Source organism: Girardinichthys multiradiatus, chromosome 18, assembly GCF_021462225.1.
Source record: "Girardinichthys multiradiatus isolate DD_20200921_A chromosome 18, DD_fGirMul_XY1, whole genome shotgun sequence".
Taxonomy (NCBI): Eukaryota; Metazoa; Chordata; class Actinopteri; order Cyprinodontiformes; family Goodeidae; genus Girardinichthys; species Girardinichthys multiradiatus.
Window position 1 is genome coordinate 10,917,700 of NC_061810.1, and position 123,291 is coordinate 11,040,990.

General features: G+C 41.6%; 5 protein-coding genes across 12 annotated transcripts; 1 reads left to right on the forward strand and 4 right to left on the reverse strand.

The window, feature by feature from the left end:
- Positions 1 to 6,685: 6,685 nt before the first annotated feature.
- On the reverse strand, positions 6,686 to 15,026 carry dhrs13b.2 (dehydrogenase/reductase (SDR family) member 13b.2). The gene is made up of 8 exons (XM_047390589.1): positions 14,727 to 15,026; positions 14,448 to 14,624; positions 12,486 to 12,761; positions 10,214 to 10,543; positions 9,019 to 9,366; positions 8,838 to 8,924; positions 8,733 to 8,752; positions 6,686 to 8,612 (listed from the first exon to the last, which is right to left on the reverse strand). Exons 1-8 carry the CDS (start codon positions 14,770 to 14,772, stop codon positions 8,598 to 8,600), a joined length of 1,299 nt encoding a protein of 432 aa, XP_047246545.1. The 5' UTR covers positions 14,773 to 15,026; the 3' UTR covers positions 6,686 to 8,597.
- Positions 15,027 to 15,738: 712 nt separating this feature from the next.
- gemin4 (gem (nuclear organelle) associated protein 4) lies at positions 15,739 to 29,752 on the forward strand. The gene is made up of 6 exons (XM_047391483.1): positions 15,739 to 15,931; positions 17,510 to 19,516; positions 20,543 to 20,690; positions 20,777 to 21,047; positions 27,247 to 27,957; positions 29,390 to 29,752. The coding sequence occupies exons 1-6, from the start codon at positions 15,910 to 15,912 to the stop codon at positions 29,609 to 29,611; spliced, it is 3,381 nt and encodes a 1,126-aa protein (XP_047247439.1). The 5' UTR covers positions 15,739 to 15,909; the 3' UTR covers positions 29,612 to 29,752.
- An 868-nt stretch (positions 29,753 to 30,620) lies between these two features.
- On the reverse strand, positions 30,621 to 35,924 carry LOC124883965 (TLC domain-containing protein 3A-like). The gene is made up of 5 exons (XM_047391484.1): positions 35,697 to 35,924; positions 32,910 to 32,993; positions 32,599 to 32,818; positions 31,957 to 32,052; positions 30,621 to 31,845 (listed from the first exon to the last, which is right to left on the reverse strand). Exons 1-5 carry the CDS (start codon positions 35,816 to 35,818, stop codon positions 31,555 to 31,557), a joined length of 813 nt encoding a protein of 270 aa, XP_047247440.1. The 5' UTR covers positions 35,819 to 35,924; the 3' UTR covers positions 30,621 to 31,554.
- Positions 35,925 to 38,284: 2,360 nt separating this feature from the next.
- LOC124884592 (GTPase IMAP family member 8-like) lies at positions 38,285 to 45,713 on the reverse strand. The gene is made up of 3 exons (XM_047392593.1): positions 45,482 to 45,713; positions 39,262 to 39,564; positions 38,285 to 39,168 (listed from the first exon to the last, which is right to left on the reverse strand). The coding sequence occupies exons 1-3, from the start codon at positions 45,585 to 45,587 to the stop codon at positions 38,504 to 38,506; spliced, it is 1,074 nt and encodes a 357-aa protein (XP_047248549.1). The 5' UTR covers positions 45,588 to 45,713; the 3' UTR covers positions 38,285 to 38,503.
- Positions 45,714 to 48,780: 3,067 nt separating this feature from the next.
- On the reverse strand, positions 48,781 to 115,477 carry usp2a (ubiquitin specific peptidase 2a). 8 transcript variants are annotated; one of them, XM_047391568.1, is made up of 15 exons: positions 115,232 to 115,477; positions 110,202 to 110,305; positions 109,862 to 109,958; positions 88,365 to 89,169; positions 60,173 to 60,223; positions 56,690 to 56,813; positions 56,330 to 56,441; positions 56,077 to 56,187; positions 54,116 to 54,180; positions 53,790 to 53,893; positions 53,481 to 53,561; positions 52,604 to 52,682; positions 52,240 to 52,344; positions 51,988 to 52,108; positions 48,781 to 49,989 (listed from the first exon to the last, which is right to left on the reverse strand). In XM_047391568.1, exons 4-15 carry the CDS (start codon positions 89,112 to 89,114, stop codon positions 49,905 to 49,907), a joined length of 1,788 nt encoding a protein of 595 aa, XP_047247524.1. In that variant the 5' UTR covers positions 89,115 to 89,169; positions 109,862 to 109,958; positions 110,202 to 110,305; positions 115,232 to 115,477; the 3' UTR covers positions 48,781 to 49,904. The 8 variants fall into 8 exon arrangements, with proteins under 8 accessions (XP_047247524.1, XP_047247526.1, XP_047247521.1 ...); XM_047391570.1 differs by lacking the exon at positions 109,862 to 109,958 and having other exon boundaries at positions 53,481 to 53,558; XM_047391565.1 differs by lacking the exon at positions 109,862 to 109,958.
- Positions 115,478 to 123,291: the final 7,814 nt, after the last annotated feature.

The window sequence follows — 123,291 nt, forward strand, 5'->3', positions numbered from 1 at the left end:
TAAAGAAGCATTAAAGTTAAGAAATAAAGCATTTAAGGTACTAAAAGGAAATCCAATTTATAAGAATTTAATTGATTTATAAAAGAAAGCAAGCAATAGTAAGGAGAACTATTAAGAAGGTAAAAAGAGAATATTGGAGAAATTTCTGTAGCACAATAGGGAAAGAAACAAAAATAGGAACAATTTGGAAAATAATTAAAAGAATGAATGGCATAAAGAGAGAGTTTGAATATCCTATATTAAAAATAAATAATATAAATATAGTAAAAGATGAAGATAAAGTTGAAATATTGGCAAGAATATTTAGTAAAATTAACAGTTCAAATAATATTAGTGAAGAGGGAAGAAAAGGAAGAGAAAATACAAAACGTATATATAAAGATGTATTACAGAATGTTGAAGAAACAAATAATTTGTTAAATGTTGAATTTACAAAAGCTGAATTAAATTATGCACTTAGGAAGACAAAAAATACAGCACCAGGTAAAGATCAAATTTGGTACAGAATGATAAGGCAACTTGGTGGAAAATCGAAAGATATAATATTACAATTATATAATAAAATATGGGAGGAGGGAAAATTACCACTGAGCTGGAAGGAATCAATTATAGTACAAATAGCTAAACCAGGAAAAGATAAATCAAATCCAGGAAATTATAGACCAATAGCCTTAACATCAAATCTATGTAAAATAATGGAAAAATGATTAATAGTAGACTAGTATATTATTTAAATAATAAAGGATATATGTCAAAGTATCAAAGTGGTTTTAGAAAAGGGAGGAGTACTAATGATCCAATGCTATGCTTAGAGCATGAAATTAGAAGAGCACAGGTAAATAAAGAAAGTGTTGTGGCAGTATTTTTTGATATAGAAAAAGCATATGATATGATGTGGGTGGAAGGATTATTAATTAAATTACAAATACTGGGCATTAAAGGGAAAATATTTAAATGGATCAAAGACTTTTTAACAAATAGGAAAATACAAGTTAGAATTGGGGAAGTGATCTCAGGAAAATATATAGTAGAAAATGGAACTCCACAGGGTAGTATTATAAGTCCGTTATTGTTTTCAATTATGATAAATGATGTATTTAAAGATATTGGAAAAGTAATGGGATGTTCACTTTTTGCAGACGATGGAGCTGTTTGGAAAAGAGGAAAAAATGTAGATTTCATTGTAAAGAAATTACAAGAGGTTATTATTGAAATAGAGAAATGGGCGTTACAATAGGGATTTAAGTTTTCAGTTGAAAAAACCAAAGTAATGATATTTAATCAGAAAAAAATAAACAAGGAAATAAAATTAAAATTATATAACCAAGAATTAGAGCAAGTAAAGTATGTAAAATTTTTAGGATTATGGTTTGATGAAAAACTAAAATGGAATATACATATTCAAAAAGTTGTTGATAAATGTAAGAACATTTTAAATATTATGAGATGCTTGGCTGGCAGTGACTGGGGAGCAGATAGGAAATCACTAAAACAGATTTACACAGGAATGATAAGATCTAACATAGACTTTGGTTGTATAGTTTACTGTTCAGCAGCTAAAACACATCTAGTTAAATTAGACATTATCCAACATCAGGCATTAGGATTATGTACTGGAGCATTTAAAACTACACCAACAGCAGCAATAGAAATAGAAATGGGAGAAATGCCGTTAGAGTTAAGAAGAATAAAACTAGAAATAAATTATTGGTTAAATTTACAAGGTAATAACTTGGATCATCCAAATTGGGAAATTTTAAATCCATGTTGGGAAAAAGAAAAGAAAGAAATGAAGAGTTTTGGATGGACAATTGAAAATAAAGTAAATGAATTTAAAATGATTGATTTAGAAATTAGTCAAACATCACCTATATCAATTATACCACCATGGATTCTACCAGAAGCAACAGTAGATATGTCAATAATGGAAAAGAAGCAAGATAAATCTTCCATAGTAGATAGTTATTCAGTACAGATACATTTAAATAATAATTATAGATATATTCAAATATATACAGATGCATCAAAAATAAATGGAAAAGTAGGAATAGCTTTTGTAGTACCAGAATTCAATCTAAAAATAGGAAAACGAATTACAGACGGCTTATCAGTATACGCAGGAGAAATATTGGCTATATTATTAGCTTTACAATGGGTAGAAGACATAAAACCATTAAAAACAGTCATTTGCTCAGATTCAAGCTCTGCATTATTAAGTTTAAAATATAATCAATCAGATGGTAGGATGGACATTTTATTAGAAATATTTCATACATTATACAGAATACAAAAAATGGGCTTGATAGTTATATTTGTGTGGGTTCCAGCACATATTGGAGTAGAAGGAAACGAGAGGGCAGATAAAATAGCAAAGAGGATAATTCAAAATCCTATTCGTTTTATAGTTAAAACAAGTAAATCTGAGGGAAAGAGTATTGTTCAAGGAAAGCTGATGGAAAAATGTCAAAAAAGGTGGGATGAAGGAAAAACAGGAAGATGGTTTTCTAAAATTCAGAAGATAGTAGGAGAAAGAAGAAATGGAAGACAAAATAGGTATTAAGGAAAAGGTTAATTTATTAGATATTTTAAGGAAGAATTTAGGGAGTAAACATGTACAAATAGTGATTCGTTTTTTAAAGAAAACAAAATTATTTCATAGAATTTGATTATAGTAAATAAAATTGTGAAAGTATGGAGGATATAGAAGGGTAGAATACAATGTAATGTGTAAGTATGTCTATTTGTATATATACATATAGGTAAGATATATTTATTTATTTAATTTGTAGAATTAAATATATATATAAATAGATAGACCGATACGAACCACACTCCATACCAGTAAGTGGCGGTAATGCTACTAAAAGTTTGTTGCCAACCGCCAATAAAACCAACAAGAAGAAGAAGAAGTTCAGGAGGTCGGTTTTGGTTCATATCTGTCAGTGAGTCTTGTCAGTGATGATTTTGAGTCTGGTATCTTGAGTTGACCTCTTTTATTGGCATGCCTGTATAATTGCCCATTTTGTTAACCATTTTTTTCATGTTTTTTGGGTAAATAAAACCCACTTTTTGAATTCAACACCTGTGTCCTCTACTCTGTACTGCTTGGTTCCTGACAATTGGTGTCAGGAGACGGATCAACGCAGTACTGGACACAAGTGTTTTGTTTTTTTCCCCCCTTTGGCAATTTTCAACCCCCCCATCAAAGGAGGATGCATCGTGGTGGCAAAAGTGACAAGAAAAAAGGATCTGTTCAGCCCCTCGGTGCAGAAGAAGAGGAAAATGGAGCCTCTGGGGTTACTGAAACTATGGAGGGAGAGGAGAGGGCGCCTACTCTGTCCGATCTGGTGGCTATGCTACATGCCTATATGGGGCAACAGGACACCCGAGATGCAAAACAGAGTGAGGTAAATGTGCGTCAAGAACAACGATTTTAAAGTTCTTCAACATCAGTTTAACCTTTTGCAGTCTGAAATACAACTATCAATATCCGATTCTCCAGCAACTATTTCTGATCCATTAGGCTGACAATCAGCCTTCTACCTCTGCTCAGCAGGCCCAGGCTGAGGTAATGTCAGCTGGTTCTAATCCAACCATTTTATCGGCTATTCAGTTCCATCCACAGGTAGATTGTAGATTAGAAAAGTTAATTGAAGACGATCATGTTGAACATTTTTCGGTCACATTTGAACGTACTATCTGGAGTCAGCAAGTGCTAGTAAGACTCATCAGCTGCAAGGTCAGTCTACCACTAGGCCTTCAAAGTCCACCAGTAAAAAGATTGTCTGCTATCTCTGTGGATTAGAAGGCCATATGAAACCTATGTGCCCTGGAAATTCTGCTAAAATGGTCCAGATGTGCATTGCCCCTCAGTCTAAGATTGACCCTGAGTTGCAGGATGACAAGACTATCAAAATGAGTCAGATCAAAGTGAATGGGGTTACCCTTAACGCCCTTCTTCATTCTGGGAGTTTCCGGTCGCTTGTTCATTCAGATTTTGTCCCACCTAATAGTGTTTGCACAAACGACACAATTTCAATCTGCTGTGTCCACGGAGATAAGAAAGGATATCCAACAGCTGACATTTACTTTAAAGTCAGGGACCAGATGTATCTCCTGCATGTGGGTGTTGTTGGTGATTTGCCCTATGCTGCTTTGCTCAGGCGTGATCTTCCTGTGCTTTTTGATTTGTTGGAATCTGATCATATTCAGGAAAGTCATGTGGCTGTTACCAGAGCCCAGGCCAAGCGAACCGACCCCCGCTCTGAAATTCTGAGTGCCCTGCCCTTTTTCAATGAGGAACTGGAAACTACTGAAGTGAAGCCACGAAAGACCCACAGACAAAAAAGGCAGGAGAAGTTCCAGTTTTTATCGATGGACGTACCAATGGATACTGAGCCAGCAATGCCACAATGTGGCTTTGATATTCCAAAAGCTATTGCTGAACTTCAACAATCTGATCAGTCTTTGACACCTTTTTTACAGAAGGCAAAGTTAAAGGAACCCGGAGTGGAGCCAGACCTTAATGGTGATGAGTACATTTTGCAAAATGACATCCTTTATCGTCAGCAGGGGTCTATGTTGCAGCTAGTGGTTCCCCAACCAGTGAGAAATGCCATTCTCACCTTGGGGCATTCAATCCCCTGGGCTGGCCACGTAGGTAAGCACAAAACCCTAGCTCGCATTAAACGGCAATTTTGCTAGCCTGGCCTGGGCAAAGATGTGGCTCAGTTTTGAAGAAGTTGCCCAGAGTGTCAGATAACCTCAGCTAAAATTCCCCCCAGAGCTCCACTCCAACCTCTAACTGTCATTGGTACTCCTTTCGAGCATCTTGGAATGGACATTGTAGGACCTGTGGAGAGGAGTAAAACAGGGAATCGCTACATGCTTGTTGTAACAGATTATGCAACAAAATATCCTGAGGTGTTCCCTTTAAAATCTATAAAGGCTAGACTTATTGCATCTTGCTTGGTGCAGTTATTTGCAAGGGTTGGGTTTCCACGAGAAATACTAACTGATCAGGGAACAACTTTTATGTCTACTTTATTGAAGCAAGTCTATCAGTTGCTGGGCATCCAGAGCCTGAGAACATCCCCTTACCACCCTCAAACCGATGGGCTAACAGAACGCTTGAACCAAACTTTGAAACAGATGCCCAGAAAATTTATCAATGACAGTGGCAAAGATTGGGATCAGTGGCTACCGTATCTCCTTTTTGTGAGGTACCCCAAGCATCCGCTGGTTTCTCTCCCTTTGAGCTGTTGTATGGTTATGAATTTCGGGGCCCTCTCTCTCTGCTGAGAGTGATCTGGGAGGGACAGAAGGAGGGGGCGGGACCCAATAACATGGTGTCTTATGTTATTCAGATGAGAGAGCGTTTGGAGAAAATGAGTGAGCTGGCCCAATCGCACATGTCAAAGGCCCAGCAGCAACAGAAGACTTGGTATGATAAGTCTGCTCGACAGCGCTCGTTTGTTCCAGGACAAAAAGTGCTTGTGCTCCTCCCCAGCGACAACAAAATGTTGGCCAAGTGGCAGGGGCCATATGAAGTCATGAGGAAGCTCGGACCCACCACATATGAGGTATCCACCCCAGGGCAGTTGCGTCCCAGAAAGGTTTTCCACATAAGTCTCCTAATAGAGTGGGTGCAGCGTATGGAACACAAAGCAGATGCAATGCTCATACGGAGGGTGCCTGAAGAGGATGAAGTGGATGAGCAATACCTACCACATGTGGGCTCTTTGGATTTGGACCTTGGCCATCTTCCCAAGGATAAGCAGCAGGAGGTGAGAGAGCTATGTACATCTGCGTTGTTCCAACGGAATCCAGGGAGAACTAATGTTGTCGAACATGATATTATTTTGTGAGAAGGTGCCAGTATGAGACGATTAAGCTATAGAATCCCAGAATGCCTACTGTCTTCATTAAAGGCTGAAGTTGATCTGATGCTGTCCCTAAAGATCATTGAGAAATCTAAAAGTGAAAAAAATGTGAGATTAAGGGCTACTGGCAGGTCCCACTCACTGAATAATCCAGAGAGTTCACTGCATTCAGGACGCCATGGGGGCTGTTCCACTTCACAGTCTTGCTGTTTGGATTACATGGAGCTCCAGCCACCTTCCAACGGCTGTTGGATCAGGTATTGCATAACTGTTCTGAGTTTGCTGTTGCTTACTTGGATGATATTGTCATTCACAGTACCACCTGGGAGGACCACATTGAACATCAGCGTATTGTGCTGGATTGTCTTCAATCAGCTGGGTTGACAATAAATTCATCAAAGTGCGTCTTTGCGGTGGCTGAGACAGAATACCTGGGGCATGTCATCGGCAAGGGGGTTATCAGGCCACAGACTGATAAAATCAAGGCTATGGAATCATGCCCTCTGCCCCAAACGAGGAAGCAACTTAGATTGTTTTTGGGCATGGCTGGGTTCTACCGCTGTTTTATCCCCCAGTTCTCCCATAGGGCAGCTCTGCTCACTGACATGACGGGATCCCACTCTCCCAGTGGACAAACCAAGCCTACAATTAAAACAGTTGCTTTGGGCTGATCAACACATGGATGTATTTTGTCTTTAAATTGTTCTCACACAAATATATCAGAGAAAGTTAGAAACTAATGTAAAACTATAACTGAAGCAGCATCCCTACTGTAAAACCACAAAGTAAACAGTAACGACAAATGTTTTTATGTATTTATTACATTTATCTCTTCAACAACAAAGACCGGTGCAGTTTTTTTCCCAAGTGAATTACAATGGGCCACTGTGGTAGTCACATATTTACATCCATTACCATCATCAGACCTGGCAAAGGGTACAGCACCGACTGAGCATTACTGACCTCCTTGTTTATGAAGAGAAATAATATCACAAAAGTAAGCCACAGAAAACTGTTAAAAGGGAAGTCTGACCGTTTGTTACAGCTGCAATGTAACAGGAAGGAGTGAAGCTGTCCTGCACTGCCTTGGTTTTACTCATAAATAATGGCGGTGTGTGATATGCCACAGGCTAACTGTGACTGAAGATCTTTTTTACCAAATACATTTTTCCATTTTCTGTCATTACAGGAAACATACAGAATGAAACCAAAGCAAAAACTTGTAAAAACCTAAAAGAGCCTTCTTGTTTTCCTCTGGAAGATGACCTAGCCCCTAAAAACAAATGCATAGTTAGGTTAACTGATTTCTCTAAATTACCTTTACATGTGAGTGTGTGTGTGTTCATGGTTGTTTGTTTAGTCCAATAAACCAACACAAAGTAGTGCATGATTGTAAAGAGGAAGAAAAATTATACAAGATTTTCAAATGTCTTTAAAAATAGGAAACTCTGGTGCAACCAGTAGTTGTCAGAAATCAGCCAGTTACTTTAAAACCACACATCATCATGAAGACCAAGGAACACAGCAGACAAGGAAGGAATATAAACCTGACAATACATATCGGTCCAGCTAAACTGAGAACATTAACCAGACAAGCAGCCAAGAAGCTCTGGAGGAGCTGCAGAGATGAACAGCTCATGTGGTGGAATCTGTTGACATGTAGGGTATGCAACTAACACAGGGTGGGAAGTGTTCTGGTCTACTTAAACTAAAATGTAAGTTTCTGACCAACAAGGAAAACCCTATGTGTGGCTAAAAATCTACAATGAACAAAAACTCTGAACCAACCTTTGCCATAATGAAACATGCTGGTGGCACCATCATGCTGTGGGGATGCTTGTCTTCATCAGAGAAAGGGAAGCTGGTCAGAGTTGATGGGAAGATGGATGGAGCTAAATACAGGACAATCCTAGAAGAAAACCTCTGAGAGGCTGTGAAGACTTGATTCTAGGGCAGAGGTTCAGTAGCAGGACAACAGCAGTACACATACAGCCAGAGCTAAACAGAATGGTTTAGAACAAAGCATATCCATGTGTTCAAATGGTCCAGTCAAAGTCCAGACCTAATTACAGTTAGGAATTTAGCAAACATTTAACACCGTTGCTCACAGATGTTCTCCATCCAATCTGACTGAGCTTGAGCTACAAAGCGAAGAAGCAAAGGTTTCTGTTTGTGGATATGGAAAACTGGTAGAGAAAATGCACCAAAAGGTGGTTCCACAAAGTATTCACTCAGTCGGATGCAAATGCACACCACACTTTTACAATTTCTATTAGTAAAAATGTTAGCAAACACACTTGCATCATTTTCCTTCCTCTTTGCATTTATGCACTACTTTAAGTTGGCCTATGCCAGAAACCCCGATATATACCACAACATTTTGGCTGCAAAACGACAATCTGTCAGTTATGCATTGCTGCATGGCACTGTATCTCTGCTACTAAATACAGCTTCTCCTGTACATGCTCAGAAGCAGGGAGCAATGCTCTATACTTCCACTAGTGGCACAAGACACATCCAATTGTCAAACTTAGATAATTTTTTGTTTGTTAATTTATCAAGTGTCTTTATCCAGGAATAATCACCTTTAAAATTACAAAAAATTCATTGAGACATAAAAATTACAGGTTTTACAGAAATCCAAAACTGCAAACGAAGGAAGGAGTCAGAAAGTTCTGGCTGGTGCTGTTGATTCTCCTCATGGTGCACAGCTGCTCAGTAGGGTTTATTCTGCTCAGGACCGACACAAAGACAATACAGATAAAAAAGACACTCATCAGGTTGGTTACCTGCATTTTACATTAAAATTGGTGGCTGATTCAAAAGACATTTGGATTCAACATCACGTACCTGCTTAGACTTCTTAGTTGCTGTGGAGCAAGAAAATGCCAGTCAAACTTTAGATAATCAAATTCATGTGGATGAGGTTTCATATTTTCAGCATTTATTAGTCACCTGAGTGCAGGGCAGACACCATCACAGCAATTAGCAGTAAGGACAAGATGAAGAAAACAATGAGGTAGAACATCCAACTGGTCGGCTCTGCACAGAAAAAACAAACCTTAGATTTGAACTTCTGCTGCCACTTGGAGGTGGATCATGGTTCTGCAGCACAACTACTAAGACCTACTCTCACCTTCAACATTCAGGATGAAGCTTTTCTTGATGGGCACTCTCAGGGACTTATGGGAGACACTGCATGTGAACTGCTTCCCTGAAACTCTGAGGGATGCCTGGAGGTAGAAGAAGGCCGACACGGAGTAGGTCATGTCCTGGTTGTGCTTGTGGCTGGAGAGCAGGATGTTCTGTAGCATCTTAGGAAGCGGGGCCCCGACCCGCTGACCTGAAACAGCTGGGTCCTGCTCGTACCAGTTTATCTCCACATCTAGAGGGTAGTAGTTATCTGCCTCACAAACAACCTTGTGGTCAGTGCCGTCCAGCAGAGACAGAACAGGTCCCACGTTCAGGGAGACACGGGGAGGCTCTAAAGAAGGAGATGGAAGGAAAACATATGATAAGCTCTGAATGTAAAAATTGATTCAATACTGGGTAAATATTCAAAGATTCTTTAAAAAAAACATTTCTAATGTCCTCCAACAAAGAATCAGGTCCTAATAGATACTCCTTCCATTCAACACAAACGTTATGAACTCCCCTATCAGAAGCTTCCAACGACATGATGTTATCATCATCTGGGCTTTCCCAAATTGTTGAAAGACTTTCACTAGAGCTGATGTTTGGTTTGTGCTGTTTGCATCCCCTTAGGATGTAGATCACAGTACAGTACTGCTGAGAAGGTCGGTTTGGTTCTCCAGTCAACATTTGTTTTGTGGACCTGGAAAAAGCTTATGTGTCCTCTGAGGCATTTTTTCGGGGTTGCTGTGGCATTATGGGGCCTTGAAGCTAATCTTAAGGCCTTTAGGTGCTTGTTTAATCAAAGTACTATCTACATTATTGGCAGAAAGACAAACTTATTCCAGTCCGGGCGGCAGGCTGCCTCAAGACATAGTCATGGAGAAGAGGGTGTCTGGTTTGGGAACCTCAGGGTCTCATCATTGCTCTTTGCCCAGGAGAGCCCAGGGAACATCCAGATTATGCTGGAGGTACAAAATATAACTTCTGTCCTGTAAAAAACTTGCTATCCCCAGAATGAGCTGGACAGTGTTGCCATGGATCAGCTGAAAATGAAATAGCTTGGCAAGCCAAACACAATTTGAGTATTTTCATTGAAACTGTGAATAAAATGTTGATAAAAGTTCATTTCCCCCCAAAAAACCAGGCATTGAGCCCTATTATTTACTGACATGGCGTACAAGATCTCACTTTCTCACCTTCAATTTGCAGAATTATGTCCTGACTCCCAAGCAGTGGATTTACAGACACAGAGCAAATGTATGTTCCTTCACTGTTCATCTTAGTGAAGGGGAGTGTGTAGGAGGCATCTCCTCCTGCGAGGGCCTTCACTCCAACCCCGGAGCCCTGGCTCTGCCGCGTGCGGCTGTTGTGGCTGAAGAGTTTGGTCCTCTCTCCACGATGTTGCCGGTGCCACTCCACAGAGACATTAGCTCCACGGTGGTCAATGGCAAACTGGCAGTGGAGCCTCTGCTGAGAACTCAGGGTGGCTTTCACAGATGGAGTTTGTGTTTTGGTTACCACAGCAACTGTAGGACAAAGAGTTAATCACACATGGTAATAGGTGAACAATGAGTAGGGTGGAGAACACCTTAACTCAGATTTTGCAATATAAGAATCAATTTTTCAAAAGTATTCATACCCCTTGAATGTTTTAAAATATTGTCACAACACACTTTTATGAATTTTATTGGAATTTTATGCAATAAACCAACACAAAGTGCCATATAACTGTGCAATGGGAAGGAAAGGCAACAGAGTTTCAAAACTGACAGGCTGGGCAAGGAGAGCATTAATCTGAGCAGCAGCCAAAAGGCCCAAGGTAAAACTGGTGGAGTTGCAGAGATCCTCATCACTAGTGGGAGAATCTGTCTACAAGACAACATTTAGTTGTGCTTTCCACAATTCTGGCCTTTATAGAAGAGGGACGGGGACAAGGAGAAAACCATTGTTGAAAGGAAGTGATATAATACCCCATTTGAATCTTGTCAAAAGGCATGTGAGGAGCATAGACACAGCAAACATGGGGAAGAAGGTATAAACATTTTGCAAAACACTAAGTGAGGAGAAAAACTAAAACTACATTACCCAACACTCATGATCCCCGTACTGACGTATGGTGGTGGCAGCATTATGCTGCGTGGAGGCTCTTCTTCAGAAAGGACAGGAAGGCTGGTCATAGTTGATGGATAGAGCTAAATACAAGACAATCCTAGAGGAAAACCTGTGAGAAGCTGCAAAACAACTTGAGTCTAAAAAGGAGGACAACGAACCTTAGCATGCAGCCAGAGCTACAATGGAACGGTTTTTATCAAACAGTCTTGTGCCAGCTCATCCTTAAAAACAGCTAGTTCTTAACTCAGTTCAGGGAGATTAAAATGAACTGATTCACGTTCACAGTTCACCACCTAAACATTTTCAACTGAGGTCACAGTTCTCAACGGACATTTTTACCAAAAACTGCTCTATTTGGACTACGTTTATTACTAGTTTCTTTTAAGCCTCTAATTGCCATCATTTCAGAGTAGATAGTATTTTGCATTGACTTTTGTTTTTTCAGTTTTCCGATTAAACTATTGTTGCACAGTCCAAATTCCACAGTAATAGTGGATAACTGCCAAATACTGAAGGTAGTTGTTGTCTTGGACAAAGGCACTCACTCTTTTCACATTTTTGATAATTCTACAACCATAAAATCTAAATAAATTCAGATTATCTTTAAATATCTTTAAATAATTATGGCCATAGAGGGGTTAATCCACCAAAATGTTCCTCTATAAAACATTCTGTTTAAGCATAATGACAGAATCTTCTGTCATGTAAATTAAACACATCTCGGTTGTTCAGGTTCAAAGCTAACCTGTGTCTGAGGCCTGGGCACACAGATACTCAAAAAACACTGAGCAAGCCTTGAGAAGAAATGCTGCAGCTCCTTCTCCGTAAAATATCAGAAACGTCTCCCTAAAAACACACTGATGTCACAATAAGTTATGTTTTCTTTCTGTTTTCCACTTTAAAAACAGCATCGTTCAAAGTTCTCAAAAATGTGAGCTGCTCTCATGAATGCGTTCATTTGTTCATGTACAACACTGATAGCATTTTTGTTTGTTAGAATGGCCCAGTCAAAGTCCAGACCTAAATCCAATTGAGAATCTGTGGTAAAACTTCAAGACATCCATTCTCAAATACTTGCAAAAATGTCGGTCTCTACTTATTGAAAACTGAAGGAGACGTACCCCAAAAGGTTTGCAGGGAGGCTGAATAAGACTGGATGCTAAACTTTAAAGACTGTTATTTCAACATTCTTAAAAACCGATATCAGTCTTTCTGCTTCACAATCATGAATTACTTTGTGTTGGTGTGTCACATAAAATCATAATACAACACATTGTAGTAAGTGGTTCTAATGTGACAAAATGAGAACATGTTCAAGGGTATTACTACAAGATTCAGACATCTGCTGATGTTTACCAGATGTTGTTAGGATCTCAGTGTCAGCGATAGTGGGCCAGCTGCGGTAGTCCTGCTGTCCTGGTGGAGGCTGGTCTGATGGGTGTCTGAGGAAGCCAATGACTATGAACAGGCCGTTGTTTTGTTTGACGGTGCAAGTGAACCATCGGTTGTATTCTTTGGCCTCCTGGCTGGGCCAGTGCACATGGATGCCCTCTGTGCTGTACCTGCGCAACTCACATTCCAGGTGATCTGCTTCCACCCCATCCAGATGCCGCCGCAGGTCCAACTTGGATCCTGCAATAAAATGGATACAACTAACAGTTTTCAGCTCTATTTAGCTGACCTACAGGTGCTTCTCAAAATATTAGCATATTGTGATAAAGTTAATTATTTTCCATAATGTCATGATGAAAATTTAACATTCATATATTTTAGATTCATTGCACACTAACTGAAATATTTCAGGTCTTTTATTGTCTTAATACGGATGACTTTGGAATACAGCTCATGAAAACCCAAAATTCCTATCTCACAAAATTAGCATATCATTAAAAGGGTCTCTAAACGAGCTATGAACCTAATCATCTGAATCAACAAGTTAACTCTAAACACCTGCAAAAGATTCCTGAGGTCTTTAAAACTCCCAGCCTGGTTCATCACTCAAAACCCCAATCATGGGTAAGACTGCCGACCTGACTGCTGTCCAGAAGGCCACTATTGACACCCTCAAGCAAGAGGGTAAGACACAGAAAGAAATTTCTGAACGAATAGGCTGTTCCCAGAGTGCTGTATCAAGGCACCTCAGTGGGAAGTCTGTGGGAAGGAAAAAGTGTGGCAGAAAACGCTGCACAACGAGAAGAGGTGATCGGACCCTGAGGAAGATTGTGGAGAAGGGCCGATTCCAGACCTTGGGGGACCTGCGGAAGCAGTGGACTGAGTCTGGAGTAGAAACATCCAGAGCCACCGTGCACAGGCGTGTGCAGGAAATGGGCTACAGGTGCCGCATTCCCCAGGTCAAGCCACTTTTGAACCAGAAACAGCGGCAGAAGCGCCTGACCTGGGCTACAGAGAAGCAGCACTGGACTGTTGCTCAGTGGTCCAAAGTACTTTTTTCGGATGAAAGCAAATTCTGCATGTCATTCGGAAATCAAGGTGCCAGAGTCTGGAGGAAGACTGGGGAGAAGGAAATGCCAAAATGCCAGAAGTCCAGTGTCAAGTACCCACAGTCAGTGATGGTCTGGGGTGCCGTGTCAGCTGCTGGTGTTGGTCCACTGTGTTTTATCAAGGGCAGGGTCAATGCAGCTAGCTATCAGGAGATTTTGGAGCACTTCATGCTTCCATCTGCTGAAAAGCTTTATGGAGATGAAGATTTCATTTTTCAGCACGACCTGGCACCTGCTCACAGTGCCAAAACCACTGGTAAATGGTTTACTGACCATGGTATCACTGTGCTCAATTGGCCTGCCAACTCTCCTGACCTGAACCCCATAGAGAATCTGTGGGATATTGTGAAGAGAACGTTGAGAGACTCAAGACCCAACACTCTGGATGAGCTAAAGGCCGCTATCGAAGCATCCTGGGCCTCCATAAGACCTCAGCAGTGCCACAGGCTGATTGCCTCCATGCCACGCCGCATTGAAGCAGTCATTTCTGGAAAAGGATTCCCGACCAAGTATTGAGTGCATAACTGTACATGATTATTTGAAGGTTGACGTTTTTTGTATTAAAAACACTTTTCTTTTATTGGTCGGATGAAATATGCTAATTTTGTGAGATAGGAATTTTGGGTTTTCATGAGCTGTATGCCAAAATCATCCGTATTAAGACAATAAAAGACCTGAAATATTTCAGTTAGTGTGCAATGAATCTAAAATATATGAATGTTAAATTTTCATCATTACATTATGGAAAATAATGAACTTTATCACAATATGCTAATATTTTGAGAAGCACCTGTATAGGCCACAGACGGTAACTTACCTGTGATCAGGAAAGTTATGGCATGTGGATTAACAGGAGCGTCCCCTTTTTGACCGAATTGCAGCATGGCCTCTCTGTGGATGAGCTGAGTATCAACATGTCCCTCATTATTGAGGCTCACGTGCTCATCTGTAAACTGACAGGGCAGCCATTGGATCTGATGGACACAGTGCACACCTGGGGACAGATCCATGTTGAATCAGCCTAACTCACAATTCTACTCCACACAAAATGACCCCATAATCACCAAAACCTGCTAAACGTCTTGAAACAACTTACCAAGTGCTACAAAATAGTATAGAAAAACGTTCGGCAGCAGATCCATGGTTATTCTTCATTGGTGATTTCCACTTTGATTCTCCGTATAGTTTTGAACTGTATCAAGTGTCTCAGGATGCTTTCGCTTTCATTTTCTAGAAACAAGAACTGGCTTTGCATGCAGCTTGCATCACGTGACAGCCGTATAAAAACGGTATGGCAAGAAATTAAAAAAATATTTAGGAAAATATATAACTTAAGAAAAAAAGTGGATCTCGTACGGTGGCGACTTTCGTACTTTTTTTTTTTTTTTTTCTTTCGATGACGCTACTGGACCCGGAGTACTGACGTTGTCCGCTGTGAATACGTCTGACCGCTGCCACACGTTGCACTAAAAGCGGAAACGCCGAACTACAAGCTGCTGAAAAATATAGTAATAATACTTCTGCTCATATAGGTATTTTGGGGAACGAAAGAGCAGACAGGTTGGCTAAGGAGGCTGTTAAAAAAGTAGATATCGATGTGGCAATAAAGTTGTCTAAATCTGAAGGTAAAAGTATAGTTTGGAACGAATGTAAGAAATTATGTAAAATGAGGTGGGATACTGAAATAAAAGGGAGACATTTATGTAGGATTTATGTGGACGTTACAAGAATCAGAGGGTTAAATAGGAGTTCATTATAAATAGAATAAAAACCGTTCATAGTTTTTTGTTTTTTTTATGGCACTAATAAAGATTGGGAAACATCTTACTGGTTTATGTAATTGGTGTAAATCTATAGAAACGATGGAACATGTTTTTATCAATTGCTAGAAATATGTGAGTCAAAGAAGATTATTGAGTGTGGAAATAGGTTACAATAGAGAGCTGAAATTTGAAAATGTGTTTGCTCAGTTGAATAGTGATGGAGGGAAAGGAAAGATATTTCGTATTTGGAAAATACTGGTCTCATTAAGAGAATTTGAGGAAAGAAATAATGAGGAGTTAAATCCAAGAGATGGCAGTAGTGCAACGGTGATGGTTGCAAGCTACCGTTAAAAACTAAAGAAGAAGAAGACGTACATGCTGCTAAAGAAGTGTTTCCTTCAAAGAGTGAGAATCATTGCTGTGGGTTCCAGTCAGTTGAACTGGTACAGAGAACCGGTACCTTAAGTTTGAAGTTGTCTGGACCGGCTGGGCTGCTTTTATCTTCATTGAGCCGCGATGACGCTCATTATGAGCAAAGGTAAAGTCATATTCCCACATTCTTCAGGGAGGTGCGCCGGGTGCCACCCGCTTAGGCGATTGATTTCAAGTCATTTTCTGTGGTCTGTTGTAAAACAAAAGGTTGCCTTAATAAAATGATATAAGCAAACAGGAGGTTATTTACAGTTGCTTTAGTTAGATACTCACCACAAGGGGTCAGAACCCAAATGGATTGAAATGGGTGTTGTGTAAAGGTATGAGAAGTAACATTAATATTACATTCTGTGTGATGTCAGCATTTCTACGATTTAGGATTTATGAAAATAGAAACTATCCGGTATCCAGTTTTCCATAACTAATAAACACTGACATTACACCTTGGCTGAAAGATGAAGTATAGATTTCCTCTGAGGAAAACCGCAACATTCTTATCTTTTAAAACTACACTATAGGAAAAGCACTCCTGATTCTGCTTTGTTTGAATTTGGGTCGATGACATCATAATAGGCACAATAATTCAGTCGATCATGCTGGCATTAATAAATATGCAAATCTGTTTCTATTGAGGTCTTTCATTTATTTGGTTTCAGTTCATACTCATAAATTAAGTCAAGGCAGTACTTGTGTGTTAAATGATTTTGGTCAAGCAGGTAAATAACATGCACCCTGAGCTCATGCTACTTGCTGGCAAGGATATTTCATACTTCACAAGAATTCAAATGCAGAACTCCCAGGAAGTCTTTATAGGTCTCTCAAGGCGCTGCACATCCACCACATATTTCTCAGACACCACGCAAGAACAACAGTTCTGCCCAGAATATGAAGATCTATGCGAGACCTCCCAAACCAGGGCTGTAAGCACAGAATGATGCCATTTTGTCCTTGCAGCCCTGGGAGAGAGAAATCGCGGTTCTCAGTTCTTCTTGTTCTGTTCAGTATTGGCCTTTACCCAGACAACTCTCTGTCCACCTGCCGAGCGATGGGATTTCTTTCCTTACGTCTTCCCTCTGTTGACTGTTTCATCAGCTCCAGCTGTATGGAGCATATAATAATGCACCTTTCCATATCTGTTGTTGCACACTGCTGGCCAGCTGGCTGGTAGAGGACTACTGCCCATCTTCCCTACCTACAAAAAACAAACATTTGTTTGGAAATAGTTCTTAGTCACAACAGTCAGTCATGCTGAGGGACTAAAGGAGTGTCACCCATCATTCTAATTAAAGTAGCAGCAGATAGCCCAACTAATAAACCAGCTAATAAGCTTGCTATTCTTATCTTACTCTCTACAGAGCAGAAAGACAAATTGGGATATTATTCTTTGAAATAAGCACGTAAAACTAGTACTAAGTTTAGCTGCTTTGTATATTCTATATTTTTGCTTAAGTCTGTGTACCAAAATAACAGAAGTTGTCAATAACATTTATTAAAACTGTGATAATCAATGTAATTTTAGTAGCAGAGGAATTAATTGTTGCTTTTATTTTTAGTTGGATCTTGTAGGACATTTTTTTGTTATTTATTTTTTAGAAAATCCAAACACTGAGTTTTTACTGTGAATGTGTCATAAGGACCCATGCTTAATGAAGGACGTAATGAAGTGACTTTCTGGTTCTTTCAGATTCAGCCATCCTTCAGGGGGCGTTCCTCCAGTCGGAGAAGCTGTGTCTCCCCTCATCCCTGTCCTCGATTCACAAAGTGGACTGGATCCGTGTTGGGAGCCCGATCGTGCTGGCAGTCCGAGAAATCTGTGGACCAGATGAACCTGGCGGTCAGCCCAACTTTCAAGCTTTAAGTTGGAAGAAGAGGATCGTTTGTGTTGTGTGGTTGAAGCTGTTGAGTAGAGAGGCTCAGGAGGATGTTGAAAAGGCATGGAGGGAGAATCCATTCTTCTCTCTTCAGAACAGCCTCCCTGAGATGAACCACGTTGTCCTGCTGGAGCTGGTGAAGTCAACTGCAGCCGCACGTATTTTTGCCCATTTCCTGCTTCACCTTCCTCAGCCTCGGATCGGCACCGAGCTTGCAAGGCTAGCGGAGCATGTCAGGAGCGATCCTGCCAGGGAAGAAGATGTCAGATTTTTTCTGGAGGTTTGGTGGGAACTGTGGAAAGGCAGAGATGAACTTAACGCAGGGAACGAAGAAACTATAGAGACAATGTTTGCCAACCAGTTTGCCCGTCTGTTCTCAGGTTGTCCCAGTCTGACTCCTCACGCTGCTAAAAGGTTGAAGCTGGACTCTGTGGATATGACGGCATCATCTGCAAACACTGACATTCTGCACATTTTCCTTCATGCACTGAAAGACATGACAGATCTGGTATCTTCTACAGATGTGTGTTTTCAATCCTTATCCATTTCTCTTGATGCTCTGTACACATCCTTCCTGATAAAGGAGGAAGTTGTTCTTCCCGTCACAGAGAAGTTGGACTATCTGTGTGAAGTGATCTACTGCAGAGGAGAGAACGAGACGCTCAGTCCTGAACTTATTCAGGACGCTCAGAGAGACTTGTGGGCTTCTCTGTCACCATCTCAGTTTAAGCCCAGCAGGATGAAGGTGTTTGAAGCCTTGAAGATCATAACTGATCTCACACAGCTTTGGAAAGATAAAGGCCTTCTGACCGTCAGCAGCCCTTTGATTCCACGTTACTCTGGGTTCCACCTACAGCGGAGCGTCCAGAGAGTTCTGACAGCTCTGGGTGAATCTCCTGAAGCTGTGACGGAGAAGAACACGCTCAGGAATCTGCTCAAGTCACTGGATCTCCCTGCTCCTGAGAACACTCCTGAACTTCAGGCTCAGGTAACCGCGATCATCATCACTCACCTCCTGCAGGACTACGAGAGCTTTGCAGAGCTGTTTGCAGGCCAGACATCTTGGGCCCGTTCTGAGAACTGGGTTAACTGCCTGGAAAAGAATCAAGCAGCCTTCTGCCACCACCGTGCTCTCCTCAGCCTCTCCACTACCCTCATGAGTCTCGTACACATCGAGAGCTCAGATGTTAGTCAGTGCAGGAAGCTGATGAAAATCACTGCAGATATTTTCTCTGCACTTTCTTTAGAAGACAAGAACCAAGCACTGGCTGCCATGCTGGTGTTGTCCAGCAGGGGCTTCTTCAGCCGTCCTGTCCCCTCCGCTGTGACGGAGGGGTTCGATCAGGAGCTCAACATGGCCTTCAACTGCATCATCCAAGGTGGGGGCGGAGCCTCAGCAGTAGTGTCGCAGGGCAACCTGACCACTGCGGTCTCCTTGGTAGCGAGGGTGGCCTTTCAGAACCCAGAGGCAGCTTTAAAGTCCTGCTGCCACTCGGCTGTTTTCAACAAGGGAGCCTTCTCCCTGATGGCCAAGATCCTGCATCAGCTGCCTGGACTCCAAGATCAGAGGGGAGGAAAGGAAGGAGAACCTAAAAATGATGGATTCATTTCTCTGAGTGGTAGGAGTCTGCTTTGCAGGTGTTTGCAGGAGACAGTCGGGAACAAATCTATGTCAGCCAGTGAAAAGGAGCAGCTCCTCAGGTTCCTGGGTCTGCTGATGACGTCACACGTGATAAAAGAGGAGGAAGAGAAGAAACAAAGCTTCCTGTCCCCTCAGAAGGTCGTCAACACTTTTGTCCTTCCCAACCTCTCAGCTGTGGGTGAGAAAACTACTGCATGTTGCTGTTTTAACCCACCAAGAGTTGAGGCTTTCTTGAAAAAAATCTTTTTAAACTTTCTGTATAATTTATTGTGCTTTGGAAAGTATTCATGCCTGTTTTTCCACATTTTGTCACATTACGACCATAAGCTTTAATGTATTTTATTGGGATTTTATGTAATAGAAGTTTAAAGCAGATTTAGCTCTTTTATCTGAACACAGAGGATGGCAAAACTGCAAACCTACCAGGACATGGCCGTCCACCTAAAATGTTGGGCTGGGTGAAGAGAGCTTTAATCAGAGAAGCAGCCAAGGGTCTATGGAGGTCTCAGGAGAAGCATCTGTTTGATGGTACAACAATTAGTGCTCTCCACAAATCCGGGCGGTATGGAGGAGTGAAACGAAGAAACCCATAAAAATCCTGGTTGCTCTTTCCTACAAACCATACGAAAAACACAGCAAACATGTGGAAGATGTTACTCTGGTAAGAGGAGAACAAAACTGCAAATCATCTTGAAGACAATGATTATTAATGGTTAGAACATGCCAGCATTGACAGCATCAGGCTGTAGGGAGACTTTACGTCAGCAGGGTCTAGGAAGTTAGTCCGAGTTGAAGGTGGATGGAGCTAAATACTGGAAAATCAGGGAAGAAAACCTGTTGGAGGCTGGAGCTTATCTTCATCTTCCAGCAGGATTACAGCCATAAACAAAGAGCTACAATGGAATTGTGTAGAACAGAACATGTTCTCCAAAGGAGATGTAATTGCCACAAAATGTGATTTTACAAAGTATAGACACTACTTTGTGTTGGTTTATCACATAAAATCTTAACAATATTCTTTCAACTTTGTGGTTTTAATGTGACGGTAATGTGGAAAACCTCAATCTGCTGTAGATGCGTTTATTTCTACATCTTTGACCTTAATTCTTATGTCGACCAATATTTATAGCTGGACTTCACTTGATTGTGTGGGGAAGATGATGTGTTGAGATGTTCGCTGACGGATTTTTCCATGTGTCTCCAGGTGACGATAGCCTAGATATAGAGTTCAGTCTGCAGCTTCTCCACGCTGCTCTCTCTGTGGAAGCAGCTCCTTCCCCTCACTGGGTGTTGGGCTGCTCTCCCTTCCCCCTCCTCTTTGTACTGGCCCAACTTTACAGCCAGGCTTATAGGTGTGTGCTGTGTCCACATTTCATGTTTCCCCTTTATAACCTTCTGTACCTCTTACTTCATCACACACTCATCTGATGTCTGACAGATGTTGGGAGGAGCCACCAAAGGGCGCCATCCGCCTCCGCTCCATGGACACCAAGGAGCTGCTGGTGTCAGTGCTGACCACACTGGGGGAGGTGGTGGGTGCAGAGGTGGAGGCCAACCCCAGCAGATGGTCCAGAGCGCTGTTCTGGCTCCACAACAAGACTGAGGAGTTGGATTGGACCGTTCAGTTCCACCTGAAGGCTGTGTGGGGACAGCACTTTAAAAACGAGGTGCCCTCCTCTATGCTGGAAGTGTGTGACCTTCCTGAACAGGTAGGAATATCATGTGTAACACCATGTCATTTAAATGTACTGTTGTACTTGGAGCTGCACAATATATCGCGAATGTATCATTATTGCATTAAGCATGTCGCACAGAACTGCTTGGAAGTGTTAGCTACTTATTTAAGTCCCATGCATTCTGGCTTTCTGTGCCTGTAATGTATTTGGTGACCCATCTTGTTTATTGCAACAAGGTTAAGAAGGTAAAGAGGTGGTGAAGTCATTAAGAAACTACAACCATGCTGTGGACCCACAGAAGAAAGATTTTATTTATCATCAGTCATATTGAAACCCCAACATTCTCCGATATTATCACATCTCAAATGTTTTCCTGTGATTGTTCAACGCTTTATTTAGTTAAATTACCCATCAGTAGTTATGGTTAGCTTTGCTAACTGTACCAGCTGTCTAGGAGCATATTTTGCAGACAGTAAATGTACCCTACCTTATGCTGGATTTGTATAAAATGCTGCAGACATTTTTTTTATTTTCAGCTAAAAGATCAAACGCCTGAAATAATCAAAAGAGTACTCTTTATCCGCCCAGCCTTCCTGTTACCTTCTCCCAAACTAATCTCACCTGTTTAAGTGGCAGCCAGTATGAACAGCAGACATTCCCTCATCAGCCACTTTATTAGGTACACCTTGTTAGTACCTAGCTGGACCCCCTTTTGCCTACAGAACAGCACTAATCTTTCGTTCATAGGTTCAACAATTTGTCAGAAACTTTATTCAGAGATTCTGGTCCATATTGACATGACAGCATCACAGTTGCTGCAGATTTGTCTGCTGCACAGCCATGATGTGAATCTTCTGTTTCACCACATCCCACAGGTGTTCTGTTGGACTTAGTTCTGGTAACTGTGGAGTCTATAGGATTACAGGGAGCTCATTGTCATGTTTGCAAAACCAGTTTTAGATTATTTTGGCTTTGTGACATGATGCGTCATCCTGGTGGAAATACAATACAATACTTCAGCAACAATATTCGGGTAAATTATGCTCAGTTGGAACCAAGGGGCCAAGAAAAGATTCCCCTCCCCTGAATACCGCCAACACCTCCAGCCTGAACTGCTGATACAAGCATCTGTGTTTTTATGTTGTTTAGCCCATATTCTGACTTGCGATCTGAATGTTGCAGCTGATTGAGACCCATCAGACCTCATCACACCAGGTGAACATTTTTCCAACCTGTTATTGACCAATTCTGGTGAGTGAACTGTAGCCACTAGTTTCCTGTTCTCAGCTGACACTAGTGGAACCTGGTCGATCTTCTGCTGCTGTAGCCTTTCTGCCTTAAGGTTCCAAATGTTGTTTGTTTAGAGGTGGTGTTCTGCATACCTTGGTTTTACCAACTGGCTGATGTTGTCCTTCTATCATCTTGAACCAGTCTGCCAGATCTGACATCACCAAGACATTTTCATCTACACAACCACCGTCACTGGATATTTTCAGTTTTTTTTTCTGACCCTTCTTTGTAAACCTCAGAGATGGTTGTGTGTGAACATCCCAGTAGATCAGAAGTTCCTGTAATACTCAGACCAACAACTATGCTATGTTCATTGTCGCTTACCGTATCTCCTTTCTTCTCCATTTAAATGCTGTTTAATTCAGCATGTTGTCTTCTGATACCTAAATGGAGCTTCTGCCTTGTCATTGGATGATTCAATCAAGCGACTGAACAGCTGTACCTAATAAAGGCTAATGAGTGTTACTTTATAAAAACGGTTTGCTTTTAAAATCCTTTCAGAACTTTAGTTTCATTTGTGAACATGTTAACCTTATTGATGTTAAAAATTCCTTCATTGACTTCTTCACTCACTGAGAGGTTCTAGACCAAGTATGCGTTGCTTCTAGAGTAAATTGGATGCTATAGGTTACATGTATTGACTAGAAACATGGCCGTAGCTGGACCACTCATTATCCCCCTACACCTCAGTTACAATGTAGACCAAAACTTAATTAAAATTTAAGTATTTATTTAAAACATACCGTATTTTCCGCACTATAAGGCGCACCGGATTACAAGGCGCACTGTCATTTTTTGAAAAAATTAAAGGTTTTTAAGTGTGCCTTATAGTGCGGAAAATACGGTAAGTGACTTGGATGTAAAATGTATTTGTGTGTGTGTGTGTGTGTGTGTTCTTGTCTTGGCATCACAGTGAGAACCATTTTCCCGATTTCACCATCTAATTGAGGACCGTTTGTACCAAAGTGAGGACATTTTGCTGGTCCTCACGACCTATTTTGCTAACGGTTAGGTTTAGGACTAAGGTGTGAATTGACTTTAGGTAAAGGTTAGGGTTAGGTAAGCACTGGTAATGGTTAGGTTTAGGGTTATTGTCAGGGTTAGGGCATAGAAAGGGTTGAAAATGACTGAAAATCAATGGAAGTCAATGGGAGTCAACAGATGGTCCTCACTACATATAGCAAAAGAAGAGTGTGTGTGTGTGTGTGTGTGTGTGTGTGTGTGTGGTTTTGTGTCTGAATCCATGGGGATCGACATTATCTGAAGCAACAGGGAACTCGGCGCACAACCATGACAACTCACTGAAATAACACGATTAATTTATACATATGAATGTTGATTCTTCACGCATTCAGAACACAAGATTTTAGCAAACATTTGACCTTTTTATTAAACACCAGTGAGATTCTCCTGTGTCCAGACGCATGCCTCTGGGATATATTTATCATATCTTGTTCTCTCATCTATTCTCTCCTCTTCCTCTCTTTCATCTTTCTTCTGCTGTCTTCTCACCTCTGCATTCACTCTCACCGGTCTCTCCTGATAAATCAAAAACATAAAATTATCCACCTGCCTTAGTCTGTCTTTAAGTCTGAATTCATTTTAGATTTGACTTACTGAAATATTTTTGTAAAAGAACACACATATAAATAAAGCGTGCTTTAATAAGTAATACAGTAATAAGTAAGAAGAGAGTCCAGCCCCTCTCAAGGAGATGGGTTCCAGAGCCCACGCTGTGTGTGGAGGCGAGCCCGACTATTTCTAGTCGATATCTCTCGACCTGCCGCACAAGCTCAGGCTCCTTCTCCCCCAGCGAAGTGACATTCCAAACCCCTCCACCATGTTAAGGTGGTGGTTCAAGGAGGTTCCATTATTCTGCTGGGGGACTTCAACGCCCACACGGGAAACGACAGTGACACCTGGAGAGGCGTGATCGGGAGGAATGGCCTCCCCGATCTGAATCCGAGTGGTGTTTTGTTATTGGACTTCTGTGCTAGTCACGGATTGTCCATAATGAACACCATGTTCAAACATAAGGGTGTCCATCAGTGCACTTGGCACCAGGACACCCTAGGCAGGAGGTCGATGATCGACTTTGTTGTCGTATCATCAGACCTTCGGCCGCATGTTTTGGACACTTGGGTGAAGAGAGGGGCTGAGCTGTCCACTGATTACCACCTGGTGGTGAGTTGGATCCGCTGGAGGAGGAGAAAGCCGGACAGACTTGGCAGGCCCAAGCGCATAATGAGGGTCTGCTGGGAACATCTGGCGGAGCCCTCAGCCAGGGATGTATTCAACTCCCACCTCTGAGAGAGCTTTGACCAGATTCCGGGGGATGTTGGAGACATAGAGTCCAAGTGGACCATTTTCTCCGCATCTATTGTCGATGCTGCTGCCTGTAGCTGCGGCCGTAAGGTCTGCGGTGCCTGTCGTGGCGGCAATCCCCGAACCTGGTGGTGGACACCGGCAGTAAGGGATGCTGTGAAGCTGAAGAAGGAGTCCTATCGGCTGTGGTTGGCTTGTGGGACCCCTGAGGCGGCTGACGGGTACCGTGAGGTCAAGCGTGCTGCGGCCCGGGCTGTGGCAGAGGCAAAAACTCGGGCCTGGGAGGAGTTCGGTGAGGCCATGGAGAAGGACTACTGGTTGGCCTCAAAGCGATTCTGGCAAACCGTCCGGCGCCTCAGGAGGGGGAAGCAGTGCTTTGCCAACACTGTTTACAGTGGGGGTGGGAGGCTGCTGACCTCGACTGGGGACATTATCGGGCGGTGGAAGGAGTACTTCGAGGATCTCCTCAATCCTGCCATTCCCTGGTGGAAACAGAGGCTGGGGACTCAGGGTTAGACTCTTTCATCACCCAGTCTCTGTACAAGCGGAGCAGGAGTTTGGTTCGCACTGTCGGACCTGTTCCCGGTGCATGTTGGACTCCGGCAGGGCTGCCCTTTGTCACCGGTCCTGTTCATAACTTTTATGGACAGGATTTCTAGGCGCAGCCAAGGGCCGGAGGGGGTCTGGTTTGAGGACCAGTGGATTTCGTCTCTTCTTTTGGCAGATGACTTGGTCCTGCTGGCCCCCTCTAGCCAAGACCTACAGCATGCGCTGTGGCGGTTCGCAGCCGAGTATGAAGCGGCTGGGATGAGGATCAGCTCCTCCAAGTCAGAGGCCATGATACTCAACCGGAAAAGGGTGGCTTGTCCTCTTAAGGTTGGAGGGGAGTTCTTGCCTCAAGTGGAGGAGTTTAAGTATCTTGTGGTCTTGTTCACGAGTGAGGGAAGAGTGGAGCAGGAGATCGACAGACTGTGCCGGTCCATTGTGGTGAAGAGAGAGCTGAGCCGAAAAGCGAAGCTCTTGATTTACCGGTCGGTCTACGTTCCTACCCTCACCTATGGCCATGAACTTTGGGTCATGACTGAAAGAACGAGATCCTGGATACAAGCGGCTGAAATGAGCTTCCTCCATAGGGTGGCTGGGCACTCCCTTAGAGATAGGCTGAGGAGCTCGGCCATCTGGGAGGTGCTTGGAGTAGAGCCGCTGCTTCTCCACATCAAGAGGAGCCAGTTGAGGTGGCTCGGGCATCTATACCGGATGCCTACTGGACACCTTCCTCAGGAGGTGTTCCAGGCACGTCCCACCGGGAGGAGTCCCAGGGGACGGCCCAGGACATGCTGGAGGGACTATGTCTCTCGGCTGGCCTGGGAATGCCTTGGGCTCCACCTGGAGGAGCTGGAGGAGGTGTCTGGGGAGAGGGACGTCTGGGGGTCTCTGCTGAGTCCCCTGCCCCTGCAACCCGGTCCCGGATAAGCGGAAGACGACGAGTACGAGTACATATTTTATGGTGAAACTGTAATTTTGTACTGTATTCTTTGCGGTCAAATTTAGCCTGGATATCCCTGTAATAACACGTCTATTTGTGGTCAGTAGTAGTCTGAAGTGAATGTAATAAAGGCCAGTCAGTTTTTGTTTGTTTTGAACAACACAGGGACATGGGTCCTAGCAATGTATCCTGGCTGGAGCGGATGAACAGCAGCCATCTATTTCATCTCTTACTTTCATCACTTCCCTGTCTTTTTATCACACTCTTCCCCTCAAAGCTGAGCTTTGTTTGGCGCAGCCTTTTCATTGTCTGAATAAAATAAACAAAGGATCCTTGTTCATTTATAAAGCCGGTTTAAAACTTAAAAAAAAGAGAAAAAACTTTGTCTTAATTTAATTGATGGAAACATTGTCTCTTCAAATAGAAACATCATCAGTCTGTCAAAGCTGCTCACAAAAAATGCACCAACACAAATCAGACGTCGTCATCTATGGGCTGTAACTATTCTAACCAAAGTTAAACAGTTTTATGAAGGATGAAGACTAGTGAACTGAAGAACGGATTTCAACTTGAATATTTTTAGCAAGTTACCTCTGTTACCTCCTACAGTAACCTGGTGGAGCTACTCGGAGAACTACGCTGTTCGAAAGCATTGTTTTGATTAATTTTTTATTATGGACACAGCAGAAAAATACGGAGGTCCGGACCTCGGTGTCCTCAATGATGGTTACGGGCCGGTCTGGGAACAACAGAACGATATTGGTGTCCCCAACCATCTGGTTCCTGGTCTGATCTCGAGTTAAATGTTACTATTCAGTCAGCAGCTAATTGATTTGTGCTTCACTGTTTTATCAGAGTTGTTATTCTCGAAGCTCTATTTTAACCTTTAACCTCTCGTTGTCTATTTTCTTGTTTCAACGGGTTCACTGAAAGATCATCAGGGTATTTCTAGAATGAAAACCTGAATAAAATCAGTAAATATTGCTGTGTTTTATATCTACTGAAGGTGTTGTGTTTAGTGCCAGCTGCCCAGAGGTACATCCAGTGTTTAGGTGGAACTTGTTCAATGTTTGGACCAGGCTGTCTCCTTATTTATGACCCTGATCTCCTTTCCTTGTTTCCCCTCTGTAGGAGTGGACAGGCCTGGACCTCCCTGAGTACGGCCAGGGCACGGGGCTTTTAGCCTGGATGGAGTGCTGCTCCCTGTCCGACTCCCTGCGGTCCACTATGCTGTCCTGTCTTTCTCTGGACCGACACCGGCCTGACCATGTCAGCATGTTTAGCAAAGGCCTGCTGGTGGCGCTGACGCAGACCCTACCCTGGTGCTCCATCTCCCAGTGGGCACGGCTGCTGGGGGTTCTGAGGGAGCTGATCACGTCGGCCCGACTGAATGTCCCCTTCTCTCTGGAGTACGTGGACTACCTGCCCCTCCTGGACCTGAGACAGTTCTCATGTGAGCTCCGCCTGTCGGTTCTCCTGCTGCGTGTACTTCAGTTCCTCTGCGGCTCCAGCTGCTCCAACTGGCTGTTCTGTGACGGCTGGGCCCACATCTGCAGGTTATATGCCTATACTGTGAGAGACATAATGAACTGTGTTAAAGCCAAGCTGCCTTTGCATTCACCTTCTGCTGTCCCAGCTTCAGCAGCTCCTAACACTCCTGATTCCACACACTTAAATTTATCTGTCAAAGCTGCAAAAATAGATCATGATCCTGTGAAACATGCAGAAGACTCTCCTCAGGAATCAGAAGATGCTCATATGGTGGCGGGGGTGCATACAGCTCCAAGCCAGGAGGTCCTCTTTGTTCTCAGCCAGCTTTTCTGCCATGTTCAGCACATCCAGGTAGGAAATAAATAAGTATTCCTGGAAACATGCACCTTCAGGACATTAACAAAGTAGCTGCAATGAATGTTTGGTATGCACAATCTAACTTCAATCATCAGGTAATAATTCTATTACAGGCATGGCCACAGATACTGGCACGCTGGTAAACTGTAGAAAGCCTGGAAATGAATTTATCCTTTATCTGTATCCAAAGTGGCTTCTTGGGATCGCCACGTCGCCATAACAACCATTAGATTCCATCTAAAATTTCATGCCAACAGGTTATTTGGCAGTGATGCTAAAATAAGCTTTTTTTGTCCAACCATCACAAATACAAACACGTGGATTTGACTAAACTCCACTGGGACTTTAACTGGACCTTTGTGCTTTGGTCAGAAGAAACTAAGACTGAGCTTTTCAGCAGGTGGGTCTGACTTGGAACAAAGGATCCATTTATGGACAGCACATCATACTGAGTGGCAGCAGGTTATAGGTCACGATACAAACATTTCAGTATAGTCTAATCGATACTCTTTATATACCTCTGCTATCTTCTTCCAAGTTCTTTCAAAGAGCAGAAAAAATGTAACCAATTACAATATTTACATTACTTTAGATGGCGGATACTATGGGATGTTGCTTTCAGAAGAATAATGATCCAAAACATGGCCAAATGAACACAGAAATAGATTATCAGAGATTAAAAGAACCTTCTGCGGTCATCTCAGTCTCCAGAACTGAACCCTGGCCTGAAGAGAACGGAATATAGGAGCTGGATGATCTAGAGAAATGGTGATAAGAGGAATGATTGAAGATGTCTCTCTCTGTTTGCTCCAGCCTTGTAAATTTAATAGGAGACTAAATGCTACCCTTAAAATATGACCCTGGGGATTTTGTTTGAAACTTTGATTTCTCAACACGGGGTATTTTTCCCAACTGAATAAAGTAACTCACATTAAAGACAGGAAGTTTGAATCATTTCAGTATGAGATTCTGCTACAGTAAAAGATGAACCTATTTAAGGCTGTCACGCATCTTTACCTGGCGGCCAACATATTTCTGGTCGTCGGTATGTTCCATAAAAGATTCTACTTCTAGGGCTGCATAATGTTAGAAAAAACATGACATTGTGATTTAATTGTTGAATATTGCGGTGATGATATCGATTGGGCTTAACCCACATTTTCCTCACTCACCTCTTCCTTCCATCATAACTTCCACGCCAAACTCACTGAGCTTAAGAGTCAAAGGTCACCGAGATCTGCTTCAGATGGGAGTGTCAGACATTGAAATTCCATTCAAGTTGCTTTATAGTTTTAATGCACTGCACCTAAAATATGGCATACAAAATATTGCATCCAAGCATTCATTTTCGGTTGTGTTATCACGAACATTGATATTTGATATATTGTGCAGCTCTACTTCAGAATGTGACATTTGTTCATTCCAGGTGATGATACCAGGAGGCCAGTCCGAGCCTCTGTTCCTGTGCAGTCTGGAGATCCTCAGTCACTACGAGGCCATCATGGCTGCTTTCCCAGACAGCTGCAGCCACGTGGAGAGCGACAACACACGCCACTTCTTCTCCACCATCACTGACAACCTGAACAACCAGCATATGAAGGCTGTGCTGAAGCAGAAGATCGCTCAGCTTGTGTCGTCTGCAGCTTGATCAGACACTGAGAACGTGTTTCTACTTCAGACCACATGCTGAAGATTCTTCAACAATGAGACGCGTTGAGTTTCAGAATCCACTCTTTACTCGGCTGTAAAAACTGAAATCTAGAGAAATAAATGTTATTTTCCAATGAAAGTCTTCTTGTGACGTGTCCCATGTTTTTATTGTGAGATATGTTTTATTGTAGTACAGACATATCCTTGTTACATATAGCAACACTGGATCTTTTAAACTGTAATAGTAACATGGACAGCTTACCTGTGTTAAGTAGACTGTAAGGTTGCTTTGGCGAAAGCATCTTCAGTTAGTCTTCAGATGTTGCTGCTGTTGTAATTTGATTATTTCTGGTCACTATCAGAGACATTTTCACAAGCTGGATTTGATGGTAAATAATACATGACATTTTCACTGTATCACATCTGTCTCCAAGGTAACGAGTCAGAATTTAGAGAAGATCGGATCCATCCTGCTTTGTATGAACAACTCAGGCAGCTGCTGGGGTAATGGCGAGATCATTTTCTTGCCACCTAAGAGGCCCCATTTTGAAGCAACTGAGCATCATTTAAACGCCACATCCTTCTCGAGTGCTGTTGCTGATCATGTCCATGCCTTTATGGCCTCTGTTACGCTAGCAGGTCTCCTTGTGGTAAGGTTGGGAATGTTCCATGGTGCTGCAACACCTGATGTAAACTGTTGTCTGCTTTCCTCCCCCTTTTTTCTTAGATTGTTGCACTTTTTTTTTTTTTTACTGTTTCCTGTCCGGCAGAGTAGCTCAGAATGGTTGAGTGCCAAGAAGAAGCCCAACAGATTTACTTTCACGAGTGGAGCATTACAGCTAACGCTTTAAAGCTCTGCTTGATATTTATAAAAAGAAACTTTATTAGAAAAAGCTTTGGGATTAATTCAGACTGCTGCACATTAAACTCTTCACTCGTGCACACCTCTGATTTCACCGACTTTCATATCTCATAAGGTAGATTTATAAGTAAATTGACGTAAATCATTTTTCTTTTATAAATGTTTAATCTCATTTTTGCTGTATCCTTTGAGCCAGGCTGAAAAACAAAGTGCCCATCTGATGGCTACTTCAATTCAGTTTTATTTATAAAGCTCCAATTCACAACACATGTCGTCTCAAGGCACTTTATAAAGTCAATTCAGTGGAATCATACAGATTTCAAGTCAGGTACATCCATTCCAATTGATCCTAACTATTAACCAGTGTACTTCCAGCTGGGCGATGCACCATGTCTCAAAGCTCAGATCATCTCAAACTGGTTTCTTGAAGATGACCATGAGTTCACTGCTTCAATGGCCAACAGTCACCAGATCTCAGTCCAGTAGATCATCATTGGAATGTGGTGGAAGAGGACATTCATCTGCAGAAACTGTTATGCTATCACGTCAATATGGACCAGAATCTGAAGAAAGTTTTACACCTTGCTGAATTTATACCATAAAGAATTAAGGCAGTTTTTGAGACAAATGTGTGTCCAGCCTGGTACCAGCAACATGTACCTAATAAAGTGGCCTAAATGCATTGAAAAATAAATTCATATTAAACATGTATCAGATTCGTTCTCCAGGCTGATCATTCTCCCTTCCCAACTCAAACTGTATAAACCTGGCAGTCCAACCCGGTTCTAGGAAGAACAAGCAGAAGAATTGAACTGATTATATGTTGTGCAGACTCTGCTGGTGTGCTAACACAGGGACACCCTGTGGTTCTGGTCTGGAAATAAATGTAATCCACCAGCTTTTAATAGAGACATGACCACTGGCCAGTGTGGCTACCCAGTGCAGGTTTAACATTTACATCCAGAACTTTTTTGCACTGATGCAGTTGACAAAGTTTCGCTCCTCATGAAGCTTTTGGTAAAAACCCATAATAACTGTTCTGTTGGTCTTGGTGGCATAAATTAAACAGACCCAACACCTCAGTCAGCCTTCATCCTGTCTTTGTCACCCTGCTGCCTCCTCTGCCTCAGGTAAAGCCTCTGAGCTTTCTTCAGCAGCAGGATGAACCAGTAGACCTGTGGAGCCAGGAGCACCAGGTTACCCACGTTGCACTGCACAGGCAGGTGAAAGGCCACTCTGTGCAGAGGAATGCCGAACTGCCGGCCGTACATCCAGTACATGAAAGGGAAGAGCAGGATGCGACACGTGAAGAAGGTCAGGAGCACAATGAGGCCGTTGATTCTATGCAGCTTGGAGTCATCAAGGTGCAGCTGGGTATCAAAGGACAGATGAATGGAAACGAGGGTAAAGGAACTGGAATCATCCAACTAAATTTATAATGCAAAAAAAACAAAACTCCTATTTTTCTTGTCAATGTTCACCTGAATAAGAATCTTTCCTATAGAGACGAAGGGAGTGCTGAGCTCTGTGATGAACAGGCAGCCAATGAAGAAATCCCCCAGCCCTCTCCTGAAACACTAAAACAGACACACTGCCATCAGCAGAACCACACATTCAATCCAAGTAGAGACTGCAGGCTGGCAATAAGAAAACACAGATGAAGTTATGCAGTGGCAGACATGAATCCCCAGCTCCTTTAGGTGCAATACCACAGATGCCCACAAGGTAAACATTCCTTATTTCTCAATCTGATAAACTTCAGACTCCAAAGCAGCATTCTACAAACAAATATCACAGTTGTGCAGAGTGATCACATTCGGATGAATAATTCTCCTTTATTAGGATTAACGTTGACTTTCTAACTAATAATCAGGTTAATATTCTAGCCCTGCCACAAAATTAGTTCATGGTCATACTCTGCAGAACTGAGAACAGTTGAACCCACAAATACGGTCCTATCAAGTCACAGATGTTTACGCAGCTGAAAAAAGTGTCCCATTTCTCAGTGGGGCATTTTAACCACTGCCTAAAGAGGTGGGGGTGGGGCTGTTAGAGGGATAAGCCTGGGAAATGGGATTCAGCCAAAGAGTGGGATCATAACTCTGTGTTCTCTGTGATCTCACCAGTGTGATGGGCATGAAAACAAGAAGCAGGGCCACATGATGGAGAACCAGCATCCAATCCCTGCGGAGGAAAGCTCTGACTGTATGAAGAGAGTGTCCCCTGACAGCTCTGGATCCATCTCTGGTCCTCTCAGTGTGGTAGTGGCTCAGATACATGGCGTAGATGTCAAAGACCATGTAGGGAGCTCCCAACAGGACAAAGCTGTTCACCAGCCAGTGACTGTGAATGAGAAGACATGAAGCATTTCCATTGGATTGTTGAACTTACATCACCATGAAAAAGTACAAGTTGCTTACAGTGAGTCCCTCACCTGTCAGTCATCACATCCCTGCAGGAGGAAACAACCATGACTCCGGCTGCAGTGGCCAAGGATGCATGGACAGCAGAAAGCAGTCTGTAGGAACACAGTCAGATCAGATGGGATCAAACTGGAGACTGCACAGGTTTTTACTGTAAAACCGACTCCTAATGGTACGTTCCACTTGAGCTTGGAAGCTGGAATATCCATGGCTCTGGTTGGAAAATCAAGTGGAATAACTTCTACACTTTCCAGACCGGTCTGAAACCTCACAAACCTCGACTTAAAGGTTCATTACGTCCTGCAGAGCGCGTGATCGTCTGGAGGAACCTGCAGTATTAACAGCTTAGTCGTACTTCTGATGGCTTGCATCCTAATAAGCCAGTCACACACACTCACACACACACACAGGACACACAACATACAACTGGGAGCATGTTCAGTTTCAAAGTGATGCACACCCAAATCAACCCAGAACAATTCTGTCTTGTTTCAGCTGCAGACCCGTATGTAACAGTACTGCCAGGCCAGTTCATTGCTGTCTTGTCACCATCATTAGACCTCCATTCAAAAACATCCTGGCTTTTATGATCCTGAGCCAATCAGAGGCAGGCACTGCACAACATTACCAGCCTGGCATTCACAAGCCTAAACACAGCTACATTTTAATCCTCACTGTATAATCTATGCACCATTATCTAGAAACATCTAGTCAATCAAAGACTGCAAAATATATGAATTGCAACCATCATCACATCAGCCTGTGCAACATCACAGCTGGAAAAAACTGCTCAGATGGACTATTTGACAGTTTATTATATCTCAAATGTGATGCATTCACTATTCAGCATATCAATTATACATTTGAACAGCTGGGTGGACCGTCACGGTTCGTGAAGTCTATACCTTTACCAGGTATGGACCTTTCCATGTTCAGTTATTGTCACAGTTGCATGTTTTCCAGCTATCATGCAGCCCTACTTTGAATGTTAAACTGAATCTCTGGGTCTCAAACAGCTGTTGATGGAGAAAATACCTAAAAGCCTTGAATATGCAACAATGTTCTTAATTTTTAACCATAAGTCTATGATTTCGGTTTGTTTTAACTCACTGCAGTTGGATGATGTCATGATGTGGCCTAATCCAGTTACACAGTAACCCGTTCATGATCAACTTGTCCCACATATTCAACCAGCAGCTAAGAATCTGTTTTTACCACGGCTACTTACAAATAGAAAGTGTGTGAACACATTCAATAGGGATGCACACAACTGAAACAAGTGAGCGACATAAAATGTCTTTAGGTAGAGCCTGGCTCTATGCCAGTCTTTCCATGATTTCTGCCACCTTGTGGACAAAAGAAAGAAATAACAGTTTCCTTCTGTTTGGCCTCCGTACAGCCTGTATACTCTGTCCAAAGACTCGGCTCGTATTAAGGATTGGGAGTATTTTTTTTGTAGCTGGCCCTGCTGGCAAGAGAGGAGAGGAAGTCAATCTGTGTTCAGTTGGAGATCCAATAAAACAGCTCTCTGGATCCAAAGAGCTGCTGTTAGACGGGCTGCGGAGGATCTGCTGAAACTGTGCTGCACTTTCTCCCTAATGCTGCAGTGCAGGTTATCAATCTAATGCACCATCTTCCTTTTTTTAAACATTCTTTGAGCGATAATATCACATACACACACACAGCAAATGTTTGAGTTGGGAAGGGAAAACGAACAGCCTAGAGTGAGAACAAATTTGATATGTGCTTCTTTATGGGAATTAGTTTTTCATTGCATGTAGGCCATTTTATGAGGTACATTTTGCTGGTACCAGGCTGGACACAACTGTATTGAAAACTTCCTTAATTCTTCATGGCACAGATTCAACAAGGTTTCCAAAACTTTTTTTTTGGTTCATATTGACATGTCGGAATAACACAGTTGCTGCACATCCATGATGTGGTGAATTATGCTGCAGGAAGTGACCATTAGAGGATGGGTACACTTTAGTAATACAGAGATGGATATATAATCAGGTAGACTGTGGTGTTTAAGTGATACTCAGTTGGTACTAAGGGGCCCAAAGTGTGCCAATAACCTCCACCACTACCAGCCTAAACAGCTGACACACAGCAGGGTAGATCCATGCTTTCATGTTGTTTACACCCAAGTCTGACCCTACCATCTGAATGTTGCAGCTGCTCAAGGCTCATCAGACAAAGCAACTTTTTTCCAAGTCTGTTCTTGTGCAGTGCCAGTGAGCCTTTATAAATTGTATTCTCAAATTCCAGTTTCTATCAACATGAGCAGCATCTGGTGAGGACGTCTGCTGCTGTAGCCCATGTGCTTCAAGGTTTGAAGTACTGTACGTTCAGAGATGTCAATCAGCATTACCCCACCACAAGAAGTGGTTATTTAAGGCACACAGTCTCCTCTGATGGTTGTGGGTGAAAATCCCAGGAGATCAGTAGTTTCTGACATACCCAGACCAGCATGTGTGGTGACCATGTTCAATTCAATTAGATCCATTTTCTTCCTCATTTTGATTTACGGTTGGAAAAAAGTCATCTTCACCACGTCTAGATGCCGACGCCTTTAGTTTGGTACCATGTGATTGGCTGAGCTACAGGATTTACGGGTGTACCTAATAAAGCTGCCAAACTGTTTCAGTTCTTTAACACAGCCTAAATGTGTCGAGTTCAACAGCTCCTCCAGCCCAGTAATATTAGAGAGTCATCAGTCACCACAACGTGTTTAAACCCCAGCAGCAGCTCGGTAACATTAAAGTTTGTGTTAGCAGTCAGGTGAGGAGGCTGACCTCTCACTGACAGAAACGACGTCGGCGTCGCTCCACTCCGTCCAGGTGTATTTGAGGACCTTCCTGAAGCTGAAGAAGAGCCCTGGAAACACCACAGCTCCACACACCAAGGCAGCTGTCATGACGTCAGTGGCATCTGTGTCTTCCTGAAGCTGAAAACACAACCTTTACCTGAACATGTCGCCACGACAACACGGTGCTAACTAGCCTAGCCGAGGTTCCTTTAACTTCCTGGTCTGGTTTTATTCTCACTGCAGCTATTGGCCAGAGGAGAAGCGCTGTGAGCCAATAGAAATCATTCACGTAAAACAACCTGGTGAATGTTCCATGAAAGTATGAAAAGAATCAATACGCAAACAATAATCGCGTAAAGGATAAACCTGCTTTAAGTAACAATTTTATTCATAATTTTTTTTACTGTAACACGGTAAATATATTTTACCATTAGGTCCAAAATTATTTAATCCCCTGGCAGAATTCGATTTGAAATGATCTATGAAAATATGTAAAAACAGTATCAATTTTGGAGGAAAAAATCCAGTTTTCATTTTATTAAAAATGGCATGTCACAAATTATTTGTACCCCACTCATTCCTCAGTGGAAAAAAAATCTTTATTGGTATTACAGTAATCAAATGCGTTTATACAGATTTCTACTGGTTATAGACACTTTTGTGATTAACTCAGTTTTTGAGGTTGGAAGGCCTCCTCATCGTCACCCTAATGTTTAGGTCCCTTCATTGATTCTTCAGATTCAAATTGAGATTCTGCTGGGCCGTGCTAAATGTTATTAGCCTACTTCTTGTCAGAAACAAATACAGGGGTTGGAAAATGAAACTGAAACACCTGTCATTTTAGTGTGGGAGGTTTCATGGCTAAATTGGACCAGCCTGGTAGCCAGTCTTCATTGATTGCACATTGCACCAGTAAGAGCAGAGTGTGAAGGTTCAATTAGCAGGGTAAGAGCACAGTTTTGCTCAAAATATTGAAATGCAAACAACATTATGGGTGACATACCAGAGTTCAAAAGACGACAAATTGTTGGTGCACGTCTTGCTGGCGCATCTGTGACCAAGACAGCAAGTCTTTGTGATGTATCAAGAGCCACGGTATCCAGGGTAATGTCAGCATACCACCAAGAAGGACGAACCACATCCAACATGATTAACTGTGGACCCAAGAGGAAGCTGTCTGAAAGGGATGTTCGAGTTCTAACCCGGATTGTATCCAAAAAACATAAAACCACGGCTGCCCAAATCACGGTAGAATTAAATGTGAACCTCAACTCTCCTGTTTCCACCAGAACTGTCCGTCGGGAGCTCCACAGGGTCAATATACACGGCCGGGCTGCTATAGCCAAACCTTTGGTCACTCATGCCAATGCCAAACGTCGGTTTCAATGGTGCAAGGAGCACAAATCTTGGGCTGCGGACAATGTGAAACATGTATTGTTCTCTGATGAGTCCACCTTTACTGTTTTCCCCACATCCAGGAGAGTTACGGTGTGGAGAAGTCCCAAAGAAGCGTACCACCCAGACTGTTGCATGCCCAGAGTGAAGCATGGGGGTGGATCAGTGATGGTTTGGGCTGCTATATAATGGCATTCCCTTGGCCCAATACTTGTGCTAGATGGGCGCGTCACTGCCAAGGACTATCGAACCATTCTTGAGGACCATGTGCATCCAATGGTTCAAACATTGTATCCTGAAGGCGGTGCCGTGTATCAGGATGACAATGCACCAATACACACAGCAAGACTGTTATGATTCTGGCACGTCTGCACTACCCTGTCTCCCTGGCTGCAATCAGCAGATGAGATGCACCTGGTGGCTGCTGCAGTGTAGTGCAATCTGTGGCATGCCATACACCTGTGTCTTCCCTGATATAAACTGACTCTGACAAGCAGATGGTGCCAGATTTTTGAAAGCCATCGTGTGAGTAGATATCCAGCGTTCCGTCCTGTCCGATCATTGTTTCTTGACCTTGTCTTGCCTCTTGGATTTTTGCCTCTCTGCCTGCTCCCTGTCGGACTATTTGGATTTTGGTTTTCGACCCTGTTTCCTGCATCTGGTTTATGCCTCTGCCTGCCCCTTGCCTGACGTCTCTTGTTCCGATCATTGACCCTGTTTCTGTCCTCGGATTATTCAGCCTGAAGTCACCTCTTACCTGCGCTGTGGAGATCACTGCCTGCCACCCACTGATGTTTCCCCTCTGGGTTTCAAGTTCTACTCAAGACAAAAGCAGTGATTCCCGGAAGCTGTGTGGAGTTTTACCTGAGTGACGTTTTCCTGTGGCTGAATAAACCTTTTAAATTTTCAGTACTGTGTCTGGCTGAATCTTGGGTCCGCTTGTTTCTGATCCGTAATAAAGACTGGTGAAAGATTGGTTTGATGAACATGAAAGTGAAGTTGAACATCTCCCATGGCCTGCACAGTCACCAGATCTAAATATTATTGAGCCACTTTGCGGTGTTTTGGAGGAGCGAGTCAGGAAACGTTTTCCTCCACCAGTATCACGTAGTGACCTGGCCACTATCCTGCAAGAAGAATGGCTTAAAATCCCTCTGACCACTGTGCAGGACTTGTATATGTCATTCCCAAGACGAATTGACGCTGTATTGGCCGCAAAAGGAGGCCCTACACCATACTAATAAATTATTGTGGTCTAAAACCAGGTGTTTCATTTTCATTGTCCAACCCCTGTATATCAGTAAAACTAAACCTAAATCTAACAGGGTTCTAAATAATGTGTTTAACTCTGTTTAACTTGTCTAGCTTTGTATTTGTAAAGTTGTACTGATCCGTGATCTATCTCAGTGTAACTTGGTTTAATGAACTATGGTTGATAGTAAAATAGTCTATATTGTTCTTCCCTGGTTTTAAAACCGGATTTGTATATATTTTTGAAGACGTCTCCACCATCTCCAGGAGCTGTTCCACTTGAGTTGTGTCACTAGTGTTTGCATCACAGACATGGTGCCGGTGGTCACACAAGTCCAGCACCCACTGCAGAGACTCTCCTTTCTTCCTGATGTAACTCTCAATTGTCCTTTCCTTCAGCATGTCTCCATAGGTGAACAGCACCACAGTGCTCCTCCAGACTTTGTCCCCCAGCACACTGAGATATGTCTCCACAGCCTTTCTGTCTTTCTCTGCAAATGAATCCACAGGAACAGCCAGTAGGAACATCACTTTGCTTCCAGCAGGACAGAACGATGAGCTCTGTAGGATCTCTCTCTTCACCTGCTCAGGATTAGCCTGAGCGAACAGACTCCAACCAGGGGTGTCCACCACCGTCACAGACCACCCTGATATTTTTGCTTGGCCTGCAGAGCATCGAACTGTCTTTGTGTCCATCTGAAACTCCTCTCTGCCCAGCATCATGTTGCCTACGGAGCTCTTCCCTGATTTTCTCCTTCCCAGCAGGATGAGGGTGAGTGCTGGCTTCAAACCATCTGTGCCGACTGTGAATCCTGCAGTTACACAGACTGCAGTCAGGTTCTTTCACACATATCTCAGCGGTGTTATCAGCTGTCTGAAACAACACAGTAAAATGTCAGGCTTACCTCTTCGCCATAGTGAGCCAATGTTTTGCCTTTGTCCTGGACGGCCATCATACACATTCCCCATCACTGCCATTTCTATCTCCTGTCGCCTCGTGTTCCTCCATTGCTCCTCCCTGAGCATTGCTCCTCCTCTTTTCTCTGAAGCTTCTGCCATCTTCTGGATCTTACTAAAGAGCTCACTAACATGAGGCTGTGCCATACTGGACTGGCTGTACATAACCTGGTACCGGTTCCCACATCGCTCCAGCAGCCACTGCAAAGTCCCACCCTGTCGACGTATGTGCTCTTGGATTGGGAGGGCTCCTGTAGGACAGAGACTTTACTGTTCAAACTGTGATGATAATGGTTACAGCTAATAAAAAATTATCTTTTTCCAGAAAATTTAAATATTAAAAATATTACATAACATTACAATAAAGCTTTTTAATGCAGAAATGCTATGTTATGGTCTACACAGTCACGAGGAAGACTGCTGACTTGACAGGTGACCAGCAGACAGTCATAGCTGATACATTTGATGTTATAAGGTCACTGCTAGTAGCTGGCTGCTACTACTCACAAAAAGTTAGGAATATTTGGTTTTTTGCAGAAATTTCAGGATGAACCTAAACTGCACTTTAACCTTTACAATTTAACTTTTGTGGCCTTCTCTAAACCTTTGAATGCTCATGTCCAACTGTTCGGTGTTTCAGTATTTTTGCACAACTGGATGAAGGCAGGATTCCGTTTTTGATCAATAGGTCCACCAATAAATGTTCTGATTCAATCAGAGTTGGTATTTAAACAGTCCTCCTCATCATGCTGTTCACATTTTGACATTATGGGATCCAGATGTCACCTAACAGTTGATCAACAGTACCTCACCATTGCAAAGCTTCAAACAGGATGTTCTCAGCTGGAAGGGACCACTGAGCTTTAAGTGTCATCAGGAGGTTGCAACAGAGATATAGAGAAACTGGAAGAGTCACAGAAAGGCAAAAGTGGACATCCTTTGGTCACATTCCACAGTGATAACTGCTTCATTGTGAACAGTGTCCTGAGAAACTGGATGATGAATGCCACTCAACTGCAGAGACATTTAGGGGGGGTCAGAGGCACACAAGTGTCACGTCAGATCATTTGAAACCATTTCCGTCAGCGTGGTCTTCATACACAGATGATCACACCACCAGACACAGACATCATCGCCTTGCATGGGCCAGGAAGCATTTACGCTGGACGAGGGACCAGAGGACCTCAGTGCTGTTTTCTGATGAAAGTCGATTCACGGTGAGCAGAAATGACGGCCGCCAATGATGTTGGAGACATCAAGGAGAGCGCCATGCATCACCCACTGTTGTCACCAGATGAGCCTATGGTGGTGGTGTGGGCAGGTGTGTCTAGTTGGAGCCTCCCATGCAATGCATGGCAGGCCCCTATTATTATTTACCTGGTCAAAACCTATCCACTTTAATGCGGCCCGAACCGCAGCGCGCACCGCCACAATATATACATCAAAACGTCCGGCTCGGTCCCAGGAGGTGTGCTATTACTTTTATTGGCGTTTCGAGTTACTATGGCGACGTAATTTACGAAAAACCACCCACCCAAAATCCCCATAGGAATGAATGGAGTCAGGGGCGAAGGAATCCTCAAAATTCACTGTTTTTGAGGTTCTACTGTATCGCCATACTTTCACCTAGAAACACAGTTTGACTTTCAGTTTGTAGAAAAATCCGCCGGTTCTTCAGAAGTGAAAACGGTTTGTTGATAACTGCTACGGTTTCTCTAAAATCTGACTCCAAGCGACACAAAGTTTGCAAGAAAATCACACTCTTAACAGTGGAGATGGCAGTTACTAGAGTGTAGAAAGAGGGGATTTTCCCAGGAAAAATGAGTTTCAACTGGCCCTCACGGCCACAGATTTCCCTCTACAGTCACAATTTTCGGTCAGATTGTAGGGCCGGGCCTCTGCTTTCACACAATAATTTCAAAATTGTTCTAGGTCTCATAGTTCTCTGTCAAAACCCCCTCGATCGCCAAGACTCACAGGAATTCTGTAGGGCTCCCATGTATTTTCAATGAGAGTTTGACCAGTAATCCATGAGTGACAGCATTTCTTTCCATCATCCTATTTTATATTGTGAATGACATAGAGCTATGAAAATCTCCATGATTGGGGACGAGGGATAGCTGTCGCTCACAGTTTAAAAACATTTCAAATACCATGTACAGTTTCCGAGATATTAGACTTTGTTCGGGAGCATGTTCAGGCATTTTTGTCTTTTTCTCCATTTTCCTCCTCTTTTCACCCAGTGTTGTGTCTTTATTATTATATTTTCACTAATAAAGGATGAATATTAATGTTCCCCTGTCCGTTCTGATAAAAACGGTCCAGGAATGACATCGATCGCCCCTACGGTTTCAGAGTTATGGCCAGTTGTTCGGGAGCATGCGCCTCCATGTTATAATGCCTAGACCAGGGGAGACAGAGAGAGAGGTGCTGCGTGAGTGACAAACAGCAGGTGTCAAGTTACACTGACGCTCTTTGCTGATTGGCTGATTCATTCCTCACTGTTCTATTTATAGCTCTGTGTATCTCCTACTGTATATGTCTGGATGTGATTCTGTCTTTCTTTCTGCCTCTCTGTGTCTCACACACAGACACACACCCACACACACACCCACACACACACACACACACACTCACACACACCCACAGACAGACACACACCCACACACACACACACACACACACCCACACACCCACACACAGACACACCCACACACACACACAGACCCACACACCCACACACAGACACACCCACACACACACACAGACCCACACACAGACACACCCACACACACACACAGACCCACACACACACACACACCACACACACACACATCCATCTATCTTTTTAAGGACTTTCATTGACTTCCATTGATTTTCATTCATTTCTATGGCTTAAACATGACCCGACCCCTAACCCTTTGACCATCTTCATAGGAGGCAACTACATGGCGGCCATTTTGTGCATGTACTGCTGTTTCAACACCCAGACAACTGTGATTAACCCTAAAGGGCAATTTCTTTCATCACCCTTCCATGCTTACTAATGATTAGCTCTGTGTATCTCCTACTGTATATGTCTGGATGTGATTCTGTCTTTCTTTCTTCCTCTCTGTGTCTCACACACAGACACACACCCACCCACACATAAAGGGCAATTTCTTTCATTAACCTTCCATGCTTACTAATGATTTTTGAAAGCTGATAATAGCATACACAATGATTTCAGAAGAGCACTAAAACTTTCAAAATAAAAGCCTCAACCTTCCATAATTATTATTGATTTTTTTAAGCTGATAACAGTATACACAATGATTTTGGAATAGCAAGCAGGTTCTATATAACTAGTGGAAGTAACCCAGACCTGAAAGACAACTATACTGGACTTTCAAAATAAGACAAAACAGGCTCTGCAAAATAAAAGCCTTTACATTTTAAACAATAGATCATTGCAGCACTGGGCTTCACACTAATGTTGGAGCTCATCCAGTGTTGGAAATTGGACTATGGTGGACATTTGAAATAATGCCTTCTGAAACTTTCAAAATAAAAGCCTCAACCTTCCATACTTACTAATGATTTTTTAAGCTTATAATAGCATTCATAATGATTTTTAAATAGCAAGCAGGGTCTATATAACTAATGGAACTAACCCAGACCTGAAAGTACAGCCATGCTGGACTTTCAAAATAAGACAAAACATGCTCTACAAAATAAAAGCCTTTACATTTTAAACAATAGATCATTTCAGGACTGGGCTTCACAATAATGTTGGAGCTCATCCAGTGTTGGCCTTTTAAAATAAGGCTTACTGAAAATTTCAAAATGAAAGCCACAGTCTTCCAGAGTTACTAGTAATATTTTAAGCTGATAATAGCATAGAAAATAGCACAGACCCGTCTAACTTTCTTCTGAAATTTTCTAGTTAATATTACTGCTCAACACTGTGTGAGTGGTACAGTGTCATGCCCATACAACCTGAATAACAACATTAATCCAGTCATTGGTACCCAGCATGAACAACACAGACCTAATATCATCTTCAACAACAATGTTCCAGCTCATTGAGGTCACATCATTAGGGAACAGCAGCTGGAGACTCGGTACCTTGAATGAAGAGGCCTGCACCTTCTCCAGACCTGAATCCCATAAAAAGCCTACGGGAGCCTGCATATAATGTAGCAACACTTTCATAAACAGACGTTGCATATCCTATATAAGTGCTGAGAAACAGTTTATTCAATCCAGATATTATAATAGTCCTTTCACAAAACCCTTTAAGTCAAGGCATTGATGCTTTCTCACCATTTATGTGTTTTCTTAAAGGACTGTCAGACAGTTGTCCGTTGTCCGTGCAACCAGCTGGGATTAAAAAGAGAAAACACACCAAGGCTGCCATGGTGAGGTCACTTGTTTGATGAGGCATACTGAAGTTAGCCAAGATAGATCATTGAGTTCTGTGGAGTTCTGGAGGCGTTGATGGTAAGTAGTCTGATGTATCTCGTACAGATGGTTAAAATTAGCGGCATATTTTTGATATGTGCCACATGCCGGTGTGGCGTGTTGGGTTGTAATGTTTTGGAGATGTCTGACACAAACTTATAAAATCAGTATGGACCCTCCTGAGATTCACCCCACGCCTCCTGTGGTTTTACGATGTTATTGTCATTTGTAAAAGTTAACATCTATACGGAGCATGACCAGCTCAGTTGGTGGTTTATGACTGGCCAAAGGCTGCTGGTCTTTATGGGTTTAACATGGAACTGTTTTGTGAAAGAGGCCTATTTTAGACTTGTGGCAGCCATTCTGGATTTCAGTTGTTCTCTCTGGGTCGGGGGTCAGACTTTGCGTAAAGCAGAGAAGTTCAAGTATCTTGATGTCTAGATCATGAGTCAAGGTGGCATGGAGACGGGGAGATGGATAGACTGGGGACTCATCTGCTGTAATGCAAATGCTGCTCCATCCATCAGTCAATTAAATTAAATAAATATGTATTTATATAGCACAATTAAAACAACCTCAGCTGACCAAAGTGCTGCACAATAGTTATAATAAATAATAATAATAATAGGTATAAAATAAAAATAGGGAATAAAATGAAATTAATATCAAAATTAGCAATAAAATAACAATAAAAGTAACAGTTAAAGTAACAAACCAAGATATACTCAATTTCAATTAAATAAAAAGAATTTCCCAATTCTGGGCTCAATAAAGTACATAATTCTTATCATATTTCAGCTAATGTTGAAGGCAAGGAAATAGAGATGCGTTTTCTATGTCAAGAACCGAGCCAAAAAGCCTACTGATCTACCTAGAATCCAAGCCCAACTGTACTCATAAGAGACGGAGCACGACTGAAAGAACAAGTTCCTAAATGTTAGTGGTTGAAGTAGCTACCTCTGTAGGGTGACATGACTCAGTACGGATGGACGGACGGACGGAGTTTTGGATGTGATTTTTCAAATTTGGAATTATAAAGTTTAAAAATATTTTTCTGCTTGGAGTTTGCATTTTCTCCCTGTGCATTCGTGGTACTCCGGCTTCGTCCCACCGTCCAAAAACATGCCTGTTAGGTTAATTGGTCTCTCCAAATTGCCCTTAGGTGTGTGAATGAGTGTGTGCATGGTTGTTAGTGTGTTGCCCTGCGATGGACTGGCGACCTGTCCAGGATGTACCCCGCCTCCTGCCCATAGACTGCTGGAGATAAGCACCAGCTTCACCACGACCCACAATGGAAGAAGTGGTATAGAAGACGACTGACTGACTGAAAAATATGCAGCATCATTTCTTCATTGAGGCTATGGTTATAATAAAATAGCATGTTAGATATACTAGAACAGACAGCTAGATGCAGATTTAGAATGTGCAGTGAGGTAAGGATATCTGCTCAAGAGTTGGGAACCCATTTTAAAACACTAATCACACTGAGAGAAGGTTCTGTTCAGGGCTGCTTTGGACCCCACTTATATTTCTCTAACATTCCGAGGTTCTTGATAAGTTGTTGTATCCCTGAGAGGAAGTTCATTGAATCTCTAATCAAACTGCCTCTGTATCCCAGTTCAGGATAATACTAGGAATTAACAGAACCAATCCAATGTCTACTATCCAACCTTTCCTGATAATGACAGTGTAGTCAATTTTATCCACTTTCAACTGATTGTTTACCTAATTTGTCCCCATGAGTGAACAGGATGATAACTCGCTGCCAGAGGGGTGTTTCAAGCAGTTTGAGCTGGGCTTCCATGGCCCAACACTCCTCCTGACCAAACATGGAGGAGGTGGGCAGTACCAGTAGGATGGCATCAGGTCCCGGGTGGCAGAGGGCCAGAGCTCTCTTCAGCTCCTTAGACACTCTGTGTGGAGTAGTGGAGTGGGTCAGCCATCCTGGGGTGTCCACCACTGCAACCTGGTGGATGAAATTCAAAGTTAGTATCAGTGAACTTCAGTTAAAGTGAACAAGGCTGTAAACTGAGATATTTGCCTGTAACCCAAAGACGGTGGCGTTCATCTTGCAGCTTCGGGTGGTTTTCTTGTGAAAGGCTCTTCTGGACAGGATGGCATTTCCTGCTGAGCTCTTCCCACTTTCGCTCTCACCCAGTAACAGTATAACCAGTTGGGACTGAGTTGAGTTGGAACCTGACCAACAGTTAGTATTTCTAAGTCACAGACACAAATACAGGCAGCAATGTTCTATAGAAACAGATGGAAATACCTTACCATACACGCGGGCCATGTGAAGCCCCTGGGTTTTTAGTTACTTAGATAGTTCTCCAAAAACAAATCCAAATAGGGAACAATCCTGATCTTTCTTGTCTGTAATTCCTTCTGAGTATTAAATCCCTGCACATGTCAACACTGTTCTGTGGAACTGCATAAATCAATTTCATATTTTATGAAGGCTCATGGTTCCAAGGTTCACAGCTGAGGACTTCCAAAGAAGTGGCTGATAAATGCGCGCACTCGCACATACACTCACACACACACACACACACACACAAACTCTTGTTTTGCTATATGTAGTGAGGACCATGTGTTGACTCCCATTGACTTCCATTGATTTTCAGTCATTTCCAACCCTTTCTATGCCCTAACCCTGACAATAACCCTAAACCTAACCATTACCAGTGCTTACCTAACCCTAACCTTAACCTAAAGTCAATTCATACCTTAGTCCTAAACCTAACCGTTAGCAAAATAGGTCGTGATGACCAGCAAAATGTCCTCACTTTGGTACAAACGGTCCTCAATCAGATGGTGAAATCGGGAAAATGGTTCTCACTGTGATGCCAAGACAGGAACACACACACACACACACACACGCGGGTCACTGTAACATTAGAATCACAGGCTGAAGAACTGGAAACGGATATACAGTGTTGTGAAATAGGATTTGCTCCCTTTAGGATTCCTTTCTACTTTTATTCATTGTCTTACATAAATATTTCACATCATCAAAGAATAATACATATTAGACAAAGAAACCCTGAAAAATACAAAAGTAGTTCTTTATATGTTCTAATTTAATAAAGGCAACAAGCTATCCAACCCAACCTGGCCTTGTGTGAAAAAATGCTGAAGTGATCTTCGTCAGGATTTTCAGCTAGAGAGTAGAGTTCACGGTTCCATCAATTACAGGAAGTTGTGCTGATCCAGCAGTGGCAAAGCAGCCCCACACCATCACACTACCAACCCGTGTTTACTTTGTAACTTTTTTATGTAGTGTTAGTGGTATGTTAGATGTAGGGGGGACACACCTTTCAAAAAGTGCCACTTTTGTCTTGTCTGTCCACAGAATATTTCCCCAAAGGTCTTAGGGATTAACAGGATGTTTTTTGGTGTCTAGGAGACGACCCTGCGTTCCTTTAGGTCAGCAATCTCTTTTATCTTTGAACTCTCCCACAGAAACAATCTTTGCACCAGTTTTGTTCTTGTTGTGGATTATGTCTTTTACAGTTGTTCGTTGGGAGTCCCAAAGCCTTAGAATTGGCCGACTTGATAGACTTTGTTTCTGTTTTTGGAAGTGTAGAATATAAACTATTTATGTGTGTAATATTAACTATCTCTGTGTGTAACTGACATGTGTACATAGAGCATAGGGGGGGGGGGGGGGGGGGGGGTCAAGCTTAGGGAGTGAAGCATAAAAAGTGCAAGGTCCTTGGGGAGGGAAGTAGAGAATCCAAAGTCATAAATTAGTGAAGGACAAGGAATCACTGATGGGGGAGAAGAAGACAGGGGAGAACAGTGCACAGAGAGGGCAAGGTCATAAATTGGGCCAGAAACGATAAGTTTGTTATAAGAGAAGAACCAGAAGTACTCCTTATTTGGATATGAGGTTATATGGTTGCTGGGGAGATATCCACAGATAGAATGATTGTGTATGTGTACTGCATAGCAGCGAGGGGTATATAAAGGTATTTGTGGCCCCTCCAAAACGGACAACACACAGACGTTTCCAGGTACCAGTGTAAGTGTGTGTCTCCTCTCTGAATTCAGATTGGTTTTTTATAAACTTGTGGAAACGTACAACTGATCTCTGACTGAGGATTGTCCTTTGGGTGCCAAATAAAAGAATCAATGAGAGGTGAGGAGTAATGTAAGAGTTAACTGACGGCCAGTAAAGTTTTCCTACCTCAACAGAAGGCTTTAGACACGGGCATGATGAGCTTCTTTTGGAGATTTTTTTAGTCAACCTCATGCTGTCTGACAAGAACTATTAAAAGTGGTTTCCTGATTCTACAAGTCTGACTGTAATTAGGCCTGGGTGTGGCTAGTAAAATTAAATTAAAAATGTGGTGACAGTGCTTTTCACAGAGGGCCAGGATGGTTTGGATAACGTTTTGCATTTTGTATTTGCCCAGATTGTCTTTGCCGGACATTATTTTTTTTGATGAGCTGAAACATTTTAGTTTGACCACCCTTCTTAGATTGATGGGCAGCAACAGTTGCCCATCAAAGGGTGGGATCATAACTGTGTTTCTCTGTGATTTCACCAGTGTGATGGGCATGAAAACAAGGAGGGCCACATGATGGAGAACCAGCATGGAGGACAGCTCTGACTGTATGAAGAGTGTCCGCTAACTTTAGGTTAGATTTAATCATTTTAGAACTTGTTAAAGACCTAATCAAATATATTTAGTTTTATACATAAAACACAAAAGAAAGATGGCGTACATTTGTTATTAGAATGATTTTGTATGTAAATCAATCTGTTATTTTAAATGGACTCTATCATATCACATGTTGCAGATCTAATAATGGGCTTACTTCCTTTTCTCTTAGAAAATGCCATGTGCAGGAGAGGTTTTGCATCTAAAGATGACAAATTGTCTACAACCAGAATTTGTTTAGCTATCCTCCACCTGTCCAATAGAGGGCACTCTTACCAGCTTTTATGGCACCACCTGTTCCAGTCAGCAAAATGAATCTAGCCTCCATCCCCAAATAAGGACACATTGTAAAACCACTGTGTTGTTGACTTTTATTTATATATATCTATGTATTTATATAGTACTGCCACTGTTAAAAACTGTGACTCATCACATCATCACCTGTAAGCATAAATAAGAACTTTTTTTTCTCTCTTGAAACCTGGTAAATAAACCAACTGAAAACAGTTATGGGTCATTTTCAGCACCATTGAATAGTACATTCTCTATATTGCATCAAGATATAAAAATATACAGATATAGTATTTCGTCTTCGTGAAAACATTCTTTCTGTGTTGTTCAATGGTATGAAACAAGAGAGGAAGAAAAGAGCCAATCCTTATGATGAGGATTGTTACCATTATTATTGTTTCTATAACCTCATCCTCATGAGAGCCTCACTGGACTGTCCATCCGTTCATTCATTCACAGCACTTTGTAAAGCATCAGTAGCAGCCACACGTGGGAGAAACAAATGAAATAAAACACAAGTGAAACATTTACAGTGCCTCCAGCCCTCCCGACCGCTCTTAGTGAGAGACAGAGTGAAAAAGATGCAGACAGACATGGGAGTGTTGCAGTGCAGTGGGAGGGAGGGAGGGGCGATGTGGGAAAACCAAGCACATCATAACAAGTCCTGTTCCAGTCATTCTAAGAAAGGTTTATCCACATTTCAAAGATAATGCTCATGGTGCTTTGCAAATAACCCTGCCCCCACCGCATGGCCTGAAAGACAAACAAATATGTACTCAAACGAAAAACAACAGAAGAAGTCAGGTTTAATCATCTGAGGCAAACGAGACGAGTAAGAAGAGTTGAAGGCGCAGTCAGGATGAGAGTTTGGTTTGCAGTGCATAGAGAGGGACTTCTGACATGGATTCACCTGGTTGCTTGGTGCACTGGGGTTATTGCCCTGTTTTTTGCTGCACACACACACACACACTAAACACACGCCTGCAGTCAAGATGAGCATGACACAGCAGTATAAACAGACACAGAGAACAGAGCTGGTGGATCAGATTCCTGTGGAGTCCATGGTGTTCTCCTCTCCACCTAACAGTGGGGGGGGGTCTTCATATGTGTTTGTGAAGAACTAATGTCCAAAAACAAATGTCCATCCATCTGTGTGTCAGACAGAGCAGAGCCATGTCCTTCAGGAGTCCTCACATCCGCGAGGAGGTAGCCAGCTCGTAGAACAAGACGTAGGCGTCGCTGCTGCGCACTTGGCTGGACGACATTGGCGTTACTCTGAAAAGAAAGAGAGAGAGGCCACTCAGATGTGATACACTGCATGCTGGGATGGGAGAGGCATCTTCTTAAGCTTGTACCCTGGGTTTCTAAGTCTTATATGACTCTACACTGGGACCGTTCAGAGCTGATGATAACACATCCAGGCGGATCCAATCACAAGTGTTCACAACTGGCACTAAATGCTCCCAGAGTGACCATGTGATCTTCTATGTTGGTATGGTGACCCAACCTGGTGATATCACTTCCAACACTAATGTGAAGATCAACCATCCCTCCACTGACGTGTCCCAGTAATTCACTCATCAGTATTTTCATTGTAAAGAGCCCAACAGTCCACTCTGGCAGAACTTTAAACCTGACAAAGTTTGGTCTGGTACCAACAGCATACAGTTGTAAGGTGCCTTGCAAAAATATTCCTCCTTCTTAAGCTTTTCTACATTTTGTCACATTACAGCCCTAAATTTAATGTATTTTATTGGGATTTTAAGGCACACGGACAGAAAGTAAAGCCTGACTGTGAAATGAAAGGAATAGGGATACATGGTTTTAAATCTGAGAAGTGTTGCATGGATTTGCCACCTTTCACTGCAACAACAGCAAAAGGTGGCAACGTCCAGTCAAATTTCAAGCCTTTAAAAGATTCAATTTAGGTTTAATCTTTGACTGGGCCATTCTAAAACATGGTTTTGCTTTGACCTAAACCATTCCAGTGTTTAGGGCTGCTGTCCAGTTAGAAGTTGGACCTCTGTTTTCTTCCAGGATTTCCTTATATTTAGCTCCCTCCATCTTCCTATAAACTCTGACCAGCTTGCCTGCCCGTCAAAGAAAAGAATCCCTCCAGCATAAGGCTGCCACCACCATCTTTCATGGTGGGGCTGATGTCTTCAGGGTGATATAAAGTGTTTTAAAGCATTTTAAATGAAGGCCCAGCGCTGCTCTGGTTCCATCAGAGCAAAGCACCATCTTTCACATGTTTGCTGTGTTTCTACACATCTTATGGCTCACTGCAAACAGGACTTCTTACGGCTAACAATAGGTTTTTTCTTGGCCAGATTAGTGTTGTAAACGACATATCGGGTGACAGCTTTTCCCACCTGAGCAGTAGATATCTGCTGCTCCTCCAGAGTTACATGGGCCTCCAAGCTGTTTCTTTGATCACTGCTCTCCATGCCCAGTCTAGTTTTGGTCGAAGACCATGTCTTGGTATGTCTGCAGTTGTGCCAAACATGTTCAGATGATGTATTGAACAGGGAGATGTTCGAAGCTTGGGGTATCGCTCAATAACCTAACGTCTGGTCTGTCTGTTCTGTTTTCCTTGGTCTTCATGATGCTGTTTGTTCACTAATGTTCTCTAATAAGCCTCTGAGACCTTCACAGAACAGCTGGAGTTATACTAATAAATTACACATAGCTGGACTCTATTTACTGAATTGGTGACTTATAAAGCCAAATGATTGTCTTTTATTTAGGGGTATCGAAGGGGGCTGAATCTAAATCCATGTTATATTTGTTTAGATTCTGCTGTTGCATTGGTCTATCACATTAGTCACTTATTTTGGATGTTATTGACCTCCGGTATGAAAGTGGTGTTATTGTTGACCCGAACATGCCCTTTAAGTCCTATATCAAACACCTCCTATATTTCACCTCCAAAATAATGCCAAAATGAGAAATTTCCTGACCTGGAAAGAATCTTTAGACGACATTCATTGTGAACTGGCTCTACATAAATAAACTAAACTGGATTTATAAATCTCAATAAAATACATTGAAATCTGTGGCTGTAATGGTAAAAAAATGAAAAAGTTTAAGAAGCAAAAATACTTTGCTCTGTGTGGACACACCAGATCAGTCTCAATGTTTGCTGTGTGATTGCATCTGAACGTGTCCTCAAACTGTGCCTTCACACCTGGATGTTGAGCGGTTAAACTGTAACCTGACCAGCCAGGTCTAAAGAAGCTCCTCAGATCTTACTGTGATGATGTTTAAACCCACCTAGAGTCATTAAAGGTGTACCATTCTCCCGAGCTGGGATTGCGACAATAGGCTGTGTAGTGACCTCCCATGGTTGTGCCTGAGTGGTTGGACACTGCATACAGGTTGTATACTGCATTTGCTGCAAAAAGAAAGACAGAATGTTTGAGTTAATGCATACAAACATAATGTAGTGGCATGTTTATATATCACAATAAAACATTTGTTTCTGCCATTATTTAAGTTAGTCTTTATATCAGGGAGATTGCTTACTGCTGTTTCCGGAGGCAAACTCTCGAAGGTCGAGGTCCTTCATGGGGAAGTTAACAAAGGTGGACAGTTTGCTGGTTCGTCGTGCCTCAGAGAAGCGTTTCAGGTCTGCAGTGGAAGGAGAGTCAAGGAGCAGTAGCTCTCTGGTCACATCACCATACAGACCGCATGCAGCCCTGTTTAAACGATCTCTCCTTGCATCCTGTAGCCACAGAGGCTTTTAAATAAAACACGTCGCCTGTTTGATTAAACAAAGTAGCTACAGTTCTCAGCAGCTTCCTTCAGCTTCTTAAATTCTATGGGTCTTCTGACCCAAAGTTCCTCTTGATGCCTGATGAAAGCCATTGGAAACTCGAAGAAAGGATACGCAGCACTAGGATCTTAGGAAACTTCTGTAGCGTGAACTTCTTAGTGCACCTCCTCCTGGCTTTACATCTGTAGCACGTCTGCAGAGTGGAAACAGAGGAAGTTGAGTCAGTGGCTGCAAACAGCTGCACACAGCTGGAACATGAAGCCATTTAAGGGCTGGATTTAAAGATGAAACACAAACGAAGTTCCACCATCAGGTTTGTTACATAAAAAAATGAAACAAACTTTTTAAAATCTGTATCATTCACCAACACAGCTAAACCTCTGCATGTGAGCAACTGCCAGACCTGCTGAAATCAAAAAAGGTTAAAAGCTAAATACAGCAAGAGGAGGTGGGAAGTGCTGAGTGGAAAGGATTTGGTTCTTCAAGCAAGACATCAAATGAACTGGTTGGTGTCCATGAAGCATTTTAAACTGAATACATTTTTACAGTATATTTGATAGAAATATGCACTTTAAGAAAAGGCCTTCCTAGCATGACAACGTTCTGAATTTGTCCCGTAGAAAAAGCCTCAGCAAAAATACAACAGCTCCCCCTGCTGTTATATTTTTGCTGGTGAAGTATTTGCTTTAATTATTTACTACAAGTTATAAAAAAGAATTGGGGTGGGGAAACTCTTTACTGGGATACCCTTAATGAAGACACGGCAACTGATTTCATTTCTATTTGTGCTCAGAAATGTTTAAACAAAGTAAAACATTTTAGTTTGTGCTGCAGTTTAGAAAACGTTCATGAAAATTGAGTTCATACTTGTACAGAATGGGCCGGAACATCATAAGATCCAATCCCAAGCTCTGTGTCAGCGAATGGCAGCAAAGTACACCAGCCTCAGAGAGGAGTACTACAACAGCCTGTTGTTGCTATGGATACCTACCGGCTTCTCATCCCCATCAAGGACGTCCTCTTTGGTGAAGAGCCGCATGCAGTCCATCAGGCTCACCTCACCGTAGCCCTTCTGAGCAGAAACACAGATGCATTCACATTATCAAGCACCAAAACCAACGTACAAGACGCACAATAAAACCCACAGAGCAAAGCACACAGAGAGACAGGAAAGAAAGCACAGAGTCTGTGTTAGATTGGTAGACAGAAGTCTAGATCTCTGCACTGCTGATTGTATAGAGAATGGTGTCTGGTTGTGTTAAGATGAGCAGAGTTCACATGTGTGCGTGTGCCCTCTAACCTTTGCGATAGGCAGAGAAAGATCCCAGAAGGGATCGAACACAGTGGAGCAGAAGCCACAGTGGCTGCAGGTCAGGGAGCTCTTCAGCTGCCCCACAAACAGATCTGGAACAGAAGAAAAGATTACAGCGAATGAACCTCCCTGATGACAGGATTAACAAATAGATACATGCAGAATATTGATCCTTCTCGTCGTCTTTCAGTGCTTGTTCTGTAACTCTTGCAAAGTATTACCACCCAAGCCAAAATAACAAACAATAAGCTGCAGTCTGCCAGGGATCCACTGTCATATGATCAGAAAAACAATGAATTCACATCTTGACTCACCAACTATTTTGCTGTCTTCTCTTTCCAAATATTTACTCCACATCTTCTTCCCCTTTTCTTCATCTCTGAAAGTAGAACATGAACAATCAGACCGCCACAGATTTAGGATGGGAACATGGTGGCTGCGTTCTCAAATAAAAACATATTTTATCATAAACACAAAAAGAGCAGAATTGTTTTTCTGAATTTAAAGAAATTTTCCTTTCAGGTCCCTGGTGGATAAACTACGGAAACTATCTCTACATACTGTAAAAACCTATGAATGGGTGTATAACTGTAAGTACATAGTCAGGGCTGTGGTAAAAATCTAGGCTGGACTATTGTGGGCAGATACAGATGAGGAAATTCGGTTCCTACAAAGTCTTTGGTCTGGCAGAAGGTCAAGCAAAGCAGGAGACAGCAATCTCACCAAAATGGATAAACCAAAATGTTTCACCAAGTTTAAATACAGCAAAGAAATCTTCCTAGAGAGGTCTTCCTGCAGTAATCAGTCTGAACTTTAATGGGCATGTAGATACCAACAAATCAGATTTTTCCCTGTTCATTAAATGTTCTTTAAAGCCCTTCAGAGATAGGTACAGATCTAATAGAGGTTAGAGACGTGATTTTATTTTCTTCATGTATTAAAACTAGTACTGTACTCAAGTAAAGGGCACCATATTTGTCCTGTTATGGTTTTTATTACATCTAATTGTTGAGTTGAATCAGAACTGACTAAAATCAACATCACAAGGTCAGAGGTCAAACAAAACCAGAAACTTGAATCAACCAATAAAAACCTGATCAGGTGCTTCTCTAACTGCTGCACTCTCCATGTTTTTATTGTGAAGAAGTGGAAGGATTCATTGCTTTAAAACAAAACCTAAAGGTCATACTTTCACTGGCAGAAAAGCAAACAAGTGTTGTTGTTGTTCAGTTGCATAATAAGTGATGCTGGTTTCTAACAAGTACGCTGAGAAACTGCTTGTTAGACTCAGGAGAGCTCAACATGAACCCTCAGGTGGTCTGACACCTCATAAAGGGTTGATTAGGTGAACCCATGGGACCTGACCTACTGTTCATCATGAAGATAGTGAACGCTGTGAGCACCAAATGCTCGCTACAGTTTAAACAAATCGTTTTTATCTAAGGTTTAGATCTTGGGGCAGAGATTATGGCGGATCCTTAAACAGTGACAGCCGAGGGAAAGTGGAGCTTAAGGTTCACAGAGAGGAAGTAGCTACACAAAACATGAAAGACTAATGAAGCCTTTCTGATTCATGTCATCTTGAGATGCACCAATCAGGCTTTTAATGGCCGATACCAGTGTCCCATTTTACATGAGGTTTGATTGGTGCTGGTTCAGATTGTCCTCAGAGTCTCATTGTCTGTGTAAGAACTTCCTGTGCACCACGCAGGTTGGCGTGTTGAGCCGCTCCAGACATTCAGAATGCAGAGGTGAATCCTCAGCACAGAGCGTCCGTGTACTGTAGCATGAGGGTAAGTAAGTAGTAGCCTCTGTGTGCAGAAAATATATGGTGCATGTCTACTGTAACTGGAGAACAAAGGGTGCATGCATAGAGAGGCAATGCTTTACTTCCAGCAGCATATCTTTGTAAGCCATTGAAATAAAAGGTAAGCAATAGCGTAATACTGTATGATGTATCATTTGTGTTCAATTCATGTTAATGCAAAGGTGATTAAATGTGAGAAATAATATACATAATGGGGCTGGGGGGTTCTTTAGCAAAGGTAGGCGTTCTGAATCAAACAACAAATGAAGGGATTCATAGAATATCCAAATGTAATCAGCAAAAACATATGTTCCCAACATGGGAGAAGAAGCTCTTTGTAATACGTTTATGAGTCAGAAAAGTGGGAGTTTTCAGCTTTGATGCATTAATGAACAGGAAAAAAAGAGTCATTTGCTGACTGATTGGTGCATCCCTTATGTTGTCACTGATTAGTGTCTGAATACTAACGGCAGATGATCGAAGTCCTCCACGGTGCCTCTCGGCCTTACAGTGACCCTGTTGACTTCGTTATGCAGGCCGTCCAGCAGGAACCGTAGGAACTCCTGAGCATCCTGTTGGCTGCAAGACACAGTTCCATACGTTCACTTTCTGATACTGAAACCTGCACCTGCATTCCTCTGTATGTTCTGGTACTTGTATTAGTACTGCAGCATTAAAGATTAAGAGAGACAGAGAAGTATGCCAGAGTCACGAAACATACTTGTATCCCACAAATCTTGGAGCATATCTCTGGATCTGGGTTTTGAATTCTGACGGGCTGACCGCCTCGCTGCTGGTCGACGTCCACATGGTTTGGATCAGCTTGGCAAATTCTACCAACACAAATACTGAGGTTAATCACACGACCGAAGGAAAACATACACCCACAGATAACACTGAGGTGCAACTCTTTTACCCTTCCTAAAAAACAGCGTTCGCCTCTGCAGCGATCACAGACATGTTTACCTCTTTGTCCCAAAAACATCTACTTACAAGCAGATCTAGTTCAGAGCAAACCAGCTGCTGTGTGCAAGGAGTTGTTGTCTTGGACTCTAGGGGGCCTGTGTGACTCATGTCTCACCTTCCATGAGGGCTGTGTTGGTGCGGCTGTTGTTGTTAAGGTCTCTGCGGTGCGAGTTGTGCAGGCAGTAGTCACGCAGACTCTGTGTGTTGCTCAGACACTGCAGGATACTATTCATGAAACACTGTGGGGTAAAAAAAAACTACATCAACTTAAACCAGATGAAAAGATTCTTTCTAAACCAATGGCCTAAAAAATCCCTTTAGACTTATTACTAATAACTGTTTATCTTTGCATCATTTCATTTAAAGGATTTCGCCACATTATCCAATGATTTTGCAAAACAGTCCTGAACCGTTTATTTCCACCATGTCCCATCCTGTGTAAAACGCTATCACACACATGGGAGCATGAAAAGTGTGTAAACAGTTCCATCACGTGCCTACGCAGGACACGTGATTTGGTAAGATCAACCCGGCAGCAGAGGCAGCAAACGACCTCTGCACTCCACAGATCAGAACGTCTGATTGAGTTACAGAACACACTCTGCATTTATTACAGGAGGCCTCCGTCTGCCCTGTTGCCAGGCAGACATTGTCCCGAACCACCTGACAAACTGCTCTCAGCATTTACAGTAACAGGACTGAAGGAGAACCGCAGGGCTGGAACCACATATTAAAAGTCTGTCTCGAGAAGCACTATCCAGTTGCTGTCAGCATTGTGACTGTCTGGAATAGCGCTGTGTCGGCTGTAATTAGCAGCCCTGGAGGTAAAGGTGTGCGCTTTAAGCTTAACACCATGTTGTAGCTGCATTTGAGACTTTTATTTTGAAAAAAGAAAGGAAGTAGTTCTTGAGTTGCTCTCTTGACAGACTGGCTGGCTGACAACACAAGTTGGTGTCTGCTTTGTAGCTTCCTATTGCTGCTAAAGAACTATTAAAGAACTATTTTGCAGTTCTTTATTAGGTCTGGACTGTATGGACTGTAGTTGGTCATGATTACGTCTAAAATACTTAAACCAGGGATGTCCAAAGTGTGGCCTGGGGGCCATTTGTGGCCCCTGGACTGATTTTGTGAGGCCTTCCAACTGCAATACAAATTTGGCCAGTCAGCACAGGTGGTTGAAGCACATACAGGTCCTTCTCAAAATATTAGCATATTGTGATAAAGTTCATTATTTTCCATAATGTCATGATGAAAATTTAACATTCATATATTTTAGATTCATTGAACACTAACTGAAATATTTCAGGTCTTTTATTGTCTTAATACGGATGATTTTGGCATACAGCTCATGAAAACCCAAAATTCCTATCTCACAAAATTAGCATATTTCATCCGACCAATAAAAGAAAAGTGTTTTTAATACAAAAAACGTCAACCTTCAAATAATCATGTACAGTTATGCACTCAATACTTGGTCGGGAATCCTTTTGCAGAAATGACTGCTTCAATGCGGCGTGGCATGGAGGCAATCAGCCTGTGGCACTGCTGAGGTCTTATGGAGGCCCAGGATGCTTTGATAGCGGCCTTTAGCTCATCCAGAGTGTTGGGTCTTGAGTCTCTCAACGTTCTCTTCACAATATCCCACAGATTCTCTATGGGGTTCAGGTCAGGAAAGTTGGCAGGCCAATTGAGCACAGTGATACCATGGTCAGTAAACCATTTACCAGTGGTTTTGGCACTGTGAGCAGGTACCAGGTCGTGCTGAAAAATGAAATCTTCATCTCCATAAAGCTTTTCAGCAGATGGAAGCATGAAGTGCTCCAAAATCGCCTGCTAGCTAGCTGCATTGACCCTGCCCTTGATAAAACACAGTGGACCAACACCAGCAGCTGACACGGCACCCAGACCATCACTGACTGGGTACTTGACACTGGACTTCTGGCATTTTGGCATTTCCTTCTCCCCAGTCTTCCTCCAGACTCTGGCACCTTGATTTCTGAATGACATGCAGAATTTGCTTTCATCCGAAAAAAGTACTTTGGACCACTGAGCAACAGTCCAGTGCTGCTTCTCTGTAGCCCAGGTCAGGCGCTTCTGTTGCTGTTTCTGGTTCAAAAGTGGCTTGACCTGGGGAATGCGGCACCTGTAGCCCATTTCCTGCACACGCCTGTGCACGGTGGCTCTGGATGTTTCTACTCCAGACTCAGTCCACTGCTTCCGCAGGTCCCCCAAGGTCTGGAATCGGCCCTTCTCCACAATCTTCCTCAGGGTCCGGTCACCTCTTCTCGTTGTGCAGCGTTTTCTGCCACACTTTTTCCTTCCCACAGACTTCCCACTGAGGTGCCTTGATACAGCACTCTGGGAACAGCTTATTCGTTCAGAAATATCTTTCTGTGTCTTACCCTCTTGCTTGAGGGTGTCAATAGTGGCCTTCTGGACAGCAGTCAGGTCGGCAGTCTTACCCATGATTGGCGTTTTGAGTGATGAACCAGGCTGGGAGTTTTAAAGGCCTCAGGAATCTTTTGCAGGTGTTTAGAGTTAACTCGTTGATTCAGATGATTAGGTTCATAGCTCGTTTAGAGACCCTTTTAATGATATGCTAATTTTGTGAGATAGGAATTTTGGGTTTTCATGAGCTGTATGCCAAAATCATCCGTATTAAGACAATAAAAGACCTGAAATATTTCAGTTAGTGTGCAATGAATCTAAAATATATGAATGTTAAATTTTCATCATGACATTATGGAAAATAATGAACTTTATCACAATATGCTAATATTTTGAGAAGGACCTGTAGAGCCTTTTTCAACACAAAGAATGTGTCTTTTAATAACCATACTTTTTGCATTGTATTTAAATTCATAGTAAATAGGAAAATTGAATTAGTTGATTTTTACTCATAAGCAGACTTTGCTTCACCCAAATCTGCTCTTAAAAGCATGAATTAAACTTGGCTAAATACAGGCAGCATTTTCAAAGAAGCGTGACCCACTTCCTGTTAGTATTGCTGAGAAAAGACTACATTTATTTCAGTCAATTCCAAAGTTATTTGCAAACTGAATGTATTTTCATACAGCAAACCAGAAAAAGCCTTTTTAACCCTATTTCAGAATGATTTACATAACCCTTTCCTACACAGGATCTGATTATTTTATTTGTTTTATTTATTACAAAATTGCATGCTCAGTTTGTTGGGCAGATATAAAAATCAAAATGTAATTTTGTGTGATTATACTATTTTTTTAATTATACGTGTAGTTTTGACTCGTCCATTTTGGTCCACAGGACAAAAAGTTTAGAAACCAGTGACTTCGATTTGAAATCTATATTTGAAAATACAAAATGGGAGCTTAGAGGTGAAAGCATAGAAATCACAACATATGAACTACTTAGACCTGAGCTTTATTATTCCACGTTGTGATTTGTGAAACTTTATTTCTATTTCTGTTTTCCCAAATACTGCTGAAAGCTTTTCTCAGTCTCATGTATGGTATCATCTTGTGAGCTGGATTTATGGTTATAGCTCTATAATAAGGCCGATCCACTGTGGGACAATTCAGTTCAGAACGGATGGAATAAGGCCTGCAGGGTTACTTACAGTATTTCCTAAGTTCTTCAGTCCCACCAGGCCTTGGGCACTCTTTGAGTTCTGGAAAATACAGAAGAAAAATACAATATTGAGATGACAACCTGAACTTGAGCATCAGATGGGTGATGTTTTCTTTATGAATCTGCAACCTACAACAGATAAAGCAATGCTCATCCCGCAATAATACACACATGTTCCCACTGAGAGTCGACCTGTCCTTTCTGTCAGTGAATCTCTGGCTAAATTTCCACAGGGACAATGTGTTGTGGGCTGAGTTAGAGACAAAGAAGCCTACCTGGACTCTGCAGGTGAGTGATGCATGGTGTCACTCTAGGACTGGCAGCCAGGTGAACCCTGCTGGTGAGCCTTTTCCTGGCACTAGAACATGTTTTTTTTTTATCTCACAATCACTTGCTCTCTTGGTGATGGCTCCCAGATGGCAGAGATCTGATCAACAACCCAGGGTGCCATGGAAACGCTGCACTTTAAGGGTTTTCATTTTTATACACTAGCTTTCCCATAGCAACAAAACTAAAAGGGAAATAATGCTCTAGCTCAGTGGAACACGTGAACATTTCACAAATCAGCAAATGGGCTGAAATACTTTAGAGAACTTATGTCATCAGTTGGTGCAGTTACATTTCATTACATAAGTTCAGTTGTTATATAATTGAGCAGCAAAAGGAAGAGCTAACAAAGAGCACGGGGGTGGATAAGAAATGCTCTGGTGTGCTTGACAACCAAGCAAAAGCTTCTGAGTTAGACTGGATTCATTTTCGCCAAAGTCCATGAAAGTCTCACTGTTTCTGTTTCAGTCACTGTGACAACATGCAACACGTTCTGCATCTCTGCGTCAGCCCTCTCTGCATGTGTCACAGCTGGGTGAGATTACTCTACCATTTTATGTATAAAAACAAGCTAACCAGCAGTGAAGACATGATGTTGGCAGGGTATCGGGTTGTTCTTGTATTTTCTGGGCTTCAAAGTGACTGTGTAGAGCTGGCAGCCCAACACCAGTCACCAGATCTCAGCCACTGGTGAAATTTATCTCACTCACATGCTTCTTGATCCCATCGCCTTTGGTGCAGCTCACTCAGAGCACTATGCAACAGGACCACCATGAAAATGGGCCGAATACGAAGTGAGGCCACACAAGGTGTCTGGTAATGTCACTGTAAACCGAGCGTGAGAGTTTTCAGGGTTTTTAGAGCATTAACTCACAGGAAGTAACACTGAACTGTTCATAACCTGAGGCTAACAGTTTTTAATCTTATTATGGGAACAAAAAGTGACCAGAGGCCTGTCTAAACACAAAGGTGTGACAGAGGCCTCACACATGAAACACTGTGGTGAGAAGCTTCAGTATACTCTGGATATGACCTGAGTTTGAGAAGCCGCACAGATTCACAGGCAAATATGGAAACCACAGTTCAGACTCGGTGACCTTGTTGACCTGTGGGAGTTGTTTTCTAAGACGACCAGTCGTAAACCTTTCAGCGCTAATATGGTCTCAGAGGGCGGCGTACAGTCCGCTGTGCACCAGCAGCAGTAATTAAACCTACTGGGTTTCAAGGACATCATACCTGATGTATGAGTGCAGAGTTCTTCCCAACACCCACATTTAGGGTTAGGGTGGAGATTAGACGGTCCCAGAGGCTGCAGCTAACAGCTCCTTAAAACAACTCTAATCTCACTAATATCAAGAATGTAAAGATTATTTATGAACCTGTAATCCATTAACATGATGATCAGTTACAGAGTATCAGTATAAATCAGTATAAAAAGCTCAAATACAACAGCAGTTAAGGTGCTATAAATCTATAATGTTTGTATGTGCTTTATTCAAATTACAAACTTTACTTATTTCAGCATCTATCTGACAGAAAAGCATCATTTGTTTTTTTTAATATCATTTTAATTACATTTAGTCAGCAAAGAGGTTAAGGTTCATAAAATGGCGTTCCCTATGACCTTTTTATGACAGTGGAAATCTACTTTGGTCCTTCCCTCCCTGGACTAAAATCCAGTCTATTAGAACCGAGCTATGCCGCTGAGCTCCAGGACATTCATATGATTCCTGTTTGTCCTGAAAGTGAGTCTGCAGCTCGTCTAGTTATGACCACTGCCACAGAAAGATCTTTTTTACTGTTACCTAAATAACCTCCTGCCATCTGTCTCTTACGGAGGAGCAGTGCAGAGTCGATGTGGAGGAGGAGGAAAAAATTCCACGGTTTAATTAACTACGGCTTATCTAAATCCTCCTTTCAGTGAGTGGAGCAGATTATTAGCTCCAGCGATGAAAAGTGAGCACATGCTAACACATGCGGTCCACTGCAGGCTGACTGAATACAGGAGGGGTGACGAACATCTCGACTCTACTCAGTGCTTGGTGTGATCCACACACACCAAGCCCCACCACTGGAATGAGTATGTCTTCAATCTTCTGCACTATGCTGAGTGACGCCACAGTCGGCCCCAAAAATAGCAGCTCAGATTTTAATAACCGTTGCTTGTCCACAATTGGCTGATTTCTTCAGCGGCGCTGGTGGACGTCAGGGCAGCGAAACAAACGTCTCTGTAGCAACGCCCCTTTCTTAAAACAGTTTTCCAAAATGTGTGGGATAGAAACACATAGGATGCTGTGACCTCACAGTGAGAGGGCCAAGTGTGTGACTCAGTGTGTGTGTGTGTGTATGATGAGAGTTCAGAGTGGGTGGAAGTGTCAGTGACCACATGGCAGCAGATGTGATACACTTACACCCAGAATAAAGTCAGAGCGAGGCTGATCACAGAAAACATAATAACGTGATAAAAAAAACCAACTGATGACATTGTTATTGATGAGTTAGGAAACACGAATTCTGCTTTTGCAAACGGGTGAGAATCCCCCCTGATAAGTGTAAAAATAAAAATAAAGTTTCCATTTCTTTAGTTGTAAAATACATCCTAGAAATGAAATTCAACATTGCAGCCTTTGCTGAGCTGACAAACAGGCTGGAACATGGAATTACAGCTCTTAGTCAGTGAGTCTCTGTTTACTGGTCAGTGTGTCTAACAGCATCTGTGTGTGTGATGATTCAGGAATGCCTGGCTCCTGCTATGCTTCCAGCTTGTGGCACTGCAATAAAGAACAGTAAATATGCTCCCCACTCATTAAGACATTTAAAGCAGCGCAGGATACGCAGATGAGAAACGGAGCTTGTTTTCCTGGGCTTAATTTAGATTAAAACAGATAAAAAAGATGGCTTCCCACTAAGTAATGTGAACTTGTAGCTGAAGGTGAAAAGTTTTTTCCACATGGAGCTATTTATTAAGGTCTGCATGTGCAGAAAGCTTCTTAGAGCCGATCAAATGGGCTAAACTAGTGGTGGGTGATTGTTTTTCGGAAGCACCACATGAGCATCTGGGACTGCTGCTGAGGTCTGAACCACTGGCCCAACACAGTTTTATATTTGGTAATAAGGCGTAGATATAAGTTATATCATCTTCTGGTAACAGTAGACTTCAGCTGAACAGTCAAATGTGACCCACCATACTGACACCTAAAACTTTATATTCATATCATAAACCTAGATGGGCCCTTCATTTTATGTTTCAACTGCATCCCTTGGAAACACTAATACTGTTCTAAAAAATGTTAGAGAAATATTGTGTGAAAATATCTTTTTCATAAATTTACTTCAGTCTTCATCAAATGCAACAAATAATTGCAAATTTTCTAAACTCATAAGCCCCAAAATTCCAGTTTTAGTGACTCTCTCGCCCTTTATTTTGTTGTTTTTACTACCTCTATCCCCTGTAAGCGAATCTGATTGGCTCCGGATGGGTATAGTCCAAGTCTTGGATGTCAACAACTAGCAGCAACACTGATTCTTTCTAGATAAAACAAGGACTGGCCGACCTGGAACATAACAAAGATGTCCAGTGGAGGACACAGCGTTCCGGTACATTCTTCATGGAAAAAATCCAGACTGTGTAGGAACCCTATGGACAATACCTGGAATGGTGCACACTGGTAGGCTCACATTCATTTCCTGGACTTTAGCAAGGACACGTGGCGTCACACATGGTGTCATGTTTTTAATCAATATTTGATAGAGCAATATTTCCTAAGACATTTTGACAAACAGGTGACGTCACTACAGAGAGCTGATGGGACTCAACTAAAACAGCAGCATGAAGCGATGAGAGCAGCACGGTCCTATATGACGAAACAATACTTACACTCATGTTGTCCAGCAAAGTATTTTTAAAATTAAACATTATAGTTAGTCATTACTAATAGCTGGAAAATATTACCATTTATTGATCTTTCACTGCAGGAAGGCTTGAAGAAAGTATCTTCTCTGATAATTATTACTGAGAAATCAGAACTGGGTAAATATTTCTGAAGATCCGTGCGCCTCTTGAGAACACACGTAGACAGGACAGGATATAGCTTATAATTTGTGTTCTCAGTTTTCCCTCTGGATGGGTAATACACTGCGTGCAGAACAGAGAATAACTCCGAACTATAAATGCTCTGTTCATTAATGTCAGAAGCAGCTCAGGCAGCTAGAATGCTACTTTTGAAAGTTTGTTCCTCTGAGGCTAAAAGGCATCGCAAAGAAAGGCGGCATTATAGCCAAGCTGGACTCCTCTCCCTGAAGCTGGGAATAAGAGACAGAGGACATGTCCTTCAGGCAGACAGCCAGGTTGGCGGAGGTTGAAATCTGTCCATCCGCCATGCTTCAGTGAATCTGAAACTGAGGGACTGCAGGTAGTGCAGGAGTGGACAAAATGGGTCAAAGCAAGAAGAAGAAAGTGGAATCGATGAAAAATATTTGATGGTGACTCTGCTTTCGCCTTACTGTTTACCCCGAGTAAAATCTGAGGAATTCCACGTACTTGATGTGTCATTAGTAATCTTCACACATCAGCTGATATTGATGTAAAGGTGGAGACAGAAGGCTGTGCAGCTTCAACCTCAACATATTCTTCTTCTAAGGAAATAAAAGTTCATATCTCTTCTTCATGTGAATATAGTGTACATATTTGTTGTGACTGTATTTTAGATATAATGTTTATTTTTTATATTTACATAAAAATCAGCTATGCTGTAGCTGCCTCCTGGCAGCCTTGCTGAGGCTGCAGAAGGTGTGAGAAAACCACCGGGCCAATAAATTATAGACCAATGATCCCTCAAGGGAGAGGTTTATTCAGGGATATACAGGTCCTTCTCATCCTTTAGCTCATCCAGATTGTTGGGTCTTGAGTCTCTCAACGTTCTCTTCACAATATCCCACAGATTCTCTATGGGGTTCAGGTCAGGAGAGTTGGCAGGCCAATTGAGCACAGTGACACCATGGTCAGTAAACCATTTACCAGTGGTTTTGGCACTGTGAGCAGGTGCCAGGTCGTGCTGAAAAATGAAATCTTCATCTCCATAAAGCTTTTCAGCAGATGGAAGCATGAAGTGCTCCAAAATCTCCTGATAGCTAGCTGCATTGACCCTGCCCTTGATAAAACACAGTGGACCAACACCAGCAGCTGACACGGCACCCCAGACCATCACTGACTGTGGGTACTTGACACTGGACTTCTGGCATTTTGGCATTTCCTTCTCCCCAGTCTTCCTCCAGACTCTGGCACCTTGATTTCCGAATGACATGCAGAATTTGCTTTCATCCGAAAAAAGTACTTTGGACCACTGAGCAACAGTCCAGTGCTGCTTCTCTGTAGCCCAGGTCAGGCACTTCTGCCAGTTTCTGGTTCAAAAGTGGCTTGACCTGGGGAATGCAGCACCTGTAGCCCATTTCCTGCACACGCCTGTGCACGGTGGCTCTGGATGTTTCTACTCCAGACTCAGTCCACTGCTTCCGCAGGTCCCCCAAGGTCTGGAATCGGCCCTTCTCCACAATCTTCCTCAGGGTCTGGTCACCTCTTCTCGTTGTGCAGCGTTTTCTGCCACACTTTTTCCTTCCCACAGACTTCCCACTGAGGTGCCTTGATACAGCACTCTGGAAACAGCCTATTCGTTCAGAAATTTCTTTCTGTGTCTTACCCTCTTACTTGAGGGTGTCAATAGTGGCCTTCTGGACAGCAGTCAGGTCGGCAGTCTTACCCGTGATTGGGGTTTTGAGTGATGAACCAGGCTGGGAGTTTTAAAGGCCTCAGGAATCTTTTGCAGGTGTTTAGAGTTAACTCGTTGATTCAGATGATTAGGTTCATAGCTCGTTTAGAGACCCTTTTAATGATATGCTAATTTTGTGAGATAGGAATTTTGGGTTTTCATGAGCTGTATGCCAAAATCATCCGTATTAAGACAATGAAAGACCTGAAATATTTCAGTTAGTGTGCAATGAATCTAAAATATATGAATGTTAAATTTTCATCATGACATTATGGAAAATAATGAACTTTATCACAATATGCTAATATTTTGAGAAGGACCTGTAGTTTGGGACAAAAACGTGTTCTACTTATCTCTAATCTGTTCCCCATCTGTGAATCCTCTGCCATACCAGGTAGTGCTGACACTCTTCGGTGTGGGTGCTGTTACCGCAGCAAGGTTACTCAAAGTTAGCTGTTTCCAGTAAGAGTGAGATGTAAGTAGTGATTAAAAGGGAAACTGTGGTTTCACTGACATATCGAGATTTATCTGCGGTTCATTCAGGCTGTGAGAGAGTGAGAGAGAGCAACGCTTTCAGCAGACTGAATGTAGTGAAGTTGTTCTGTTTGATCTTTTGAGATCGCTACTTCTGTCTGTCATGGAACACACCGCATTTGGAAATATTGAGATGGGTAAAGTAAAGATGTGCAGTCTCTATAAGAAATACACACAAAGGTGGATATTTACAGGTTAATAATTATGCTTATCGCTAAACATGCTAAAAACAGTTTCAAATGTCAATTCTATATTCTGTTTTTCTTTGTTTGAAAAAACTGCTTTACAGTGATTGCTCTATCTCCTCCGGTGTTTCCCCTAGGAATGTCGCCGGGGGGGCGGGGGGTGTTTGGGGAGAGATCGGAGCAACCAGGACACAAACAGGACAAATGATTTTTATGTGTTCCTTTTAATAATAGCAATATAACAACTGCATCCTTTAATCATCTTCTACATATTCAACAGAACATTCCTATAAAGTTATTATTATTACTAATAATAATCCCTTCTTTATTCTTTATATATCTTTATCTATGTATCTAAATCTATCTTACTGTCTTCATTTACCTGTTTCTCTCCATCTCTGTCTTTATCTATAATAATGGTATTACCTTTAGTATCATTATTATGCAGGCTTGTGTAATTTGTATCAGTCTGTATGAAGCAGTTGAAAATGATCTCTGGGTGTCATGTTAAAGGGGAAACTGTTTTAACCAGGAATGTTGGATTTTTGTTTACCAAGAGTTAAAATCGCTGCTCATCTTAAAGTTCTAGACGTGTTGCACCAGCTTGAGTTCCAGTTCAGCCCAAAACATTCATATCTCTGGCAACTTTAGATAGAAAGCAATATTTTAATTTTCCCAACATGTTTCTTCAGAGTGAAAGCATCCCAAACAGACTCATGACTGAGAAACAGAATCTGTGAAATGAGCTGAAGATTTGAGTGATGGTAAGGAGCCCTTCAAAACTCTAAAGACGTTGTGCTCTTTGAAAATGATGTATTGTCAAAAATACCATTCAAAAGGCTTATCAGCAATTATAAGGAATGTTTCATCGCCATGATACCAATAAAGGCTTTTCCATTTATTATTGTGAACAGTGTGAATAAATGTCAACAGGACATTTTTTGTTAAATCTAAAAAAATGGATGGAAATGATGGAATTATGATAAAAAATGATGCCAGTTCTATGTGTGTTTTCATCTGGGTCTATCTCCAAAAATCTACAGTAAAGTAATGAAACATTTATTCTGGATATAGTATGGTTGTTTCTCTGGTAGAAACCAAAGAGAATTTAGCATCACCTCTCAGGAGCTTGAATCAGTAAAATCATGAAAATGAAACAAAAACAGTTTTCACACATCACTTAGTAAGCTCAGGAAATGTAGAAATATTGCCTAAAAGGCAAAAAGTAAGTTTGTTAGAGTTGCCAGAACATGTACTGAGTGTGTAACGTGTGTGAGATTTAAACACACACGCCACAAACCGCGTGTCGTGTGTGTCTGAGTGTCGGGTGGAACTCCGCCTAGAGTGATACAGAGGGGACAACATTGTAGAGGCACGTCCATGTTGAAACAGAAACCACGTAGTGTTGTGAAAAAACCATTAATGTTATGATCTACAGTAGATAGAAAATAAATCTGATATAATTATTAACTTGACTATCTGGGGGGAGAACGAGGCGGGCATTGCGCCCCCTCCAACGTAACCACAGGGGAAACCCTGACCTCTGCTCCAGATATAAGTGATCAACGACTAATCATGGCAGCAAGGCTAGAAATAAAGTTAAACACCGTTCATCTTGTAGCTTTTTGCGTCATAGTCCTTAAAGGTGAAATCTGGTTTGGCTGACATTCGTGTTTGAAGGTCAAAGAGCAGAAATCCGTCCTAACATTCTGAGCGGTAACTCTGTTTCCTACAGTGATCCAACAGAGATCATGTTGGGATCCTGAAACAACAAATCAGTGAAACATAAGCACCACATTCCTGCAGGTCACCAACAACCAACAACGCTAAATCAAAAACTATCTCATAGAAATATTGGAATTAAAAACATTGAAGTTGTGTTTCTAGCAAGCTTCAACAAACAATAACAAGTTCTCGGCTCATCGCTGTTCCTTCACACCTTCAGCAGGATGCTTGGCTCCACCAGGCAGCCTGGAATGCCAACTACTGATTGGCTGGCGAAGCGATGTGAGCGAGAGCAGCAGAACAGTCTGTTCTGACCCGACTCTCTGTTTGGCAGTCCGGTATAAACACCTTATCTTGCTTTCTGTGAGCCTTTGTCAACCTTCTCCCATGTGAGTGAGGGTGACGCATTCTGGCACTTGAAGGTGTGTGTGAGTGTTTTATTTGTCTCAGAGGGATGTGATCCGTCACTGCAGCTTGCTAAGTTAGTGTGTATATGAGACAGGGATGATACAAATTAATATGTAACTTTGTAAACCAATGACATGACCTCTTGGCTAGAGTCGCCCTTCACACACTAAATTCACTAGAGAAATCCCAGAATTGCTCAGATATTAAAGCAGTTCACTGAAATATTATGTAACAACTCTTCTCTGTCTGCTTCAAATGAATGCACAACCCTTTAAGGAGAAGAACTCAAAACACGGAGCTGCCATAGCTAACTACTAACTAACAGGACCAACACCAGCCTGTGTTTAGACACAACATACGAAACCATGATCTCTGACATGTTGGAGGAAATAATCAAGCAGAACTGCAAAGAGGACGGAGATGCACTGAAAACCTGGCTAAGAAAACTAAAAAAGTCAAATTTTTTCCAATCAGTGAACACACCATATAAGCACATCCAATTCATGCTGACAAGATAGAGTGAAAGTTGTTACTTAAGTTAGCTATTTTTACCATCGATGAGAGCAAGAGAGAGTTAGACTTTTAGCAGAGAACAGAAAGGCTCAATGGACCCGTCGCTGCAGCTCCCGGGGGGTTCTGCACTGTGGCTGCTGGGTGGTTCCCCTGAGATTCTCCACTGCCCCTCTCTGGGAGGGGGGGGGGGGATAATACAAACATTTGGTGCAGGTGCAGAAGCAAGCAGGATGTTATCTTGTATTCTCTTCATTCTTCTTTCTTTCCAACATTCTTTTCTCATTGTCTCCCCTCTTTCTTTTTGCCCCCCTTTCTCTCCGTTTCATGCTTCTTTTTTTCCTTTTAATTTCTGTCTCCGTGTCCGTAACAATTGAAATAATCCCAAAGCAGTTTCTAATAAAGTTTCTTTTTATAAATATCAAGCAGAGCTTTAAAGCGTTAGCTGTAATGCTCCACTTGTGAAAGTAAATCTGTTGGGCTTCTTCTTGGCACTCAGACAACCATTCTGAGCTACTCTGCCGGACAGGACACGGAAAGGCTCAATGGAGAACAGAAAGGTCGCTCTGATTCAGATCTACATGACATACTGAACAGCAGTGATAGTCGGATTATCCATACGCGTAAGAACTGCTGTGATGTAACATTTGGTAGATTATTATATTTAATGTGGGATCCATTCGCACTCTGATTGCCAATCATACGCCAGGTAACCGGGGTAGACTTTGACTGCTCTTGGTGCCCACATCTGATAAAAAATTTAGCGCCTGAGACGCTCAAGTTCACGAAGAGTGGTGGAGACATTGGGATGAAAAAAAAAAAAGAACAGAGAAAGAAAGAAACTCTACAAAGAATAAGAAGATTGTGGAAAATGTTGGTTAATTGTGACCAATATTGTTACTGCAATACTTAACAACAGTATCACAAATGGAAGTTTCCCAATATCGTGCTAGCCCGCTCTTTTTACATCTTTAAGAGTTTTGAACCTCCATCTGTCATGGAACATGCTGGATCTGAAATGCTGGCAGCCATTTAAAGTCGAAGATCTAAACACAAGCTGATGGTTTAATACTTCTAGCCACGCTAGCAGCACTACTCACTAATAGAAAATGCCAAAGACATTATTGTCTTTGGTTTAAAATATGATTGAAACCCTTTTTTGCAGCACCTGAAACAGTATAATCTACCAAATACTGTATCAGTATCCAAACAGCCCTTTGTTATTGCGATATTACACACTTTAATATGTTATGACCTCTGCATTTGCATAATTCGTGCAGCTAATTTGACCGTGCATGGGAAGAAAGTGAAAATATTTTAATGCTGATGTTATCTTCTCATCTAAAAAAAAAATCAGAACAAAATTCTGATCGGCACAGCTCAAGTCTACATTGACAGATTTTTGCTTCACACTGAATGCCAAGCAGAGTTACAGTCTCCTGCACAGAGCCATCCCTATAACAGGGCATTTATTAGTTTATGTATAACTGAAATAGGCTGATATTGCTGCGTCTGTGTCCAACAAAGTCCTGAGGAGGATGTGTTGGAAAGCTGTGGCAGACAGTTGCCTTGAACCTCGCAGTTGACAGGACTGGTGCACCGTGAGACAACCGCACACAGAGCAGCCATTTAAAAGGCACACACACCGAAGAGACATCCAGGACACGTTTTCTTGTCAACGTGCATGCTGAGGCTTGTAGAGAAGGAGGTAAGGAGGACAAACATGGGCCACAGACGGGACAGTGATGGTAAAACAGACAAGCATGCCACGTCCGCTGCACATGGCCAGCACTGAAGTGTGTTTTAATGTAATTTCTCATTACATAACAGAGGCTGGCACACAAAGCAGCTCCACTCCACACTGTAGCCCTGGAGGTCAAACGAATACACAAGTGCACACACTTTCAGCAATGCCATGATATTTTCAGCTTTTTATGTATTATTTTATTTTTCTTTGTTGCTGGAAAAAATGCAGACAGCATGCACCTTCCTATGTTAATGAGTGCATGTGTAATTGGGCATTTGTCAACAAAAGAATGAGGATTTAAAGTCAGATTTATCTTTTCAACAAAATTAAAAATAGACTGAAATAAGTAAGTGAAATCTATCCAATTTCCAATTCTAAGTATCCCAGCATGCTCTTTATTCAAACGCAGCGCCGGTTCTCTGTACATTATGTTCTCAAACCTTTTACTCATATAAACACTGAACAAGCGGGGGAGGTCTCACCCATATCATTAGCAACACAATGCATTCATCAAGGGCAAGTGAGAAAGAATGTATTTATTTTTCTGCATTAGGCACACAGGAGCGCTATATGGAGGATTATAGTGTGGTTATATAAGCAGTGACCTGCCCGAGCAGGCCTACTGATCCTGGCACAGCTCACAGCTTACTCCTGCAAAAAGACTCACTTCTGTGTTAAACTGACTCCATGACAGTCTCATGGCCAGTGTTAGTGGCAGGCAGGGCTTTGACACTGACTCACATGTACAGTATGTAAGTTTTTAACTCCACTCACGAATCTCAGGCTGACAAGAGTGTGAGAAATGTAAAAGCCATAATGCATCTTTGAGTGTTAACTGTACTGTACTATTGAGTTAGCACCTACAGAGGTATGGGTCACTGCCTCGGCTAACGCTAAGACATAAGTTCACACAGTCATAAGACATACCTCACGAGTTCAAACATAGGGTCAGCTCCATAAGTGCCACAGCAACACAAAGCGGCTATAATTCTCCCTATTGATGAACCTGGGGGCTTTTCTCCCTCTTACCTTGGCTTGGTTTATGAGGAGCCCCACGAACGTTGACACCAGCACCGACCCCGACATGCTGCCCTTCCTGCGCATCTCCTGCTTCAGAAACGGGAAGGCGGCGGCGGGCGGCTCCTCCGGCACTGTGACCGTGTAAGACTGTCGCATGCTCGGCATGCTGGCGGGAGGACAGCAGGCTTCTACCGGAGCTTCGTGTTCAGGCGGCGGAACTCTTCGGTCCGGTCGTTGTCTTCTCTCGCGACGCTCGCTCGTTTAATGAAAACCTCACCTGCGGCTCTCTTTCATTCCTTCACTAACATTACGTAAAGAGGTCATAAATCAGGCCAAATACTCAGAACCTGTAGCTGTAGTTACGCTTTAATAACACCGAGGACTGGTAAAAAAAAAAAAGAGCATGTAAAGCGGAGAGGATAGGTCCAGATAACAATCAAAGCGGAACAGACTGCTGGATCATTCAATGTAAGGCTCCATTCAACGAAGCGGGTCTGGAAATAGCAATACGCGCGAATTTGGCTCCGATTCCGTTTAACAGGCTGCTGGTCCGCCTCTTTAAAGTCAGCCTCCAGCTGACGTCAGAGACCGCCTTCGGCCGTGCTCCTTACGTCACACATCATCTCTATGAGCTGATGAACTGATGCTGGGTCCAAGGAGACAGCTCATCTCCTCCAGCCGGGTGAGCGCAGACAAGAATATTCTAGAACAATATACGAGCAAGAGAAAGGCCCGAAGCTCAGCAGAGGCAGCACTGTAAACAGGCTTTTTCTGTTTTTACTTGTTTTCATTCGGTCCTGCTTCAGATCTACAAAATGGATTTTAATATTAGATGAAGATAACAAAGAAAACCCAATATTAGATTTATGGAACAAAAGCTTTTCAAACTAACCTGAGCCTTTCTGAAAAAAAATAAAAAATACTGATTGTTGCGAGCTTTAGTGCACATAACAGCAATCAAGCACATGGAAAAAAAAACCTAAGCGTTTTACACAGCTTATTAGGTTTGAATTTAAGAGCCTGTTTAAGGTCAAGCTCAGCTTCACTCAGGATTTTTACAAGGTCTACTCCCAGCTTTCATGTAGTTTTTGGGAAGGTTTTAGCCGTTCACAGGTGGACTAGGTGGTGTGCTTTGGATTATTGTCCTGGTGCATAACCCACAGGACGCTTAAATTTGACGCCACAAACTGATAGCTGGACATTCTTCTTCAGGGGTTCTATTAAAATAAAAAGCAGAATTAATAGCTTAATCAATTACAGCAAGTCTTCCAGGTCCTGAAGCACCTAAGCCACCCCAGACCATCATACTACCCCCGTCATATTCAACTGTTGGTGTCACATTTGGTTTCTAAATTCTATGCTAGTTTTATGCTAGATGTGACAGAATGCACATGGCAGATTTTCTTATATAGGGGCAGCTTGTTTTGGATAGCTTTAAGAAATAATTTAAAATCTGTATTGTTTCTACTAGTTATTGTTATCAAAGTATGTTTGATGATCTCAAACATTTACACAAAGACAAAAAGCAGAAGAAATCTGTGTGGAGTCCAATTGTTTTACCGCACTGGAGCAGTAGTTCTCAAACAATTTGGTGGACCTTCTCTGATTGCTGTGTTTTCTCATGAGAACTATAAAGAAAAATAACATTCTTATGCATTTCCATGTTTAAAATAAAAATAATAAGTGCCATGCACCATAAAAGCAGAATTCCAAGAAGGAAAGATGGATTTAATCCACCAATCCAGACCTAAAAAATCCAATATGGCTGTCATGTTTAAATGGTTGTGAAACCTGATGTAATAAGAGGTTTATTTACACTTTGTAGTTTGTATCTCAGTAAATATCTACCACCCACAAATACATGTACAACCTCTATTTCAAATTCAATTCAATTCAAAAATACTTTATTAATCCCAAAGGGAAATTAAATGTTGTTTTAGCTCATTATGAGGGTTTCCTCAAAGAGCTGTTGTAGATGCTGATGGCTGTGGGCAGGAAGGATCTCCTGTAGCGCTCGGTCTTACAACAGATCTGAAGAAGCCTCTGACTGAAGACACTGTTGCTGTAGGACAGTCTCATGAAGAGGATGCTCAGGGTTCTCCATAATGTTCTTCATTTTATGAAGAATCTGTCTTTCCACAATGATCTCCAGAGGTTCCAGAGGAGTCCCCAGAACAGAGCCAGCCTTTTTTATCAGCTTGTTGAGCTTTTTTAAGTCCCTGGCTCTGATGCTGCTTCCCCAGCAGATGATGGCAGAAGATATCACACTTTCCACAACACTTATAGAAGATATGCAGCATCTTGCTGCAAACACCAAAGGACCTAAGCTTCCTCAAGAAGTACAGTCTGCTCTGTCCCTTCTTGTAGATGGCTTCACAGTTGCATCTCCACTCTAGTCTGTTGTCCAGGTGAACACCGAGGTATTTATACTCCTCCACCACCTCCACTTCTTCTCCCATGATAGAAATAGTTTTTGACTTATTCCTGTTTCTCTTAAAATCTACAATCATCTCCTTTGTGTTAGTTAAGTTCAAAATGAGATGATTGTTTCCACACCATGCCACAAAGCGGTCCACCGCCTTCCTGTACTCATCTTCTTGTCCATCTCTGATCCACCCCACGACTGCAGAATCATCCGAGTATTTCTGCAGATGACAGGAGTCTGTCTTGTACTGGAAGTCTGAGGTGTACAGAGTGAAAAGGAATGGTGAGAGTACAGTCCCCTGTGGTGCTCCTGTGCTGCTGACTACCTGGTTAGACTCACAACTCTTCAGTCTCACAAACTGTGGTCTGTTTGTCAGGTAGTCTTTGATCCAGGAAGTCTTTGTGAACATGTTTTTAGTCTTTGAATGCATTCAATGAGGAAACATGCAGTCTCCTGCTATTAGCTTACATTGCTAACAGTAAGTAATTCAATGGGCCCTGAGTATAGCAGCTGGTAAATCCTGCTGATTTTCTGGCTTGCAGCAAGAACATGATTGAGGTGGATTTGATTCTTCTAACTTCAGCGGTAAATCAAACACAGCAATATGAGGCACCATCATTTGTTCTCCATCTGACTTCCACTGAAAACAGCCAACGTACCACCAGCGGCACCTGTACCACAGTTGGTGAACCATGGAGACACACAGGGTGGTTAAAGGACAACAGTCTGGTTTTAAAATTAGACTCTGGATCCTCAGAGGGAGTCTTTTTTCAGACTTTTGTGACTCATCAGTGGCCCAAACAATGGTGAGGATTCAGTAGGAGTTTATTTCAGGGTATCGTAATGACAGGTTGATTATTGTTCCAACACTGTCCAAGAACAAACAGTCTGTATCACATAGTTTCCAGCTGTCCATTTACAGCATTCTAAATGTAACCATATATAGGTGTTGTTACCCAGACGTAAAAAAAAGCTTAATGTCCTTCTTCAAGATTTCTGACACTAGAGAGTGAGAGGGAAAACGATCATTACATGTGCAAAATCATAAAAACTTTTAAATATCGCCGATGTATGTAGGTATCCATGGAAACCCATTCAGTGTTTTAATGTAGACTCCCATTAAGCACATACTAAATAAAGTAAGATTTACCAGTCATGGATCCCACACATGATTCATGTAAAAGTTCCAATTCAAAAAAGACACAATGAAGGAAGAAAAAAGGATTGAAAGACACAAGGAAGAACAGATAGAAGGAAAGAAGACAAAAGACACAGGGAAGGAAAGAACCAAGGAAGAAAGTGGAAAAAGGAAAGAAGAACGCATGGAAGGATAGAAAAAAAGAAGCCAGGACACTAGGTAGGAAGGAACTCTGGAATGACACAAAGAGCGAAGTGAGAAGGGAAAGGACACAAGAAACTAAGAATACAATGAAGGAAGGACGGAGACAACTTTTAGACAACAGGATAGGGACTAATCTTAGGAAAAACACATATCTCTCCGAACTTCAGATTCTGACTGTGGGCGGAGCTTATTGCTGACCGAGGAGTTACCCTGACCTTTTCAGAAAACACATCTCAGGAGCATCGTGGTGCATTGTGCCAACTGTTGTGTGCCGAAAACAGATTACTGAACTATAGCTCTGAATAGTTTTAACAGAACTGTTGACGCTTCTGTAAAGAACAGTCTCAAAAAGGAACGCAGGGCGCTACACAATGGAGCATCAGGCGCTACCCTATCACAACCGGTGGAAATGTTTAACAGGAAGTCAAAGTGGTGTATTTTCTTTCGCAGGTCATACACGTCCAACATGTGTCACCCTTGAGACAAGTCAAATGGAAGTGCTGCTTCCCTACCAATGGATGTTTGATCTCCTAAATCTGAAGGAGAATCACTTCATCAAAATATCCTCCAGAGAAGAGAAACACAGTTTTGTTTCATTGGTTAGGTTAGGTTAGATCAGAACTTTATCTGTCCATTAAATGGCATTTGCTGACAGCCCCCAGATACATGTTTAGTCATTTCATATTTTTTAAGATATAATATGACAATAACGTCAAATGCTACGTAATGATGCATGGTAATATGCTAGAATTGGCATCATCAGTTAACAATGAACAACTGAATGTAGAAAAATAATAAAAATCACGAATGAAAAATAATAATTTGATGGTTGGGTTAGAAATTTAGCAGGAATTTTAAATGGTGAGCCAGAAACATAAATAATTTTAGCTTTTATCTGTGTGAGTTGATCATAGGACAAGTTATTGCGAATGGAAAACGTGGAAAACACTATACCTGACGCATGAGCACATTGATGAAACAGCAAAAATGTCAAAGCTGTATCTTAACATGTTTACCAGCCTTTAGAGGACACTCATCAATATGTCCCAGCTAAAGTCACATTTAGTACCTAAGCTTTACCAAGCAAGTAAACAAGTGAGTGCACAGATGAGGTGACAGAGGTTGGGTCTGAGTCAGAAGGACTGGGTTTTTTAAGCTGTTTTCCATTTGTCTTAGAAGTCTGAGCTCGGAGGCCAGAATGATGTCACCGCCAAGTTGGGAGCCTTCTAGTTGCAAGATGGAAAACAATGGGATTGGCTAATGATTGTGGTGGCTAACTGTTATTAGCAACAGACGCCAATGATGAACTAAACTTTTATTAGTTAAAACACAAAAGGAACATGATCACAAATATGTATTTTACAGAACTACATGTTCCATTGGGGTAAAGAAACCATCAGAAAGTTGATATAGGCCACCTTGTCTACATTTTATGTGCGTGGAGCTATCTTAAATACTAAACTTGGAGATGTTCGGGAAGCTCTGACCCTCCCAGCTGAAATTCTGAACTTCAGAGGTCGTTCTTGTTGCATTTCCAACTGGTAGTGACCTGTGGTTTACTGGTGGGTATACAAGTTTGCTGACTCACGGAATGTTTCAAAACAATTCTTCTTAATATTAAAAAATCAAGAGAATGTGCTGTACCTCACCTCCTAGTTCCAGTAGTAGTGCCAGTAACACTATCAGCTGATCTCCCTCCTAATACAACAGATCTCTGTGTGTGAGCGTGGATGAATTTACTAGAGCTCATGTGTAAAGTGAACTGCGGCATGTACCCAGCAACAAACTTGTGACCGGGGCTCCAGTGTGTACACAACAAATAACCAAGGAGGACATTCCATCAGCAGGCTGTGTGTGTGTGTGTTTGTGAGACCAATGTCTAAATCTCTGAACTGGAAAACTACAACATCATAAGATGGCAAAGAGTTTGTGTCTGGATTGATATTTGATGCGAGAAGCAAACCATAGTGGTATACAAAAACATACAAAATATTTTCAGGAGTATTATTATCTAACTGAAGTCAGACTACAATTACCTTGGGATACCTGTTCTTTCCCCAATGTATCCTCGACATATGACCTTGGAAAGGTAGACAAACCCTTTGAACTTTTCCATATTTTGTCACATCACAGTGACAGCATCATACTGTGTTTTTTTAGGCAGGGACATGGAAGCAGGTCAGAGTTAATAGGAAGATGACTGGAGCTAAATAAAGGACAATCCTGGAAGAAAACCTTTAAGAAGCTGCAGAAAACTTGAGACTCAGGAGGAGGTTTACCTTCCAGTTGTCATGATTGTTAGTACTTTGATTTGGTATTTGGATTATTTTGTACGGTTTTAGTTTTATTTAACATGCTCTAATGTATATAGCTCATTCTGTATGTACATGCTGATCTGAGTGGTAGTGTTTGGTTACTGTTTTCCGCCATAGACCTTAGTTACCATTTGAAACCTGCCTTCCCTTGAGGTGCAAACATTCTTGTTACTCCTGTTGCTAAGTTCCTTTATCACCTTTTGGTTGCTGTTTTGATTCATTGTGTTGTTTCAAGTTTGTAAACCTTTTTGGTTTCTGTGCTTCTCTGTCAGTTCTGTCCAGCCGTCTCTTTCTGTTTGCCTTCAGTCCCTTGCCTTCCGTCACAGTTGCAGCCAGTCATCAGTCAACCACCTGCTCCTTGTTCAGCAATCACCACTTCAGCCTAAATATCTCTGTTTCTCAGCTTTGGGTCATATCCTTTTGTTAAGCTTTCCACTGAGATTGACACTTGTTTTTAATTTTCTTCAGTTTTTTTCAGTACATACTTTGTTTATTTCACCAGGCCAGCCTTCTACACCCTCCCTCCATTTGGGTTCTAACCCTGATTAATAACCCAGGGCAAGAATTTCAGTTATAGTGACATGCCACAGGAGACATTTTGCTGTGATAGTAATGAAAGGTGCTTATAGAGTGGATTCATGGTGGGTGGCTGAATACAAATGCATTTTAAAATTTTTTGAATCTGTGTATCATTTTCCTTCCACTTCACAATTAAACACTACTCTGTGTTGGTCTATCAAATAAGCCCCCAAATAATACATTGAAGTTCGTGATGGTGGTGTGATAACATATGAAAAAGTTCAATGGGTGTGAATACCTTTGCAGGGCACTATAGGTAAATCAGCAAACCTGTGCTGACAATGTCCTCACTAGTGTGTTTCATGTATTTTATGAGCAATAGATTCCTTTCAGAGGAGACCAAAATATTTTACAGTCATTTATGGGTGCTAAGGCTAAGTACAGCCTCACTGGGAGAACAAGGAAGATCTCGGTATGAGGGAGTGTTTCAGAAAAGAATTGTCTGTCAGTGTACCAGAAGATAACGAAGTATACTGTACAGTCACCAGTCATGGCACAAGTGGAAAGAATAGAAAGGATTTTTTTTTTGGTACAATACAGCTTTTTTTAATGGCTACTTGGTCAGTCAACTGGGAGCAGATCTGCTAATTATGAAGCAGAGAATCAGAGACAGAAATAGAAAAAACTTTGAACATCAACATTTATTCAACTGGTGGTATTATTAGAGAAAATGTTCCCAAGTTTGGACTCTCAGTGTTCGGTGAAGCTTTATCACTCAACCTTTTTCTGTGTGACATGTGTGTGTCGTGTAAGGTGGTGTGTGGCAGACTGGAACAATGGCTGATTGATTACAAGCAAATATGAACAGTTTCTTGGTTTGAAGGGCTCATCCCAACTTTAAAGGCATGTCTTCTTGTGGAGACCCACACGGTATGTCGTAGCTTGCTGTTGAGTTTAGTACTAACGTTTTGTCCAACAGCATCTTCTACACAGGTAACTGCTAAACCATCAGAAGCCAAGCCTTCATGACCTTTCTGAGAAAACTGACATGTCCATCTAACAACACATTTATCTGGAGAACCACCAAGTCCCATTTAGTACCATCTCCTGGACCTTTTAGTTACATAGCTGATATTACTATGGTCCAAGTCTTTTAAAGTCTTGCTTTTTAGATTTCAACAGTCAGGTGACCTCTATGACCTGTGACAGAATTAGCAAAACTGCCAAATTCAGTCCTAATTTGTTGGCTAGACAAGCTGTGCACAAGCAGACTGGGTTCTGCTTTTTGACAGAAGCTCTTGGTTAAACACATGAAATGACTTCAGGATGTTTTGACAACAGATGACGCTGTCTGCCAGGATAAGATATCCTGACATGAAAAGCAGAGCTTTAGCCCAGAACATCTATGAGAAGAAGTCAGAAATGCCTCTTGCCATAGCAACCCTGACCTCGGTAAGTAGTTTAGAAAAAGAATAAACTGAATGTGTAGTAGTTCGTGTAATAATAGAACTTAAAACCTGCGGTTTTATACTTTTAGTATAAACAATAGCATGCCACCCTGGACATCAGAATTCTGACAGATATGCGCAGTAAATAGTGCTGTGCAAAGCCTTACTCAGCTATGTAAATATAAGGTTTCCCCACAGACAGACTACACTCTGACCTACAAACCCAACCAAATAGACTCACAATAACAGCTTACAAAACTCAGCCAATAAAATGTTGACCCTCTTTTCCAGAGAACAGAAAAAAAGCTCCATCCTGAACCAGACTATGGCTTTTCCTTTTTCTAAATCGAACCCTAAGCTGTCTGACCAAGCAGGAGAACGGAGAGTCAGACGGTTTAAATGTATTGTTAAAGTTGCTCAACAGAAAGTTTATAGACACAAGGCCCAAACAATCAAATCTACTTAAGCTAAGAAAAATCAAGACATGTTACACCCAGCCTGGTCTTATTGCCTGTTAGTGGGCGCTGATGGAAGACAGTGGGAGTGAAAGGTTAGGATTGTCTTTTCAATAGGCTGCTATCAACCACAATGTGAGGTCACAATAGGCCTTTTCTGAAATTCCTGATCTGATTTTCAAAACTGAATACAATCACAGATTTCTAAAGACGTAAAACATTAAGCCAGTTTGTCTAAAACTATTTATGTGAAGAAGACCCCAAAATTAGCATGGATTCTATAAGTACTATATAGTTATCCGACTGAATCAGTCATCCAATGACTGTGCTTTTAGCCTATGTCAGTCAGTCATTTTCTACCGCTTATTCCATAGTGGGTCGTGGGGGAGCTGGTGCCTATCTCCAGCAGTCTATGGGCAAGAGGCAGGGTACACCCTGGACAGATCGCCAGTCCATCGCAGGGCAACACACATACAACCATGCACACACTCATTCATACACCTAAGGGCAATTTAGAGTGACCAATTAACCTAACAGGCATTTCTTTGGACAGTGGGAGGAAGCCAGAGTACCTGGTGAGAACCCACACATGCACAGGGAGAACATGAAAACTCCATGCAGAAAGCCCCTGGCCAGGAATTGAACTCAGGACCTTCTTGCTGCAAGGCAACAGTGCTACCAACTGCACCACTGTGCAGCCTAGCCTGAATATGTTTTATCATTAAACATGTATTATTATTAGTAAGGGTGTAAAGAGATCTCGTGGCATGAGATGTCATGGTATTAAAACGGCACGATAATTGTCATCACTGCTACGTCCGTGTCGCATAGCGCCATCTAGTTGCAAATGGGCCCTGGATATGAAGGCAACTTCTTCAAACTCCAGCGGGGGTTCTTCCACATATGGTGGCCTGGATGAGGTCATCCTTCTTCGTCCCAATGCCCCCTAGCCCCCTCCCCACAGACACACACACACACACACACACATCTAAAATGAAAGCTTTTTTTTGGGATTGGTACAAATAATGTAAAGGTTTCTTAAATCTCAAATGGTATTTAAAAAAATCTCAGTTCAGTGTAGAATTAATCAGTTCAGGTTTCAGTATTAAGATTTTAAACCATAAATGATCAACTCTGGTCCAGATTGTTCTAAGAACTGCCCTTTAATTTAGCATTACGAGTCAAATACCAACTTCAGCTCCATTAACCAGCCACTAGTGGACAGCCATATTTTCTTACAGTGCTAACACTGTGCCCAACACAAGCCCCTTCTCATCCCCACCAACTGGACACTCAAATAAGCAATAGAGCAATAGACAATCAAATAGAGCAAAAGAAAACAAGACTCCTTAATAACAAATAAAGTAATTTATAAGCTGCCCTGTAGTGTTGACGGAGCAATAAAAGCTGCTTGTCGAGCTGGCTCCCGACGCTTGTTTCTAAAAGGCGAGAAGAAGCCTCGTCTACTAAATTATTTTGGGTACCCAGTACACTGTGAAAATGCCATGACCGGCTAGCTTTCAGACGCTAATAACACTAAAGTTGGTATCTGCCACAAAGCTTCCAACCTGTACTATAAGCTAAAGGGATATTTCAGAGCTTTTAAATGAATCTGAACTGCCTTTGACCATTACTACTCAAAATCTAAAACATTTCTCATGATTAGACCTGAACTTTATCATTCTAAACCCATTCTCGTGAACCCAACATCGTGTAATGCCTTGACTTGTGAGCTAGAAGTATCGCTACAACCCTAATTATTGTATATTTGATCCATATTTGACTATACATTTACAATGAGCTGCATATGTAGTAAACACCTCATTTTTAGAATATTTCTAAGAAATTCAAAGGAACAGAAAGAAGTTGAACCTGAACCTGGTTTAATCTGAGAATTTGATGAGTTGGCAGAAAAATATAATGATCATTGCTGTGCCAGCCAGTTTCCCTTACTCATCCCCAAAGCACAACAGCACATGCGTCTACTGTTTTTCCTGAGCACAGTTCTTAGAAACCATCAAGATTGGATTTACCAGTCTATGCCAATCCTACTTTAGGAGACTCTTCAACCCTGGCATGTATGACTGTAAACATTCATGTTCCAACGAGGGGAGGAGGGTTGGTGTAATTCAAGCTTATCTCAGGTCAGTCTGTATGACTAGTTAGATTGTAGGTGATGGAAACTAGAAAACCATAATGAATGAGAACTAGGTTGCATTCTACAAACCTTGCTTGATAAACCAGTTTCATCAAGATTGTGAAACCATCAAGATTGGATTTACCAGTCTATGCCAATCCTACTTTAGGAGACTCTTCAACCCTGGCATGTATGACTGTAAACATTCATGTTCCAACGAGGGGAGGAGGGTTGGTGTAATTCAAGCTTATCTCAGGTCAGTCTGTATGACTAGTTAGATTGTAGGTGATGGAAACTAGAAAACCATAATGAATGAGAACTAGGTTGCATTCTACAAACCTTGCTTGATAAACCAGTTTCATGGTTTCATTGAATTTTGTTGAGCAATGTAATTCAGACATCTATTAGTGATATAAACACGGAGGTGGAGGACTTTAAGTACCTGAGGTCAATCATCCAAAGAAAGGAACAGTCCGCAAGGGAAGTGCAGAAGAAATTGACAGAGGAGTAGATACAGAGATGTCAGTAGTTATTTATGATGAATGATAGTTGCAGGAGTAAAACAGAAAGTTTACCGGTTAGTAGTGGGACCTGCTTAAATGTATGGTTTGGACAAGATGGCTCTATCTAAGAGAGAGAGAGTTGCAGGAGAAGTTCAGGTTTTTATTCTGGAGTGACCAAAAGGACAAGATTAGAAACGGGTCCATCAGTGGTTGCTCACATGTTGAAGAAACAAGCCCTCTGATCCAAATAGACACTTTCATGATAAACTGTAATTTGGAGCTGTTCACATGGAAAAACGGTTACTGCTCAGACAAGACAAAGATTGAGCTGTTTAGCCACAATGACAAGAAGAATGTTCACTGCCAAACAAGGTAGCAGCAGCATCAAGTTGCCACAGGACAAAAAAAGGCCTGACCTCAGCAACACAGATAATTTCTGGACAACATTTAAAAACTGGGCCATTTTCTGGAAAACAGCCAATTCAGCTCTACCAGTTCTGCCAAGAGCAGTGCTTAAAAATAGTCAGAAGATTTTGATGACTCCAAAAAGCACGTGGTCGAGGTGCAACTTTTAAGCAAATATTATTTTCAGGTACCTGTAGACATTTGTATACATGGATATTTAGTTAGATAGGCTCCAGGCATGTCTTGGACTTCAAATTTTCTCCTTTTGAATTAAGATGAGACAGGGTTACAAAATGGATGAACATGGACTCTGAACTGTACACAAATGCCAGCATGAACTTCTATCCAAATGTGACTACGATCACACTAATCGTGTGCAACAAAGTTAAGTAATGATTTGGTGTTAAGAGTACCCAGCATTCATTCATATAAGGGGAGTAATAAGAAAAGCATGGCTTGACTTTTCTTCTGAGGCCTCCAGAAGCAGCTTGTGCTCCAGAGAACTCCCCACAGCAGTTCTTATTGCAGCGGTTTTCCCCTTGACCTGGAGGAAAGGTATCGGGACCGCGGTTCAGTTTCCAATCTAGGAAATATTATATCCCTAAATATTATTTTACTAAATGAAAATCAGCTAATTAAACACCACTGACAATTAGTCATCCAGATGGTTGGCTTTATTCATCAAATCATTCTTTAAAATATTATTTTACTAAAATAATGTTTAACCTGATCTTGCATTGTGAATGGTGGCCTGAAGGTATACCATTTACTGTCCAAGTTATGACTAACTTAACCTAATTTCCAGATTCCTCAAGATAATCCTGTCACGATATGGAATTTTGGTTTGGTGTTTGTTTACATTTATTCAGTCAGGTGTTTTTCTGTTTACTTCAGTGCATGGTTATTTTGTGGTTCTATGTTTCAGGTGTGTTTTCCTTTCCTTATAGGTTGTCTAGATTCTGCTTTGCTCTGTGTTCTTATGGGTTTGACCATTGTCTGTTTAGATCTGTTCCTCCTGTTTTTAGTTATGAAGTTTATTTCCTGCCCTGTCCCTCTTGTCTCTGTTCTCTCCCCTGGGTTCCGGTCTCTTGGGTTTGTTTACTGTTTGTCTGGTCTGGCTCCTCATATTCTCGTTTATCCCTATTTGGTTCACCTGCCTCTCAGTCTCCTAGTCTGTCCACACCTGTGTCCTGTTCCCCCCTGATTACCTGCCCTATTGTTTCAGGTCCACCTTCGTTTGTATTTCCGTTCATCTTTATCCTTTGTTCCATGCAGTGTCCTTAGTCTAATTTGGTTTGAACTAAGTTAGTCTTATTTAGTCTGTTTGTTCTTGCTGTGTGGAGTTTGTCCTGCGATCCAGAAACCAGGACTGTTATAATGAACTTTATTACCTGGATCGCCTGTTAAGCCCGCACCGGTATCTGTAAATTGGCTCAACTCATTAAAGCGTGATCATCTCACTAACTGTCTCTGCTCGTCCTGCACCTCTGGTCCACCTCTAAATCGAAACATGATAAATCCTTGGTTCTGAAATATAAATAACATTGAATGGTAATGTTGCATAATTTTATTGGTCATGGTTATTAACCACCTTTGATTCATGTATTCATATTGTATATAGTTGGTCTTCCTTATTGTTTCATTTTGCTGGGTAGTTTTAGTTGGGTTGTTCTAATAGTTTGTTGATTGAGATATGTTTGACTTTGAGTTGACTTGTTAATAAATTCTTGTAAACTCTTGCTGTTCAGTAATGCCAGAGCACGTTTTACCCTTTTCTCTATTGTCCTAATACCACCGCCTTATTGGGCTGGTATTCACAGGACAACGCTTAACAGATCAAATTATTATTTAATTAAATATTATAATCATAATAATTACAACAGTGTTTAACCCTCTCTTGAGCTCTTTTCACAAAACACTTTCTAAAGAGATTAACGCACCTTTTGGCCATTTCAATGTGTTTTGCCAAAGTCAACCTGAACCTGTTAGGATCCTGTCTTATTAAGTGAGGTTGTCAGAGCCCACATCGGCTGACTTCTACAGGAAAAAGCCAGCTTCCCGTGTCAAGGGAGCGATGTACTGATGAGATATGGTTTGTGCAACCAAGACTTATCAACAAGAAGATTAGATATATAATTTAAATTTAAAGCATTTGCTCAGACAAAAACTGGATCGGTACACCGAATTCGCCCTCCGTTTTTGATTTGAAAAGAACGAAACGGAGAAACCTACAATGCGGAGTGGAGACATGTAATTGAATTTGGATCTATCTGTATGACTGAACTGAACCGACTATTTCTGTATATAACCCGTATCTGTTTGTCTTGTAAAGTGCCTCGAGACGCCACTGGTTGTGTATCAGTCCTATTTAAATAAACTGAATTCAACTGAATTGTTACTATTATACATACATACGTTATATATGTATGTATGATTTTGATCCAATGAGAGAAAATCTACAATAAATTCATACTTGTAAACACAGTTCTTGTTTTTAAGTTAGTTGAATGTGCTTGTTGCATCATCATTCCAGTCTGAAGAGAGAAAAATGAAAAAATGGCTGAATATTCACAGCCCGGTTGAACATCATAAATAAAAATGCTCCCTTATGTTGCTTGAGGGTAGCTGATTTGAGGTGACACAGCTCAGGTTTGAGGAAACGGCTGTTCAGTAGCTGATCAGATCTCTTTGTGATACACATCAGTCACAAGACAGCCACCACCACCCCTCTCTTCAGAATCACCATAAAATGTATGGACATCACAGAGGACAGGACACAGTTAACAGCCACCAATAAAATCAGCATGACACAATGTCACCCTGATGCTAGTTAACACGTTTCTATGAGAGCCACTGTACACCGTGTGCCCTACAACATAAAAATCACACCGGGGTCTCTATTTATCAAACTTCTTAAAGTGGAATTTTATTCCTAAGGGTTGAGAAATTCATAAATGAACTCCTACTTTCAGACTTCAGTGTAAAGTTATCAAATGTCTTAGGATTAAGAATTGCTCTTACTCTCCCGGTTATTTGGGACAGCTCCAGAGGTCGCTCAACGGGTTAGGAGTCGCCACTAGGGACATATGATCGCACTGAGAGGCGTGCTCAGTAACTCGGTGACCGTGGGGTCTCCTGCCTGAGTGTGATTATCAGTTATGTTGAACAGAGTAGCAAAATTTGGTAGGGAAAATAGGTTTAGGCATGCATTAACAACGAAAAAAGGGAAATACTTTATATATACCAGTGCATGCAATCATCCAATCTAGAGATCACATCATTCAATTTAGTGTTTATATATATGACCACCACCTGTTTCACTTTTGTCACCAAGAAATGGTCAAAACAAATAGGAAACTGCTTGTCTTTAATTTACTACATGAATATATTGAATTATTTTAGCCATTCTTCATAAAAGAACAATATACAAAACGTGACTGTGTTGTTTGTGAACCTATCTTTCCATAATTGTATCTTGACATGTCTCTGAGATTATTCCTAAATAAGACATCTGATGCAGCGATTGTTCCTTGCCTGGTTTTTTTTAAAATACGTCATCCAGGATCAGCTTTGCGCACAGCAAAATGTCGGAAAATAAACCAAAATCCAAACAAAGAAAATAAAGAACAAAAAAATAAAACAAACATAAATTAATCAATTCTAATTGTTTGGCTGCCCTTAAAAAGGGCACACATCATGAATGAAATGAAAATAACAAAAACAGATAAATAAATAATGCAAAAAAAACCCCACACAAAATAATCCTAAAAAATAACTTTAAAAAACAGAACAGCAGAACAGTTTTCCATCCCTTTTCCGTACAGTGGTCCTGCCCTACTGGACCGGTCCAGTGGGGATGCTGGTCAGCTGTGCTCTCTGATGTTCACCAGAGAAACTCACAAATCCTGAACTCAGAGATGAGACTAGTGGCTTACAGATCCGAGCTTCCTAGAAGTCATCCAAGAGTGAGCTAACTGCTGGCTTTAACAGGCATCAAGTGTCCATGCTAGGAGGTCATTTTGTTTCTCAGTGGGTGCTGGACTTACATGAATACACTGAATTACTCCAGAAAAAAACAATCTTGACTTTTTATTCAAAAGATCAATCCATTTCTGGAGAAAGGCAATGCAAATCAACATGTTTGCTGCTCACAAAGGAAACTAGGTAAAAAGTTATTTGACCAACAGTGCCCCCAATTGGTCAAGAAACATTGCTACCAGTTGCAATGGGGGCGCAGTGAGGCTTGCTTTATAGCAAGTGGACTTAATGAAATGAAAGCAGAGCTGGGCAGAGGGCCTTAGTTGTAACGGCTGCAGCCTGGTTTCTATTCAGCCTCCCTCAGTTTCTGCTTATTGATCCGTTCTGGAAGAGCACACATCAGATAAAAGCAGAACAAGAAGATAGGACTTACTGTGGAGTTCCTGCTCAGACTGTCAGACAACCCGTTGCTGCTTGGTTCCCATACAGAGGAGCTAAAAGCTCTGCTGCTGCTGCTACTGAAGGCCTCCTGGGTGGAGCTCCGTGGGAAGGCCTCCTGAGTGGAGCTCCGTAACAGGCTCGAGCAGCCCGTTCTGGAGCCTACGTCATACGACTCGCCCACATCTTTAGTTCGACTGCGGTAGCTCCGTAGGGCACTGGTGGAGGAGGAGGAAGCATCACTGAGGCTCAGAGAGGACAAGTCCCTGCTCAGGTCACTCTGGGAAACAGATTTTCTTCTGTTGAGTGAGATGCTGGAGGCCGCCTGTGAAGAAGAGAGGTAGCTGGACTGGGCCGGAGATGATGAGTAGGAGCTGTAGCCTGAGTAAGCGGACCCCCCACTCAGCCCTGACGTGCCGTAGCTCTTGACAGGGGTTCTGCTGAGGCTCTCACTCCGTCGACTGCTGCTGCTACTCCCGAGGATGTCGGTGCGTGGGATGGTTCGACCCCGGTCTCGGTCAGGGTCCGAGGAGGCGCTGTAGTTGCGCCCGCGGACGGTGGAGCTGCTCAGGTAGCTGGACGAGTAACCTGAGGAGGAGGTGGAGGTGGGGGACTTGTAGGTGGACAGCCGGTCCCGCTCACTGTAGGAGCTAATGCCTGGGGTCAGGGAGGAGCTGTAGGAGCTATAGTGGCTGGTGTAGGAGGAGCCAGCATAGCGTTTGGGGGTGGAGGAGACGCGGGACATGCTGCTGCTGGTTTCTCAGGCACAGGGAGGGAGAGTCTCTGGAAGGCTGCATCGGCTGCAGACACAGGAAAGAGACACAAGCACTGTATTAGTTCATCAGCATCAATGGCATCAATACTAACAGTACAGCAACACAGTAGGCAGGAGTCAGGCCATCATTCATTTGTGCCTTCCTGAGCTCTGAACAAGATTCAGGAATTTAACTTCCATCACATAACATCTGGTGTTGGCCTGCATCATTAGAGCCATGAAATCTACCCACGCATGCACTCATCACCCTGCCTTTAACATTTTAAGTACAATTTGGCCTCTTTACCTGCATTCATTACCTATCACATCTCCTTTATGTTATTGCAGCCCACTATTCCTCCTTACATTTATGGTCTATCAGCTTTTATCCTTATACCAACAAATGTTTTAAATGCATGCTACAAAACGCAGCAGGAACAGGAGTGAGACAGGGAGGGCACAGGTAAAAGGTGAGGGAATCTGTTCATCTGATCACATTGGAGTTAGGAGAGCAGCATGGTGCATTTATACTGACTCAAACTTGGACCTGGCACTGCAAATCTTACTCCAGTAACCACACACTTTGTAACCTTGGTAACCACACACCAGAAATGTTGAAAGCAAAAACACAGAGGTTAGAGTTTAGTCTTTCTGCTGAAAAGTAAGAGTCAGTTTCTGGTGGGTGATATCAGAGTTCTGCGGGTTCTGGGTTAGACTAAGGATCTCTGTCCATTATGGCTATGGGATTTAAAACATTGGTCTGCATAGTTCAGAGCCTTGCAAAAGTCTTCATACCCCTGGCTTTTATACTATTTTTCATTATGGATTTTATGTGCACAAAAGTAGTGCATAAATGTAAAGTAGAAAGAAGATTACACATTGTTTTCAAACTTCTAAAAATCTAAATGGTGGTATGCATTTGTGTTCAGTCCCCTTCACTTTGATGCCAAAAAATAAAACACATTGCAACCAATTACATTTATCTAGTTTGTACTAAGAGTCCATCAGTGTTTTAATCTGTTCTTGAACACTGTTCTATCCATCATCTGCAAATGGAAAGAGTATGACATAACTGCAAACCTACAAAGACATGGACATCCATCTCAACTGACAAGGTGGGGAAGGAGAGTACCTCTCCCACTCAGGTGAGAGGATATGTTGGCAGGAATCTGGCCATTATGGACGAGTAGGTAGAAGAAAGCCATAAGTAGTCCTGTTCGAAGTTGCCAAAAACCATATAGGGGACACAGCAAACATGTGGAAGAAGGTGCTCTGCTGAGATGAGAACTGAACTTTTTGGACAACATGCAAAATGCTATGTACTGTGGGAAACTAACACCCTTCACCCCCACTGAGAAACATTGTGGTGGCAGAATCATGCTATGTGGATGTTTTTCTTCACCTGGGACTGGACATATTTTCAGACTTGATATGAAGATGGATGAAGCTAAATACAATGGCAATACTGGAAAAGAAAACCTGTTAGAGGCTTTAAAAGGGTGGAGACGATGATGTGGTTCACCTTCCAGAAGGACAACTACCATGAGCAACAACAGCCTGAACTACAATGTTTGGGTGATAAACAATGGTTTAGTTCAGGGGTGTAAAACTCCAGTCCTCGAGGGCCAGTGTCCTGCCTGGTCCAACACAAGGAATCATATGGCGGAGTTACCTCTTCAGCATTAATGAAGACATGCAGCCCCACTAAATGGCCTACTTACTTGATTCAGGTGTGTTCAAGCAGAGACACACCTAAGAGTGGCAGGACAGCAGCCCTCGAGGGCTGCAGTTTGACACTTCTGGTTTAGATCAAGGGATGTTTGTGTTGCAATGGCCTAGTCAAAGTCCAGAATTAAATCCAATCTTTTTCAAAGACTTCAAAAGTGATGCTCACAAGCTCTCTATCCCTTAGGCTTGAGCTATTTTGCAAACAACAATGAGCAAAAATGCAAATCAGTCAATCTCTAGATGCGCTGGACGTACAGCACATGCAGCTGTAATTGCATGAAAGGTGGTTCTACAAAGTAGTGACTCAGAGGGTTGTAAACAAATGCAAGGCACACTTTCACATTTTTATTTGCTACAACATTTTTGTACTTTATCATTGTACCTGACAGAAAGCCAGCAAAGTGTGTGTCAGTACAGTGTTGAGTGTAGGACAAGTAACAATGGAAAATATTTCCTTCTGATTTTAATCCTGCTTGTTGGAAAAGTCAACAAGACCCCTCATTCCAGGCAGCTCTAACTTTTAACCCAGGGCAAGAGGTCAAGGAGAAAGATCGAGATATGGAATAGAATATTTTAGCTTATTTTGACGCACTTTAGATTTCCTCTCTATCACCAACCACCGAGTTGTCTCTCTAACAGATCTCTGCAGGTGGAGTCCGTGTGAGAGGTGGAAGTAATGCCTGGCAGGAGAGCATGTTCCTGTGGCTGCAGAGGCTCAGAGAGGCTCCTGTTCACATGTGCAGCAGCAACTGAATAAATAAAAGTATCTGATGTTTCTGATCCGTGTAGAGTTCATCCAGGGAGGCTCCTATTTCTTTAACCTCGCTCTCTCCGCCCAGATCTCTCCTTCTCTCTGTTAATGCTTTCTATTCTCTCCTGCCCTCCCTCCCTCCTCAGCCTCCCTCTGTGAGAGTGTGCCTCCTTCTCCATAGAATATTCTCCTCCTCCTCCTCTAGATCACTAAATTTTTCTCCTTGTTCTGGTGTCTCTCTCAGTCTATTTTTCTGTGCTAAAAGGTTTCATTAATAATTCAGCCTATGGATCTGAACCAGGCACATGAAGACTAAGATGGAGACAGGCCAACACATGCAGAAGCAGACCATGTTCAACCATACGAGGCCAGGTAGAGTTGTCCTATATAGCTTGTCTGGGTTATTTTGCCTTTAGCAGTCTAACACAGAAAGGAAGAATCATATATGGACTCCGAGTCTGGCATAACCCAGTTGTTACCTGAGAGGACAAAGCCAGGTTCTGGGTTAACTTTCCATGACAACCTTTATCAGCAAAGGAAGCCATCTGGACAATTCCCAAACTGGATTTGTGTGTCAGAGAGCCTGACAGCTACGAAGAACTAGCCCAATACTGAGAGCTTAGCCTTCTAAAACAAGTGCAACAATGGACCAACGAACAAAAATATGCCTCTCCTAAACCTGAAAAGCTGACCAAAACTATTCTTTATTGAGGAAGTCTTGGTCATTAGATCCTCAGGCTTTGGACATTTTACTTGGACACTTGCTACTCTTTCACTCTGCCTTTGTACCCAAATATACTAGAAAAGATGTGTATTTTCTTTAAGTGACTAAACTTGAACCTATGCATGATTTAAACACCAAAAAGAATCATAATGTCACAATTTTAGATCAATCTTTAAGAAATTTCTACTATGACTAAGCAAGTAAAGCACCAAGTTAAACACTTCGAAGGAATGATCTGATTTGGACCTAACTTTGCACACATGCATACCAGTGATGGGTTTCCATGGTCGATCATCTGCATTCAAACCCTCCATCACCAAGGGCAATGCAAAGTATCAGACACAGTGGTATAAAGCACGCTGCTACCGGACTCCAAAGCAGTAGAGACGTGCTTTCTGGAATGACAAAGCAAACCTCTCTGTCTGGGAATCTAATGGATGAGTCTGGGTATTGAGGTTGCCAGGAAAACGGTACGTGCCTGACAGTATTGTGTGATGTGTAAAGCGTGGTTCAGAGAGGATTATGGTGTGGGCCTTAGCCCATTAGTTCTGCTGCATACCAAGACATTTTGGAATATTTCACGCTCCCAACTTTGTGGAAACAAAAATCGGTCGATTATTTTTTCGATTAATCATTGAATCGTACAGAAAAAAAACTTTTTTATTTTCACCTCTTTATTCCAAAATGGAGTATTTGGACTGACAGATCAAATAAGCACACAAAAACAGGTTGCTGCTTGAGTGTTCTGTCACAATAATAATAAATAATAATAAATAAATAAATAAATGTTTGTCAAATAGATTCAGTAAAACAAAGACGATGATGTCTTTCCTATTATGAAGCCTGTCATTGTTTGTTGTTTTTTCTGGAATGAGAAAGATAGTATAGTATGAGTATGTTTTGTAGCATAATTTACAACAACTCAATAAGTACCATAAAAACTTTATTGCACAAATTTTAGTAAACCTAAGAAGTTACATTAATCCCTGTCTGAATGCAATCCATCCTGCCTCACTGCTCCCTCCCATACAGTCTTCACTCAGACTTTGTCAGCAAATAAAAACTTGAAGCGTAGTCATTATAAAGCGCATTTAAACACTGATTCAGCTGATTAAACTGACAAAAAGTAACACCACGTACCCTATCACTGTCATTAACCAGCTAACAAGCAAACAGAGACTAATGTTGCGTTTCCTCACTTCGAACAGGAACAAACGTAGGATACTGTAGTAACTTACGCTGCTGCGGAGCTCCCTTCACCCTCAATGACTCCAACATGTTTCCGTTTCAGGTGCTGTATCATCACCGTGGTGATCCTTTGCCATGTCAAATCATTTTTGCAAATCTTGCATGTTACGTTTTGTAAAGCGTGAAGTGCCCCCACACTTGTGAGCACTTGGGTCTAACTGTCTAACCGTTTTCTCTGCCTCGGTCATTTGTAGAATTTGATTAATTTCTTTTGAAAATACCCCCTCCGCTCTGCCTCCACCTCGCTCCATTCAACTCGCTGTGCACGTTGAGTTTTTTTTTTTTTTTACTTTAGTTCGGTCACCCCGCATTGACAAAGCTCTACAGGTGATGTAAACGTCTCCGTAACATGGCGAGTAACGCAGAAATCACGTGACACAATGAATCGGTAATGAAATTTGCCAACATTTTAATAATCAATTTTTATTGATATTATAAATTAATTGTTGCAGCCCTAGTAGGTACTTGACTGGCCGGCAAAGTCCTGTACTCAACTAGACAGAGCACCTTTTGGATCAGTTAGAGAATAGCCAGGCTTTCTTGTCCAACATCACTGTCTGACCTCTCAAATTTGCTTCAAGGAATGGCCAAAAATTCCCGTTAACACATTCTTAAACCATATGAAAGGTTTTGAAGCATTGAAGCTGTTACGGCTGCCAATGGTGGGCAAACATCATATCAGACCCCATGGATTTAGAATAAGATGTCACAAAGACAGATGAGTAAATACCTCTGGCAAAATAGTGTACCTCCAGGAAATTAGATAAGACAATATGGGCAATATACATTTAGGAGATCAAGATGAGCCATATTTTTGAGAAAAACAAGAAGTCACTTCAACTCATAACTCCAGCCATCAGTGAGTCGATGGAACACAACAGCTTTTGGGGCGGAGTAGAGCGAGATCCAGCGGAGCTGAGCTGTGCGGTGCTGCAACCGTGAAGGGAAAAGAGGTAATTGTGGGTTTTATTGAAGCGGTATTGTGTGTCATAGGTAGCATATTGGAACTAAGAACAGGAGATTTCGGCTTAAAATGTTTTTACAATTTTTTGTGGTATTTATTGCAATAACAATACAATTTATATGTTTGAAAAAAAAAAGGTATCACCCTGATTCACTTTTTAATTATGCGGTTTTATTTTGTATAGTAAAAATACATTTTGTCAGGTTACAACCAACCTTATATATATTTAATTGGGGTTTTAAGTGACAGATCAACACAAAGCTGTGATTGACTGCAAAATTTTACACGGTCTAAAACATTTTTACCAATAAAGATCTCAAAGGTGTGGTGAGCATTTGTTTTCATTTCGCTGCAATTACAGCTGCAGTCTTTTGGGGTATGTCACTGCTAGGTTTTCCCTTCCTTTTTTAATTCCTTTCAATTGTACGTTGAGAAATGCTGTTGTTAAACTGTTTGACTATTTACTTACACAGATTTTCACAAAGTGATGAACTGAGCCCCATCCTTGCTTGTGTACAACTGAGCTTTTCAGGGATGCTCCTTTTCTACCCAATCATAAATCACATGTTTCCAATGAACCTGGTCACCTATGAAATGCTCCAAACAGGTGTTCTTTGAGCATTCCTCAACTTTCCCGGTCTTCTGTTGCCCCTTTCCCATCTTTTTGGGAATGTGTTGCAACATTAAATTAAAAATGTGTATATTATATTATTTGCAAAAAAACAATGGAGTTTATCAGTTTGAACATTAATTGTCATGTCTTTGTAGTGTATTCAGTTGCATTTAGGTTGAACAGGATTTGCAAATCATGTATTCTTTTTTGGGCGGTTGTATTTATCTGTGAACATTTTGAATACATTTAATACATTTTTGTATCAGTTTTATTCTATGTTGCAGCTATGTCCTACTTTGTGTCTTTCTGTCACATAAGATGCCAATAAAACGTTTCTGGCTGGGTGTGAATATGTCACTGCAGTGAACTGGAACATGGACACACTGGATATGCCAAATATTCATGATAGTATATGGATTTTACATGTGAAAAGAGTTGTCACCACGGAAACAACTCACACACTTACACATTCAGGCTACTCTACATTTTCAGCCTCAGCTGAGGCAGTGCTAACCAGCAGTTACCATGGCTACGGTAGCAACAAGTTTGTTTGCTTGCTACCAACACATAAATGACTTAAAAGTGCCAGTGGGATGTAACCCATGGTCAATTTAAACTCCCTATCAGAGCTGAACCCTGGTAACTGCATTCCTGTCCTTCCTTTAGACAAACCCGAAGAAAATAACAAGTCTCCACCCAACAAGCCTCTGTGCAGCTGGAAAATGGTACAACTGAGGTCAGAAAATGTAACAGAAAGACAAGATCAGACCATTATGACAGAAGTAATGGGTGTACCAAGCTTTTAGGGGATCTCTATTAAAAATGTGTCAACTGAGTGGAAAGGTGATTGCATTAGTGCAACTCAAGAGAGGTTTCAAGCAGCTGTCTGCTGGCATCGTGCTGAAGAGATGAGGTTTCACCTACAGGGCAGGTTTCTGAGAACCGGGCTTAAAAACTTCTTATGAACCTCACTTTCAATATGTGGAACTGGATCCCAGAGCAATGCTCAGCCAAAATGATCTACCCAACGACAAAGAATAAATAGAAACTAGTGGAAAAAGTGGCATAGCGTGTAGCATTCAGCTCATCTACACAAAGATTTGGGTGAGAGAAATAAATGAAATCCCAGATTAACGGGGTGTCATAGAAGAATATGATTTATTTTTTATCTTAAATATTTTTTTCCACAAAGTTGAAATATGCGACCATGAGAACTTGCATAAGAAATGGTAAATTCCTCCCACTGTTCCTCTCAGCTGTGGCTTTTATGTCTTGGAGCTGCTGAAAAGTAGACCTAGACTGCAAGTCTTTCTTTCTTATGTGGTCAGCATGTAGCAAACAGTAATACCATTTGCTCTGAGTGGCCTGAAACTGCAGTGTTATGACAAAGAAAAGTTAAATTGTACAGTCTCATTCTAATGAAAGTAAACTTGCTTTCAGTTTAAGGGTTTTACTTCTAAACAGATTCCTCACTACCAATATTTATTTATATATAAGTGTAAACTAAGAACACCCCATAATTTAACAGTTCGTACACCCACCTAAATATAGGTGGGTGTACGAACTGTTTAGCAGCAGTAACTGTCTGCTGTCGGTTTTCTATGGGGTATTGTACTGTATGTATAAGCCTCTCACTTGGTCATGGAAACATTTTGGCCCATTTTATAACAATGTTGCTTAAATTCAGTGAGGCCTGCAGACACTATTTTCTGCACAGTTCTCTTAAATTACCACAATGGCATTTTAATTAGGTTCAGGTCTAGACTTTGACGTGGCCGTTGCAGAACCTTGACTTATACCTTTTCAGACATTGCCCTGTATTGTTGCTGCCGTGTTGGGGATAATTGCCCTGTTTATGACTCAGTTTGGGCTAAACTGCAGCTGTGAGCTAGATGGCCTCACATTTCATTAAAGAATAAATTCAGTGAACAAAGAAGAAGCTGTAAAGAAACCCCAAACCATCACACCTCCACCTCTGTGCTTTGACAGCAGCTATGAGGTGTTTGTTCTGATGTACTGTTTTTGGTTTTGTGCTTTATGGCCAAACATCTCTACTTTGGTCTCATTGGTCCAAAGGACATTGTTCCAGATGTCTTGTCGTTCATTCAGATGTACCTCATGGCCACCTTTCAGTCCCGTCTACATTTAGCCTGAACGAAGATGGTGGAACTCAGGCTTGGTTAGCCCATAATCAACTTCACAATCAAAGATGCTTGAAGTAGCAATACAGCAGTTGGCCTTTTTTTCCAGAGTGATTCAGCTAACAATTGTTGCCTGATAGACTGTAGTACAGGGGCGTTTTTAGGGTCTCAAAACATTGGGGGCTTTGGCCCAAACCCCAAATATTTGAATTTCCATAAGACAGTTTATAAGTAATTTAAGGTTAAAATAACATAGGACATATTGTACCAGTTCTCTGTCTCGGCTGGTTTTAGACTGAATGTAAATTATTGTGAGTCAAACAAAAACGGTTTGCAATAATTCTACTTTTTATTTTTGTTATAAGCTGAATGAAGGACAAGGAGAAACAGAGTTTAGGCCTGATGAAAAACATTTTGCTGAAGCAAATAATGACACATTTTTAGGTATTTAGAAAAATCTGAATTTTTGCTGAAAAAACGTTTTCTTAAAAGAGATGTTTACTATGGGCCAGATAAATGAGCTTCTTTTGTCATCTACATAAATTACCTTTTTTAAACATTACATTTTCATCACAGTGTTCCACTCCTGAGGCTCCATTGTCTTTATTCTTATATTTCAAAAAAGGAAAGTGGAATAAAGTTGATTTTCCTAAATCTTAGTCAAATGATAAAATCCTAAAACACATTTATTTTAATTTTGCCAAGAGCTTTCGAAACATTTTATTAAAATTGTTCCTTCTTTTATGAACCTGTTCTCTTTTACCACATCTTTTCAGCCCTTCATTCCACTTCTGGAGAACTTTGGCCTGCCAAAAATAATAAAAGAAACATTTTTTAACACAGTCTTTTGTTCTGCACTGAGCATGTGAGACATTAGTGCAGTTCTTTGAGAGGAAAAAGGGTGTTATTGAAGGTGAGACATACATACCATATGTATGTCTCACCTTCAGTAAAACTGTATCCTTGTTTAATTAGTTTAGTTCATATTATATTATATGTGTAATTTAGAAAAAATAAAATAGTTAACTAATCAATGTGGTTAATTGCTATGATTTATTTCTTAATTATACTGCATCTTTAAAACCAGAACTGTATGTTTAGAATCAGCGCAGAAGATATGAAAGAAGAGGGAGGCTTATTTTTATACTTTCTACTATGTCTTACTGGGACCAGGAGATAGTTTCCTGGTTTACTGAGCAAAACGTTTTTCTGTCTACATGTAGAACTACAAGGGTTGGACAATGAAACTGAAACACCAGTCATTTTAGTGTGGGAGGTTTCATGGCTAAATTGGACCAGCCTGGTAGCCAGTCTTCCTTGATTGCACATTGCACCAGTAAGAGCAGAGTGTGAAGGTTCAATTAGCAGGGTAAGAGCACAGTTTTGCTCAAAATATTGAAATGCACACAACATTATGGTTGACATACCAGAGTTCAAAAGAGGACAAATTGTTGGTGCACGTCTTGCTGGCGCATCTGTGACCAAGACAGCAAGTCTTTGTGATGTATCAAGAGCCACGGTATCCAGGGTAATGTCAGCATACCACCAAGAAGGATGAACCACATCCAACAGGATTAACTGTGGACGCAAGAGGAAGCTGTCTGAAAGGGATGTTTGGGTGGTAACCCGGATTGTATCCAAAAAACATAAAACCACGGCTGCCCAAATCACGTCAGAATTAAATGTGCACCTCAACTCTCCTGTTTCCACCAGAACCGTCCGTTGGGAGCTCCACAGGGTCAATATACACGGCCGGACTGCTATAGCCAAACCTTTGGTCACTCATGTCAATGCCAAACGTCGGTTTCAATGGTGCAAGGAGCACAAATCTTGGGCTGTGGACAATGTGAAACATGTATTGTTCTCTGATGAGTCCACCTTTACTGTCTAAAACCAGGTGTTTCAGTTTCATTGTCCAACCCCTGTAGAATATAAGACCGGCTGCAGCAATGAGATGCAATGTGTTGATCTGAAGGACTTTTAATGTGTTCAGCTACGTTAGGATTAAATGATTTTATTTTGACTTAAGGACCAGACATTTTAACAATATAATGCAAATCCAGCTAGAATCTCACATAGAAGGTTGCTGCTGTTTTCTATCACAGACAGATCATTTAACTTCACATGTAGCTCAGGTGAAAGACTCTCTGCTCTCTATTCCTCATCATGACCCTGATGATATTCGTTAGAGTGAACCTCCACCTCATGTCTTGCTGGGTGAATCAATGATTAGCTGTAACTTACAATTAGCTCATTCCGAGTCAGCATTCAGGTTCGCTATTTTCAGCCTGCGTTATACAGGTCCTTCTCAAAATATTAGCATATTGTGATAAAGTTCATTATTTTCCATAATGTCATGATGAAAATTTAACATTCATATATTTTAGATTCATTGCACACTAACTGAAATATTTTAGGTCTTTTATTGTCTTAATACAGATGATTTTGGCATACAGCTCATGAAAACCCAAAATTCCTATCTCACAAAATTAGCATATCATTAAAAGGGTCTCTAAACGAGCTATGAACCTAATCATCTGAATCAACGAGTTAACTCTAAACACCTGCAAAAGATTCCTGAGGCCTTTAAAACTCCCAGCCTGGTTCATCACTCAAAATCCCAATCATGGGTAAGACTGCCGACCTGACTGCTGTCCAGAAGGCCACTATTGACACCCTCAAGCAAGAGGGTAAGACACAGAAAGAAATTTCTGAACGAATAGGCTGTTCCCAGAGTGCTGTATCAAGGCACCTCAGTGGGAAGTCTGTGGGAAGGAAAAAGTGTGGCAGAAAACGCTGCACAACGAGAAGAGGTGACTGAACCCTGAGGAAGATTGTGGAGAAGGGCCGATTCCAGACCTTGGGGGACCTGCGGAAGCAGTGGACTGAGTCTGGAGTAGAAACATCCAGATCCACCGTGCACAGGCGTGTGCAGGAAATGGGCTACAGGTGCCGCATTCCCCAGACCTGGGCTACAGAGAAGCAGCAATGGACTGTTGCTCAGTACTCCAAAGTACTTTTTTCGGATGAAAGCAAATTCTGCATGTCATTCAGAAATCAAGGTGCCAGAGACTGGAGGAAGACTGGGGAGAAGGAAATGCCAAAATGCCAGAAGTCCAATGTCAAGTACCCACAGTCAGTGATGGTCTGGGGTGCCGTGTCAGCTGCTGGTGTTGGTCCACTGTGTTTTATCAAGGGCAGGGTCAATGCAGCTAGCTATCAGGAGATTTTGGAGCACTTTATGCTTCCATCTGCTGAAAAGCTTTATGGAGATGAAGATTTTATTTTTCAGCACGACCTGGCACCTGCTCACAGTGCCAAAACCACTGGTAAATGGTTTACTGACCATGGTATCACTGTGCTCAATTGGCCTGCCAACTCTCCTGACCTGAACCCCATAGAGAATCTGTGGGATATTGTGAAGAGAACGTTGAGAGACTCAAGACCCAACACTCTGGATGAGCTAAAGGCCGCTATCGAAGCATCCTGGGCCTCCATAAGACCTCAGCAGTGCCACAGGCTGATTGCCTCCATGCCACGCCGCATTGAAGCAGTCATTTCTGCCAAAGGATTCCCGACCAAGTATTGAGTGCATAACTGTACATGATTATTTGAAGGTTGACGTTTTTTTGTGTTAAAAACACTTTTCTTTTATTGGTCGGATTAAATATGCTAATTTTGTGAGATAGGAATTTTGGGTTTTCATGAGCTGTATGCCAAAATCATCCGTATTAAGACAATTAAAGACCTGAAATATTTCAGTTAGTGTGCAATGAATCTAAAATATATGAATGTTAAATTTTCATCATGACATGGAAAATAATGAACTTTATCACAATATGCTAATATTTTGAGAAGGACCTGTAAATGGTAAATGGACTGAACTTTCCAGTCATACAGACTGCTCAAAGCACTTTACACTAGCGCCACATTCACCCAATCGCACTCACACACAGATCAGTAAGCAAGTGCCTTGCCCAGGAGCACATTGACATATGGCAGGAGGAAGCTGGAATTGAACCCACAACCTTCTGATTGCAAGACAACTACTCTTCCTAATGAGCCACAGTCACCACCGCTCTGCTTCCACCTGTTCCTGGACACACCCACCAGGCTCCTTCTCTCCACGGTTGCTCTGAAATGATCCCTGTTCAAGGCGCTCCGTGTAACTTTTCAGGTAATGAAGGAGGCAGGTCGATCTGGAGTGAACTGCTGTTCTGGACTTCTCCAGAATAGAGTCCATCTCTGTGCGTAGCTGTGCATTCACAGTGCTGCGAGTTGTGAAGAAACTGCAATACACCTTCATTCCAGCAGATGGCATTGCTTCTTTATTTCAGTCAGTCATTTTCTACCGCTTATTCCATAGTGGGTCACAGGGGAGCTGGTGCCTATCTCCAGCAGTCTATGGGCGAGAGGCGGGGTACACCCTGGACAGGTCGCCAGTCCATCGCAGGGCAACACACAAACTACCATGCAAACTCTCATTCATACACCTAAGGGCAATTTAGAGAGACCAATTAACCTAACAAGAATGTCTTTGGACTGTGGGAGGAAGCCGGAGTACCTGGTGAGAACCCACACATGCACAGAGAGAACATGCAAACTCCATGCAGAAAGACCCACGGCCGGGATTCGAACCCAGGACCTTCTTGCTGCAAGGCAACAGTGCTACCAACTGCACCAGCGTGCATTTAAAAACCTAATAAATTTTTTAATGTCATCTAATAGATGATGAGCCGCTTCAAGGGTCTTTCAGAATATATAAACAATTACTATCATTATGTCCAGATTTACACAGACGCATCAAAAACAGATGAAAAAATAGGAGTAGCATTTGTAATACCAGAATTTAAAATAAATGTAGGAAAAAGAATTACAGATGGATTATCAATATATTCAGGAGAATTATTAGCCATATTGTTAGCAGTACAGTGGGTGGAGGATATAAAACCATTAAAAACAATCATTTGTTCAGACTCAAGTTCAGCATTATTAAGTATAAAACATAATCATTCAGAGGGTAGACCAGACATTTTGTTGGAAATAAAACATACTTTATTTAGAATACAAAGGATGGGATTAATATTAGTGTTTTTATGGGTACCAGCACACGTAGGAGTTGGAGGGAATGAGAAGGCAGACAGGATAGCAAAGAAGGCAACACAAAACAACATTAGCTTTATAATTAATATTAGTAGGTCAGAGGCAAGAAATATAATTAAACAGAGAATCAGGAAAGAGTGGCAAAAAAGGTGGGATGAAGAAAGCAAAGGAAGATGGTTTTACAGAATCAACAAGATAGGAGAAGTAAGAACTGGAAGAAGGAGCAGAAAAGAGGAAAGGTTAATTACAAGATTAAGATTCGGACATACAGGACTTAATTCTACAGTTTAAAATAAAGAAACATAATACAGGAAAATGTGATCATTGTGGAGAGGAGGAAACAATAGAACATGTAACATTGAAGTGTCAGAAATATGAACAAGAAAGAACAATTTTGAGGAGAAAATGTGAAGGTATTAAAGAATTTGATATTTATATTTGATAGATACTTTGCAAAGAAGTTTAGATAGCAAACATATTCAAATTATAGTTAGATTTTTCAAAAAAACTAAATTAATAAATAGAATTTGATCTTTGTAATAGTAAATAAGCTTTAAAACCATGAAGAACCACACTCCACACCAGTCGGTGGCGGTAATGCACACCATAAAGTTATTTGCCAACCACCAAAAATAATACAAGAAGAAGAAGAAGGGTCTTTCAGACAGGACGCGGTTTGCGCTGCGCTTGTCGCTGGGTTCAGCGCATTTGCTATGCGCACCGAGCGGGCTGTTTGCCGTGAGGTGCTGCGCTGGCTGAGTTGGCGGGACTATTCAATTGTTTTATTGTCAGCAACAAACGTATTTGTCCCATTCTAAGAAACATGTGCTAGCACTAGCCCTGCTTAGGAGAATAACAGCAGCAAGGAAGATGAGGCTGTGGGTGCAGGAAACCTTAAAGTCAGAGTCTGGCCAGAGTTGTTGCTTTACAAAAACTGCATTATTCATTTACAATAACTACTAAACACTGATTAACACACTTATTTTTATTTTATTATCATCAGGTAAAGTCATATCAGATAACTTGAGAACATGTTTTTAGTACAAATTTGATTTATTAGAATTAAGTTTGCTTAGCAGCCAAACTCTATGGAGCTAAATTGGGGCCATAAAGTATGTCCAGAGACATTATTTTTGAAACAGTTTTTTTTTTCAGTTTTAGATTTATTTTTCTGTTTCAAACTGGTGCTCCCTCAGTGTGGGGGCGGGATGACATGGACTGTGGAATGATGACTGACAGCTTATTAGCTGGTCTAATATTAGAAATATTAGACCAGCCTGAAAGTGGAGCTCTGCTGCTCTGAAAACTCTGAAAAAACATTTAAATGTAGGTTTATTCTTGATGAAGTTTTGAAGTCTACTAAAACTACATTTTGTGACAAATAAATGGTATAGAAAGGATTAATTTGTATAGTAACCTCTGACTTTACTGGAGTTGCTGGTGCCAACCCCTTTAACGGATCCCAGATTTAAAGGCTTTGGAAGTAGTTATACCTTTTCAATTAACAGGCGCTTTTGGTTGGAGTTTTGTGGACGGTCCGTGCAAAGCATTTTGAATTGACTGAATTTATTTTTAACATTCAGCTATTTTAGTTTAAAATAGTCTAAGAGGGAGTAAATATTTCATTCAAAGTAATGTTTTAGGTCTTTATGTTCTGAACCAGAACACAAGCCATTTGGATCTTTAACAGATCTTTATGAAATGCTGTGCTGTGCTCTCTGTGGTTAACCCTTCTTTGGGAAATGTCCTCTGCGTTTTAGTATTTGTTAAAGGTTACAAACTTCCTCTGAGTTTAAAGTGATTATAATTCAGTTTTGCAATGTAAACGCTGTGAAACAATCACACGTTTATGGCTAGAAAATCAACGTTTTTTTCCAGACAGGAGATGTCTTTCCTATTCTCTGGACTCAAGTTACAGAACACAGAAGTTAGTGTCACCAAAATCCCTTCAAAATGTATTATAATGACACCTTTCTTTAGAGTTACTTTACATACACTACCAGTTAGAAGTTTTGACACACTTGGTCTTTTTTTAATGCTGAAAATCACAGCTCTTGATTCTGTGATTTGAGCCTCTCCCAGGTTGCTGATCTGCCCCTCCTTCTGGCTTTTAAACAACATGGCTGCTATTATCTTGGAGGATGTAAAAAAATTCAAAGTTTCACCTACACAGCATTGACAGGCACATAGATGCCCACCTGACACCTTGTGTAAGTTGCTGGTAGACAATGGCGTCTTGTCATATTCTGTGGACAGTTATACATCTGTGACACTAATTCATCCAGTCTAACTAAAACGCCCTTTTATTCACCTCTTCTGCCTGGAGCTACATTGAACCAAACATGAAATCATTGACAGGTGGATCACAAAATATTGATCTATGTGTTAGACTGAGATGGTCAGCTGGGCTCCTGTGGATTTACAAACCCACCTACCATAGCAACATGTTACTTAGCGCAGCTTTATGTCAAGATTAACTCATCACAGTATTTTTGGGCCACTGTCCATGAGCATCACTAAACAGCAAATCCAAACTAGCCATACTGGAAGCACTCACAGATAAGAGATTGCTGACGTCTGCGTACTGCGTAATGACTCTGCTCAGCCTCTATATCCGTGTTACATCTAGCTTCTCCACTCCCCCTGACTGAGGAATTGAGTATAGTGTCTAACAAATGTTTAAATTAATACCCCTTAAACCTTTTCACATTTTGTCACAAGTCCAACACAAACTTCAAAGTGCATTATTGGGACTGTATCTAATAGACCAACACAAAATAGCACCTAATTATGAATTGGAAGAAAAGGATACATGGTTTGAAACCTTTTTTTTACAGATAAAGTGTTACAAGTATGGTTTGCAATGGTATTGAGCTCACTTTACTTTGATACCACTAAATAAAAACTAGTGCTACCAATTCATACAGAAGTCACCTAATTAGTAAAACAGCCTCTAACTACGTGTAATTCAATCCAATATAAAATCAGCTGTTCTATGGAGGCCTCAAGGTTTTGTTAGAGAACATTAGTGAACAAACAGCATTAAAGTGTGGTTAGGTTGTAAAACAGAATCACAAGCTTTAAACATCTCACAGAGCTCTGTTCAATCCAGCAACAGCACACCTACAAGGAAATGGGTGTCAACCTTTATCCACGAGCCAGGCAAGATGAGCATTAATTAGAGAAGCAGCCAAGAGGCCCATAGTAACTCTGGAGGAGCTGCAGAGATCCACAGCTGAGGTAGGTAAAGCTCTTCATAGGACAGAAACTCTGTTTCCAGGTTTCCATGTAGAGGACACATCCAACATGTGGAAGAAGGAGCTCTGGTCAGATGAGACCAAAACTGAACTATTTGGCCCACATGTGAAACACACATTGAGGAACAGACGAGTAACGCACATAACCCTGACCACACAGCCTCCAGCATAAACAGGGTGGTGGTAGGAGCATCATGAGACTACAAAAGACTTGAGACTGGGGGCAGAGGTTCACCTTCTATCGGGACAACAACCCAAAACATACAGCGAGAGCTTTGAAGAAATTATTTATATCAAAGCATATTCATGCTTTAGAATGGTCTAGTCAAAGTCCAAACCTAAACCTAATTGAAAGTCTGTGGCAATATCTAGAAATTGCTGTTCACAGATCCAATCTGACTGATCTTGAGCTACTTCGTAAGTACAAAATGTTCAGTGTCCAAATGTGTGAGGCTGGTGGATATCTCAAGAGGCCTGCAGCTGTAATACATCTGGTTCTACTGTGGACCTGCCATTATGTCCTGCTTTCAAAGAGACAAACTGAGCCTGAAAAAACATAATGTCTAAAATCCTTGAACAAAACCTTCAATTCAAAGTGTGTAACAGGAGACAAAGGTCCTGATTTTTCCACCTACAATCCTTCACTACACAGCCAACATTTTACCACCCTAAAAAACCTGGAGGGGAGAAGGCTAATAGCGTTTATCACTACTCCCATCTCTTGGTGACTCACGCACGAAGCCGTGACTACAGTGGAGAGGACAGGATCTTTGGGCTGCAGTGACTGCTGCTGCACCGACCTCATTCTTTATTCATTGATTCAATCACTTGGTCATTTACACTCAGTTACTAATTAAAAAGCTCATTGATCTCTTATGATCCACTACCTGATGCTGATGGATATTACCAGGTCCAGAAGATTAGAGAGAACATCCCTAACAACTTATATTGACACCTCCTCAAGTAAGGATCATTTGGATGAGAGATTCGTATTCTTCAGGTTTGAAGAAGCTGCCCTTTGCGACACAAAAAACCAGTCCTGTTTTTAATTGGACCTGCTGACATCAGCTGAAATCAGGATTCAGGTCGATGATTCACACAACGTTCCAGCCTGTCAGTCCTCTCAGTGACCTGCTGTAGCTGGAGGATTTGGTATGTTTGGTTCACCTGGATTATGATGGAAATGGTTCATCTAAAGATGGAAATGCAGTATCTTGTTACTTTTCATCCATCATGGGAAGCGACAGCATAGCTCATAATGGCTGATTGTTTGGCTAGGCCAGTCTTTGTTCATTTAGCTCTCACAGATACAATGTTTTGTCATGGCTACGCAAAAAAAGTGGCCCACAAATGTCAAATAAAATCACTAGGTCTGCATAACACATCTTTCTTAGTTCTAGTGTTATCAACCAAAGAGGCTTTAGGTACTTTTCACCCAAAAGTTCCATGACCTTAAATGAGACTAGGTTTAAATCTGTTCCTGTTACACATTTTAACAGGATTTGTAGTGTTTTTATTTTTATTTGGTTTTGTTTATTTATTTTGTGTCTAACAATGAAAAACCTCCAATTGAACTTTGGGGAACCCTCAGGTTGCCGTGAAGAAAACAGAGAAACAAGATAAAACAGCTTCCAAACAGTTCTGGTTCCTGGGAAAGGTTCCTGGTGCTGTAAGACAGCTCTAGCCAAATCAGAACTTTTTTAGCTTAATTTAGAATCGAAACATAACAAGCTTTAACCACATCACATTTGACTTACTCTGAAACTTTATTACAGTTTGGGCAGATGTTGGAACTTTACTGCTGATGTACCAGATCCTAAATGTTCAGAGACTTCTGTAGTTCCCTGTTCAAATGAACTATTGGGCCAAATACCATCTCATCCCAACAAAGACGTCAGACTGATTCAAGGCTGGAAATTGTAGATAAGCATTGTATCCAAACTAATTCAATGCTTCAGAAAATGCTTTCTGAAAATTATGGCAACAGAAGTACAGGAGTTGGACAATGAAACTGGAACACCTGGTTTTAGACCACAATAATTTATTAGTATGGTGTAGGGCCTCCTTTTCCGGGCAATACAGCGTCAATTCATCTTGGGAATGACATATACAAGTCCTGCACAGTGGTCAGAGGGATTTTAAGCCATTCTTCTTGCAGGATAGTGGCCAGGTCACTACGTGATACTGGTGGAGGAAAACGTTTCCTGACTCGCTCCTCCAAAACACCCCAAAGTGGCTCAATAATATTTAGATCTGGTGACTGTGCAGGCCATGGGAGATGTTCAACTTCACTTTCGTGTTCATCAAACCAATCTTTCACCAGTCTTGCTGTGTGTATTGGTGCATTGTCATCCTGATACACGGCACCGCCTTCAGGATACAATGTTTGAACCATTGGATGTACATGGTCCTCAAGAATGGTTCGGTAGTCCTTGGCAGTGACGCGCCCATCTAGCACAAGTATTGGGCCAAGGCAATGCCATGATATGGCAGCCCAAACCATCACTGATCCACCCTCCTTGCACCATTGAAACCGACGTTTGGCATTGGCATGAGTGACCAAAGGTTTGGCTATAGCAGCCCGGCCGTGTATATTGACCCTGTGGAGCTCCCGACGGACAGTTCTGGTGGAAACAGGAGAGTTGAGGCGCACATTTAATTCTGCCGTGATTTGGGCAGCCGTGGTTTTATGTATTTTGGATACAATCCGGGTTAGCACCCAAACATCCCTTTCAGACAGCTTCCTCTTGCGTCCACAGTTAATCCTGTTGGATGTGGTTCGTCCTTCTTGGCGGTATGCTGACATTACCCTGGATACCGTGGCTCTTGATACATCACAAAGACTTGCTGTGTTGGTCACAGATGCGCCAGCAAGACGTGCACCAACAATTTGTCCTCTTTTGAACTCTGGTATGTTACCCATAATGTTGTGTGCATTTCAATATTTTGAGTAAAACTGTGTTCTTACCCTGCTAATTGAACCTTCACACTCTGCTCTTACTGGTGCAATGTGCAATCAATGAAGACTGGCTACCAGGCTGGTCCAATTTAGCCATGAAACCTCCCACACTAAAATGACAGGTGTTTCAGTTTCATTGTCCAACCCTTGTAATTAACACCAATTCTGATGTGGTAAGCTGTGCCTGAACAAAACTGTTAAATATAATTTTTAATGTTCACTAATAATAAAAACATCTGAGCTGCAATCTGATTACACTGTTATTCACAAGGTGCAAATGTATTCATAGCAGCACCCCTAACCACTGACAGGGAGGTGCTGTGAATCGCCAGCTTCCTGGTTTAGTCATTTTTATGAGTCAGAGTTCAGAAAGCATACAACAAACGTTCTTTTAGCAATGTTTCCTGAATTCAAATCGCCCCTGGCAAAGATCTGGAAAAGCCTTAAAATAAGTTAAGCGTTTATCGCAGTTACAGGAAGAATCTGACAAAATAACCCAACATTTTATTAGAGTACATGAATATTTAGATACTTTAGGGTTTTCCTGGTAGTTCATGATCCCATGCACATGTTTGGAAAAGAAACAGGCCCACAGTATCACAGATCCTCCACCATACTTAACAGTCATCACAAAGTGCTTGGAAAAAGTTTCAAACTTTTCTCAGCCCAAACCTGGCTGGAGTGTTAATTCCTAAAAAGCCCAATATAAGTCTCATTCGACCAGAGCACACGGTTCTGGTTAAAGTCTCAGTAAAGTTTAGCAAACTCCAGATGATTACATTAGTGATGGCAGGCTTTTTCCTGGGATTACTCCCAAACAACTGGTTGCCATATAGACGGTGTCTAACGGTTGCTATGGGATCTTGGTGATCCCAAGATGCCATTCTTTCCAGCAGTGAGCTTTGAAGATTGTTCTCCCCACTGTGCTCACTGTGTGTAGAAGCAAGATAAATATGGGGCCTCGTCAGCGGCTAAAAGAAGTAGTCTCTGTGTGTCCCATCATATTTAAACTCCATAGAAACAGAGTCATGGGTGACCAATTAGAAGTTCCTACAAACTCTGATCAACTTTAAAAAATGAAGTACGAATGACAGAAATGCCTCACTTGCATGTATTTTAAAATAATTGTAAGGAGTACCAATAATTATTCTTACCAGGATTTTATTCAAAACTATTAATTCTTAGTAGTCATACTAATACTTTTTTCCTTACTGATAATATGCAAATTAAATGTTGTTTTTTTTTTTTACCACTGTTGGGTGGGTGGGGGATCTGTGGTGCTGTGGGCCCATTTTGTTTCCAAGAAGGAAGGAAAGAACCTTGTTAGGGTGCGATGAATCATGAGTTCTTGAAATACAAGGAGATTTGAAATGAAAACAAAGAGGGTTAATCATGCACTCAAATAAAACGTTTGATTTTTGTCATATTTTCACTGTGAAACTATGCAACTGCCATAAAAGATGAATTTATTACAAGGCTTTTTACCCAGTGGTGCCAGTTTGATCAGGGGACTGAAGCTCCCTAGCTGAGAGTTACCAGCAGCTGGGACGCTGCTGAGTCTGTAAAGGCGTGTGTTTGTGAGGCTGTTACCTGCTGTATTTGTAGCAGTGTGCGTCAGTCCCCCCAGACTTTGTGAGTTCGGAGGCAGCTCATCCTACTGTCGCCACCCCACAGTTTAAACACACAGATCACCCCTGTGAAAACACACACACATGTCAAACCAGTCTGCACACACGATCACAGTCTAGAGAAATACCACGAAAAGAGCGAAGCAGCACAGAAAGAGATAAATGGCATTTAAACAGAAAGGGCTGTACAGTGCTGTGAAAACATCTCCATTGGTTTCAGGTCCAGACTAGGCAACTCCAAAACCTTAATATTGGTTATTTTGAGCCAGGTGGACAAAAGGGTGTGTTTTAAATCATTGTCCTGCTGTTGGATCCTAGTACCCTGGAGCTTATGGTCCCAAAATGTTGGGCAGGAATTGTACTTTAAATATTTCTGGTAGAGAGAGGAAAATTTATGGTTCCGGCAATTACAAACAGTCCTCAATGTGATGAAGCAGCAAAGCATCCTCAGGCCATCACACCACCTCCACCATGTTTGCTCTCAGTATGATGTTCCTTTTCTGAAACGCAGTGATAGTTTTACATCAGATGTAAAAGGACACGCAGCTGCCAGAACCGTCCACTTCTGTCTCATCAGACCACAGAACATTTTCCCAAAAGTTTTAAAGAGTATTGAGACACTTTGGGCCAACGTGTGATGACCCTTTGTGTTCTTTTTGGTCAGCAGTGGTTTTGGCCTTGAAACTCTCCCATAAATCCTATTTTTGCCCGGTCTCTTTCTTACTGGTGAATCATAAACGCTGACTATAAATGAGGGAGGTGAGGCCTGCAGAGCTTTGGATGTTGTTTGGGTTCTTCTGTTGACCTCCTGGATAAGTTGTTAATGTACTCCTGAGTAAAGTTGGTAGACTGACCTCTCCTGGGAATGTTCATCAATGTTTAATGTTTTCTCAATTGGTGGATAACAGCTCTCACTCTGGTTCTCTGGAGTCCCTGTGGAATAATGTGTTACTTTTTGAAATCTTTTAGCCTACTTTATGTTGTCAGACAGGTTCTGTTGACATGATGTCTTGTTTCTACAGGTCTGGTGGTAACCAGGCCTGGGTGTGGCCAATGAAACGGGACCAAAGAAATGTGGCTAATACCTGTTAATTCAAGATTTAACAGCATGTGAATTACTTTCTCAAATAGGATCAGGTTGCTTTGGAGAACAGTTTTTTTTTTAAGTAAGGAAATGATCATTTAAAAACTGCTCTTTATCTTCACTCTTCTATCTGATATTAAAATCTGTTTGACGATCAGAAACATTTAAATTCAACAAAAGAAAAATCAAAAACAGAAGAAATCTGAACGGTGGGGTGGGTCCTTTTTCATAGCACCGTATGCGCAGAATGACAGCTAACATGCCAGAAAACATCTCCATGGGTGACAAATATAGTGTGTGAGGAACATCAGATTGCCTGTTAGGCCTATAAATAGAGAAGTGAAGCAGCTAGGAGCTTAACTTCACAGCAGACACTTTCAGCTTTAAATAACAATTTGACAATTAGAGTGATAAAGGATACGTCAGATCCTACAATCAAATCTAGGGAAGTTGCTCTCTGTAAAGCTCAGACAACACAACAGCTTCCTCCTACTTTCTTCTACACATGCAAGAAAAATCTGGAACCCTCTGAAACTTTATCCCTAACCCTCTGCCCGGCTCCTCATAGAACATCATTCCAAAGCTGCACAAACAGACAAGACCAGTGGTAGTCCAGAACCAAGCAGGTTACCTAAAAGAGGAAGAATGGTGAGAATAGGATGGGTTTTAAAAGGCTCACCCTTGTTGTTCTTAGCGCTCAGGTCTATGGACTGAAAGCAGTAGGGGCGCTACTTGGGACACTGTGGACCCACAGAGCCAGAGGATAGATAGTGTGAGCACTGCTGTCCAGAATGCCGCGGATCAGGTTACAGAGCCGGTAAATATAGCAGACGCCCATGACCTCCTCAGGTCTCTCAGCGCTCCCCTGGCATTCCGCTTTGCTCTTAAAGGACTACCCTCAAAGCTTTCCGGAAGCCAAGATGGCCAGGGATGATTTTTATAGCTGTGCTGCAGCAAACACACTCAAACAGATTTCAGAAATTATCTGTAAAGCTAGGAAGCAGCCCCAGTGGATTCTGATTGGTCCACAAGCATATCAAAGCTCTTCTGCAACAGTTTCACTTTATGGATGTTAGAACTCAGCTGGGAGTCCACTATCACTGAGACATTTGTCAGTATGTTTGATTCTGACTGTGTTGTGACTTTATCAGTCCCCCTTCTTACACTTTTACAGCTCCTTCCAGAAGTATTCATACCCCTGCATTTGTTTTTACATTTTGACATGTCACAATAAACCACTCTACAGTATTTTATAGGAGTTATATGTGATATACCAACACACAGAAGTGCTTTAATTGAGACGTGGAAGCTAAATTCTACATGGTTTCTAAAGTTTTACAAATACAATAAATACATGCATTAATCACTGAAGCTCAGTCACATTGGATGGAGAGCATCTGTGGTACTTCAGTTTTCAACACAACCACCGAGTCCTAATTGGATCTGGACTTTGACTGGACCATTCTAACACAATATGCTTCGGTCCTGTATGTTTAGAGTCCTTTTCCAGTTGGAAGGCGAACATCTGCGCATTTTTACAATGTCTAAGAGGTTTTCTTACAGGATTGGTCTGTGTTTAACTCCTCCCATCTTCCCATCACTCCTGACAAGCTTCTCTGTCCTTGCTGATAAAAAAAAAAGCACAGCCTGATGCTGCCACCAGCATGTTTCACAGTGTGGATTTATGGAATCATATCCCGTCCACAGCTTCTCCCATCTGAGCTGTAAATCTGCAGCTGGCTGCTTCTCTGATTATTCCTCTCCTTGCCCGAACCATCAGCTTAGGTGGACGGTCACGTGTTGGTAGGGTTGCAGTTGTGCCATACTATTTCCATTTTCAAACAACGCATTGAACAGTGTTCAAGGAGTTGTTCAAAGCTTGGAATATTGTTTTATGACGTAACTCTCCACAACGTTCTCACTGACCTGCCTGCTGTGTTCTTTGGTCTTCACTGATGTTCTCTAACAAACCTCCAAAGCCTTCATAGAGGCGTTGTATTTATACTGAGAATAAAGCACAACAATCTGGGGTTCACTTAATGATTAGTTCAACTTCGGAAGGAAGTTGTTTGCACTCAATTATTTTGTGTTATCAGAGTAAAGGGGAGAGAAGAACCCAAATAAAAATCCAGTGACGTTTGTTTTGGTCAGGTGACGAACTGTGGCAATACTCTTGCAAGGCTCTGCTTTCACGGTTAAAGAGGTTCAGCCTCGTCCTGTTTTCCGGAAACGCATCGCAATATTTTTCCCAGATGAGACGGCTGACGTGTGACACTTGGAAAAGACAGACGCAGCTCTGTGCTGAAGTGTCTCTGAACGGCCGTATAGCGTTACAACGACACCGAGAAGAGACGGATCTACGCTGGTACCGGAGCACTCGAGGCAGTACTCTGTGTACCGTGATGTCAGCGGTGTCCCTAACAGACTGCAGAGGTGGATTGTCTGGATGCGGACCAGAAGGCCCCCGAGATAACGTACTTCCGCGCCGTATTAACAGAACCAGCCGGGAGTAGTTATAGTAATTTCGCTGTCATTCCCGGATCCTGATCATTTGGCTCGGATCACCGGCAAGACCCGACTCTTACTGCTACACAATGATAATAAAGAAATGTTTTGTAGCCCCATATGTTTGATATCAACACTGACTGAAGTAATATACTAAACTTCAAATTTTCAGAATTTTACCCCTTTGTTAGATAAATAAAACAAATAAGAAAGCAGCAGATGACTGTAAACAGTGAGGCTGGTTCTGTTGGAGGTTCCTTTCATTTCTGTTGCCACATGCTTGCTCCATGCAATCAGCTGGGCTTCCTTAGACTGACAACTTTTTACCTGTCCCCATTATATAATCAACACACTTTACACAGTATTGTAATTAGGATCAAATTGGGCAACATGTAATTTGATTAAATTTAATTAAAGTTACTATACCATTGGATTGTATTGGAAAGACTTGAATGAATCTGTACTGAAATTAGATTCTATTTAGCAAGACATGAATTTGACAAGTTGTCTTGTAAAGTCCTTCAATATGACATTTGTTGTGATTTGATGTCTTAGAAATGCACAGAATTAAACTGAAGGCAAAACATAACCGAGCGGTTCTTTTTTCTTTAACCGTCGTTGGTCACAATAGTGTCTGGAAATCGATCCTGGCACAGAAGCTAATTTCTATGGTTAGCACCAATATTTATACAGTTGATAAGAACCTTTTGCCAGGTGATGGTAATATCCCATAATAATAATAATACGTTGTTATAAATGAATGGGCACATGGAGCCGGCTCGGCCTCGGGCGCCACATCACTAATCAGCAGCGTTGCTGGGTGATGGCAGCGGGCAGCCTCGCTAGAATGCAGTGCGGGAGAGGGACGGAGAGAGGACACAGAAGCAACGGTAAAGCCAACGATCCTCTGACCTCCCGCTGAGAGAGGCAGCCACACATAAAGTTAATACAACACTTATAAACTAACCAGTATCTATGCTACAGCTGTATAACCAGGCCGAATAAGCCTCAGTGGTAACTCATGGAAACCCATTGCAGACAGACAGCGCCGAACTGGGCTGTGACGGCGGACTGAGGCGCTGCTGCGGGACACACTGTACACTTTACTTGGGTAGGACCAATAAACTCCAGAGGAAACATTTTACCCGACATATAACACGCGTAGATAAAAAAAGAAAATAAGCAGGAAGAAATCGAACTTTCTCGAGTTCTTCTCGTCGTTCTTTTCCAGGACGGTGTGGGGAACCTTTACAGCGAGCTTTGTTTCGGAACCAAAGGAACCTACACAGGAATCAAACATTCTGTTGAAGTCACATCTGGTGTTGTGTTGGTTTATACATTCTGACTGAGTATCACAGCTCCTATGAGGGTTATGGTGGTGGAATGGAACTGCATTCACTCACCCCGCAGTTGGAGATCATCCCGATCCAAACGGGCAGCGAAACGCCCCCTACAGTCCCCCTCTATCCGTTTAGTTTTTCTATCAGGCCACTGGGTCCAGTATTTAATTAAAATAAGTAAAGAGATAATTTCTGACAGACGAGGATCAAACCAAAGGCTTTAACAAGCCGAACGTTGCCGTTTAGCCATGTCTCCTGTTCGTCGCAGTTGTAGAGTTTCAACAACCGAGTAACGGTCCATTTCGCTTTAAGGGTGACGTCAGGAAGGCCATGGAGCGAAGCTGTGATTGGTTGAAATCGGGCCCAGGACGTCACTGACCATTGAAGCGAACCGCCTCCTACACCGTCACCATGGCGACGAACGTAAACATCAGAGAATCCGTTCATTGAAAATATGAGACGTTCGGTCGCGTGGGAGAGCTGTCCCATTTCTTCTTCTGTGATTTAGTTCTTTACACGACCTCCGTGGCCAAGACGACTGACATGAGCTTTTCAATGGGAAAAGTTTATACTAATAATGTCCCGCTTTTTTAAACAATAATACAAAGATTTTTAAAATTCTATATTTTGTGCTTATATTCTTTGATAAAAGAAGAAATAGGCAGTTCATATTTAACTTAATAAAACTGCTGTAGAAAAAATATTTCACTCGCCCAGGCTTAAAAAGAATAAATGAGATTTATAATATTGTGAATGTTTATAATTTATGAATATACTGAATTATAGGATTCTGTATTTTATTATTATACCTGATTAATTTTGAATACCTAAAATTGTTTTCCGACTACTTATTCCCCAAATGTTACAATATAGTGTAAAATGTCAATAAAAACAGAAGCTTTCTATTTGTAATTTGTTTAAAATCAATATTTTATTAACAAAAACAAGATTTAAGTAATTGACTTTTCATACTTGATTGTGCTCAAGGCCGTGTCATAGATATCAGAACATATCATTCAGAGGTTTTTGACTCATGTGTGGTTATTTGAAATTTGTGGCAGGTTACCACGAAGCATCATGTCTTTTTCCCAACAGTGTATACATGTTTAACCAGTTGGAATTCACTTCTTGTTTTGAATCAATATACTTTTGTGAAAGCTATATCTAGGGAAATGTTTTCAAAGCCTCACAGGTCTGAACTATGAGCAGGACAGTTTCCCAACTGGATGTCTTTCAAACAAAACTGTGCTGTTTTAATGCAGACACAATGTGGCTCAGGATTGTTTGGCTGAAATAAGAAACACCTTCCCTGGAAAAGAAACCAGCAGAATGAGAACATTATATGGCTGTAAAACAGACATCTGCACAGATGTTGTGCTCAAATGCAAGGGGCACTGCTGTATCTTTATACCAGCATGGATTCTTGCATAGTGCACAGTGTGTGAACAAAAGTCAGACAACCCTCATAATTTTTACCCTGGAAATTTTGGATGAAAAAGGAGGACTGGAGCTTTTGATTTATCAGACCACAGAACTATGGCCATCTTAAAGGAGCTCAGCCCAGAGCAAGGTGTCTGAATGCTGTTTGTATGGTGTGTGGGTCCATGCATTACTGTTACATTCATTCTGCAGAAAAAGTAACAATATGCCTTTACTGAGCTGTTTCACAAGTGTTGCTCAGCCTGTGCATTGATTACACCACATAAACTGCCTGTAACCATACTGTGCATTTCTTTGAATTCTGAATATTTAACATTTCTGACTTTTGATAATAAAAAATCCACGTTCAGTTTTATGGTAAGAAGCATTCTTCTTAAAATTGCTTAATATTTGCTCATTTAGTGGTGAATCCCCTCCCCATTTTTAACTCTGGTCCAATTTTCCTATTATTGCACTTAAAAGTAAAACTGAACATAAAATAAAGCAGGTAGATTTCAGAATGTAATATGCTTTCTTTGTGTTCTGTAAAATAGATTTTATATTAAATATCAAGTAGCTTGGGTCGCAAACTAAAAGATGTATTTAACTGGTTTCTTTTATTCACAAATCAGGGAAGAGATTATGACCACCTACTTACACAACCTTAAACTTTTGAAGCATGGGCTTCACTAGACCCCTGGAGCTGTACTATGTTGTTAGCAGGAAATTTGTTCGATGCTAGATGTTGAGAGGTGCAGTGTACATGGATCAGACTTTTTTGCCCCGCACCTCCCACAAGTGCTCAATTAGTCAGATCTGGGTCAAGTTAACACCTCAAACTTCGTTGTGCTTTTGAAATCATTCCTGAACATGTTTGGTGGCAGAGAGCATTATCATGCTGACAGAGGCCACGGACATAAGGGAACAGTGTTTCCAAAAAAAGGTGTAAAGGGTCTGTAACAATGCTTAGGTAGTATGTATCAAAGTAACATTCAGATGGACGGCGGCACCTAAAGTCTGTCAGCAGAACATTAACCAAAGCATTGTCTTCTTCACATGGGTGCATCTTAGTGCCCCCAGATAAGCTAAGGTACGCACCCAGCGATCCATGCAATTAATCAGGCCAGGCCACTGTGTTCCATTGCTCTGTGGTCCAGTTCTAATGCTCACATGCCCATTGTTGGTATATCAGCAGTGGACAGGCTCAGCATGACCACCCTGACTCCTTTGCAGCTATGTAGATACGCAACAAACCAGGATCCACTGTGTAATCTGACACCTTTCTATCAGAACTAGCCTAAACTTCTTCAGCAGCCCAAAACACCTGCAGTTTTGGAAATGATTTGGCCCAGCTGGCTCATTTTCCTGGTTCTCGGTCTTCAAGAATCAGGTTCTCGTGCTGCCTAATACATCCCATCTACTAATAAGTGCCACAATGAAGAGATGATCGGTGTTTTTCACTTCATTTGTCAGTGGTCATAATGTTTTGCTTAATCATTTATAACCTTAGCTGCAACAACAAAGGAAGTACTGACTGGCTGTCTGCATCATAGTGAATGAGTCAGTAATGGATGCAGAGCTTTACTCTCCCTCTAGCTTCCAACCAGCGGGCCTGAGTCCAAAGCTGCTGCTGCTGCTATGAATGGAAAGGTGTCAGACGACTGAGGAGGGAGAGAGCCATTTATTCCCATTCAGTGATTCATCTTTCATCACAAGAAGGATGATTCACTCTGACCTTCTATTGGTTCTTAGAGAACATGATTGCTACAGATGAAAAGCAGCTCCACGTGGCATGCTGTGTTAAATAATTAGATTAAATACTGGTGAGTATGACTTGGAGAAATATTTTATTTGATCCAACATAATTCCCATGTAAGCTCTGGTGAAGCGCTTCTTCAGTGGAGGTAGATGATGACTCATGAAGTGTGTTTATTGATAAATCCAAAGAAGCAAGTATTGATTTAGTATCTAGGTGTTGAAATTTAAGCATTATGTCGCGTACTAAGCTGTAAGTTGTTTAACAGTATAGATTGAAATGTAACCATCCATTTTCTATACCTGCTTTTTCAGTACAGGATCACGGTGGAGTTGGTGCCTATCTCCAAATGTCAATAGGCAGGTTAGACCCTGGACAGGTTGCCAGTCCATCGCAGGGCAACACAGAGACACCAGACAAACAACCAAGCACACACTCATTCACACCTATGGACAATTTAGAGAGACCAATTAACCTAGCAGTTTTTGGACTGTGGGAGGAAGCCAGAGTACCCAGAAAGAACCCACGCATCCACGGGGAGAACATGGAAACTCCTTGAGGAAAGGTCCCCAGCTCAGCAAGTCAAATTCAGCCCAATCACCTCTAGTTATAGCAGTTACTCCCACCCACTGACTTCAGTGGGTAAGACTGGCAGATTATACATTTATGATATGCTGTAGCAAAAGTTATGAAATAAATAGTTCAGTAGTGAAATACATTTTTTGTAAATAAAAGATCTTTATACATATTTCATTTTTTATTTACAGTTTCTCATAATTAATAAAACACTTAATCAGTTAATTATTTATTGATTTAATTATTGAATCAAATTACTTTTGGCCCTTAAAACATGGAAGGTGAATCAGAGGGCGAACATAACAGTATTATAGGTAGCCAATCAGATTTTAGGCTCTATTTGCCAGAGCAAAAATTTTAATTATGTCATGCTGCAGTGCAAGACATCCATTGTCTTTACCCACCTAATTTTACAGGGTTGTGGAGGGCTGGTGCCTATGTCCAGCTATCACCGGGTATGAGACGGGGTACTCCCCGGACAGGTCTCCAGGGCAACACAGAGACAAACAGGCCAAACAACCAGGCACACATACACTCACTACAAAGGGCATTTCAGAGAGAACAATTAATCTAACATGCATGTTTTTGAACTGCAGAGGGAAGCTGGGGTCCCTGAAAAGAATCCACGCATGTACAGGGTGAACGTGCAAACTCAGTGCAAAAAAACCCCAGGCCAGGATTTGAACCCAGGACTTTCTTGCTGCAAGGCAACAGTGCTTACAAATGTACCCCCATGTAGCCTCTGCAGAACAGAATCTATGAAACTATGAAAAGACGTTTTTTGCGTTTGATTAAACAAAACTTTAATCAGTTTTAAAAATGGAATTACTTATTTTATAAACGGACATATACATCTTTCCATCCATTCATCCTTTTATTGAAGTATAATGATGTATAAATATTTATTTAATTAATGAAATTTTGGCTCTCCATATGCAACAGAGCTTTTCAGTACCGAAAATAAATGCATTTGAGCAGGAAACATCCATTTACCAGAACAGTGCTGCTTTAAAGCAGGGATGTTCACTCCAGTCCTAAAGGGGCAACGTTCTTCACGTTTTGTCAAGTTCAGTAGGAGCCTACTAATGACCTATTCATTTGATTCAGGTGTGTTGAGCCAGAGAAACATCTAAAACACGTCCGACAGTGGTTCTTTAGGATTGACTTTGGAGACCACTGGTTTAAAGAAAGCTTCTGCACTTATGCATCAGACTGTCGGGTTTGTAAAGGACCTTAACTTCTAGTACTGCAGAGATGCATTAATGTTGTGATGTTTTTATCCTAGAATCACACCTAGTTTTGCCATGTTCTCTGTGTAAGTTGGAAAAAAAGGAACGTTTTCCTAGTTGTCTTCAAAGACCAGGCTAATAACTAACAGGAACATCAATAATAATAAACTGTCTTAATTATTGGTATGACTATGCTTTACACTTGTGGCACCCATACTGGATTTTGAGGTCAGGGTTGGTAAGAAACTCTGATTTTTCAGATTAGAATGTTGACTTAAGGGCATTCTAGCTAATCTACAATGTTTAATTGAATCAGACTTTAAACCCGAGGTTTCCTACTCCCAGATTCAAACAGATTGCAACGTATGCGGGTAGGTACCTGACTACTTTTAAAAGGACATAACCACCTTTTTGTGCTCTTTGGAGGCTTTATTAGCATCTTTGCTAACACTTGTTGCGATGTCTCTTTACCACACAATGTTTAAAGACTTGTTAATATGCTAAATGGCTAGGCTTCAACTAGCTAGGTGAATATCTCAAACTTAATGCCACAATTGGGTCTGAACATTAATGTGAAGACGTTGAGGCATCTAACTAGCTTAGCACAAAATTCTGCTTTAGGGGAAAAAGGTTAGTCTTCAAGTTTGAAAAAAAAAACCCCACCTGTACATACCTGAAAAGCTTTATGCTTGAGACTTTAACAGGGTCAGACACACACAGGCGTAATGATTCCTTTTTTTGCCTCATCCCCCCCACTCTTTTTGTGGCTAAGCTCAAAATCTTTAGTGTGTAGAAATATATGTTGTAGGCTTAATAACCTCATTTCATTCTTTGCAAAAAAGGCAGATAAGGGGATTTTCTCAAAAACTGAGCAATTATTTTACAATGTTTTGAGTTACAGTACATTAAAGTGCAGAAGAATGAAAATTACACATATTGATTTAAATAAAAAGTAGAGACATTAACCATGAAAAACTGTGACTTCTTGGAGTACATTTTGGTCTATTGAAGATACTGCTGGTTGGGTTGTGCTCTGTGTGATGGATTTCTCCACGTTGAGCTGCTGAATAATGAATGAAGGAAGGTTCTTGAAAACTTCATAGTATAATTTTGTGGAAGCTGATGTTTGATGTTGAAGGTTCCTCCAGCCTGACAGACATGTAAAAACAAGCTTCCTTTTAAACAAAAAAATAAGAAGGGTCAAATTCGCAACCAAGGTCCTAAAACGTGTGGTGTTGTCTGGAATCACAGAGAATTGTTTAATTTACCGTATATGTTTTAAACATGAAAAACTTTGACATGCAGAGTATGAGGGATTGCTGCAAAGTCATTGCAAGCAACTGTCCACTATCTCTACATGCTTATCCAGGAGGAGTGAATGCTGCAAGTCACTGACTGGATGCAATCTGCTGGGTTTCCGTTTGATAACTATGATCAATTGAAATGTATGTTTTTGACTTGAAATCTGTATGATTCGATTGAATTGATTTTGTGAAGTGCCTTGAGACAACATGTGTTGTGAATTGGCGCTATGTAAATAAAATTTAATGAACTGAATAAAATTGACGTTAGACTGGTAAATAAATCAAACATGATTCAAATCTCCATGTGAGGCACAAAAGGCCAGGTGCTAATTTTTTGTAGCCTATCTTGGGATTTAAAAAATAAATCTGTAATGATACTTTGAGGGGCTTTAAAGGGCTAAATCTTCAGCTCCTAACAGAACATACAGTACACTGGAATTGAAGGAAATAACAATCCTCTGCGTAAAGGCTTCAAAATGTGTTCTCTGTGTTAAAATGAAAAACAAGTGTCCAGAAGTTCATCACTCTATGGATCTATGGAGGTCTAAAGACTCTCCTCGTGAATACACAGTCAATAAATAGATAACATGCGTACCATTATATCATCCCTCCCTCCAAACTAATGCAACATTCTCATCTTCCAAACAAGTCTCACATTGATTAAGACACACTTCAGGCAGCCATAGTGGAAACCTGACGGTTGGTGCTAACACTAGATCACAGCATCTTTGTTCTGTTTTTTATGGCTGCAGTTCAATTCAGTTTATTTATATAGCGCCAATTCACAACATGTAGTCTCAAGGCACTTCACAAAAGTCAGGTACATACATTCCAATTAATCCTAATCATTGAACAGTGCAGTCAGAGTTAGTTATTTATTCAAATTGGATAAAAGATTTTTCTGTCTAAGGAAACCCAGCAGATTGCATCCAGTCAGTGACTTGCAGAATTCCCTCCTCCTGGATGAGCATGTAGAGACAGTGGACAGTCACTGGTGTTGACTTTGCAGCAATCCCTCATACTGAGCATGCATGTAGCGACAGTGGAGAGGAAAAACTCCCTTTTAACAGGAAGAAACCTCCAGCAGAACCAGGCTCAGTGTGAGCGGCCATCTGCCACGACCGACTGGGGGTTTGAGAGAACAGAGCAGAGACACAAAGAGAACAAAGAAGCACTGATCCAGGAGTACTTTCTATGGGAAGGAAAAGTAAATGTTAATGGATGTAGTTCCTTTAGTTGTTTCATCTAGAAAGAAAGAACAGATAAACTCTGAGTCAGTTTTCAAGGTTAGAGTCTGAAAGAGCACATAGAGTTAGTCACAATAAAAGCTCAGTCAATTTCCATGTCTAGGAGAGAGAAAGGGTTAAACACTAAAAGACAGGGCCATGTGGATCATCGGTAGAGGGTGAGCATTAAGTTGTTGCCAGCAGAAGCTTGGACGATGCCCCTCTCCAGAAAGGTGTTACAGGTAGACACTAAGCCAGGCCAGGTGTAGCTTCTAGGAAGAGAAAAGAGAGAGAACATAAAGTTAAAAGCTAAAATAACAACAAATAATGCAGTACATGCTACACTAACATTTATTTTAGAACTACAGTGCTAAAATGTGGGCAAGTGGTCCTGCTTTGCCCTTTCTCCATGATCACTTCTTCAATTATAGCTGTAGTGTTGGAAAATAAACACTCCAAAGCTGCAGACAGGAGGGAACCGTTTTAGCACTCTAAAACAGAGATGCTTTGTTTACTCAAACGTAAAGTTAAAATGTTTTCTCATTTTAAACTGGGGAGGAAAAGAAATCTAACTACATGTGTAAGAAAACTAAGAATCCCACTTTCAGAGCAA

Bases quoted from the DNA above. Each gene is read 5' to 3' on its own strand.
- dhrs13b.2 (XM_047390589.1), bottom strand. From the start codon at position 14,772: ATGGATCTGCTGCCGAACGTTTTTCTATACTATTTTGTAGCACTTG. The intron at 12,762-14,447 runs GTAAGTTACCGT...ATTTTATTGCAG, and splicing joins CATAACTTTCCTGATCACAG to GATCCAAGTTGGACCTGCGG. The intron at 9,367-10,213 runs GTGAGAAAGTGA...CTCCTTCTTTAG, and splicing joins CATAATTCTGCAAATTGAAG to AGCCTCCCCGTGTCTCCCTG.
- gemin4 (XM_047391483.1), top strand. From the start codon at position 15,910: ATGACGCTCATTATGAGCAAAG. The intron at 19,517-20,542 runs GTGAGAAAACTA...ATGTGTCTCCAG, and splicing joins TCCCAACCTCTCAGCTGTGG to GTGACGATAGCCTAGATATA. The intron at 20,691-20,776 runs GTGTGTGCTGTG...GATGTCTGACAG, and splicing joins CTTTACAGCCAGGCTTATAG to ATGTTGGGAGGAGCCACCAA.
- LOC124883965 (XM_047391484.1), bottom strand. From the start codon at position 35,818: ATGACAGCTGCCTTGGTGTGTGGAGCTGTGGTGTTTCCAGGGCTCTTC. The intron at 32,053-32,598 runs GTGAGATCACAG...TGTCTGTTTTAG, and splicing joins TTTTCATGCCCATCACACTG to TGTTTCAGGAGAGGGCTGGG. The intron at 31,846-31,956 runs GTGAACATTGAC...TTTGATACCCAG, and splicing joins TAGGAAAGATTCTTATTCAG to CTGCACCTTGATGACTCCAA.
- LOC124884592 (XM_047392593.1), bottom strand. From the start codon at position 45,587: ATGTTTGGTCAGGAGGAGTGTTGGGCCATGGAAGCCCAGCTCAAACTG. The intron at 39,565-45,481 runs GTAAACAATCAG...TCTGTCCTACAG, and splicing joins CACTCATGGGGACAAATTAG to GAGCCCTCCCAATCCAAGAG. The intron at 39,169-39,261 runs GTAAGCCTGACA...GTGTAACTGCAG, and splicing joins TGGCTCACTATGGCGAAGAG to GATTCACAGTCGGCACAGAT.
- usp2a (XM_047391569.1), bottom strand. From the start codon at position 89,114: ATGTCCCGCGTCTCCTCCACCCCCAAACGCTATGCTGGCTCCTCCTAC. The intron at 60,224-88,364 runs GTAAGTCCTATC...TGTATTTTCCAG, and splicing joins GTCTGAGCAGGAACTCCACA to AACTCAAAGAGTGCCCAAGG. The intron at 52,683-53,480 runs GTAGGTATCCAT...TCCACTCTGCAG, and splicing joins TTGATGGGGATGAGAAGCCG to ACGTGCTACAGATGTAAAGC.